We start from the raw sequence: 111,416 nt of genomic DNA on the forward strand, positions 1-111,416 counted from the left end.
GGGTAAAAGGATGTGTTTTCCTCATTAAGGACCACTAATGTGACAAGTGACACGGGCTCCATAATATGAGCAGGGAGGAGGAGCTCTAGCAAGCCCTGCTTGGGTAAAAGTGTATTTGACTTGGGTTCTGATCACTGCAATTTCTGTAAAGCATCCACCCCATTTTGCCATGAACCCGACTGCTCATGATACAGTTCCCATCTCTAAGAACATCCTGCGTCTGATGTTAGCCTAAGGGCTATTGATTGTGCTTGGCCAGCTCAAGCCGGCTGTTGGTATAGCCTCCGGAGCTGTCCCACCTGGACTGATCCCTCTCCCACCTGTATGGTTTTGCTGCCAATACTCTCCGCTCGTCCCGTCCTAATCTCTGCCACCCTAATGGCTCACTGTCATGGTGCCCCTCTGGCCATCTGTCTCTACTGACGGTCCACATTCATTTCAAAAACTGGAGCTAGGCTGAAAGGCCGGCACACTTCCCAGAGCCCCGCCTATGCTCCTCTGGGCCCACAAGCACAGAGCAGCCTGTATCCTCACTCGCTGTTTCCCCTTCCTCCTTATATTTGTCCTGAGCCATTGAATTAGGTACCGGTCAGCTCTTGGGTGATGGAATCATTCATTTGCCTCATCCCGTTCTCACCACTTGCAGATCTTCTTAAGATGTTTACTGATTTGGGCCAAGAACCTGTGCTTTAATTTGCAATTATTATGACTGATCTGATTGTACTGAATTAGAATGCTTCATTAGCTTAAAGTTTTCTTAAAACCATTAAGAACATTCAATACTCCTGGCTGCTGTTCACTATTCACTAAAGCTGTGGATGAATAAGCAACAAGTCATAAAGCCAACAAAAAAGTATTATCCAGATTCATTCGCTGCGGTTGTCTCTGAACTCGGTCTGCCAGAAGACCGATTTCCACTTGCCATACCAGATGAAGCAACCCTCCGTAACTTCATGCGTTATCAAATATTTTACTTAAAGTGACGTCTCATTTTCAAAGCAAGAACGAATAGAGACGAATCCTATTATAAACAATGCATGAACGACGCGTAGACTTCTGTCAGAACTTTTATTATTGCGGATCTCTTTAACGAAATAGTTTCGCTGTTTTTTTTAAGAAAAAAAAAAACGAAAGCATACAAAATTCTGATAGACGCCCCGACCACAGGTAACTCCCTCTACCGCGTATCAGCGGACTTTCAGCTCCGTGAGACGACATGTGTAAAGACGTTTTTTTTTTGAATATGTGAATGTGTGTGTCTATGTGTGAGTGTGTATGCGTGCGTGCGCGTCCCTCCTCCCACACTCGGCTGCAGAGCTGTACAGATGATCATGTGCTTCGAGCCCAGGCGAAGCAAAGCGAGACAGTTGTTAGAGACCGAGAAGCCAGCTTTCATTGAAAAGCTCCGTTATCGAGAGCGAGAGATCGGGGAGATAGACATTTCCAGTACGCAGGCAGACAACACACACCGTAAGCCCTGGGGAACTCTAGGGGAAAAGGGACATTCAAAGGCCTTAAGACACACGGTGAGAAGAAGGAGAAGACAAATTTTATTGAAGAATAAAACATTAAAAACCTTGGGCACTCGGGAGTTTATTTTTCCTTCTGACAAACTTGTGGGATTATAAAAGGGCACATTTATTAAGAAGACACTACCTCTTCCCCCTTTTTCGTTTTCTTTTTCTTTATTGTTTTTTAATATCCGCTGACAAACGGAGGAACAGAATCGCAGCACTGTGCCTAAGAACTGATAGCTCTACTGGGAGGCAGAACGGCTCTGCGTTGGCTGGGGCAGACAGGACAGCGAGTGGGAGAGACCCGTCGCTCGCGTTTTTACTCTATTTTTATATTCTATTTATTAATTTATACTACAAAGTATTTATTTTTTCCTTATTGATTTTATTTGGGGTTGCGTATTTTTTGGAATATGGTTGGGGAAATGGAAACGAAGGAGAAGCCGAAGCCGACCCCAGACTATCTCATGCAGCTCATGAACGACAAGAAACTGATGAGCAGTCTGCCCAACTTCTGCGGGATTTTCAACCACCTCGAGCGACTGCTCGACGAAGGTAAATTACGATCCGTGTGCGGGAAAATAAGGGGTGAGCATAGGAGATACGATCGGGACAGAGGGGCATCACTAGCGGATTCACCTATGATTTTAAAACGTTTCTACTCTTTCCATTTCGTGCAGACGTATGTATATGTGACAGCTTCTGTTTAACCTATGTTTAGAGCGGTGATCGCTACGGACGCGTGACTTCTTGAAAACAGTGGAAGCGGCTGTATACACCTTCGTTTAATTGACAAAAATAAATAAATAGCAAGTTTCATGCCGTGCTAAATTCTCGTGTTGACGGCTAAAGCAATGCAGGGCACTAACGCAAGACCACACAACGAAAATGACCGTGGTTTCATTCGATAAACCACGTACTGAAAGGACAAATAACACATCTCCCGAAATAGTTCACGCAGTGCCTACATATATATTTTGAAAAGATTTCTTAGACTATGGCTAAAAGGAATGTTGTATAAACATAATCACGCATTAATTAAAATATTTATCTGCAAGTTAGCAAACAAATCTGATGCATATCTATCAAATACAATTAATAGCATTTCCGACAGATAAAATGTAGCTATAGCTTATGTCTTGGAAATATCGACTAGACAACGACTGAGCCGGATTTATAATGATCAATATGAAACAGAATATTAAAATAACGTGTAAAGATAATGTCAAACTTTTGTGAAGAAAATCTTAATTACAAAAAGGGGCTAAATAAAATGTTAAAGCAGTAATTTTAAAATGTTAATGCGGGTTTGATTGTTAGTGTTATGTATTTTTCTCTGTTTGGCTTAATTAGCTGATTAAATACCATTTAATGCACACGACGACAAGTTCGAAATTTAGCTTATAAACGAACTGAATGCTCGCATGTACAGAAAATATCCTAATTATGTTACGCAAAATATGTCCACCGCAGTCCCTGGGGGGCCTTTCTGGAACTGGCCTTCCGCACGCTGCTAAGGGTGGGTCTACCGGATAAAACTTGTGGATAAGAGATCTCTTGATGCAGAAATTTGGAAAGATCGATGGGGCGAAGCTGGACTGAGCACCAGGGGGCTCCCAACAGTTCATTCCAAACGCTTCTGCTTAAAGGGAACCGAGAATTGCACACGGCATCTCATTCTATTATTACTTTATTAAGCCAATCTCCCAATAAGCTGCGTAAAACTCGTGGTCTGTTGAGAGCAGTTAAAGCTCCATTTTCTCGCTGTCAAATGCTGCCAATTTAGCAAACGACTTGGAAAGATGCCCCTCCCCTCCAAATCTTTTCACCCTTTGCTCCAAGAATAGCATTTAAGTTATTCTCATTCTGTCTTTGCCTCGGGGGGAAAAATGGCGTATTAGGGAATTATTTGAGCAAGCAATGGCCCTAGTAAGTGGAAAGAAGTGGAAAGTAACAGCGGGCTATTCGAATGGGGAACAAGTCGGGAGTAACTGCGCAGGATTTTATCTTGTGGTTGTCACAGTAAAACCCCGCGGTGTGAGGGATCCACGGGAATGAATCCCCCCCGTCACCACTCCCCCGGACGCTTATGTGTTACTGCTATTACGGTGTGAATGAATCATTTGCGTATGCCCTGGGGCTGCTTAAAGGGGAAGGGCGCTGTTGCTTGATTCGAGTAAACAAGTAGGCCTATATGTATGCGGAATATTGTATATTTTTTACATTTACGTTTGACTGATTAAGACTTGAATTACCCTTCATTATTATCGCCATGGGTCGCACTGACTTGTTAAAATATACACTGGGGCTTTGTGCTGAATGTTAAATATTTAGACAGCTATAAAGTCTGCTATAAAAAGTTATGACAAAAGGAGCTGCAGCTCTTGTTCTTGCGGTGGAGAGGCGCTGAGTGCACTGCAGGGGCCCACAGGACATTTAATTAATCTCCTTTTTGTGAATGCAGTTCAGCGGTAAAGCGGCCGCTCCATGCCCTGCTTCGTCGCGATGTCGTTTTGTCTGTTATATGAATCAGTGCTGTAGTGCTCTCAGGCGTTAGGCCAGGGACCATGTCAATGAATGGAGGAAGCTCCACACCAGGGCAGTGTCTAATCATGGGTGGCCTTGCTCGTGAGTTTCCGTCTGCCGTCTCAGACACCGGGCTTAATATACCATTTGTGCAGTGTGCAAGACGCCCTCTGATGACCTCGGCCAGCTTGCATGTGACACATGCTCAGGGGTTGCAGGGATCCTTCCCAAAGGATACGTGATATTTGCACACACACACACACACACACACACACACACACACACACACACACAGACACACATGGGTGGTAAATGTGCAGTCTGAGTTGGTTTACTAAAAGCCCATGTCAGCATGTCCCAACACTGAGCACATGATCAACACAAGAGCAAAGGAAATCAGACACAGTTCTTTTGGCCTTTTCCAGAAATTACTTTTTGGGTGGTTGTTAGCTGCTGAATAAATTAATCTACAACAAAAGAGATGTATGAAGGGCTCTGCGGTGCTCTCCTGGCACCCTTATGAAAATAACTCGACAGAACTCGCATGTTTCACTTCTCCTTTGTCTGCTTCTCTGGGTTTCTGTGCTGTGCACTAGTCACACCAGAATTTGTAAGAATTATTCAGGTGAAAATGAGACAGTGTCATGGAAGGCGTATCAGCCGTTACAGGGAGTGTTTTCAAATGTGATCACTCCTAAACAATCCCAGAGTCAGTGAAGTCAGAGAGAACAGGAAAACACACGCATGCGTGTGTGTACGCAGCTCTATAAGGGTGACTTTTCATGAGGGTGGTTTAAGGGGAATCTGTAAAAACGCATGCCGCGTGTCACTGGTTATTGTCTGACGGAGATGCATATGGGTGTGTTTTTTTGGCATTTCCTTTAGGGTTTAGCATGAAGCAGATTGACTACACGAGCTCTGGCTAGTGCGCGTTCACCCGGCTTCCGTTATGTCCAGATTACAGAGCAGTTCAGACACAATGGTTTCACTTCCAGCACCCAGTCTGCCTGACTCCTGGCTTTGAGCTCACATGTGGAACAACACAGAATAATGCTTTTTCAGCTGAGCCCTGCACAATGAATGCCCCCCCACCAACCCATGTGGTTTGTGTTTCTGATTGGTTGTGTGTCCTGTAATGGTTTTTGTGGGTATGTAAGTGAAACTGAGCTTGCACCCAGATATGAAGTTAAAACACACCATTTCTTTTTTCATTTTGCATAAAACATGGCATTCAGAGTTCATTCTCCAAAATGATTTAAAGTACAAGCCTGCCTTGTGGTGTCAGAATAAGGCATTTGTGATATGCATCCGATTCAAGGAAATGTATAGTGAAATGTGGTGCTATGAAGTGAACATCACATTTGGATGTGGAACATGGGTGGATCCCATTGGCCATTCAATGAGGAGAAGGCCATTTTAGGATGAATGGAAAAAGGGGCTAGTGCAGCTGAAGATTCACTCGCCTTTTTCCTCATAAGGCGTCCCATTTTTCTTTCTCTGTAGTCCCAGGCTTCTCAATCTCAGCCACCCAGGCCCATTTTAAACTACACACTGGCATTTCAGTCTTTGCTCTCTGTATGTCGAGGACAGCACTACATTTACAGACGTGTTTTGGTATTCTCCTGTATTCCTTAGCTTTAGAAAACCCAAAAAAAGGCCTTACAGAATACAGATCCTAGCACTTAAATCATACTGATAATATGGAAAAAGAAACTAAGATAGATTTAAGACAATGATTTAATTCATACCATTGCTCATATGATTACTCGCCTAAGCTGTAATTCAAAGCAGTGATGATATTTATCATCATCATACTCATTATTGTCATTATTAATATTTCAATGTAATCACTGCAGTTACTGTCTCCTGGAGAATGGTCAGTCTGCTTGAAAACGCCAAGCAGCCCTAGACATTTACTTAAAAATAGAAGTGAAAAATGTCTCAGTGTCCTTAGCCACAAAGCAATAGCATAAAGTTTGTAGTATGGATTTTATATTTTATTTCTTATAAACATCTAAGAATCATTCGTCTGCTATAGGCCCTCTGCTTTACCTCTAGCTTGCTATTATTTATGTTTTATCTCAGTTTAATAATAAAGTTCTCTCAGTGGTTATATTATATTAATTAAAATAACATATTTATGTTCTAACTAGTGTAAGACCCTCTGATATACCGGTGAAGATCAGGTGCACCCTGTAAGGTGGAGCTGTACCTTGGCCGACACCGGGAGGGATCGGCACAAGTCCCGAGGGTCACGCAGCCCGGTAACGGACGAGCGGCGCGGCTCTGCCGAGCTCAGCGTTATTCGGCCGGACGCCGTAATGAAATATTGCCAACAGCTTCATCGAAGGAGAGGCGTCCAATTTGCGTGTTGTTTTACACGCAGGGACTGTATTTTATGTCCTTTTTTTGGTGGGGAGGGGACACGTGACCGCAGTATTATAAAGGCTCAGCGTCAGGTGAGTATTGAAAAAGTGCTTAGTAAGGGTCACGGTGGGGAGGGGACCCTGTATATAATATAAAATAAAGACATTATTTACACACTGGTAGATAAATAAGTTGATCTGCGTTAGGCGGGTCATTACCGACTGTCACTTAAGTTCTGACACCCAAAAAGCCTTTATTGTCCCTGTTCTCTTTTTTAGTTGACACTGGGATTTTCTGAAAACAAAACATTTATGATACAATTATTGTCATGATATTTTGGGGTTTACGTCGGCTGTGAAGTCACACGAAAAACCGGTCGTTCCGCTTGATAATAGTTAAAAACGATCTCGAAGACGGTATATATAAGAATATGTGTAAAAAAAATTCCAGTCAAAACTGTGTGAAAACAGTCCATTTGGTTGAAATGTAAAGTTTGCTGACTAAAAGCTATCTCGCTGGTGAATTTAAACATACCTTGGTCCGGCTCGACGGTTGGTCGTAATGGCTTTCCGACCGTTCGAATTATAACTTATAATTTTTTTTCTGTGTGGATATACCGTAATAGCAGGGCATGTGAGAACACACCTTAGCCCTTTATGGTGCCGATGGAAATGGCTGAAAAGATAATATCGCGGACTTTGAGGGTATTACTGGTCCCTACAGCCTCCATCCGCAGACCTAAATCTACTGCCACACCGCCGGGAAGCGAAAATAAATAGGCGCCAGCAGAAAGGCGGGCTGCTATCGGCGGCCATCAGGATCCAGCCGGGCGTCGGAGTGCGATCGCTGGGTGTGTGATTGTGTGTGAGAATGCGCGCGCGTGTGTGTGTGAGAGGGACAGAGGGAGAGAATGTATGAGAGTGTGTGTGTTAATGCATGTAAGACCATCAGTGTGTTTGTGAGCTTTTGTGTGTGTGTGTGTGTCGGGGGGGGGCTGCCATGTTGACCGCACTGCAGTAACGAATGCCACACCTAATGCCGATGGAATGGCACGCCCTCACGGTGACCGGAGGTCACAGCATACGGAGACCAGCATATCCTTTGGTGCTGTTTTTTTTAGGGGACGGGGCGAGGTGTTTTCTGTGGGGCTGAACACACATTTTAAATAAATGAAAAAGCAGCTGACAGATTTCCATTTGGGGGAATAATCCCAGACCCCTTGGGGAAGGAGTAGCCATCTGTAACCGACTCACAAACAGAGCGTGAATCATTACATGTACAAGCGTCTGTGTCTGTGTGTGTGTGTGTGTGTGTGTGTGTGTGCGCGCGCGCACGTGCTGACTCGCATTCTTGCGCAGCCTTATGTTTCTGGGGTGAAGGGAGGATTGGGTGGGCGTCGGCTGGATGAGGTCATCTCGATGGCTCTTCCCAGTGCTGAGGTGATGTCATGGTGTGCTGCTGAACTCACGGCCTGCCGCCACCGTACCGGCCGTGAGCCATAGGCCACTTTGGGCGTGTATGAATGCATTCCCCAGCCCTGTTAGGGCACACGCCTTCTTTTTGCTGCAGCTGCAGTGAAGGCGATAAGGCAAACCACCTAAGGGGGGCGCTGGAGGGATGATGAGAACTGCAGAGACAGTAAGGGGATGTGGTCACAGGTGGGATGAGGGGTAGAGTGATGGATCAGGCTAGAATGGTTGACCAAGGTGAGTGACAGCGGCAAGGTGTCTGAACTTGCAGGCTTTGATGTTTGATGCTGGTGGCAAGATAGTGGTGTCTGCAGTGTCATAAAAGGTCTTTGTTTTGCCTTATCCTTTATATTCTGAGGAAATCACTTAAGTTTTTATGGCCACATGATGCTCGTTTGAAGCAGTTGGTGTTTTTTCTTTTCCTTTGGTGACTTCATCAAATAGGGAGGTGTCCCTCAATGTTACCCGAAAGGCCACACAGATGGCAGTGTAAGGCTGAGGTTGCCCTCAGAGATGCCTGCTTGCGTGTTTATCTTCACCCCGTGCGGCACTGAATGCTTGCTGTTGATGGCAGTCTATGGAGCTCTAGCCGCTTAGTGGTGCGTGACCGCTCTTGCCTTCCCCATCTTGGGTGCTCTGGCACAATGATGTTGTGATCTTCTCCCTTTGTTCACCAAGACGTTAGGCCTTGGCCCAGGCCGTGTCCTTGTCCATGTTTTCCATGTCCTATTGGTCAGGCAGAAAGAGGGCGGGGCTACGCATGACCAGCCACAGAACTGAACAAAGGAAGATTCTGGCCGTGCAGACTTAAGGGCTTGACAGATTTGTCTGAGTCCAAGTACAGTGTACTTTTCTAAATCATTCTCAAGACCTTAAGGGACTTAGAAAATCCATCCGTTTCAACCATAATTAGCCTAAGTAGCCCCATTCATCACATAATTGAAGTAATTAATTAATTCTGAACCAAAGTAGGGTGGGGGGGGGCGTCGGTAGCCAAAGTTAATTTATCCAGAATTAACTTGGATTCTGTCCCTGTGTTGCATTGTAATTCTCTCTCTGGATCCCCCCCCCATCTCCATGTCATAGCTGGTAGTCGTCTTGGGTGAGGGAGGGGGATCCAAATCAGAGCACTGAAAGTCTGTCTGAGGCCTGAGTGCAGCACCAAATATAGGCAGGATTGAACTGTAGATACACGATTTAATTTAAATTCGAGATAAAAAAATAACATGTTTGGGGCTTTTTTTTGCATAGACGGGAGGGAGCAGAGGAGCCTGCTGTTGCTGCAGGTTTGGGAAATGCCACATTGGCATTTTTTTCCCCTTTTCTTATACCGTTACTTGATTTCCATGCCTTGTGAAGTTTCTTATTCATTTACCTCTCTTGGGTTGAAATGGTAAAACTGCTACATCACTATACTAAGAGCCTCTGTTTTAAACGTGCTCCACCAAAGTATCTATTTTCTGTTTATGTAGATATTTTTGCAATATTTTTCACCACAGTAATAGAAACACCTGAACAGGGACATACTTAATGAATACATATATCAGAGCCATTGTGCTTCAAGTGAAACCGCAGTCACACTGACTTCACAGTGTCTTAGTGATGTGAGTCTCTCACCGGGGTCACCGCAAGGTCACGCCAGGGTAGCGCCCCTTACAGAGAGGTCATGGCTGTGCTCACAGACGACCGGGCTTTGTCAAAGCCACTCACAGGGACCTGAATGAAAGCCGATGGATTCCCAGTTGATTCTCATTAGGGTCATGGTGTCAAAGAGGTCAACACTAAGCTCAGAGATTCAATAAATAACATTATAGCTCGAAACCGGGTATCTGGAGGACGTTAAAGAGCAGCCTGGGATCTGCGGTGGTATACAGCTATGTTAATTTTTTGTGACATTTGTGTAAACAATTTATCTTGTGTTTTTATATCACGCATCAGTGTTTAAGACGTGCAGCTAAGCCGCCCCATGTGGATGTACAGCTTGCTAAATATGCACGTATTTGAGTGTGATCACAGAGATTGCCCATTATTTCTTAATCCTTACCAGGTGTGATATAAATCTTTTTGCCCTGCAGACTGCTGTGTCTTACCTTCAGACCCAAGTGCCTCATTTTCTAGGTTTTAATGGCTGGCTTGTAGACAACCTGCGCCCCTGTATATCAGCAGGCAGTTTACGTATCCTAAAAGTACTAATGGCCTCCTTCTCAAAAATGTTCTAAAGATTTCTAAAGCATGCATATATTCCTATAGTCAGAAGCAGAAGCAAAGGCGAGCGGTTATCATGTCATTCTCTTAAAGGATTTATCAGATCTGTGACTTCATAACTGTTGCGTTCTGTGCGAACAGGCGAGCGGACAAACAAGCAATCCAGTCGGGAAGGAAGACAAACGGGGATTTATTCCATATACAGGGGAGCACACGGGACAAACGTTAATGACAGATCTGGGAAACAGAGGTAGACGTGGACTGATATACACTAAACAGGCCAAAACTAACATCAAACAGCTGGGAACAATCAGGGTAGTAATACGTGGGTAATGAGGGGGCGTGGCACACACGAGGATCGGACGAGCCGGGCGTGACAGAACCCCCCCCCAAAGGCGTGCACTCCGGGCACGCCTCAGGGGAGGCGACGGACAAGACGAGACCGGGGACACGGGACCTGAAAAACAAGAACAAACATCAATGAGGGACCGGGAACAGAACAGAAACACAGAACAAGCACAGGGGCAGAAACCAAGACAGAATCTGACAAAGGACAGGAAACTCAGACAGACAAACCAGAAAAGGAGACACAGGGGGAACAGAGAACAGAGGAACAGAAGGACGAGGAGGGAACAGAGGAAGCACAGAGGGATGAGAGACGGAAACAGGAGGAACAAAGGGACCAGGAGGGAACAGACCAGGAGGCAGTAAGGGAAAGGATGGAGGAACAAAGGGAGACCGAGGGAACCCAAGCAGGCGAGGGAAGGCAGCCGCAGGGGCCACAGGCGGATGGGAGGCCGGATCTGGAGGGGACCACACGGGAGACAGACGGAGGAACCGACAGAGGAGGCGAGGAGGGAGCAGGAGGGGACACTGGCGCAGGCAAGCAGGAGGGGGAAGCCGCGGCAGGCGACGGCGCAGCCGGAGCTGGGGAAGGTGCCGTCCGACGCCAAGCCGAAGCAGGGGGACACGTGGCCAGCCGATGAGGCGTCGCCGGAGGGACCGCAGGCGGGCGGCGAGGCACCGGAGGGGGACCCAGAGGCGACAGCCGAGCCGGAGCCGCTGGACCCGCAGGCAGCCACCGAGCCACAGCCAGGGGATGCACAGGCGAGCCAGGGGGCAGGGCGGGAGGGGCCCGGTCCCTGCTTCTGTGACCTCTCCCTTTCTGGGAAACTGACATACGCGGACCAGGTCGGGCTCCACCACGTGGAAGCGATGGTGGAGGAGTCAGTCCATCATCAATGTCCTTAGGGGCCATCAAGTAGATCCCCGAGGGGTCCCATTCAAGCTCCTCTTCCTCCCGCACGGGAGGAGGAGAGACGGTCCCACACTCCGGGACCCTCTCGGGGACTTCGGGTGAGGATGGAGCCACAGGGACAATGGACGTATCTGTAGGCGGCACGCCTACTGCCGGGACAGGCGAGACTGGCTGGATGGGCGGAGTCTCAGGTGCGGGCGGGGGCGAGGCCAGCACAGGAGCCCCGGGTGTAGCTGTGGGCGGAGGCGGCGCCGGTACCTCAGGCGTCACGGCGGGTGGAGGCGGCGCCAGTACCTCGAGTGTAGCGGCGGGCGGTGCAGCAGGGGCCTCGGGTGGTGCAGCAGAGAGCTTGGTCGGTGCAGCAGCGACCGCCAACTCTCGGCCAGCAGGAGGCGCCGCAGCAGCGAACGCCGACTCGTGGCCAGCAGGGGGCGCCACAGCAGCAACCGCCGACTCGTGGCCAGCAGGGGGTGCTGACGAGACGGGCAGGATGGGCAGGGCAGACGAGACAGGCGAGGCAGGCGGCGCCGGTACCTCGGGCGTAGTTCTGGGCGCAGGCACCGAGTCGGGCACCTCGGCCAGTGCCTCCAGGGTCGGCGCTTCCCGGTTGGGCGTCGTCCCTTTAAGGGACCGCGGGATCCGCGGGATAGCGTCCAATGCGGCCCTGATTCCTGTAAAACCCAGGTGACCGCCCAGGGAGGTTGCTGGTGACGGCAGCAGCGCGGCTGTGGTAATCCCTGCTGGCTGCTGAATCGGGAGGGGTTTCTCCCGATATTTAGCGGGGAGAGAGGCTGTGGGGAGAAAGCAAGCCCCCAAGAAGATCGTCGGGGCTTCTTCCTGTCCTTTTCCCTTGCGCCTCTTCTTTCTCCGGCTCTGGCGGATTGGCTGCGACGGAGTCGCCCCAGATAGAGCGAGCGACTGGAGCCGTCTCTCTGTTACCTTTTCCGTCAGCAGCCGGAGGTTTTTGCGCACGTCTGTGAGGATGTGCGCTTCCGTGAGCGGGGTCATCTCCTGCAAGAGGGTCCCACTCCGGCTGGCTAAGTCCAGTATGCCGGGCTCCTCTCGGACCTCCGGCTGGTTTAACCAGTAAATTACCTCTTGCAGCAGGACGATCCTCTGGTCATTGGCCTGCTGCGGTGAGTCGTTGCAGAGATCAGTCATTCTGTTGCGTTCTGTGCGAACAGGCGAGCGGACAAACAAGCAATCCAGTCGGGAAGGAAGGCAAACGGGGATTTATTCCGTATACAGGGGAGCACACGGGACAAACGTTAATCACAGATCTGGGAAACAGAGGTAGACGTGGACTGATGTACACTAAACAGGCCAAAACTAACATCAAACAGCTGGGAACAATCAGGGTAGTACACGTGCGTAATGAGGGGGTGTGGCACACACGAGGATCAGACGAGCCCGGCGTGACAGTAACTTTGATTTAGAGTTCATAGATTTTATGTCATATGACTCTTCTGCAGAAAATGTCTTAGTCAGGGTTGACCTGTCAAAATGGTAACTAATAACACAGAATAACCACAACAATGTAACAGTCAGTCTTTTTCAGATACAGGGCAAAATTCACAGTGTAGATCTCTGACCTTTCAATACATCCCTTTTTTGTGTATTAAACAATGAGTAGCACTTCCAAGTGAAGCAGGTTGTCTGTTAATTCCAGCATTGGGATTGATATGAAGGGATTTACAGTAACTTTTGCCCTCCGTTTATTTGCGGGAGGGGTGTTGACTTCCCATTTAAATTAACATGTGACCTTTGATTTGGCTCGTTACAGGACATTAAACCCTTATTAACTCCTTAACTGTGACGTGTCAGGTTTCACATGGTCATAGCCGCCTGCGGAGGAGTCCTGTTAGCTTCATTAGTGTCGCGGAGCTGCCAGTTGGAGCCAGTCCGCTGTACTCGCTGCAGAAAAATCTGCATAAACAAACACACATGTTCATTAAATTTGTCAACGGGATCAGTCAGCCATCTATAAGCTCTGTCGCAGACCCTTTTTGGGGATTGTGAAGTCAGCTTCAATGCTCTTGTTAATTTCAAAAAGCAGGTTTTTAAATGCTTTCACCTGCCTTTGATATTCTCACTGATGCCACCAGCCTTTGGGAGGGGCTGTGATCTGTGTGTTTGATGGTGGCCCTTGAGACCTGGGAAGGCACCATGCAGGTGGGCTCTGTGGTAGCTCCGCGGTAGCAGCAGGTAGGACCGCGGGGTGACCAGCGTTTGCAGCTCGGAGGCGGGTAGGCCCATATGTTGCCTGAGGCCTTGGCCCCACCCACCCCTAGCCCCCGGCATCCAACAGAACACCTCGCTGAACTGATAGCCGTGGAGAATCATCATTTCCTTGTTCGGCAGTTCCGTAGGCAGAGCTGCACAGCATGCACAGACACACACGTTGCGTACAAACACACACACACACGTAATGTAAATGGACACATTCTGTATAAACATGCCCACGTATACTGCATAAAAACACCCGCACGTATGTGTATAAATGCATGCATGTTCACACACTGCATGACTAGGTCCCAGGGGACCTAGTAGTGACTCAAACTGACCCAAAGGCCAGCCACTCTACTAGCTTCACGTTTCCAGGGTCCTGCGGGCAGTCAATTAACCAGGCAGCAGACAAGCCACTTCTGAAGTTGCTGTCTTGCTCTTTTCAAAGAGGGTTGGAAGCTCGCTGGTGCCTGGTGAATGGGTGTGCATTTTACACGGTGCGGCAGAGCTTTCAAACGCCCAGCCTGAAACCACTGATCTCAGGGCATTCTTAAACACATGCTGTTACATCACATCCCAGGAACTGGCAGCCTCACTTTACCTAATTCCATTAATCTTTGACGATCTTCAGAAAAAAAGGAAATGCACCAAAGAACATTTTAACCAAACAGCCGACCTTCTGATGCAATTACACAATCAAGCTACGTTTCTGGGATTGCTTAATTAACTGCACCACAGAGGTGCCACATTTGTGTTCCCTTCTTGTGTAAAAATTAGCACTGAGGTGTCGGCATACCGGTACACGTCTCTTCGTGTGAAGGGTCCCTCATTCGTGCCCGGAAGAATGCCATCTAAAAACGGAATAATGCCCCCCCTCCCCCCTTGTTTGTGATTCGACGTGTGAATGTGTGCATGTAATAGTTCTGATGTGCATCCCTCACACAGCGCGTTCCCGGCACTGTTTTCCATAATTAGTGCCCCTTCCAAACCGCCTACAGCAACCTGTCGTTTCAGGCTGTTTCCGCTGATAGTCGGTGTCCGACGGCATTCCTGCATGCCGATGGGCCGGCTGCGCAGGCCTGGCTGCGTGGGGCTGCCTGCGTGGGCATGTGTGTACGGCTGGCAAGTAGGCAGGGAAGCATCTGCTGGTCTCTACATGTCATAGTGTCGGGACGCATCGCCGTGGATCGGGGCCTGCCTGTTACTGTTTAAGATCTGTGTGGTGAATGTTTAGCTTTGGATACTGTCGTACCGCTCACCCCTTCTGATTTTTACTTATCTGCGGTATAGACTGCGGTTCAGTATGCAGCCACCCTTTTCTCTTTATGTGCTACTTGCCCTCAGATGTTTTATGGAGATAATGGGATTGGCTCCACTAGCGTCTCACTCCCATGATTCCTTTTTGCCACTCGGGGGTTGGGGGAGAATCAGGTAGAGGCCTTTAGCATCCCCCGCACACTGCGGGTTTCCTCTTACGGCAGCAGAGCCGATGGTGCCCAGCTGGGTCGGCTTGACGATAGAGTCAAACACACGTGCTCCGCCTCTGTTTTTCCTTCCTCTGTCAAAGGTCAGAGCTGTTCTCATTTGAGGCAGATTTCTCTTTTCCAAAAACAATCTGATCCTGGTGCTTTTAAATGATCAGGTAACTCTCCTGCTCTCGTACCTCTCTCTGTCCTTCAGCCATTCAGCTTAGACCATTTTCATGCATTTTCATTGTACTGTTGAAGCCCCATCTCTCTTGTTGTCCATTTATAGTCAGTCCCAAGGTCTCTAAGCTGTACTGCTGGTTCAGTGCCTCCAATCAGCGATTCCCGACATTTCTTGCGGCCCCCCCAGCCTCTGGTCCCTGGTTACGGCTGTCGTTTGGGTGCACCCACCGTGTCGCTTGAGACATGGGGCCAAATAACAAAAACGGGACGAGACAGGAAGTGGGGAACGCCTGAAGACGGCGCATGTCGGCCTTCCACATTTCCGTAGGGAGCATATGCTGGGGAGAGAGTAGGGAGACGGGCGGGATGGAATTGTAATTCTGGGGGAAGAAGGGGCCCAGATGGCGTCTCTGTTTGAGACCTCGCCTCTACCTCCCCCCCCCCGACCGAACCCTCGCTTTCGGAGCGGCAGCCTCTTGTGGCGCTCTGTAATTACAAACACAGGAGGGTGTTAGCGAGATGGCTCCCCCTCTTCCTCTTCCCCCCTCCCTCGGGCTGCTCTCGCACACGTCTCTCTTCTTCATTGATATTACATCATTTCGACTCACAAGCGTGGCGTCCCTGATATGACACTGGCGTTATGCGGGGACAGCACGAGAGTTTTGAATGTCATTGCGGCGGGACTCATTTACTTTGTGAGGCATTGCTGTCTTTATTATTACTATTATTATTGCTATTACTATGGAAAGAGATAGGTCTCATTCTTAAAATATATGCAAATGCATGCGAAATATACTGAAATCATCTGCATATTTCCCTGAGTGAAAGGAAGCTTTCTGCAGCAACACGCAGCAGAATGTGTGAGAGATGAAAGGGGGCACAGTGCGTGTGGCTGGTTTCTTTTGAATGACAACCATTCATTTGAGAGATCGATTGGCTGCAGTGGGTCAGGTGGTTTTCTCCCTCTTATGATTGAAAAATTCAGCGTGGCAGCATAACGCCGTTTGATGCTACCGCACCTGCACACACACACACACACACACAGGCTGCCTTGATGAAATGACAGCTAATGCCATTAGGCTGCTCAAAAAGGCTCATTCAGCATAAGAATCAGCAGAAATGGAGCGGATCGCCATGAGAGGTACCTCCCCGGCGAGCCTTTGTGCTGTGAAGGGCGCCTGCCTTTCGACTCAGGCAGCAGCGGCGCCGAGAATCGCTCTCAAGGACGGGGACTGTGGAAACCTGGCCCCAAGTCCCCCAGCAGCGGGGCCAGACAGGTGTCCCCCCTCCCCAGCGAAAGGGGGCTGCTGAGACCTGCCTTTCTGTTAATTGCGTGTTCAGCTGTGGCTTTTAAAACACTCGACGGAAATGAGACTTCCACAGCTGACCTTTGCCCGCTTAGGTCATGGTATCTGGCAGTAACTATGGAGGGATGCGGCAACGGCGGATGCAGGCCTCATGTGGGCCTGGTGGCCCACAGGTTTTTGGTGAGCTCCAGAGTAAAGGAACCTTCCGGTGAGTGCACAGTGCCCTCAAATACAGCCCCCGTCACAGAGGACACACAGCCCATTGTTACCCCGTCGTGTAATGAAAGGTGTCGGACTCACGGGGATCGTAATAAAGAGGCTGTTTTTAAGCACCCCCTCTCCCCCAGGGTTTTGGGGGTCATGTGATTAAGCTCCCCCAAGCGCCTGCTGCGATTGCCCTCTGTCGGGAGGGCACGCCACCATGGGGCACCTCGGGGCTGATGCTTTTGAGCCGTTCCCGGCTGAACCCCTCGGCCTTTCCCTGTGCACGTCTCTATCACCTGTTGTTTTTATCGTTTTTTTTCTGCGTGCCCCAGACTGTGTGGCGCTGTCGTCCTGACAGATGAGACGGTGTCTGAAAACAGTGTTAAAAAAAATTCCCAGGAGGGAACCTGCACTCGGTGTGCGAGTGCCTGAATGTCGCATTTCGTCCTGCCTCTCTTCCCGTGCATTGTGAGTGCATGCAAATCTCGTGTTGTCTCCATTGGTACTGTAGGAATTACAGCCTGCGCTGTCATGCCGTGTTTGTGCACGAGGAAGCAAATCCTTGTTTGTGTGTGGTGCCATAGGGTTGTGGGGTTGTGTGTGTGTGTGCAGGTTTCTTTGGCTGTCAATGTGCATAGGTGTGTGTGTGTGTGTGTGTGCACGCGTGTGTGTGTGTGGGTGAAGGCGCTTTAGATCTGCTTGGCTGTGTGACCACAGTAGCCCTTCAGGCCTCTGCGCCCTGCAAAATGATTGAATTCTGAGGTCTAGAAAGCTGACAAATCACTAAAAATGCTGTTAAAACGCTGTAAAAACGTTGTCCATAAATCACCCCATGACAGTTTAATCATCCTCAGAATTTGGGCCCAGCCTGACCGCTGGACAGTAGGTGCTACAAAAAAATGTCTTTGAAAGAACATCTCGACCAAACTAATTTCATTTAGTTTGGCTTAATAGACGCATCCAGCCGCCAGTGTTTCCACAGTAAAATGACTCGTTTAATTCACAATGTAGAATCTCTCAATTTTTTAACGTAATGGTGGCTTATTAAACATTGCAGTGTAAATGCGTTAATTAAATCAAGGTGCTGATGATGTGCTGATAAGGCTCACGTGCAGCCGGAAGGTTCCCGAGTGGATTTCTGAGCCGGCATTCGCAGCCGCGTCCCCAGGAAGTCGCGACTCTGAAGTAGCCTCAGTCAGTAATCTGCCGAGATGTAAAAATCGCAAGCCGCATATGCAAATTGCCGGCAAATCGCTCTGGATTGATGTGTCCGCTTAGGCAACTGAATAATTTAATGTTCCGTGGATTCCCTCCCACATTTCTGCAGGCTTGGAACGATTTAAGGTGTCTTAAATCTGATCGGGGAGGAAACAGACGTGGTATCCAGCGGTGGAGAGATAAAAGACACGGGGATCTGCTCGGGGAGAGAATGAAGGCTGGAGTCTGAGCTGGAGCAGTCCATTGTGTTCACTGTGCTGCTGAAACGTTTCGGTGAAATTGTGGAAGATCAGCATCTTACTTCTGAGGGCTTTGTTCGCTCTCTCTCTCGCTGTCTCTCTCTCTCGCTGTCTCTCTCTCTCTCTTGCTGTCTCTCTCTCTCTCTCGCTGTCTCTCTCTCTCGCTGTCTCTCTCTCTCTCTTGCTGTCTCTCTCTCTCTCTCGCTGTCTCTCTCTCTCTCGCTGTCTCTCTCTCTCTCTTGCTGTCTCTCTCTCTCTCGCCTGCTCTCACTGCCGCTCTTTTTAAGCGTTTATTTGGTTGTGACCTCATTTGATTAATGTCAGGTGTCATCCTGGGCAAGAATGGAGTGTTTTGCTTTTTTTCTTTCCACCATTCCTGTATAACAGGCTCCAAACCCGCAGCAGCCCCAGTGCTACACATCCAGCCCCTCCCCTTTTTGTATTTTCGACCGACCTCGTCAGGGGTGGGGGGGGGGTGCTGTTAGCAGCCAGTTAACAGGCGTGTGCACGCCCCCGGGGGGGTCTTGCTGTCGGCCCAGCATTTGCGGTTCTGGCCAGACTGATTAGGAAGTTAGCCTGGTGCAGGTTCGGGAGGGGGGGCATGCACATCTTTGCCCCCCACCATGCCTCCCCTGAGATCTACCCCCCACAGTTTATTCTCCTTTCAGAGAGTCGCATGTTACGTCACAGCAGAACCTGAGGCAGCCAGGAGCAGAGGCACCTAATCTCTCCTATGAAATATTAACAAAGTTGATGGTTTAAATTATCGGTGGCACCTTATGAGGTTCCCCTTCCCTGTGTGCCCCCCCCTCCCGCCGGCTCTCTCTACTTTTGTCTCTTCTGGGCACTCATTGCCCTTCCATTAGCTGATTGGATCCTGCACAGTCATCGCTGTCAGTGGTCGCTTGCCTTCGTGGATGGACGGGGTGCAGCGTGTGGAGCAGAGGGTCCGGCATCCTCTTGGGAGGGTGGGTTCAGCCAGGCAGGGTTCAGCTGTGTTGCAGCAGTGGGTTTGGAGTTACGGAGAGAGCAGGGGGGGGGGGGGTTCTCAAAAAAATCAGCCACAGGCTATGCCTGGAAGCAGGTCTATTGCGGTTACTCTGAGGTTAGCCCCTCACATTCCAGTCATGTCTGAGTTTTAAATATTGTTTTTGTCTTTTGAACATGCCCCCCGAGAGAGAAACAGTGGTACATCTTAATTCTGCAGAGTCCCAGAAAGTCGTCGACTCAATCTGAAGCCACCAGAAATATAGAGGTCTCCTCTGCGGACTGCTTGCCCCCTTGGTCATAGAGGCACGCAGGGGGTCGACAGTAGTGAGAGGATATGGGATTGCGGCTCTAACAAGCTGCCACCGCCCTGCGTCGCCGCACCTGTTTGCCGCTTTGATTGATGCGCCGGGGCTAACAGTCACGATAATGCACTCGCTTTCTGCACGGCTCTTAAAAGGCTGTGTGTGCGTGTGCCCACCGGCGTGCATTCACAGTACCCCCCCCCCTCCCATCCCCGTGCCGGCTCTGGGCGGCTGGGAGGACAGGTGCGGGCGGCGCAGACAGATGTGCGGCAGGTGCAGTAGCGCGCAGGCAGGCCGACTCCTCGGCCGCAAGCAGGTGCTTTACGACGCCACATGTGTAATGCGGCGGCGGGCGGCTGTCACCATGGCAGCGTGTCACCAACCTACGCATGACCAGACCCGCTGTGTCCTCTCTTGCAGAGATCAGCAGAGTACGGAAGGACATGTACAACGACACATTAAACGGCAGTGCGGAGAAGAGGAGCTCGGAGCTGCCCGACGCTGTCGGACCTGTGGTGCAACTGCAGGAAAAGCTTTACGTGCCTGTAAAGGAGTACCCTGACGTGAGTACTGTGCTGACTGGGGAGGGGCAGGGCTTTGGATGGAAGGCTGGGCCTTGGGGGAGGGGCATGACTCTGACAAGAATGGGCGGGGCTTTGGGAGGTGATCTTGGTCGAGTGGGTGGGGCACAGAGAGGGGTGGGGTGATGCAAATTGTCCCAAACTGAAAACAGCTGATCCAGGCCAATTTGCTGCTGGTTAATCAGTACATAAATCACGCCGAGCAGAGGGGAAACATTTAAAATGAACTCTCTACATGCCGGCCTAAACTCGCATGGTGACCTTGTCCTGCTTTGTCCTGCAGATACAGGACACATGGGTGCATTTACGTTTCCTCATGGCATCGCAGAGTAGCTCTCAGACTCTCTAGAGCATGAATCGGTAAACAGATTCACCTATCCGAACCAAGCGGAGGTTTAATTAGAATTTAATATCATGTCTGACCTTCTGCCCTTCTCACAGCATACAGCGGCTAGGTCAATGTCAGGCGGCCAGCTAATTAGCCCAGTGGATAAAATTCATTTTCTCTCGTTCCACAATCACACAAACAAATTAGGGAAACGTCACGTGCAAGAGGGGGTCTCTCGCTGGGAAGGATCTTTTGCAAGAGAAACCGTGTCGCCTTAATCCACTGAAAAACCAGCATTTGAAAGCTTCTCAGCCGCCTGAAAGTTTTATTTTCTGCTCCAGAGATAAACAGCCGCCCTTTCATCCCCCTCATTTCCAGGGTGAGCGCCGTGGCTCTTTGAGTGGCTCGGCTTGTTTACAGCGAGTACATTGTATGTCGCCGTCATTGTGCGATTACGATTTGAAGTGAAGCGTTTGAAGTGACTCGCATAATTTGTGCGGAATTAATTATTTAACAGGTCCAAGCTGAGCCTGCTGCCCCAAGAAAGTCAGGACATTGAGGAACGTGTCCTCACGCGATCTGTCACTGCCTTAACACCACAGCTGTTTCAGGAATCTCTAGTCTGTGATCCCTACAGCTTGTCTGTGGGGAAGGATACCCATTTTATGATGATAAAGGTTTTTAAACGTTGTTAAGGGGTAATAGCAGGATCTAAGGTTCATTCTATTTATCCATCCATCTTGTAAAGGCTTATATCCCGGTCAGGATCGCGGGTAATCATATTTATGTACATTTTTATTTATTTGTTAAGGTATAACTTATTTGTTGAACCCTCTGAGTGAGGCACAGATCTGATGAGACCACAGCTGCCCAGTTTGATTATCCGGACTGGTCATCATCGATTGCGGTCGATTTTATAATCAAGGACGTTCCCCCAGCTATTAAACTGGCAGCAAAGGCGGCCAAAATGAAGTGCAGATAAAAACGATTAGCTGTATTCCTCCGCGGCAGAAAGATACACTGGAGCCTGGACTTATTTTGTGTAAACACAGCTGCGGAGAGGCCCATGAGAAAAGCAAGCGGCCCTGGAGAAGCAGTGGTTTTCACGGAAACGGGGCCGCGGCAAAGCCTGGGAAAGGTCGTGGGCTGAAGTGTGATGCACTGACCATAGGGTAGGGGGGGGCTAAACAGGGCGTCCGGATCCCGCCATCTCTCTTAATGCGGGACGCCGGGGCTCCGTCAGAGAGACGGTGAAAACAAATGACTAAATGCTGCTGGTGAGGAGGGAGACATTTCTGTGTCACCTTTGATCCCCGGCAAAGCCCAAATAGCGACAGCGGCGCGACAGCGGCGAGAGCGGCGAGAGCGGCGAGAGGCCCCCACTGTCTGGAAGCAGGGAAGGGTGTGGCTGAGGTTGAGAGCTTATGAGGGTCGTAGACAGAGACAGCCTGTAGTAGCGTACCTGTCCCCTCAGTCACACGTTAAGTATTCTTTGATAGTAATTCTCCGAAGCGCTTTGCGGCGGCTGCCGTTTCCCTTAATCTTCTAAGCAATCGCATGGAGAATCTCCTCACTTAAGCCTCCTCACCCTGGGAGAAGGCAATGAGCTCGCAGCTGATTGATCCCAATTAACTTCCTCCATTACCAGCGAAACGTCTGCGTGGGCCGCATTAATGGCCGCGGTCTGTCAGCCGTGTAAACACGGCTCGGGATTAGCGCCTGGGATCCTGCAGAGGAGCCGAGGGCAGCGCAAGGAGACCTTTCTGTACTGTCCCTCCCGCTTTGGCCGTCCAGTTATGCCGGTATTTGTCCCCAGCGGCCGCTGAGGACTGAACAGTACACATGTACATGGTGTGGCTGAGCGGCGGAGTGTCCATGTGGTCATAATTCATAGCCAATAAAAAATGTGTCTGTATGGCCGTGCCCCCAAGGCCAAATACCGCCATTACTGCAGGTGTTGACATGAGACAGCTCTCATCTCTCCCTGGGAAACACTTCAAATCCTGTCTGCATGTGCGACATGTATTTATTTGTGCGCACACCAGCTTGTGCGCGTGTGGCTGTGTCGTCTCGTTTCAGGCTTGTGCCTCGGCCAGCCGCAAGTTTTACAGTCTGTGATGGCTGAATCTGGAAGGGGGCAGATGAGCCGGCTGAGGGTGGTAGACAATACCAGCGTATTTTAGGAACAGGTTTAAAATCACTCTATTCTTAGCTAAGTGAGGAAACTCCCAGAGTGAAGATGGCTACCCCATCTGACACTACAGGCTCTCTTGGTCTGGAGAGCACTGGGAGCAGAAGCATGGACCGACTGCGGATCCCTGAGGACTGGATTGGGAAACACTGCTGTAAAGGACAGTGCGCTGAAAACCCGAAATATATTCTATGCGATGTGGTTTGCATCTTACACTATTTATTCCGCTTCAGAAAGATGAGGCACCAGTCCTGGAATAAGAAAAATAATCACATTTCTAATAGTATAAAGATTAATGTATGCAGGCTTATGTTTGTGACGGAGATGCATTTTCCTTGAACTGGCCAAAAACAATGGGAGTATATGTGGAAAATGTGTGTGTGCGAGTGAATTTGAGGGGGGTGGGGGGGTGGGTTTGCCCGCTCCCGTTAGAGAGAGGCACACTAATAGGGGGGAGCACCCTCAGGAATGCTTGCTGCCAAAGCGCAAGCACTCTAAACCCTGCACGGTGACTCTTTAAGGGGAAGTAATCTTCCCATCCCGCAGCGGGCAGCCGGTGGAGGGGTGCACTTGTGCGATGCCTCAGCCCGCTTTGTTACGTGCGTTGGGGACAGGGGAAGGCGGTGGCGATAAGCCCGGCCCCTGGGCCGCCAGCAGTAATGGCTGCAGCAGCTTGGCAGACTCGGCAAGCAGAGGCCGGCGTGGCAGCCGGGGCCCCCCTGATAAAGCCACTCTTGTGTTTTGTGCCTGTTTCCGGGGCAAGACGCCGCGACACAGAAATTAATTTGTGCTGTCAAGTTGGGCGGCGGTGTTTTGCGGCGGGCCAGCCAATCCAATTTGCCAAACATGTTATTAGGCCAGGGAATAAAGGAGGGGACCGTAAAACAATGCCGGCCTGTGTGGTTCTGCACAGTCTCCATGTCTGAGCTGCCGTCCTGTCAGCCCTGTGCTCTTGTGCAGTAGCGAAAGCGGCATACGGTCAGGCTCTGTCCTTTTCTGGGTCACATGCCTCCCGCCAGAAGATAAGCGGCCATCAGCGATTAGTAATAATTATCCCGGATTGATCCTCTTTTGTTCGCTCCATTTGCTTGGCCTTGGACATCCTTGGGGGGGCAGTAGACTAGAGGGGAAGAGCTAGGGGTTTAATGATGTGAGATCAGAGATGATGGATGCCAATATGTGTGGAGGTTGGTGATGGAGGTCAGAGAGTCTTTGAAGCCCACAGTGACAGGGTTACTCTATGTGTGTCAGCTACTGTCTGGCTCAAACCACAGTGAACCAATCAGGTAGTCGGGGGAAGTGATTGATAGCTCATAAGCCCTCCCACCATGGGTTTTAAAGCCATGGACAGTGGGTAGCTGTATGGAGGGCTGGGGTATCTTAAAGCTGTAAGACTTTTACATTCACTTACCTTCTCCTCGTGCTCCTCTGTGCCCCTCCCGGGCTGTCTCGCTGACGTGTGCTTGGGACAAGTCGGCCCCCCAAGAGCTGTCATTGTTTTAATCGAACCACAAGTGCCATAAATCACCAAAGATGCGATGAACCGGTATGAACCAGGGTGCCCCCTGCAGTGGGCATAATTGATCCGGTTCCGATTGCACGTGTGAGGGGCGCCGGGGGGGGATTGACTTTGTTGTGGGCGGGGCATCTACCCACTGAGCCACCACTCAGACCTGCAAGCACATGAGGATTTATTGGGAAGGAGCAAGATGGTGCGGAAATGAGGCCGATCGTCACCACCTCATAACAAACACAAACAAAAGCGGGGGTGGGGGGGAATCAAGCGGCCGCAGAGCGGCGGAGCTCCGGATCACTGCTCGGCTAATGAAGGTTAATCACGGTTCACCGTGGCAAATGCCGCAACCGCCACCCCTTTATCACACCAGTACTGCTCTGGTGCTGGGGGGGGGGGGTCATTTCACGCAATACAACAAGCAAACCTGCAGAACGCATTATCATTGAAAATAAATGCAATCACTACCATAAATAATATTGTGCGTATATTATCATAAATAAAATGCAGTGTAGGGTTTTGTGGCGGTGATAAGAAGATCATTGGTTCAAATCCCACGGCCAGCAGAGTGATGTCACTGTTAACCCCACTTAACCCTAGATGCTGCAGCAACTGTCTGACTCTGAGCCTCACTTGTGCATCACTTTAGACAAAACCTTCTGTATGCTAAATTATATATGTCAGGGGTGGCCAATCTTAACCAGAAAGGGCCGCTGTATACGCATGTATATCCATAATTAGATTACTAATTAGAGGACTCATTGGCTGAACAGTTTGAACAGCTGACCTAAAGGTTATCTCAAAATCTTGCATACACACCGGCCCTTTGCAGATTAGATTGGCCACCCCTGATATAGTGGTCTCATGGTATTTACACTCTGTGCTGTTCTGGGGGAGCGTGTGCCGGTGGTGGCCAGTTGCCAGCCCATGACATTGTCTAGGGAGGGATGTGGTGAGGAAGAGGCGAGCTTCCTCCACCCCTCCAGGGGACCCACGTTCACTCGCTATCCTAATCCCTGTTGCCCCCACAGTTCTGAAAACAAAACCCATCCTGAAGAGGAATTAGAGCTTGGTGGTGTTAGCATCCATGAAATAATTAATTTGCCCATTACCGGCATTTGGTCGTTTATCTTTATAATAAGATCATTTGGAGTCATTTGGAATCCACAGTGCTTGCATTTTTAAATGGCCATAATTAGATTTTGCTCTATGTTTTGCTGTAGTTGATGGAAAATATACTTAAGATCTATTGTACTGATTGTATAAATAGGCTGCATTCTTTCAGCCTGATATTAAGAATTCCATTACATCTAAATGGTTTTTACACCCTCTGTTAGCTTCCTGTGGGCCCTGGAGGCCCTGATCTTCAGCTGGAGAAGTTCCATATTTCTGTTGTCTCTCCATTCGCTTCCATCTGCAGTCAAAGGTTGTTCACTTATCGCCATGGCTAACCTGTGCCAGCAGCCCATGGGATCGAGTGACTGTGAATGCTACTGATCTATGGACTCCATCCTTCTTTATTCATTCATGTATGTTTTTATTGGCATTATGCAGCTTTATCCAGAAGAACATTTGAAATTTTGCCAGAGCATTTGAGGTCAAAAGGTACTACAACAGGGTTCCCTGTAATCAGTGTCATTAACGACTATGCCACCTGCTGGAAGGTGTAAGATTTGGTGATGAGCATATACATTTTGTAATGTGAAATTTTACTGATGGTGGCCATTATTCCATACTTTATTTATATGTACCTAGCTGGCCTCCTATTTGTTCTGTGTAGCGCAGAGCATAGAGAGCATAAATATTTATATGATGCCCACAAATACAAAAACAAAGGGGTCTATTGCAGAGTCACACAGAGACACAGAGATGCATGCAGAATGAGTGCACAGCAATCATGCACACGCACACACACAGGAGTAAACGAGAGCAGTGCTAAATATACGGGGCGAGATTCCTCCATCCTGCGCACCTGCTCAGCGTCTGCTGTGTGCCGGAGGGCCGATGGCCTTTAAAAGGAAGTGAACGCATTGTGGACCTGAATTAAAAACAGCCACGGGGTCTGTCACTCAGCACTCCGACAGATAAGGTTAAATGGGTTAAGAGGAACAAGGACTGTGGGATCTTAAACGCGCCGTGTGTGTGTATGTGTCTATGTTGCCGTAAAAGGAGCCAGAATTGTGGCTAAAAGGGTTAAAGCATGAGGATAGGCCACGTTGTTGTGCCTTTGTACTGTATCGCCAGACCATGGCAATGGTCGAAGCTTTGAATTGGAAAATAATGCAAAAATGAAAAATGTAAAAATGTTTGCCAGGAAACTTCAGAACTCTGTTTTTTTGGAAGGAAGAAAGAGGAACAGCCAGTGAAGGGCTACTGATGTCAGAAGAGCTTTGTGCGAGCTTGAGGGACTTTTTAACTCTCTGTGAAGGTTGTTTTATTTTGGTCGGGTGGTGCATCATGGGATATCCTGGGGGGGTGTAATGTCAGAGAGGCTTGGTTGCTTTTAAAGGGGGCGGGCGCTCCTCCTCGTTAGGGATGAACCTGACGGCTTTCGCTGCCCCTCTGTATATCTGGTCCTGATTTGACATTAAAGTTTTATTTCTGGCAAGTGCCCGATGTTAGCAGTAGAGAAGGGGATCCGTTTCAGATGAGGGGAGCCTGAGGGAATGTGGGAAAGGGGTTGGGATAGGGGGGGGGTATGTCAAAAGTGGGAGTGTGCCCTTTTCAACCGTGCCAGCTGTTACTGTTTAACATGACAGCTGACAAACTACCGAAACGGCACGGCATTCAACCCGCACGGTAATAAAGTGGGGCCAGCTCCCAGCCCCCCCCCCATGCTAGCCGGATCTGGTGAGTGCTGGCGTAATACCTGCCAATACAGATTCTCTTTCGCATTCTGGTCAGCTTCAGGGCAGCCTGGCTGACAGGTCGTTGAACCTTTAGAAAAGTTTATGAAGCAAATGATTGAAAAAGCATTAATTAATGATTTAATGTTAACATGTTGCTAGCTGGATGATTTTTTTTTGCATCCAATTTAGCCCCTTCCTCAAGGACCCCTCCTGGGCCTAATAAAGTAGAGATTTGCTTTTCCTAAGCCAATATTTCTAACCAAATGCTGCTCTTTATCAAGTCAACAAATCTCTCAGACAACGTGTAGAAGCAGTCATTCCCCCCTGCCCCCCCCCGGAGATGTGTGCAACAGTTAAATCCATCTGTACGTGCAAATACGTACAGATGTATCACCAGTAGGCCCTGCACATCGATTGCTGTAGTAAGAGTTTGAATAATTTGATTTCCATTATGTCCATGGTGGGGATGTGGTCATTCCGGGCTGCACGCTGCCTCTCGAGGAGAGTTTTTGCCACAGGATAAGGGAAGGAGGAAGACGGATGAGATGGAAGGCTTTACCATGTGACGCTCTGAGCTGTCACACGCGCGCGTCCGTTAAGGCGTTTGAAGCCGGCTTATGAGGCTCCGCCCCGAAACTGGCACCTCCAAAGGCCCGTGGGCCCGACACTGGTGAAGGTACACCCACGTGCTGGGCTGCCTCCTGTCTGTGCCGAGCCCATGGATCATTAGGCAACTGAACCTCTCCAAAAACCCCACCCTGGAGAGGGATTAGGTGGCCAAATAAAAAGATGTGGTTCGAATTAGCGACAGTGTGGCCACAAATGACAGTCAGCTGTAACTCCTGCCCCCAACCCCAGGGGCCCTCAGATTCCCCTTAGCAGGCGCCCAGAGCCCATGTGACCGTCCTCCCACACAGCCACGCCTGACGCGGCAACATCTCGCCCTTTCCAGCATCTTTTAAAGCAGTGGGCGCGGCAGATGTGCCGTTTTCAGTGTCGTTCACCTCTGCGTACACGCCTCAGCTTGTAGACGCAGGCTTCGGGCAGTCGCGCAGGCCCGTGTCTTGTCAGGCCGGTTCAGGTGTGGAGGTGTCACTGCAGGTCTGCCGGGACTCGCACCCGGAGCCCGCGCGAGCGATCGCTGTGCCTCTGGCTGCACGCGACTCACGGCTGTGTCACGACTCACGGCTCTGTCACAGCCGGCCCGTATAGAGAGGCAGATCGACGCAGGCAGCCTTCCCCCCCCGGCTACACTTCTAACGGTCGATGCCCCAACGATCGACTTGCTTCGCCTCGCCTTATCTCGCTGCCTTCAGCCCGGTAATGATCTTGAGCCCCCCCATTCGGTGTGGGGACGTTGCCTGTCAGCTGTATTGTCAGCGATGGAGTTCCTGATAAAGCAGAGGTGGAGGGGTCAGACATGTATGCGTGTGTGTCTGCATGAGTGAATGTGTGTGTGCGTGTGTGTGTCTGCATGAGTGAATGTGTGTGTGCGTGTGTGTCTGCATGAGTGAATGTGTGTATGCGTGTGTGTCTGCATGAGTGAATGTGTGTGTGCGTGTGTGTGTCTGCATGAGTGAATGTGTGTGTGCGTGTGTGTGTGTCTGCATGAGTGAATGTGTGTGTGCGTGTGTGTGTCTGCATGAGTGAATGTGTGTGTGCGTGTGTGTGTCTGCATGAGTGAATGTGTGTGTGCGTGTGTGTGTCTGCATGAGTGAATGTGTGTGTGCGTGTGTGTGTGTCTGCATGAGTGAATGTGTGTATGCGTGTGTGTCTGCATGAGTGAATGTGTGTGTGCGTGTGTGTGTCTGCATGAGTGAATGTGTGTGTGCGTGTGTGTCTGCATGAGTGAATGTGTGTGTGCGTGTGTGTGTCTGCATGAGTGAATGTGTGTGTGCGTGTGTGTCTGCATGAGTGAATGTGTGTGTGCGTGTGTGTGTGTCTGCATGAGTGAATGTGTGTGTGCGTGTGTGTGTCTGCATGAGTGAATGTGTGTGCGTGTGTGTGTCTGCATGAGTGAATGTGTGTGTGCGTGTGTGTCTGCATGAGTGAATGTGTGTATGCGTGTGTGTCTGCATGAGTGAATGTGTGTATGCGTGTGTGTCTGCATGAGTGAATGTGTGTGTGCGTGTGTGTGTCTGCATGAGTGAATGTGTGTGTGCGTGTGTGTGTGTCTGCGTCTGTGTGTGGATTATGTTTAGATTACATTGTGGCGATCAAATGTCCCCCACAATGTGACAACAACCTGTTATTTCTACTTTGTGGGGACCATTTTTCAGGTCCCCACAAAGATCTATGAATGCAAACAAAAAACTAACAATGCCAAAAGTCTCGTCTTTTGTTTGGCTACTTATGATTAAGGTTAGGGCTGGGTAGGTGTTAAGGTTGTCATTGCTGGGATTAGGGTTTTCCCCATACAGATGAATGGAGGGTCCCCACAAAGATTAAATTACAAACCTGTATTTGTATCAGTGTCTATACACGCTGTTTCCAAACAGCATCTCACGTGGCTTTTTCTAAGCGTATATCAGCTCGTGTACGGCTCATGAAAATGTTTATGAAATGACAGTCAGACGCCACCGGTAATCTTGTTTGAGAAACAGTGTCAGGCCACAGAGCAGCGTTAATGAAAGGCGCCGTCTGCCCGCCCCTGCAGCCCCTCACTCCCCTCTTTCCCTCTTTGTTTCCCCACAGTTCAATTTCGTGGGGAGGATCCTGGGGCCACGTGGCCTGACGGCGAAGCAGCTGGAGGCCGAGACAGGTTGCAAGATCATGGTGCGAGGGAAGGGCTCCATGAGGGACAAAAAGAAGGTGAGAGCGCCACCCGGCGGCGCGGAGGGTGCCCGCCGCGTTTTTAGGGATCTGAGCCAAGGCATGGCAATCTGTCCTGCTGTCGCCAGGTGGGAAAGCGCTGTGTCTTACCTTAAAACCCAGCGATGGAGCAGCAGGGCTGTGACACCTGAATTCAGGCCGGCCTGCAGGGGGCCAAAAGCCAAGAGGTGGAGAAGCAATCATGTCCTTGGCAGCCTGGTACCGAGAGAGATTGCACTTTATTCTAATTAACCCAGGATCCATCAGCGGGGGATCCAGCAGAAACTCCCCACCGGTGCAATCATTAGCTACTGTGGTGACTATTGTTTGGAACGTGAAAGCGTTAAACTGTTATTGTTTTCTTTAAAAATAGTTGCCCTGGTCTGTAACGTCTTTATACTTTGGAAAAAAGGTGTTTCCTTTGAAATGCAATAAGAGTAACGAATGTGACTGGTTCATGGCCCCCTCCTAGTCCCTGGGGGCCCTTCTGAGACGTTGCTCCGAGCTGTCAGTGCCCTGCCCGATCCAGCCTGTCCCGGCCCGGCACTGTCTATCACTGAGAAGGACGGCATGTCCTCTGCGTCGGAATGCGCACGCGGGATTCCGGGGCGAGCGCCTGCGGGGGCGTCTACCAAAAAACAGACGACAGGTGTTCAAACATTGTCTTTGGCCTAAGATGTGTGTGTGTCGCAGTTGGGGGGGGTTGGGTTCACCAGTCACACCCACCAAGCTGAACACACTGCTCCAACACACCCCACTGGGGGGAATTCGGCACAGGGTGGGGTTGGGGGAGTTGTAAACGATACCCCATCTCCATCTGAAGAGCACGTGCTTGCGTCCCACCCAAGTGCACGTTTATTATGACAGGGAGACAGGGAGAGACTTTGTACTGCGGGAAGACGTGTGACTCCTTTAAAAAATAATGAGCTGCATTTTTGAAGGCAATTTTTAATTTTTTTTCGTTGCAATCCTCCCCCCATCTGATTTAACACTGCATCTTGGCGGGAAGGTCCTCAGCCAGCCACTGTGCATGATAATGGTCTGTGTCCGGTGCTCCGCGCGACTTGCCGTTTAGCGTTAGCGGGCGCTAGCTGACGCACGCACAGCTCGCCCGCCGCCTCGCTAACCGGCTCTGACAGGAGGGCGTCGCCGCCACTGCCTGCCTCTGGCAGACCGTCTATTTGATTATTCCAGAACAGGTCTGTACCCTTGTCCTTTGTGAAATGTGCCACACCGCGCATGGAATCCTTAAGCATCACCGAGGCGGGCCGACCCCGCTAATGGAAGCAGCTCGTGCCCAGGTAGATAAAGGCGCACCGATTTCCCAGGGTTATCGTCCTCTGCCGGGCTGCAGGGAAGAAGCAGATAATGCCTGTCACCCACGCTCTCATCCGCGCCGGGTAAAGTGTCTAATCCCGACGTTTAAGAGTCTCGCTCGGCATGACGTGTAACCGAGAGTTTTTTTTTATGTCAAAGTGTGAGGAAACAAAAGGGATCCAGCAGGGGGTTTAGGGGCACTGAGGGGTGCCGGAGCTTCTGAGCGAGGGCCCGGCTCCTGCCTGCCCTCCCTGCTCCCGGTGTGCACATCCCAGCCTGGCCCCGCGGTCCACGTCTCGCAGAGATGTTATGGGGGGGAACTCTACCCAGTTATCTTCATTATTTCCACATCCGTGAGCACCGTTGATGGAAATGGTGGGCCAGGCCGTCTGCCAAGTGGTGGGGGTGGTGGTCTCTGTTGCTACCGTGTATGTCCCACGGCCCCCACCCTGGGCACGCACAGACATCCAGAGCTTCTGACCACTTGCGTGTCCCTGAATGAATACACGGAAGCACGCAATTAAACCATTAAACCACACACAGAAAAGACCTGCACCTACATGCATGCAAACACATACACAAACGTAGCAGGCTTCACTGTCATCCATGCAGACAAAGCCCCCCCCCCCACCCCACCCACCCAGAGCTACACTGACAGCTCCCCGCATCTGCACATCTGCCCATCCTCAAGCCGAGCACATCATATTCCAGAACAGGTTGCCTTTAATCGAACACAATGTGATTCCCTCTTTCTGTGTTAATTTTAGCAGCGTAATAACCGCTTGCCTCGCCGCCTGTTTTGAAGCGGGGAATATTAAAGCGAGCGGTGCTGAGGGGAAAAGCGACGAGCTGCAGCCTCCCCGTGGCTGACATCATCATTTTGTGACAATGGCTGTCAGAGGACGCGCTGTACTCGGCGAGGCCCACTCGCCCGCCCGCTCGCAGACTCGCGCAGTTATTACGGCTGTCATCGCTGCTTTGCGTGGCTCCCCCCGAGGCCCGTCGGCCGATGGCGCCGCCCACTCCCCCGCGTGCCGACGTCGCCCCCTAAACGATACCATTGCGTGGAAAGAGACGCACCGGACCATCGGTGTCGCCACAGCGACATGTAGGATGGCATTTAGCGGGAGAGCAGGTGCCCTTTTTGAACCACAGGACCATGATCACATTCCATGGTGTGTGGATTTACTGTCAGTCCTGTGCTTTGAGTTTAATTTCAGCCTTCCTCAGAAGTGCTGAGAGACACCGGCACCTTTACGAGGGCAAAATAAATTGGAAACAGTGATATGTGGTGCAAATAGCAATGACGCCTAATTCAGTCGTCTTCACCCACTACATCTTGCTTTATTAATGTGGGGGGGGGGGGTAGGGGGGGCGTGAGGAAGCGGCCACTAGCCGTCATGCGGTCAGCTTGTGGTCGCGCTGGTGAGTAAATATTTTGACAGCTGGGATTATCGGCGTCATGCACATAGGCAGTCGTTAGGAATGCGGTCCTGTCAGTTTGTCACCTGAGGTTCATTAGTCATCAATTACGTTAGTCACTGTCCCACTGGATCCATATGCGCGCTCGCAGGTGCAGATGCGGCTCTTTCTGTTTGTATTGGCTTGTGAGCCTGTTTGTTTGTGTACAGCCTGGGTGTCTGGCCAGCAAAGGAGATGTTCCTTCAAAGCTATCAGTGAGATGAAACAAGCTCCTTATTTCCCTTTACAATCTAAAGTGTTTTATTTAACAATATTGAAGTTTTTTCATCTCTTGTCTGTAAGTCAAAGTCATAGTCGACCGTAAGTCCCCACAGAAATATCGAAAACCCGTGTACGTGCATCCATGTTTGTGTAAATCTCGGGACAGTTCAGCCCGGCTGTAATCCTCTCCACAGGCAGAATTCCTGTATATTTTTTCTGCAAAACCCTCAAAGAAGGTGCTCAGATGTGAAGGAGATGCTGGCGATGAGGACGCCATCAGGATATTGTCATTCTGGAGAGCAAACCTCGTCACCCTGGAGCGTGCGGACGAGAGCACAAGGGCATGGCCCGGGGCGGGCGCTCTCACAAGCTCCGGGGGTTTAATGAAGTGTGCTATTGTTTAGTTGCTTAGCAGAGTGGTTTATTGTGTTATTGGGAGATAAAATCGAACTTCACCGCGCTGAAGAACGCAGGGTGACCTTAGCTGGAGTGCCTTGACGTGCTGAAGTCTTCACGTACTTCATTCCACTTTTTACCAGCCTCTCTTTCAGACCTGTGGTATAAGGAGCCTCTGTAAGTGAGCAGGTCTGTACCACTTTCCTAGTGATAGTGGGGACTAAAATATCTTTCTCATTAGGTTTTCTGGAGTATACACCGGGGTTGGGGGCTTGGAGCTTATCGTAGGCAGCATAGGGCTCAAGACTGGGGTACACCCCATACAGGTTGTTTTAAAATGAAAATGTTCGTCTCCTTGGATTATTCAGCTTTGCTTTGTGTTTCCTTCACCCGTGTGTGAAGTGCACCAGGCTTACTGGACTAAGGGGCGGCCATCTTTTCCTACAGTACAGTCATTTAAAACATGGCAGAGGCTGATATGAGACACAGATTGAATTTTTGGCCCTTGGTGTTGGGGGGCTGTCTGTCTACATCTGTGAACACTTATTGTTTTTTGTTCCTCCCAGTGTGTCTCCGCGACCCCCCCCCCCCCACCCTCATACACACATACACAGATGCACTGTGCCATTGACAAACAGGAATCCCTGGACAGCACCCCCTCTTCCTCTTTGCAGACTGTATCCAATTAACTGTCTGTATCTCATGTCATCTTTGCTACGGTCTCAAACTTGTTTTTTTTTTTTTCCTTCTTCCTCTTTGTGGGGACTTTTTGTCCTCTAGGGGATTTCATTACCTTGGCTGAGATTACGAAAGAAAGGGGGGGTGGATTTATGGTAATTGATTATCCTCTAGTGCCACTGTTGTTCGTGTCTGAGGGTGGGGGGGGGGCAGTAAACACAGGCTTTATTTAAAGGCATGGCACCATTTAAAAGGCTGGTATTTTTCTTGCAGGGAAACGTCACCTAGACAACGGTTCTGTCATTTGCTGTTGGGGGGGGGGGGGGGGTCATCTTGTACTGTCAAATGGATGACTACCTGACTCCAGATGCAGTGGTTGTCACTGTGATAGCTTCTTGGCTTGTTCTCCGGGATTATCAATGATGTGTCGGAGGGTTAGGTGGGTCATCAGTGCCGGTTGGCGGGGGGGGGGGTTGGTTCTTTAGCTGCCGAGTGTGGTCAGTGTCAGGTGAAAGGTGAGGTCATCAGGAGACATCTCGTTTTGTTTCAACTTGGCTGCTTCGTTAAGGGGCGGAAGATCGCAAGGCAATCTAGGCTCTTTTTTTTTCCAGAGGTTTATTTTTAATTAACTCCTCCGAGAGGTATGGGAAGCCATTTGCAGCCTCTGAGTCCACAGTGACGCCTTTAGGCTTTACGGTTGTCCATCAAGGTCCATCTCCCTCGTCAGACCGTTAATGCTTAAAGAAAACCCTCTGAAACACACAGTCTGGAAAGATGTTCAGCTTTAAAAAGCTGGAAAATGCAGTCGGTGTTGTTGCTGTTTTTTATCGTTCCTATGTGCCAGAAGACGGCATTTTGGAATATCACACTTGCAGTGTTCGTTACACCGGCGCTGTTTCTAAAATTACGGAACAAACCGGGCTTTTTAAAATTGCGTAAGATGGAGCACCGCGATGCCAAGCGTGTCGCTAGTGGATCCTCAGTGCGAATCTGCATAAATATGACTCGTCGTCACGTTTCATGCGCCGCCATCGTCCTGGTTGCTGCCACACAGCCGTCGCAACAATAAAGGCTGAACACGCATGACTGGTTGGGACCTGTGGGGAGTCGCAGCGCCGGCAGAATCAGTGCGCTTCATGGGTTTGCATCTGTCTGAGAACTGGACCGAGCTTCAGCACCAGGAAAATGCCGCGTATGTTTCCTTAAGGAGGAAGGCAGGGGCTCAGTCCCCAGCCAGTCTGGACAACCTGTGTACTCTTTACACTTAAACAAGGCGTCTGTTTCACGTTCCTGATCTTCTTTCTGGCCACGCCTTTTTATAACTGCCAGCCCCCCCCCCGCCTCTCTCCCCACAAGCTGCCTGATGAGCCACAGCGGCTGGTTCGAGCCGCAGGCTGTCGGATCGGCGGGGAGGGTTTAAGCAGATCTGCTAGCTGGCTCTTCTGTTCATCTTACATGTTCCTTTATTTCCCTGGTGGGCCTGTAACTGCGGAGGACGTGATGGAATCACTCGCAGCTCCTGTTCAGAGTTCAGCATGCGTCTCTCCCTCAAAAATGCAGCTAATACACCAAGGTCAGCACAAGGCCATAAAGGTGATGATACACAGGGAAACTTTTTGAGCAATGTTGCTGGGCACTTGTCAACCAGCTGAGACAAAGGGCAACTCAACTGGATCTGGATGATTGCGAAACGTTGCCCAAATTTGCTGCCCAATATCAATGGGAGAGTGTTCAAAGGTACATTGGTCCTGTGTGTCGTCACCCTTACACGGTCAGATGGGCCTAGATGGCCGCCACCACTCGCTTCAATGCTAGGAGTTTTTGGGAGACACAAGTACTACTGTCAAGCTGGGTATGGCTTTAAATGTGTTAATTCAGAGGAATTTATTTTATTTTGCCCCATATTTTCTCAGGTGCCTGGCATGGTGGCTCACACCTTCAGGTTGGGGGCCTCGAATTCCCCCCAAACCTGTGCGTGGGATGCTTCCTGTCGTTTGTCATGTGGTCTGGCTGTTGGGCATCCCTGAACTGCCCGTAGTGTGTGTGCATATACAAACATGCTCCTAGCTGCCCCAGCAAGAGCAGTTGGAAGACGCACGGTAGTGCTGTCTACGCTTGTATTGATGGGACTCCACGTTGCCGTTTCACGTTCGCTTCGTCAAACCACCGTCATTCCCGTAGCTGCTGCTGTTTTGTTTCCTGATGGTTCCACGGCAGAGAAAACAAAGCTGGGCTTCGGCCATTTAAGGTTCTTAGAGGGTGATCATGCTTTTGTGTTCCCAGGAGGAGCAGAACCGAGGGAAACCAAACTGGGAACACCTGAATGAAGACCTCCACGTGCTCATCACGGTGGAGGATGCCCAAAACCGGGCCGAGATCAAGCTCAAGAGGGCTGTAGAGGAAGTCAGGAAGCTACTGGTGCCCGCGGTGAGTACCTCTGTGCGTCGTGATGGTGCGGGCAAACGGAGAGAGGGGGGCAGTGGAATCTGGCGAGATCAGCCGGCTCTTAGCTTCCCCACCAGAGTGGAGCTCGGTCAGAGGGAGGCACTGCGTTACAGCCCACCGTGCCAATGTCGTGGACATCCGCCCTCAACTGGCAGTGCCTCCAAGAGAGGGGGCGAAGCTCGTGACAGACATAGAGCGCCCCCGGCTGGGCGCGGGGTGCGACAGACAGGTTTATCTCTGCTGTCTGAATGCCGTAAGCCTTTCCATTAGCGAGAGTGGCTCTGTGACGACACCCTAGCATCTTTCATATGCGATCGAGGTCTGTTGCAGCTGAAATGTGTTAGATGGACCGCAGGTTATTATTAGAATATACATTTTTATGAGAGCTATATAATAAAATCAGTGCGGGAGAAGCTGCCCTTTAAAACCAATTATCATAAATAGCACAGTCCAGAGGGCCTCGTGCGTTATCGCAGGATGTCAACCGACAGAATGCGCCGGAACCTCTGCCAGAATCTGGCTGTTTCCAGCGCTGTTTTTTATTTTTTTCATGTTGCTTCCCTGACAACAAAATTGGCCGCAGAGCCCCGGTGCCTTTCTGCTGAGCCGCCGCTTTCCATTTCGGCCACTTTGACGTCACAGCCAGGAAGTGAGAGACCCCGCAAAAAAAGAGGGAAGTTCCTCGGGAAATAATGATATTGATGAAATCTCTGGCACCCGTGAAGGCGGCCCAGGGCCCATGGCTCGCCGCTGACGAGTCCGTAAATTAGCCGGGACGGTCAGCGAATGCGCCTGCTGGCCAGGGCTCTCCCGATAACAGATTCACTTGCGTTTTTTTTGCAGTGATTAAGTTCTGTGTAAAATAGCAAGAATGTATCAGCTGCGTATTTTTTCCCTACAGGAATTCGCAGCCTTGCACATAATGGGTTTAATTTTCTCCGTGCAGTTTATTCATCCTGAGGTGAAAAAAAGCCCGGCTAGGGAAATTGCTCTTATTTATCGAGATAGTGGGCAGATGAATTTCCTGGATGTTTATGAAGGCTTGACATCTTTCTTGGAGGATTTTTTAAGGATTTCTTTTTTTTTTTGCCACTGGAAAAAAATAGGCAATGAGATGAGACATGTAATTCCACGCATGTAGTGCCGCATGATTTAATGCCAGTTATGCATCCTTCTCCACACGCAACACACACTCTCGCATACACAGAGGGAGCTTTCTGCCCAACTCACCGATGACTTTTAACTTTGCACGTGAAGGACAGTCAGACTCTAATGCAGTGGCAGTGACCGGCCTTAATTGATTTCATTATGCGGGTAGATAGATGGCAAGCGTGGGACAGCGGGGTCACGCTGCTGGTCCCCCCATACAGGGTCAAGTTGCATCTCCCACGGCATCGACCCTCGGCGGGCGTGTGCCTGTGAGACAGAGAGAGGACGTGCATGGGAGTCACAGGTGTGGATGCACGTTACTGTAACGACATGCTGCTCCGGTGCAGCCGCGACACACTGGCTGTCTGCGTTCACGGAGCTTCTTTGCTCCTGATGATTTTCTCATTGTCTTCGGCTTGGACCCGCCTGCTTTCACAGCTGCCTTTTACAGCGGTGCCTCGTTTTTGGAACAAGGGCCAAATTCGGCATGTTTCAACAAAGGCGTCTGCCATCCACCACCTCCCAACATCCGCAGAAAAATCCACACAATCAAGTTATACATGTTTATAATAACGATACTGAAATTCTTTCTTATTCTTAACATCTGACGGTCAGAAACAGGATGTCGACACAAGGAATTCCAGCAGTTTTGTTGTAATTGGTCATGTGACCTCCCCGCCGCTTTGGTAGAATGTCAGGGTGTTTAAGTAAAGGCTTGGTGCTGGCTTGAGGGCAGTCATACATCCCAGTGGGCTGTCACAGTAACGGCACCCCGGGGACCTTCACCAAGCCTCTGCTGCAGGCTGCTATGGTTACAGTGTTTCTGGGAATCCCGTGAGCTTTTCTAATGGTATCAGTGAAGAGGTGCTACAGTGCCATCCCACTGGGCTGCAAGGCTCGCGTACCAGACTGCACCGAGACGCTACCTGTATGGTGCCACCGGGAAAAGTCTCTGGTGCTGCCCAGAACTGGCATCCAAGGCCTCTCCCTCCCATGGGGCACAAAGTCATGGCTAGAACCTGCGGTGGAAGGGAATGCCATCTCAGATCACGGAATTTATGGTTTGTGTTGTAACATTTGCCCCCATGGGGAGACGGCGGGACCCCGCATTTTCCAACCACTGTGCTGCCTCGGGCCCCCAAGTAGGTGAATAGGCTCCTCTGAAATTTACATGCAGATTGAAGCCATTATGTCGCAGGGCACAGTGTGAGTGGGGCAGGCGCAGTGGACCTGTGGCTTGGGGGGCTGAGTAGGATCAGAGCTCCAGAGCCGCCAGAGAGCGCAGCAGCTGCCAGCCCAAAAGCCGGAGCAGGGGCAGCAGGTCCAGTGTGGCTGTGAAGGACATAGGCCCCACTATTCTGCTCTGGGGGGGGGGGCTATATTCCTTCTGATCTCTCAGCAAAAAATCTCTACATGGCATTTTCAAAGTTTAGTTTCTGCCTTTCCTATCAAAAGTGTCATAAAGAGGAGGATTACCTCGACTCCCGAGGTGCATTCGCAGGCTGTAGAGGGAGGCTAAGCGGAAGGGTGGAGGAGATAGTGGGTGGGGCTTTCTGCACTGCTCCGTGTCCCGAGAGGGCCTTAAGTACGGAATGGGTGGGGTTGTTTTGGAACGCATGTTCCCCCCAGTCTCTAATATATCATTCTGGAGAAGTGCAGCTGTCTTTCTCTCTAAAGTTAACAAAAACAGAACACAAAACTGTTGCTGTAACTTACAAAATATTAAGAGTTTATGTTGCTTGCATTTGACTTGTTTTATTTCTGGTTTTTGTATGAAGAGGCCTGTCTGATATCACACAGAATCATAGTCTGACGGAGGTGTGCATCTCATCCTCAGCTAATTAGATCTTCTTTTTCCCTTTGGCCTCTCAGTCAGCTTCAGATAGTCCTGAAGCACAAAGAAGCACATTGACTTCGACAAGTTACTTTGTCCCACACATATCAATGTGGCGGCCCCTGGAAGATGCTTTCTCCGAAGCGTCACATCTGTTGGTCCCCCCTGAGAACAGAAAGCGACGGCCAGGGAGAATGACGTCGGGGGGTGGTGGGGGGTGGGGGGGGGAGCTGACACTTTGGCAGCATGTAATGGTGATACTGATATCTGTAGAGTCTCTTAAACACACCCCCGCCCACATACCAGTCGCAGCCCTAAACACTGAAGGGGCCGCTTTAATTAAAGTGCTGTCTATCAGACGGCCCGGTGCTGGCTCCCAGCCCAGGGTCCTGCCACATAGAAGCAGCCTTAATTGTCAGGCCCGAGATAAAGTGAAATTTAAATGGGAGCGCGCTCTTTCCCAGGCAGACGGATGGGGGGGCGTCCTCCGGCACAAATGGCCTCCACTCCCCTCCCACCTCCACACCCAGCCACGCCACCGCACCGGGTTTTCAATGCCGGCCTCCTGTCCGAGTCTCGTAGCACAGAGTTCACAGAGGCGGGTGCCAGATCTGACGAGCATTTCTTCCGTGGGGTCATTTGGCGGGGGGGGGGGGGGCGGGGGCCGCTCCGTGTGTGGTGGACAGGAGCCACGAGCCACAGTGACAGGTGGAGGATCAGTCAGCCTCACCACTGTCACTGAAGCTGTGTAAGACAGGGAAACAGTATTGATGTATTTTATTTACACTTGTTTAGCAGACACTTTTATCCAAAGTGACATACAGTTGAGAAAGCTGGGTCAGACTGTCCCTGGAGCAAACGGAGCAACGACTCTGTCGACCGCAGGATTTGAACTGCCGACCTTTTGCTCACGAGCACTTTGTTCAAATCTGCGGGGCTGCCCCTCCCTCCTAACCCACGCTGATGGAGCTCACTCCATTTGTTAGTACTGGTGTTGGACTGCGAATCCAGGCGGGAGCTACATCTTCATTCTCGGGGGTGGGGGCCAAGTCGGAGGAGGAGATGCCAGAGTGTGGAAAACAAACAGCCGGAAGTGCCAAGTTTCCATCTCGCCCATTAGCAGTGGCGCTGAAAAGCTGCGGCGCCCCCGTCAGTCCCCTGAGCGCAGGTACACGACCGCGGCGCATTCCTCCAGCGAGCCCCCGATGAAGGGGGTGTGTTGGCGTTGGTGGGGGGGGGTAGGTGGTACCATGATTTGTTTTGCTAATCAATCAAAAGCGTGCGGGGAACGGGGGGCTGCAGGGGGGAGATGAAAAGCCCAGCTCTTTGTGCTCGTCCCCATCTGTTCTCTGCGAGCCACAATGGGCTCCCTCTTGCATGACATGTTTTTCTGCTGCTCCGTCTTTGCGGGTGCGAGGGAACCAGGCGGGGATCCAAAAGAGAGGAGCCCTGTCTGTGAATGGGGCGGGGGGGGGGGGGGGGGGATGGGAGGGGGGGGCGCCGAAGAATACAGACGCTTTTTGGGCCATTTCTTTCCTTTCTCCCATTTATCTCGAGCCCTCCAATACAGAGCGCTTAGGTTACTGAGCTTGGATACGGCCCTGCAAATCCGTGGCAACACTCACCGCAGCCAAACAATGTTCCCGCGACGTTCCCGAAACACTGTGGGAATACTGAAGTGCAGCATGGATGGTGTCGGGCTCGCCTTGATGCAGGGAACGCAGGCCGCCAGTACCCCTCGATGTTTCTGCCTTTCTCGTGGCTGGAAATAAAAGTGGTCGGTTAGAGGACACAGGCTGCGCTATTGTGCCAAAACAGAGCTTTCGGATTCGCCCCCAATAAGCGAAGTTCCTGAAGCTCGGCGAGGAACAGCTGTCAGATAAATATGAAATGCGAAGCTGGGAGGAATGAATTCCCCCGTCGGGAAACAACAGACTGCAGGAATCCAGTCGGCCCAGAGCGGCAATGAACTCACATGTGTGTGCGTATGTGTGTGTGTGGGGGGGGTACATGTGTGAACAACAGGGAGTTCTTTGGTGATCACATGAGTAGTCGTCCAGGTCTTTGAGGCCCAAAGACCATCAAAAGGCTCTTTGTTTACAGCTGGAGTGTGGAAATCCTGAGCCGGCCTTTCTTGTGCGTGCCGGGGAGTTCTCGCCCCCCACACCCCACCCTGCCTGAACTCAGAGAGGCTCTCTGATAGGGAACGGCCACCTCCCCACACCCCACCCACATACACAATGCTGAGGTTTTATGCTTTTTGTTGCATTGTTCATGGATGGGGGGGACAAGGGGGGCGTAGTGTGAGCGCGGTCGACACACTGGACTCTGCTCGCCAGTGCTGGCAGTTGCAGGTACCGGGAAGAACGAGTTTAACTGCCCTGCCCCTCTCCGAAGACACAAATCCACTGCACGGGGGTTTGACATGGAATGAGGTAGCCGGCTAGAGGGAGGGGGGTCGCCTTGGCAACCAACTGGGCCTTCTTAGGGAATGGGAGCCATGTGACTGACATACCCCTTGAAGAAAGGCCTTGGTCCTTCACATAATTCAGCTGTTTCGAAATAGAGAGAGTGAATACAAGGGCCCAGCCGATGCAGGGACGCCGTTATCCGGGGTGGCGGACTTGGTGGGGGGGGGGGGGCGCTGGCAGGTGGCAAGGTGCCGATTCCCATGATTGTTATATATAGCGCGATTAACCTGGTAGCCTCAATTCAGCTTTATTCAAATAAAGTCTTTAAGAAATGTCAGCTTTGAAAAGAAAAAAAATCCTACCTGGAGAAAACGTCCCCCCGCAAATGCCAGACTTTTTTTTTTTTTACTGGGGTTTTTACTTTTAGCAGGAAGTTGACAGCGTGTCACTTCTGCTTTTAAAGGTCGCAATCCCCGCATGTGACATTTCTGTTTCACGTTGTGAAAATAGGAATTGAGACGCTTTCCTACCAAGTCGCGTCGAATAATGCACCCTGGTCCTAATTGAATTAGCATTTTGCTGCAGAGAGCACGGCGGCCGCCGTCTTCGCAGTGATTTACTTGCTTTAATCGGACGGTGGCTTGATTCCTCAAATCAAGCTTATGACTCTAAAGCACGGAGCGAGATGGGCAAACCTCTAAGTCTCGAAGGCACGTCTTACATATTAAAATATGAAAAAAAACAAAACAGTCTGCCTCGGCTCATAGACTCGCACTATAAAGGAAGCTTATTCCTGGCCTGCAGTAAACATCATCACAGCGAGTGGTATTTCAAAATAAAACAGTAATTCAAGGCTAGAGTCATTCCTGGATTTGAATATTGCATTCATTAACATTAAATATTTTTTTCTCGTAAGTGTAATCCACGGAAGGGTAGCTTAGTTGCAGAGATGCACTGTTTCACTCGCTGTCATCTTCAGTTCATCTGAAGTGCGCTGTATGTTTCTGTAGATGATCCTGCACTCTGTGGGATGTGGTCTCTACCTTCCTCCCTGACCTTCCTGTCTCACCCAGTGGAGGCCGTCCAGAGCTCCTCCATGGGGGTTCCTGCATCCTGCCCATTAGATCATCACAGGTCACGTCCTGCCTACAGCTCATGGCTGTTAACTTGTCTTCTGCTCACCGCTAGGCAATTCCTTCTTCCAGCAGCCACTTGCTTCCCCCTGGGGCCATTCTTCTAAGTCCTCCTCGGCCCTGGAGTGGGTGTTCTCCCCTAGGGGTTGACACTTAAAATGCGGGTAAACGGACAGAATGTGACACTTTCCCTCAAAGGCATTATCGTCTGAGGATAGCGTTAGCAGCCTTCCTCAAACTCCAGAGTTAGATCACGGCTGCAGGCACTCTGAAAGCATAATGATGCGTAATGAGCTGGTATGTTCATTTCGAAGCTCCCGCATCTGTTCAGGACCAAAATCGCCGACTCCGTGGTAACGGAACAGAACACAAAAAAAAAAAAAAAATGGTCAGATGTGAAGACTGGCGGTTTATCTTTACGTTCACGACGGGCAGACTTGTCGAGGAGAGATGCTGGAGCTGTACCTGCAGATTAGAGGGACTGATGGATGGCATTTAAGGATATGAGGGCCCGTGTTTCCCAGGCGGGATAACGGCTGGTGTGAGAACATGGCCCACGAGCAGGATGTGCCACAAAGCTCACAGATAAGCAGTTAGATCACTGTTCACCGCGAAGGCGCTCACAGTGCCACGTTGGCTGGGCTTAGCGGGGCTCTGTTCATTCCTCCGCATCTCAAACAAATATGAAACAGAAATGATTTTACTGTTCAGCCGCCGCACCCAGCTTCCCGTCTCTTACTCAGCACCAAGAAGAGCACACATAAGAGCATGATCCCGAATGTACCTCGGACACGGGTGTGGACCCTGAGATCTGGGGCCGTTGGTTTGAGGGGGCACCTGCCCCTGAACATCTCCCCATGCAGACTGACTGTGTGCCTGTACGCCCAGGGCAGAACTGTGTTAGTGTGTTAAATGAACAGTTCTGTGTAAATATTCCCACAGGGGGTGACCACTGGGTCTGAACTGCAGTATAAAATGTGGTGATTTCTCAGTTCATTAAAGGCTAATGCCATCAGCAGGACATGGCTGTTCATAAAGGGCCTTGCTGTACTTTCTGGTGCGTTGTAGCTCTCTTCCCAGCAATGTCGTGTCATTAATGTCATATTTGGGGTTTTCTGAGGAGGCCATGCTGACTGGCTTGGGGTGAGCTTCATCCCTCATTTGCACATCACAGGCAGGCGAAAGTTGCCCGTTAGCAGCTAAAGGAAGACCTCAGTAGATAAGGAAGACTTTAACCATGTTACAGTACAGTCTAAATATGGAGGATCCTGTCCAGGGCGCTCTGTTTATCCCGAGCCCAGTGCCTCCGCGTCTCCACGGCCCCCCGTAACCGGCGGAGCAAATTAAGGTCACGCTTGACGGAAGCCCGCTTATTAGCATGCGCCGCTCGTGCGGCATCCTCCCGGACCAGGAACAGTGCCGGCTTTATTCAGAGCCAATTAACGTGGAAGCTGGTCACGCCGAGCCCAAGGCAGGGAGAAAGCAATCCTGAAGGATCAGGCGGGATGTGCGTCGCTTCTCACCGTCCCCTTTCCCTGACCTGCCGCGATTTTCCCACCCTGAATTCCTTCACACGCACACACATGCTCACACAGATTAGGATGACTTTGGATGCGGTTCACTTCCTCTGCCCTGTTCCGGACAAGCAGGAAAGGATTCTACACACCCAATCCATTCTCAAAATAACCCAGTATCTAATTTTAACCTTGTTCATTTACTTTGCAGGCATACAAAATAAAGGAGAGAGGGCTTTCCTCAATCATCTGTGTGTTTTCAAAACTGCAGACCGCTGTTTGCGTGACATTCCACTTAAGCACCATTGATAAAGAGTTCTGTATTTTTTGTTGAAGTAAACAATAAAGGAACAATAAAGTTTGTTTTCTGAACGTATAAATAAAGGAGTGGAGCCACACGGTCGTTTTATCGTGATTGGTAACCTGTGTACCAATTTAAAGTGTGAAACAGCCTGCTGTTGATGATTTTTCTATAAGAGGTTAGATTGCTAAGCATATAAAAAAAACATTCCAGCTTAATATGACCACACATACATTTCGTGTCACTGATTCTGTCATCCGAGGACCCCAAACTTGAGGCGAGCATTTGCAATACATGCCCAAGGCTGGAAAAAGCTTTCAGGAACTGGGGAAGCATTTCAAGACTTCGCCAGGCCGTGACCAAGTCCTGGCGGGTGTTTCGTGCCAGATTGTACATTTAGTGGATAATTAGTTTATTAGGCCACCAGCTGTCAGGACATGACACGTGTGGCAGATATATGCTGGCTGTGTGCAATTTGCCAGGGCTGCCGGATAACATTCTGCCCTCCGCCCACCGCTACTCCTTCTCATCATTTCGTGCATTTCTGCAGGTCCTCACACATTTGTGATAGATCTGGGAATGCCCACCAGGATGCGATCTCGTCATATCAATCCGAACGGTCCAACTCCGTTAGATAGGCTGGTCTTCATCACTGTAGTAGGGACTGTGAGCACCAGCGGGAAAAACGAGGCTGTTTGCACATGCATATTTAACGAGCATTTATTTAATTAGACGGCCAATTAAAAGAGACGGCAGTCAAATTAACATACATATTGGATTAAGATTCATCGACTCTTATAAAAAGCCATTAGGGGCATAACGTCCAGTGAGGTTACATCTCTGCAGGTGCGCAGCGCTAAACGGCCCGTGCCGCCTCACAGAGCCAATCATGGCACACTTATCGGCGTCTTCCTCAGCATGCAGCTCCAAAGCCTCTGTGATCCCTGGGATAAAGAGATACTTGTAGTTTTGGGAGCCTCAAAGTGACGACCGTGATCTCACCCCCTCACCGCGTGCAGCGTCCGGGTTCACACCACGGTTCACGCTCTGCATCCTTTCTGCTGCTGGCAGGGGTCACATCAGAGCTGTGAAATGGCTGCTGGTGTGGGGTGGGGGGGGCAGCATCTCCCTACCAGTCTAGGTGAGGACCTCGCTCATTGAAACGTCTCACACTGATGACCTCATCTAGCCGGTGATGCGACAGTGGCCTTTCCTTTTCCGGGAAGTCTGATTCCGTCCTCACCGAGTCACTGGGTCGGTCTGTATAACCCGGCACAGCCCAAACAGCATGACACCGGGCACAGAGGCTGGTCTGACCAGGGTACACCAGTCTTGGAGCAAGTGCCGCAGCAACGACTTCCCTTTATGCCAAAAATATACCTCAAAGCCCGGTCCAGAACAGCCAACAGGAGAGCTAGACCCACCATTCCAGACAGGAAGCCCCTCAGGAAAATTCACCCCCATCAGCATTTTAGAGGGACAGACATGTTTCATCACACAGGAAGGCCATGGTGACAGAGAGGCACGTGTCGCCCACGATCTCGCAAAGCTGGTGACATCATCAGGCAGCTGCCCGAGCTGGCAAGCGCTCAGGCTTTGTTTCATTAGCTGAATGACGGTGGAAAGGCCATTGTTTAATGGGAGTCGCCACATGCCTGTCCGAACAGTCCCCATCAAAGTCCACAACCTTTCCCGTCTCAGCAACAGCGAGAGGGGTGAACTTTAAATGCCCACCTTGGCGGGGGGGTACGGGCAGCTTATAGAAAATAATTCAAAATGAAAGATGAGATTAGATGACTTGATCGCCCTGAGCTTTCTGTGTTCGGCTTAAATTGACCTTATTGACATTTACTGCCCGTGCCATCAGCCGGGCCAGACACACGTTACCATGCCCCCATCCTGATCTTCTGTGTGCGCGTGAGCATGAGAGATAGAGAGAGAGAGAGAGAGAGAGAGAGAGAGAGGAACGAGGGAGGGCTTAGGAAGGGCGGTATGTGGATGTGAGGGACATGGAGGACAAAGGATCTACAGGGGACATGAGTCACATCAAAGATAGAGATGAGGAGATACAGGGTGAGGAAGACTGAGAGGCAGGGGAGCATGACCCAGTGCGTGCTCAGCACGGGGGACAGCTTCGTTTTGGGGGGAGCCGGAGTTAATTGGGGGCAGGTGTGAGGTTGCTGCCCGGGTCTCCCTAGCCGACTCGGCTGACGGGTACCTGTGACGTGTCGCTCGATAAGCTTTCACAGGCTTGTCTCTGAGGAGGACTGCAGTGGCAGGCGACACAGTGGGGAGCATTCTGCGACAGCACAGTGACACTTACTGGCAGAGATGCGCAACTGCAGCACCACCTCTCCCTCCTCCCCCACTCCAGACCCACAAGCTCAATGCTCTGCTTCCAGCCGGCTTGCGGCTCGCTGCTCTTCACCTCCTTAGTCTGTGTCAGGTGATATTTGGCTGACGAATATCATATGATAGGATTCTCCTGCTGTCTCCCCCCAACCCACCCCAGCCCCCAGACACTGCTGCATTTCTCCAGGCATTAAAAACAACAGCCCAAGGACAAAAAAACAATTTATCGATCTCGAGCAATTAGGACTGACTTACTCGTGCGGTAATGTATTCCGTCCCCGGAATGCATCACCCGCCATTGCCTTAAATCATCTTCTCCTCAGATATTTATGTTTTTTTTTTTTTTTTGCTTTGTGAAGAACAAATTGAACAATACAGTCGTAAAACTCCCGTTCAGGTACTACTTAAAAAAGCAAACGTTTCCTGAGCGTTTGCATTACGTGTTCTCGCTGCCGCCGCCGCTGTGCTGACTCCACGCGCTGCGAGAATGTAGCTGAAGCTCGTGAGGCTTGCTGTATGTCCGCGGGGACAAAGGGGTGAGTGTGTGGAACGGCCAGCCAGTCAGGCATGCAGAAACTCTATGGTGTATCGCGACTGAAGGACTATGTAGTTGAGGCTGTGTCTGAGGATGGAAGCTTACGGTGAATAAGCCTTTAAGCAGAGAGCGTGACGAAGGCCCCTCTCCCTGTCTCAGAGCCCCCCTGTTTGTTTACCTCTCAGCTGCCCGTGGCGGTGGGACACCTTGCCGCAGTGGCTGTCAGGTTAGCGGCTGCTCACTTGACACCAAGTGACACTGCTCGTGCATTTCCTGTGACGCCGTCTTCTCCCCGCAGGCGGAGGGAGAGGACAGCCTGAAGAAGATGCAGCTGATGGAGCTGGCCATCCTCAACGGCACATACCGGGACGCCAACATCAAGTCACGTAAGGAGTGCCTGGGGGGGGGGACTCTCTTTTCTTGTTCTGCATGCAGACCAGGGTGAGCAGGTCCAAGAAAGTGGGGGACGGCACAGAACTGGCAATGGATGTGACCATCGTCTGCTTAAAATATGTCACGGGCTCACGTTTCACCTAAAGAAACATGCTGACTCTTTATAGATGTACATTTTTTTTACTAACATCTCATGTGAAGGATGAGGACCTGTGGCATTTTGGCTATTATCTTTCCTTGGGTTGTATGTAACTGTGTTGTTTGTCTATACATCCCAGGCAGATGATTGTTTAAAGATTTCCTTTTGGTTCTGCCATGGTTCCTCCATGGTGATGCATGTGTGAGGCTCACTCAGCTGGCGTTATCTTCATGAAGAGGGCTGCTACTGCTTAATTGGTCTGGGGATTTGATGAATAATTGAAATCCCCGCAGTTTAGGAAACGTTTTCAAATCCGACTTAAGCAGAGACGTGAAAAGCTCAACATGCACGTCCTGACATCTCCAGACTCATACGAGCTGGTCTCACATACTGTGCCAGGGAGTGTATGTTATGTGTGTGGACATGGCCGTGAACTCTAGGCCAAGGTCAATAACTAGATCTGCACCACCAAAATAACAGCTGAGACCACTGCTATTCTGTTAAAACCCACAAATAGTGGACTGGCTGGCTCATTCGTACAGGACCTCCCTGCTAATGTTTTAAAGAAAATGTTAATAGTAGAGCTACATTCACTCATTAAGTCATTGCGTTTGTAGACTAATTACTAATTAGACTTAGATATATTTCACTAATGAGATATAACCATTAGCTAATTGTTTCAATGAAAGACTAAAATATAAGGCCTTAATCAAACAAATTTGGTTGGATTGGCACCCCCCCAGCAGCAGCTGGTTACATCCATACAGATTTTTTCAAAGGTTATAGGTATAGAAGCAGGTGAACAAGCTTTGACTGCAGTAACGTGTGAAATGCCCAGCTCTGACTGCAGTGAGGTATAGAAGGCCCAGCTCTGATTGCTGTGAGGTGTAGAAGCTCCAGCTCTGACTGCAGTGAGGTATAGAAGCTCTAGCTGTGCCTGCAGTGAGGTGTTTGTTGGTTGCAGATGGAAATCATGGGCCTCATTTATCAAAGCTGTCTGAAATGTGCCTATGCAAAGTTTTACTAAAAAACCTGGATTTATCAAACAAAATTTGACAGGAAAAAATGCGTAATTTTGCGGAAACTTGGGAAGAGGTATATGCAACATTTTGGACAAATTGAGAAAAGGTGATACCCATTGTAAAAACCCAAAGTAAACCAGAAAATGTTGTACAAAAATGTTGTAGTACTTGAGACCGGTATTGGTCTTGAGACCACTTTTTTGCAGTCTTGGTCTCTTCTCGGAATCAACTTTATTTTGACTCTTCGTCTTGTCTCGGTCTCAGACATAGAGGACTATTTTAAGACCAGTCAAAACGACTCATCAAAACGCCTCAATATTTATCACAACAGCTTAATATTCATATGTTATTAACCCTGAGAACCCGACAAATGCAAAATGCATTTTTTTTGCACCCGTTAACCTCAGGCTCGTAACTTTGGATAGGTATAACACACAGACATGAATCATATATCCTCATAATCAAGAGAACTTACTTGATCTGGTCGTCCAAGTTGCAGCATTGTCCTCTAGAATATTCCAGAGTAATCCTGTGCATAATGAGGCATATATTTTAAACATTTTCCATGAAAAAGCACCCTTAATAATCCATAAAACGTTGATATTATTCACATTAGACAGAAGTCAAAGCACATATTAGCTTCTGCAATGATCCAGACACCACCCTTCTAGGAAAAAAATATGGGTAACGCTTTACTTAAAGCATATTGCATTGTACATACCTTCATAATGCATTATAATACATTCATGAAGTATTATAAACACGGCTATAATTATTCATAAAACGGCATAATACATAATATTCATGTGTATTATGCATTATGAATGCTCTATGAACCTCTCATTTATAATGTGCTATAAATACCAAAATAATGCAACACAATGCATTCTTGTTATACTGACCATTATTATGCATTATGTACGTATTCATAGTGTATTATAGAAACATATGGTGTACATAGAAAGTGTTACCAAAATATTTATTTTATAATTTATTATAAGCTTATAAATAAAGGGGATAGAAAAACACTCAAAATGGGCTGGAGTTTTACTAGAAATAACACCAAAACACAGCATTCTATTTATTACGAAGGCAATTACTTGATATTTTTGCAATATTTATTCACAAAAGTTTCTAACTGTATGTTTGATGTCGAGATCTGTCAAAACAGTTGAAATAGACCGTGCCCATGGTGTAATTCGAACACCTCCCACACGTAAACACAATGACATGCTACAGTGTTGGCTTGCTGTTTTAGGCTAAAATGTCGACTAAAAGTTTCATTCTCAAATTTCACTTTACCAATCATAACGTATATACTCTGAAAAACAACAGTGATGAACATTCAGCATTAGATTGTAAAACCATCTGTTACGTCTGTGTTTTTCCAGTGAATTGTAAACTAAGCAATACACTTCTATTTCAATTTCTATTTCTATATATATGTTTGTATTTGTGTGTGCCTGCCTGTGTATATGCGTGTGAAAGTATATATATACAGTGGTACCTCAGTTCTCAAATTCATTAGAACTCGAATTTCTTAAAAGTCGAACCAACCAGTTAGAAAAAAAATTACCTAGAGCTCGATCTGAATCTCAGAATTCAAACCGTGAACGCCGACCTAAGATAACTTGTACGCGCGGGGAAATGAGTCATGTCGCACGTCTCTCAGCGGAAACAAAGGGTAAAGCTTCAGTCTCAGCCTCGCATTCGCTGTGATAGCATCGTGCATGTTTACACTAACTGAATACAAATATTTAGACAGTAAAAATACATTTAGACAATGATAGACAGTAACAGTAACTATTATTATATAATAAAATACATTTTAAAATAAAGATTTCTTATTAATTATTTTAATACTAATAATAAACCATTAACCCTTTCAGGCTCAAATTAAGTTTTAGTAACGACAGGACAACCAAGTCCTGCAGTGGTACTTCTGCAAAAAAAACTTTATAGTAAAAAAAACTCATAAAATATGTATGTGGGGTAATAAGGTAGTTAGTTTTTAACTGTTGCAAATCAGCAACGCCTGCCTTGAGAGGGTTAATACGTTTAATTATAATAATATTGTCGTGCCGAGCGGGGACGGAACGGAGACAAAGGCGCAGACGTCAGGGTATCGGGGAATACGGGGTTTAATTACAGGTAAGGCAGGCAAAACGCAGACGGACAATACAATGACAGGACTGTGGAAACAAACTGAAACGTGGACTAAATACAGAGGACTAATGACAACAACCAGAAACAGCTGATCACATGGGGATTCCACATGGGGTTAACGAGGGGGCGTGGCACACGGAAGGAGCGGACGATTGGGGCAGGACACATTGTTTTTTTTTAACTTTACACATTGTTTGGATACATTTATTTTCTTACTTTACAAATTGCTGTTTTGATAAATGTGCTTAGATGTATTTAGTACAGTATATGCTCTTCTTGTTTTATCCGGTTCATTTTGTGTTTAAATGGTAAAAAAAAAAACATATTTAGGTGTAATTTTTTGGGACCGGGAACCAATTACAATGGTACCTCAGAACTCGAACTTAATCCGTTCAGAACTCCGGATCGAATCCTAAAAAGTTTGAGATCTGATCGAATTTTCCCCATAAGAAATAATGCAAAACCAATTGATTGGTTCCCGGCCCCAAAAAATTACACCTAAATATGTTTTTTTACCATTTAAACACAAAATGAACACAAGAATGAATTCGATCAGAACTGAAACTTTTTAGGATTCGACAACACAATGCAGTTTGGCATCTAATCTGAAAGTGCAAAATAGTGCAAAAGTGCTAGAAATAGCAGTACAATATATACAGTAAAATCCTATTATAGTGGACTCACTTAGAATATCGTCTATAACGGACGAGGTCTGCTGGTCCCGGTCGTGCGCCTTTAAGAACATGCAGAAAAAGCATTGGATACAGCGGACTCGCATATAATGGAATTTTGCTTATAGCGGACAAACAATTTGGTCCCCAGGGCTGCTTTTAGCTGTAGTTTTGTTCGGCTGTAACGGACAAGCAGGCTCCGCCTACAAAGGCGCGTGACATGCCGGTGATATCCAGCGCAGATACGTATGTAGTCGGGATTATTAATAGTCACGCATCTGGTCAGGTAAAGTTGGATTACTATATGTACAATATACTAATCTATACCAGAAGTGTGTCTGCTGGGATGTGGCATGAGTAAATGGTGTCCTGTAGTTGTGTTCTGGCCATACAGCAACTCTGGATATAATGGACTGTTTTGCCCCTTGAAGTCCGTTATAATGGAATTTTACTGTACGTGTGATAAATAAATAGTTGCAAAATGTATATTTATGCATTATTTTAGTTATGTTAGTAGGCCCCCAAATACAGCATACTGTTTTTCATTTCCAGTCGCTATTGTCTGGCTTCGCAACCAGAAAGACTGTATTTGCATATTATATGAGCCTACAGTTTGTTTGCATTGACCATTTATGGTTATTTGTGCGGACTGATTTGCTCTGAGCTGTTCCGTTCATGCATTTGACTAATGGTGCCTCTGTTTGTCCCCCCATCCCTTACCCACCTACCTCTCTCTCTGGCCCCTCTTCTCCTCTCCCCACCCATCCCTGGTTTTTGGGCTCACCACAGCTGCCCTTGCCTTTTCTCTTGCAGCGACCGCCCAGGCACCCCGCATCATCGCCGGTCCCACCCCAGTCCTGCCCCCCGCCGCCCTGCGCACCCCCGCCCCTGCCGGCCCAACCATAATGCCCCTGATCAGGCAGATCCAAACAGTCATGCCCAATGGGACACCCCACCCCGCTGCTACACTGGTACCCCCGGGGCCCGAGCCGGGCCTCATCTACGCACCCTACGAATACCCCTACACGCTGGCCCCTGCCACCTCCCTCCTGGAATACCCCATCGACTCCAGCGGGGTGTTAGGTAAGCATGCCTACCTCCCGCCCACGTGCTCCTGCGAGGGTCCTGTGACTGGCCCCCCGCGGTGGGAGGCCATGTTGCTCTGAGGCTCGCTCCTGTGCCCCCATCAGGGATGGCACCCTCACAACAGTGCTGGACTGACCTCACATGAACACATACACGGCAGACTTAAAAAAAGTAAAAATGCTACCCTGCCACCCTTTTAAAAAATGCACCGCTCATAAAAATCCTTTTAAGGAGAGTGAGGGTAAATGAATGGGCAGTCAAGGGCTCCCAGATGGGCGTAAATTAATAAGACCAGGCACTCAGAGCCCCGCCCACGGCCCTCTGCACTCAGCACCAGGGTGCGGTTTCAGCAGGCCTAGCGAGCGACGCCTCTACCGCATGGAGGAGACAGACGTATCTCCCATCAACATTTAAAAAATGTGGTGTGTGTAGCTGGTAGTTTGTTGGTGTGTGTGTGTGTGTGTGTTGGGGGGGGGCTGTGACAGGAAGATGGGCCACGGTGCTGAGCGAAGATTTCACTGTTCTCTCTCTTGTGTGACCTGTACAGCGTCCTCAAAGGCTGAAGACCTGCCCGTGTACTTCGGGTTGCATACCTGTCACTTTCCCATCACAGTGCAGCGGGGAGAGCCCTCGTCCAGGGCTCCCTTTTAAAGACAAAAAAACCCTGCCCCCACCTCCCCAGGCCCCCCCACTGTGTGTAGCGCAGGCAGCGGACCGGCCTGCCCAACCCCGACACACAAACTAAAGCTAAAGCGAAGCTCCTTCCCCATAAAGTCTACAGGTTCTTTCTTTATTAAGTGAATTGTGATTTTCTTTTTTTATCTGTATCTGATGTAAACAACGAAAACGAGCACTGAGCCTCAAAGCACGGCTTTTGTTCCCCCTGGAGTGCGCCCAGAGGGCAGGGCATCAGTGGGGGTAACATGAGGACCGTGAGGGGGCAGTAGGGGGTGTCCCATGAGGGTGGTGGGAGGGGCCAGGGGCTGGGGCGACCTTGTAGAGAGGTGTGTGTTGCTTTTCCGAAGACCGACACTCCAGGCACTAATTTGCATTCCCTTCCTTTATTCTTTAGGTGTGGCTTTCCCCACGAAGGGCTAAAAGCGTTCAAGAATGGTCTTACTGAACCCCCATCCGGTCTGAGTGTTAACACTTGCTTTTGTTTCACAGCTGCCTTTAATGACAAAACAGTGAGTTCGGCCTAGCAGTCAGTCAGACAGCCCCGCCCCACGTTTACAAATGCCACGCCCCCAGCACCCCCCCCTTCCCCCCGGGAGGCGTCGCCCCGGCTCCATTACAGATGCGCGTTTATCGCGTGACCTGAGCGGACTGTTCCGCTGACTGCTATGTTTTTTGGTAAAAAAAAAAAACAACTGAAAAAAAAAGAGAAAATTCTGTCAGGCTTTACTAATCACTTAATTCGTTGCCATTTGTTTCTACTTATGGGTGTGATACTTGAGATTTGCTACTGCATTCGTGCCTAAATGCTCTCATTCCTGAGCCTGTTCAGAAAAACCATCAGTATTATATTTAAAAATATTAACTGGAAAGACACCCCCACCCCGTGCTCTGAAAAAGTGAGTAGTAAAGTAACATTTGCCTGTGTCTAATGTCAGTAATACTGTACAAGGAGTTACACCACAGTGGATCCATCTGGTTAGGGCAGCTCGACATGCTGATTTCACTGCTACTATGTTGGAAATCCGACTTCAATGTACTCTTTGGAAAGTACTATTGTGCCTTAACTTGTAATTTTTTTCTTATTTACATAATTTGTTAGATGTTTTTGGTCATTTTTTATAAAAAAAATCTGCTGTTTGTTGAAAAACTGACTGTTCATAGGACTTGTGTAGGATGAATGATCTAACTTTTGTTTTGGTAATGTTGCAATCTAAGCAGGTGCGGTGACTACTAAGGTTCGAAGGCACGAAATGCGGGTCCATCCCTACCAAAGGGTAGTGTCCGCTGACCGAGGTTAGTTTAGCTCCATGTTTATCCTGAGTGCAACTCACTGTCGGTCTAGACCTGTCTCTGCAACCCGCGTGCACGTTCTCCGGCACTGTAACCCACACACCAGGCCATGTGGTTCGTGATGTAAAGCCACCCCCCACACCCCACCCTACCCCACGCCGACACACCTCCCACCCCACCCCATACCACCCCCGCAGAACCGATGGTGATGGCCCCATGTTACGAGACGCAAGGGACCGGATTTATTTCATCCATACATCATGGCAAGTGTTGCTGAAACAATGACCACGATATGTAAGCATTCTCACATGTACACATGCACACACATATATGTACACCCCCGCTTTTAAAATGGAATGGTACATTCCTCTCAGTTCCATTATTTTGATGACCATGTGACTTTGGCATGCTGTTAATGAAGGATAATGGACTCCCTATATCAGTGTTTTAATCCCCCCTTTGTGAAAAAAGAACACTTTAGTCTTCACCTTTTGGTCATACGATTTACGAATAGGTCATTTTTATGTCAGTGTGTATTTATTTGTTCTCAGAATTGAATTACTTTGATGTGACTTTGCGTAAATAGGCCTTATTTCGATTAGCCCACTTGAGTGTGTGTATAATTACAGACAGCGTACACCATATTGACAGATTTGAGGCAAGACGTGTTTGGTGTTCAAGCCTAAAGTGGACTGCATTTCTCAAATTGTACCTCAGTCGATAGTGAGTCATTCTGACCGCCACATTGAGCACTTCCACCGCTGTGAGGGAGATTGCAGACCGTAGGTGCATCTCTCTCACACACACACACACACATACACGCATGTGAGGAGAAGAATGAAAAGAACTGTGAATTGTGCACAGCACTTAATGTGTTCTGGCCAGTTCACGGCGGTGGATACACAGGACGTCATGTGGGCAGTGAGCAGCGGCGTCACGAGGGCCGGCTGGTCAGCACGTGTGTGAGATACCATTACCAGCTCTCGCGTAGATATAAACACATATCATCTGCAACCTTATTATGTCAAGAACAGACGAACGCGAACAAAAAGATGCATCATTGCCGTTTCCCATGGAGACCCCCGCACTCGCTCTCGGCTATGTCCCAGTCCCGGCAAGCAGGAGCTACAGCTCAAAAATGTTACGTTTCTCACACTGGATTAGAATTCTGTTTTCTTCCTGTGAACCTCCTCCTGTGAAAAAACTCAGAAATCTGAAGATCTGTCTTCCTACTCGGCTACGCTCCTCACACACAGACACATGCGCGTGCGCACGCACGCACACACACACACACACACACACACACACTCAGGCGTGCACGCACATGAGCGTGCACTGATATTCAGCAGATCTGTTCTGGGCACAGGCCCAATTCTACCACAACAGAACCTGCACGGCACACAGTGGAGAATGTGATTCATTCTAATTCATGCTTCCTACTGAGGAAGTCGAAATTCCAACCTACGGATAATTAAATGTGAAATACAGGGAAACACCAAGTGAGGAGTTAACAGGGTTTTTCATTTGCTCATTGTAGCTGCATGCAGAATAAATACGGAAGCGAACAGCTGTGACAGTGAATGAACCTTCAGTCCCTCTGTCCCTTCTGTGTCCCTCTTAAACCCTTAGACCCAGATGTAATGTGCCTCCTATACCGAGCGCTAAAAATAGACCTTAAAAGTGACATGCTTGCCCCGAATCCCCATAACTGTTCCTACAGAGGCGTTTCCAGATGGCTCCTATGCCAGCAGCTCGGGTCATTCCGGCAAGACGAGTTCAGCTCCTTGGGTTGAAAGTCAAAACGAAAGAGATCCGGGCCAGCGTAGACGTGTAGTTTAAGAAAAGGCAGAAGCGCTGTTTTGGTTTATAGCCAGACTGATGAAGAGCCGAAGCCAGGCCCTTTGCCGTGAAGTCGTTACATTCAGACTCAAAGTCTGAAGATCCAAAGTTTGTTTTTTTTTCACTATATTGTTTATTTGTTTACTTATGCAATATTCAGTTGCGAATAACCTTGACCAATAGAGACTCTTTCATTTTGAAAGAAATATTGGAATTTAAAAGGTTTTATCTTTTTTGGTTGCACTTTACACGTTTACGGAGCAATTTTGAAAATGGTTCGAAGTTAACATAGGCATAACCCGCCAGATTATACTTAGGGATACAAGCAAAGGATTTTATTAGCATATATACATACTGGGCCTAAGGGAATGAAGAAGACAGCATTTACAATTACAAAAAGCACTGTAGCAAAGCGCTCTTTTGAAAAAAAAAATGCACACCACAGTTCTGACAGAAGCAGTGAGTACAGAAATCCTATCAGCACACTCACCGATGAAGGTTTTATTGTAATACCGTGCCGAGAACTCTGGTCGCGCTGAGCAGGTTTTTAGCACCATGTTACTAAGAGGTAAGACTTTAATATGTAACACCTGAGGACTAAGTTGACCCCAGTAACAGGCAGGCATAGCTGACTAAATTAACGGGAAAATGAACAGCACGTTTGAAATTGCACAACTTCTGAAACCTGTGTGTGACAGACTGGGGGCCTCAGTCAGAGGAAGGAGGGGAGGGCAGGTGTACGAGAGTGTGTATGAGGGCGCGCTACTTTACCATTGAAATCACTGTAAAAATGCCCCGATAAGTGAAAATGACAGATTAACAAGTAAAAAAAAAAAAAGTTACAGCACAGCACTGCATTTTCTTTGAGCATTTTTTTTTTACCAAAATGCAGTGCTGGTCTTATGTTTGCCTGGAGATTGAAGCTTGCTGTCAGGTAAGAGTAGAAGTGCAACAGCAGGCTTTTACAATACAGTCCCTACATCATTGATCTCCAGAGTCTGTAGATGCAGGGTAAGCATAAGGTATGATGAGAATGGGGGAGGATGTCAGGAAATAGCATGAAGACCCCCTACATCCAAAAAAAATATTCTCCAGTGTCTGCATATTTACAGACTTTCAATCTGGTAAAGTATGCTAGCCCTGTTTATTTTTACACCTGAAGGACATCCCTTTGTATGAAAGGAACGGCACAAGTCCGATTTTGCACTGAAACAAGAAAAACATCTTCATCTCCTCTGCCTTGGTCAGACAAGTGACGCGCAGAATAGAACTCTGATAAACCTCAAAATAAATGCCTACACATACTGAGAGAAGCTGCAGTCTTAAAGTCTTAAACTGACCACTGTGGAGTGAAGATATTGTAGGGTCCACTTTGTGGATGAGATGTGACCAGACAGGAAATGCATTAAGTTCATATTCCACTTGAGAACTTTGTTTTTTTATTATTTTTTATGGTTTACAGTAAGCTTCTTTTCTGTTCTGTTTTTGTTTGTTTGTTTTTTTTTTGTTTTGCAAAGAAAATAGTATATACCAGTGGCTTCTTAAAAAAAGTATATAAATATATATATAAAAAATATAATGCAGGAATGTATATGAAATGTCAGATTTTATTGTATTTGCAAAGAAATAGCAATGATATTCTAGAGGGCTATTTGTAGGAAAGGAAAATATGAGACATAGCAACATTATAGGAGCATTTAGAAAATTTCCTATATTTTTGAATATACTTTAGGGCTTTATACAAATGACAGGACTTTTCAGTGTTTATATGCAAGTGCTTTTTATATTATGTGTCCTGTAAAACTGTCAATAGTCTCCAGAGCTGAGGGCCTCAGCCGTTTCTCAGCTTCGCGTTTGATCACTGTACTGCTATAGACACTCCATGTAGCGTCGCTTCGTGTTACGAGGGCAAGACTTCCTTGTTGTTGTAAATAGATCAAAACTACCTTGAAAGGCAATAAAATTTTATTGAGTAAAAAACCACAAAGACTTGTTCGGACCATAAATTATTTTTCACACAAGTACTCCTCTTGGATTTTTTTTTCTCCCCATTTCCCTCCAGATTCATCTGTTGTCATAACAACACATTGACATCCACCATTACTGCTGGCTTCACTGCTTGCACTTGCGAGAAACACTAATGCTTAATAGCAGTCAGAGAACAGCAGCTATTCTGACCTGGGTCCAAATGTTTGTTTCTTCAATAGAACATTGCCAGAGCTCCTCCATTCACTTGACTGCTACTAACCATTAGCACAGTTACCATGGTTTTGATTTTCGTTTATTCTCTTCATTGGTTCCTCTTCCTCCTTTTAACCCTTTACCTGTGGGGGTGGGCTGTCCGTCACGGGTGAAATCATGAAGGCCTCATGATTTTGCTTCATTCAGCAGATAGTGTCCTGTGATCTCCCAGTATTCTTTGCTGTAATGAGTCATGTGTTCATCCAGCCGTCACTAGCTGAAACTAATCTCCTCTCTATCTTTTTTCCTTTTTTTTCCTTTTTGTTTCTCTCTTTTATTTTATTTATTTTTTTGTTTGTTTCCTAACCACCCAGCCGCCACTGGCAACTAACCTATGACCTTCTGACCTCTGAACTCTTCACCCAATGACGACCTGATCATTGTCCGCCTGCAGATCACTGCTCTGGTAAAACGCCTTCGCTTGCCTGTCTCGATTGCAGCAAGCTGAGGTGCAGCTTGCCCACCTAACAAATCTACATAGTGATGACCCCCCTCCCCCGCAACCCTGCTGTTTATTCCAGTTGGGCTGGAATGCCCCGCAGACCTGCACTGAATAGTCGTAAAGCAATAAGGTCTAACTGTACCCCGCCCCCCCCAACCCCCACCTTCTGTCCCCACACCACCTTGGCACACCCCACACCATGCCACCTTGGCACACCCGCGGTGAGGAAGATGAAGAGCATGTTGGAGTTCTGTTGGCAGCCCTCCTAGCTGAAGTGCCCTCCCCCCTCCCCCCCCCCCCCCCCTCTGGCTGCCCCGGAGATCTCTGCTCACGGTAATGGGATGGGCTCTGAATGTACCGTGTTGTGATGAGGCCTCGTGCATGAACCTTTCTGGACGGCCAGTCTACCTGCAGATGGTTGGGGGTGGGGTGACTCTCACGCTTCATTTATGGGGGAAAGATGGAGCTCTGTGATATCCAGCCGGGACAGTCTGAACACCACCCAAGAGGAGAACATCGGCCCGACCAGCCCCCCCAAACACGTCTCAGACTCCATGCGGGTGGGGAGAAAAGCAAGAACAATTAGACCTGGTGACAGCAAAGGTACATTAATCAAGGGTCCCGTTACATGGCAACTATTTTTTAAGAAGAACACCTTCCTTGTAAAAAAGTTTCCTTAAGGATGTAAAAGCCATGCTTGCCTGTCAGCTGTACACATGTATTAAACTTGTAGATAAATGTATGAAGTTGAGGACAAAAACCCTGAAGTAACAGGTAGATACTTTTATGATATAAGGGTGCTGGAGAAGAGAAAAAATATATTTTTCAAAAATGTGCTTTTATACTTTCAAGTATTGTAAAGATGGAAAAAAAAAGAACAAAGAAACCCTTTATTGCATTGAAATAACCGTTTTCCTTTTGTGAATGGAGAGGTATTAAAGACCAAAACAGCCTTTTTCTTTTTTTTTGTTAAGCATTTAAGGTGAGAAACAATACTGAAAGTGCCTTACTTTACTCACGGTCATTGAGTTTGAATGTCTCACCAGTTGGTTGCTTGACCAGGTCAATCAATGCCACCGTTTGCCACACGTAACGGAAACACTGCGAGTCAGTTATCCAGTTAGTTGCCCACCCACTCGCCGTGGCACCCAAACCAAGATGAGAATTCAGTCTGCCGTAAATTTCGCCTTTCCTCTAGCAAGGAACCACACGGGCTCCCACTGCAGCTCTTGCTGGAGGACGCCAGCACTTTCTGATACTCGAGGGGATGAGGCCAGTGTCAGGTGCTAACTGTCTGACCTGTGAGTCCAACTAAACACCTGTGAGAGGCAAAAACAGAGCCTGGAACTTGCAGCATGAAGACCAAGCAAAGAGGCTGGCAATCTAAGTTCCTGTCGTCTGCTTGCTGCTCAAAATCCTAAATCCCGTTAGCTTCCCCAAGATACTCCAAGTCTTGTATTCCCGTCTCATTCTTTATGAATCCAGCTCCTGGTTTGTAGCAAGATTTGCTAAAGTTTACCTAAATATGCCCACAGGCGAGCCTAAGCACCCATAAGGGGCATGGAATGAATCCCACTCTGTGTAGAGATTTTGGGAGACCTTGGTCACACGTGACGCGTCAAAGTGGCTAAAATAAAGTGGTAAATAAGATATGCTGGGAAATGTTTAGCTCCTGGACTGCCGATGCATGTGGCGTCCCTGAGGATTCGGCCAGCCCACTCGTACCCGCACCACTCCGCTCAGTATTGCATCATGCTGTCGTCCCCTCCAACTCCTTTAATTACTATGCAACAGGTCGGCCTTTAATTTTATGTGCGGTGAGATTCTGTGTCACAAATTAGTCTTCCTGATTGATGCCTGATTTTGTTTGATCCATCTTCAGTATTGAGTGTGCAGTGTTATTTTGACAATACACATAATAATACATAAATGCTTGATATTATTATTATTAGTTATTATTTAGAGGTTTTTTTTTTATCTAAATAAGTAAGAGAAAGAAGATCGTAATGGTGTCTTGTGCAGGTTTCTGACTGAACTGGGAGGGCAGGGCATCTCTACAAGTGCCCCGCTTGACGTTAGTGCTAGAGGAGGACAGGGACAGGGACAGGGACAGGGATGCACCCTTTTCATGGGGGTTTGGAGGCCCTGCAATTTTGCAAAGTTGGAGGTGGAACCATTGTGAGTGAAGCTGTCATATTTGATCATATCTGCCTTTATCCACTCACTCCATGTTAGGATTGCATTAATATATCATATATTTTTTTAATATATAGTTTTAATGAAATAACCTTTTTGGTTGAATTGTTTAATTAATTTACCATGAATGATTTTTAACCACCCTGTGTGCAAAGTAAGTTTGTTATTATTATTATTTTATTGGGTTTTATATAAACTTCACTTTCTGTATTAAGTTACAGATCCTGACCCTTGTTTAGTGTAAATTCCAATTTATTGCCTACAGAACAACAACCTGTATGTATTTACAGCCATTGTTACGAGTTTATAATGTATTTTTGTATCTTATTTTATATGTACGTGATACAGTCTGATGACTTCTTTAAAAAATTAATCCGTGCAACACAAAAAATGAGAACCCAACGGATCTGAGATTCTTTGGTCTAATTTGCTTTGCAGCAGCTCACCAGAGTCCTTGTGCTGGGCCAGATTGTAATGAATACATACATATGCGTGTGTTTTATTTCTCACTTTGTTTTTTATGTTGCTTGCGTTTCCTTCTGTCTTTCTGTTGTAAATTGTCCTTTATAACTAATAGTATTATTTTAATAAATGTTATAATACAAATACTAATACAAACAGTCTTTTTATTAACTTGGGATGGCTAAATCTGATGTCTTATTAAAACAATATGTGTTAAAAAGCGAGATAATTTACTGGTTGAAAACCTGAAGCAGGTTCAATAATCTTATTTTATGATTAGGCAGTATTGCTATAATGAATAACTGATTAATGAATTAATAATTAATTTAAATGCCAGTATATCAGTGAAACAGCTAGCCATTTCTCATAGCTGTGCAGAGCACCTACATTTCTACTTTAAAACATCTGCTTATTAACTTATAGCCCTTAATGGAGGGAGATAAAAATCTCACATTGCATGGAGAATGGGGCACCTGGCCCTGGGCCTCGCTACGGGACTGGTGTACTGACAAGATGTAGGTCTGCCCTCTCGGGCTCCGAACCCCTAATGTTTGGTAGGATCCATTTATATGGCATTAGGACAAGACACATTTTCTAGTGACAGTTACATTATCACCCCCCCCAAAAGCTTCAGTTAGATGGTGTGACAGAGTGAAATGGTCGATTGTCTGTAGGAACAAGCGGGGAGAACGTGGGGGGAACTCATAACGCGACTCAGAACACTGATCTTTTCAGAAAAGAAAAAAAAAACAAGCGATAATCACTTCTTCTGTCTCACGTTCGGAGCAGCGCTGACAGGCCTTATTCCGGCACACAAAGCCCGGAACGCCAGGAGCGAACACCCTTACGAGGATGTGCAAGGTGCCTTCTGACCAGGAATCGGACTTCAGCTGGACTGCTGCGCCAGACAGTGGGACGAGCTCGGTTTTGGTAAACTTATGGCATAACAACGTAGAGGTGAGCTGTGGGATCAGCTTAATCAACAGCCATTTTTTCAGCATTTAAGAGTGAACAAAAGGCAGATAAACCCTAATGAACGAGCCTCAGGCAAATCAATAGGTTCCCTTGTGCTGCTTAATGTTTGAGAGGTTTGTTATCTGGGATTGTAGGATTGCTATCTGCCGTTATCTCCATGGCTGCCAGACTGAGTAGAGTGATGCACCAGAGGCCTACCGCCCCCACCCGGCCTGGCCCTGCACCCTGCCCACGAGGCAGCTGGAAACTCGATAACCAGACTCCTGACCATGTTTCGCGACCGGGATTCGTGCCCCGTGCTGGTTTAAGCACACCTTTTCCCTGGACCTTTCTCAATCACCTTTCTTGTTTCTTCCTTGCCTTGTTCTTTTCCCTTCTTCTTCTTTTCAGCCAATCCACAGCTTCCAAAGAAATCACCAGCCCCCCCGCACTGGTTTTCTGCACTGCGCCGATAAGCCCAGCTCAGGCCCCCGTTGGCTGTTTTGAGAAGTTGTGCTTCATGTTGCTACTGCCTGGCGGGCGGTAAAAAGCGCTGCCTCGCATAACGGGCACAGTCGAGTCTCCCTTTCCTAAAAACGTGGGGCGACCTCACAAACTGGGGGGCGGGGTCCAGGCCCAACATGTCCCACCTCACCATCAAGTGATTGAACAAGCCCCAACTCCAGCTGGAAATATAATCGTGGATAGACCCCAGAGTTACCTCGCCCTCTTCCCTTTGGCACCTCAGGCAGTGGCAGCCTCGCACCCCCCTCCAACTACTACCATGCACCCCCCCCCCCACCCCCTGCCTGCAGCCAGATGCATTAGGAAGCCGATTCCTCCCAAGAGCAGCAATCAATCAGGATGAAATATTCATTCTCGCATGCCTTGAATTTGCATGTGGGGGGCTGCGGGTTAGATTGTGTTTTCCGCATCACCCAGGCCACCCCCCCTCACCAGCCTGAGGTGCCAGTGTCCCTTCCGACCCCTCCCCCCCCACAAACCCTAATGCTGTAACATAATGCAGTGAGGGGGAGGGCTAATGAGTGGATAATTGGTCTGCCCGAAGGAGGTGGAGCCCAGAAATGGCAGTGATGGCGAAAGATGAGCCCGCCGGGCCTCTCTAAGCGGCCCCGGGGGGGTGTTTGCCGACACACTCGGATCACCTTAGCGAGGCCTGTAGCTCTCATGACCTTCATGCTTCCATGCTTCTGGCTGTGGGGCTGGCCGCTGACCTGAGGGGTGACCTCGCTGTCCCGGAGCCGCTGGCTGGGGAGTGCACCACGTTCACTTTTTCCGCTCCATGATGCTGTATCTGCGTATGGATCTACTGTGGAGTGCAGTGGCCGTGATTTCAGATTATAGCACTTCAGTCCTTCCACTGCTATTCAAAGAAATAGAATTTAATCTAGACAGAACGGGAGTTGTGCTAAACCTCTACTGAACTGCAACGGAGGGGAACAACTTCACTGGAGCTGTATTCACGCGCACTGAAATGGCGGTGCAGTGTATCGACTCCTCAGTCATCTATGAAACCGGCAGGCTCTTCCCCCAGGGAACACCCCTGCTGTGCTCAAAATGTAAACAAGGCCCCCAACCAACACAATGAGCTCAGCTACAGCGTGATGAAACAGACGCAAGCCCATCTCATCCCGGTGCAGGTGGAGGCTGACATGCGATTGGTTCATTTTTTTTTTTTATTCATCACGCTCTTTGCTTTTAAACTTCCTGCTGATCTTCTCCGGGGGGTGTCTGACCAGGGCTCCACTAATGAGCGTTAATGGCCTCCTTAATGTCTCCTGTGCCATTGTTGCCACCTTCATTCCACCTGTTTTAACTTTTTGTTTATCATTATCACCCTCTTCTTCAGTACAAAAACATCCATCTTCTAACCCGTTATCCTGGTCAGTGTCACATGGGGGCCTGAAGCCCTTCCCAGGTAGCATGGGGCACACGCTTGGGGTACGCAGTGGATGCAATGCAGGGCACATACACACTACGGGCAATTAAGAAAAGCCAATTAAGCTAAGTGCCCACCCCTGGATTGCAGGAAAACCCAAACAACACGGGGGGAACATGCACACAGAGAGCAGGGGTGGAATTCAAACTCCCATCCATCCTATAATAATATTTTTGTTAGGTGTAATTTTTATATTGTAGCATTGAATTATTATGCATTTAAAGCTGGGAAACAACGGTGCAGGGCCTGGCTCCTCCATTAGCTACACACATACATTACTCTCTTTTTCATTTTTAACAAATGAAGGATTTTAACCCGCTTGCAGGCACATTGTCAGCACTGTGTTATTACAAACAGCCCATTATGTTTTCTTTTTCTTTTTTTTTTTGTAAAAGCCTGTAATTAGTTCCCGCTTATCAAACGGTTCTCTGGCGAGCCGCTGTTAAGCGTCACCCTGAAACACAGACAGGGCTTCAGGAGGTGGCAGCCACGCGCGCACGCTCTCGCTGGTACGCAGCCGGGCGCGCACACTCTCGCTGGTACGCAGCCGCGCGCGCACACTCTCTCTGGTACGCAGCCGGGCACACGCGCTCTCGCTGGTACGCAGCCGCGCGCGCACGCTCTCTCTGGTACGCAGCCGGGCACACGCGCTCTCGCTGGTACGCAGCCGCGCGCGCACACTCTCGCTGGTACGCAGCCGCGCGCGCACGCTCTCTCTGGTACGCAGCCGGGCACACGCGCTCTCGCTGGTACGCAGCCGCGCGCGCACGCTCTCGCTGGTACGCAGCCGGGCCGGCCTCATCCGTCTGATGGCGGCCAGCTTTGAAGGGCTTCTGAGGGAACCAAAGACGTTTTAAAAGAGGTGTTCTGGGAGGGGGATTCAACAGTGCCACCGCTTTGTGGATATGGCTTCCAGGAGATGGCGCTAGAGAGAAGCCACCCCTGCCCTTCCCAAAGCACAAGAGCAGCTGTGGGTGGAATACAATCACACATACTCAATGGCTGGAACACAGTGGATCCTTGCGTGAGCCCCATGGCCACTTGCTGTAATCTGACAATGGCCGGTATCGCATAGACCAATGAAGACGCCTTTTTTTGTATCTGTGCTTTACCCCACCTACCCCCCTGCAAACCCCCTTTCCTGTTTTCCCTCACTGTTTGTCCTCTCCCTACCCTTCCTGGACACTCTTTTGTAAATTCCAGTGTTGAGCGCAGTGGACACTGCCCACAAGCTCGGGTGAGAACAGAATGATCTGGAAGCTGGCCAACGTCATTATTTTGGCATTCCGGTGAGGACTTTAAGTACGACGCAGCCGCTGTAGTGGGTGTATGCCATGAACAGCCGTACCCTGTTTCACACAACCATCCTGTCATGGCGAGAATGGAAAACAACCTGGTCATTTTACAATGTTTTGCCAACTTTCATTTTATTTTCTATTTTATTACTCAATATGCAGATTAAAATTTGAATGTCCCACAGAAAATCTGGGTGTGAGTCTATCTGTGTGTCAATACCCATGCTTATAGCTCAACTGCACAGACCCCAGAATAGTACACAGGAAATCCAGAATTCTTTTATTAATAAACCAAGACTCTACACTGAGTAATTGATTAAAAACCCACAACACATCAATACTAAATCAATTGCAGGTTTTTGTGCAAACACACCGTTTGGAGAAATTTCAGTCTCAAGTGTCTGAGATGAATAAGACTGAGATTGGGAAAGGAAAGGGAAAATTAGCAGCCAGCAAACGCAGATCCATTACACCTGAGCTCTGTTCTGAAACCTCTCTATGGAAATATAATAATTAAGAAATCCATATGGACATTGACACAAACCCACTTGGTCAAAGAGCCAGAAAGGTCAGTATAGAGAAAAGCAAACTGTTGAGACTGTTTATTTCTTTTCCCTCTGTGAGCCCTACCCAGATTCGTGGGCACATGCGATATTAAACCAAGAGGGACACCCCCACAGCTGCAAGGAATCATGGGTGTGTCTGACGCTGTCTTTGCTGAGGTGTCCTGCTAATTCCCAAAGCTTCCATTTTCACCACTTGCTCATTTGTCTACCAGGACATCTTCTGGGTCAGTGAAAATGTTTCACTCGAGGGCTGTACCCTATACTATACTAGTAACATTTACTTCTAGCTGCCTGTGGTGCAAATGGTAAATCATCATGTGTAATTTTCCAAATCTATGATGAGCGTTAAAAAAAAATAAAAAGTATAGCTTTTCGCTTTTAACATAGATGCTTCCAGTGGCATCTCCAGTGACCAGTTCCCATTTCCTCACATTTTAGAAGAAATGTGCAAATGTGCTGCAGTGACCTTTTCATGTGAAGGGCAACAGTGTTGTCAACCTCACACGTCCACTTCCTGTTTGGAGCCGGAAATTCATGTGATTTACCTCTCTGACTTTTCCACATGGGTCTCTCTCTCTCTCTCTCTCTCTCTCTCTCTCTTGTGTGATTGTGTCCGACATACGTCCCATGTGCAAAATAACAACACGACTCTGTGAAATTAATTCGAAAGCAGAATGCATGACCATCCAAGAAAAAACACCAACTGTTTTCCTGGGTCAGTTCCACCATCTGAAAATATTTAAAGCACAAAAAGCTGGATGCCACCAGAGGGTTAATGAGCTGCTGTGTTTGCAAGTTTCTGCTAGACATTTTCAGCATACAGTGTGTTTTATACATACAGAGGTACATATACATTATCATTTGATCAGTGCCTATAATTACCCTGGTCCAAAGTCCACTCTTCTTCCTGCCATTTTGTGGGATTCATCTTAATGGGACTTTTATCAGGAGCCAAACCAAGACCACCCTGGTATGTGTCAATGGCCAATCAGAACGCAGGACTGTAGCTAAACTGACCACATGGTACCCCAGATCTCCCACCGGCTGATTTGCATACAGTCTGATTGCACTTCAGGGCAAATCATGGATATGTAACATTTTTCTCCTTGGCCAATCATATCACAAGATTATTTTGGCACAAACCATATCTTTTCATTTTACAGATTAATTGCTTGCAATTTTAAAACTTCTAAAAACTAAAATAGGTTGTTCCATGTTTGTTATCTTAGTTTAATAACAAACTCTTTACAAATTTTAGATTTCACTATTGCCTTTCCTTACTGATAAAATCTGATATCCCAGGGACCCAGAGGATGGATGGATGGATGGATGGAAGATGTATTTTTTACATAATACAGTGAAATATATATATATATATCAAACTTCAGCAACACTATTTCTCATCGCCATCAACCCCCATCTGACAAAAAGACATCTCAGCCTTTGATCTTAATTCTAGCAAATCAAAAAATTTCAGCTTGATTTTTATCACAAAAATAACTAAATGAGTGAGTTCATGTTTTCTCGCTCATTCTTTAATCATCTTCAGGCTGTTTACACAAATTCGGGTAACTTTAGACCAAGGAAACTGTTCTTTCCATAACCCCATGACCTGCGTGTCCACAGTCATAGTCAGCAAGCTAATTACCACTCACAAGACCAGGCCCCAGATAGCCAACACAAAACCTTTCCACGGTCATGCCTCATGAATGACACAAGCGAGGAAACGCCCCACGGCTGGAAGAGAAGTCTTACTATCAGACTGGGACTAAACACCACCTAGATATTTGTAGCCCATTTGTTAGCTGTCACCCTTATTACCATTAAACCACATTTAATATGGGGGGGGGGGGGGTATTCCACAAAGCTGGATTTCTAACTTAGCTGGATAACTTGTCGGATTCAAGTTAGTCTGAGCTAACAGCTAAATTAACAAAGATAAAGTCCATTTAGCTGAGACTACCTTAAATCCAACAAGTTATCCAGCTAAGCAAGAAATCCTGCTTTGTGGAACACCCCCCAGAAGTGGTGAAAAACAAATACATTCAGGTCAGTCCCCATTCACAAACGCCACAGGACAACAGAAATGCATTTTATTTAGAATAGTTAGATTATAGTCAGAAAACGTCCTTTACAGAAATTCATACAATACTAATGTGCATCAGGTTACAGACACTCGCACAGATTTATAATTTTGCAGTCATGAAATAAATGTGATGCATTTTGACTGTTTAGAACATACATGCATATCATGCATATTTGCAATAAAGGGTCCCGTAATTATCAATGCAGCTCAGCTCCCTTTGAAGCATGAACGCTTTAAATGTGCTGCTCTTGCGGCCTCTTTTACTCCGGTTCTTGACAAGCGTCTGTGGGAACTGCTGAATGTGCCTCAGATCAACACAGAAATCTTCCCAGAGCCCAGACTCAATCAAACTTGTGAATGTTTTGTTTGAAAAAGCCCCGGTGTGACGGATTACAAATTTGTTTTTAAGGTGCCCAAATTCCCACTGATCTACACATCTCCCCCCTTTCCCGGGCCACCCTCCCCAATCCTCCTCCATCTCATCTCGTTCATCCTGATTTCAAAGAGAACAGAACCACATGGCACTGTTTTCATGTCTCCATGGAAACGGTGCCATACTGGGGCCCTGTCTTTTTTTTTTTTTTGCCTTGCATTCTGAGGTTCCTAATAATGGATCTAAATAAAACAGGAAGAGCACAGTGGATGGGGGTGGTTGGAGGCCAGCAACAAAAACATTAGAAATGCATTCAAAATGACATCACTACTATTTCCCACAGTAGCCATTTTCTTAGGAAGCCCCCAGAATCCATTCATTGGCTTAAAGTTAGCTTTCTGAATCCCAGGGAGGCCATCCTCCTTTGCTTGAATGCCCTTTTTGTTGTGGAACAGTGGGCTGTTTCTAGGCCCACAGAAAGCCTTGGTAATTTAGTGTGGTTGCCAGGAAGTCTGAGGCACTAGCCTGACAACAATGGTAAACTACATTTCTCCACTTCGAGGTTCGAAACCTCAGCTGCAATGTCTGAATTCTAATAAGAGGTTTTTTTCTTCACTCCCACAAATTCCTTCATCACGTGTCCCCTGTGATCCCTCAGAGGCCCGGAGTCTCGCTGCTGAAAGGGAAGCAGCGCTGTTCTCGGAGGACAAGATGGTCCCGTCTAGGAGACTGACAAAGCCGCCTTAGATTTCTGTCGATCGGCAGTCAGTGGACTCTATAATATAGCAGTCATAAGTTTTAAAATAATTAGACAAAGCAAACTACAATAGGCTAATGAGAAAATATTCCCATGCCAAATCTTTTTTTAAAAGCCATGCACTTCCCGATTAAAGACAGATTACATCTAAATTAAAGTCGAGTAGCCATATCACTCCTTCAAACCTTACTTGCGACTCCGTCGTTGGCTGTTGTTTAAAAAAAAAAGTTTCTTCAATTATAAATTCTCATCCGCTGGCTTGCCTGAAGCAAGAGAAAGGAGACGAGGAAAACAGCGATTTAATCACGAGTGACAATGTGCTTATCATTTTGACATTCTTTCGCGATTGGGAAAATAGCTAATATAGACACAGGGGAAAGTAACCATGTTTCTTTTATTTCTTTAAAAGATGAAAAATCATGTTATAGACAGAAGTATTAGCAGAAAAAAAATGTTTAAACCTTGTTAATATATATATATTAACAAACTTGTTTACATTTACTTTAGGAGGCACTTTTGTCCAAAGCGACATATAAGGACATGATAAACGACAAAGCGTAAGTGAAGCTAGGCTGCAAATATATATATATTTGAGCACCTACCAGCTGAGTATTTGGACAACATACAAAATCGAATATGCTTATGGTTTTAAAAATTTTAATTTGATGCAGATATAGGACAAAATCATTTCAACCCAATGCACCGTTTAAATTCCTGTCATAGGAGCCACGGTATTTTGCTGCCATCTAGTGTTAGACTACTGCAAGGGCCTATTACACCTGTTTCAGTAAAGCGGGAGGAGCGTCACAGGTGTTTCGCCGATACAGGACTACTTATTTTTGAAAATCATCTTCAGGAATATGGGAGGAAACTTGCATTTAGATCTTTGGGTTTTAATCGGTAAGTGCTAGGCCTATTTATTTCTGGAGTGGACGACCTAATATGATTATGGTATTTTCAACACTGCACTATTGCAGTTTTTTTTGCGGGGAGCGGGTAGTGTGTGGCTATAGGCTATGTAGGTTTGCACACTATGTCTGTGATTGGCTGGTTACAATCCCAGTGTTGGCAGAGTGATTCTGTTGTTGAGGTTCTGAGCAAGACCCTTGACCACTAATTTCTTCAGGGACTGACTGCTAAATAAACTTAAAGTTATGTTTTAAAAATATAAACCTTGCGTTTAAAGAAAACATAGATCCAACGCAGGTCTTTTTCTGAGAAGGGCTGGGGCCCAGGGAGAGCCTCCTTATTCGGGGCCCCAGCTGAGGCCAACATAAATGGAACTCATCCTGCCTGCCTCATCGCCAATCGTTTACAGTCTGAAGTGTGACTTTCTGGACTTTCAGGGCTTGTCAGCGCCAAACTGTAGTGTAGGAACTGTATTTCCAGTGTGTATTTATTTACTAGGGGTGTAACGGTACACAAAATTCACGGTTCGGTACAAGCCTCGGTTTTGGGTTCACGGTTCAGTGCAATTTCGGTATAGCAGACAGAACATAAAAAATTTGCTCTGAGATTATTTATTACTAAAACTACAAAAATAATTACGAACTGTTGCAATGTAAAGGCAAAGCGTCTGTCGACGCGTACGAAAAAAACCTAAGCATGCCTATTTGCACACTGCAAAAACAATTACGTAAACTATGTAAATAAAACTATAATATCATAACAATCTTGATTAACTAAATCGCGTGTTCTCTACTGCCGATCATAATTTACCGGAAAAACGCCATAAAACGACACGGGGATATTATTTGCAGAGGCGGTTACTGCCTAGCTTCTGTCGTACAAACACTCAGTTGATGTCATCTCACATGAGTTAGCATATTTGCTTGTGTTTTCAGCAATTACAGTACCAATGAAAACACACCAACCCATAGAAAAGTTTATTTGTACTATTCGTGATGTTTTTAGGACAATTTATAAAGACATAAAAACTACTAAATAACAAAAACGGAATTATGCACTGAGCAAAAAAGGTAATACACTACCACAACTCTAGGTGGCAGCACAACACATCGGGGCCTCTTCAACCTCACTTAAAAAGAGAGAAGAAGAGCTCTCGTGTTTGTGCGCGCATGCTGCTTGTGCTCATGCCGGGCCGCGTCATGTGCATACTGTCGCAAAATTACCAGTAAACCGTTTAGCGGTTTTCGTAACCCTCCACATGTATATACTTTTCTTTATCTGTATTATAAAATTAAATATTTGAAGCCGTGAATTCCAAAACAATGAATTGAATAACCCCGTTGTAATATGCAAGAAAAGTCGTACATATTTTTACGGCCGTAACCTGCTTTCCGGCAGTGCGTTGGTTGTGGAGGTCAGGGACTGGAAGGACTGGCCGACTTTTGGTTATCAATCTGTATTAGGTGTAGCATGCGAATTAGTTTTCCACGACATTCATAGATTTTTACAAACAAAAACCAATTTGTCTACTTTGCTGTCTGTAGTTTGTAGTTGCCTAGCTGGTTACTCTTCGTACGAAGGATATTCAGTTTTTAGCGCTCGAGGTAGCTAGCTTTTAGCTGGCTTGCCGCATCGTTGTTTTTAGGTCACTACTTAAGAAATTTCATTATTATTTATTTTATTTTTTTTACCTGTGACCAGAAGGATTAAGTATGGATAACAACGCACCAAAGGCTGGAGCATCCCGGGGTGGTTTTGGCAGCCTTTTCGGAGGCTCATCACCCGAGTATTCAAACAGTGAACTCGCCGGGGTACCGCGTAAGTTTGATTGAATTGTCAAGTCATGAACCTCGATTGGCACGATATTCATTAAATCTCCAGTATTAGAAAAACTCTAATATGCGGCAATATAGGTGAAGTAAATCACTATATTTTTTCTTGGGAGGGCAGTACAGGTTGTTATTTCTGGGTTCGGGGTAAGAACATACATTTTTTGAATGTTATAATTTTAGTGCGATTTGGAGAATTGTACAGAAAAACATCTGATATATTGGTACCATTTGCGTGCCAGTAGTGTTATCAGTCAGTCGTTTGTTTTATAAGGGGAGTTATTGCTTTTTCTGTACATGGTTATCCCAGAAGACGCTCATACCTGGTATGTTTGCGCAATCTGACGCCAGTGTTGTAGCGTATCTAGTTCTCCTAGCTCATTTTGACATCAGAACAAGGACATGACTCTTTGCACAAATTCCAGATCTAATCTTATAAATTAGGGGGTGTTAATCAGGTGCCTGACTTGGACATGCATTGTTGAATCCGATTAACCCCCCCCCCTTTCCTGAATCACTGAACTGAAATATAGTGACTTGTTTGTAGTGCCGTCTAAACTGTGTCCTGGTTGTTTCTAGTAAAGTAATCAGCTGTATTACTTTTCAGTAACAGGGATGAGCCCCCTGTCACCGTACCTGAATGTTGATCCCAGATACCTTACACAAGTAAGCTGCTTTGAGGGTTACCTTTGTTTTCAGCATGATTAATGAACATTTTTATTGATAGGCATTAAGTGTGTGTTAACCGATTCAAGGACCAATTTTCACACAAAAAACGACTATTTACTAAAAATAACCATGTGATAAATATGGCTAACCACAGATTTACCTATTGTCCATTGCATGTAGATCATTATGCACTGTAACTAAATGAAGTATTTTATATTAACTATACAAATTATTTGTAGCATATTGAATGCTGTTATGTTTAATATTGCATTGTTTTTACAGTAAAGTTGTCTATATTATGTGTGATGAATATATGTGTGTTGGAGGACACATGGTGATGTTTGTGTGGCGTATCGTCATGCCGCCTTTCCACACTGCAGGACAGTGACGAGTTCATCCTGCCCACCGGAGCCAGCAACACCCGTGGCCGCTTTGAGCTGGCTTTCTTCACTATCGGGGGCAGCTGTATCACAGGTGAGCCAATCTGGCACCACTGTCTCAGCCATTACATAGCCAGTAGGCATCAGACATCAAATGTGATTTTTTTTTTGGGAGTTTTGTGAAAGCTTCTGATGACTAACTTTTGGGTATCACAAAACGCATCTCATTAATATTTAACTTACCGAATTATGGGCATAAATAAATGTCCGTATAGCACCGAAAAGCTGGCGTCCGGCCAAATGCTTCGTTTGTCATCTGAAGCCCTAGTGATTATTGCGCGTTCGCGATATAATATCGATATATCATCGCCCAGCCCTACCAGCAGGTGACAAGTATAGTAGGGCTGGGTGATATAACTTCAAATCAATATCACAATCAATTGAACATTTTACCTCAATTACGATTAATGAACGTTTTTGTTTGTTTTGTTTTTTTTGCCCTCATTTCATTGACAGGATTTGTATTGTAAACATGCTCAACTATTAAAGCTGGGGTATTTTTTCTAATGAAACACTGAATATCTTTATGATTTTAAAATTATTGAAGGAAACACAGAGATGAACCATTTCTATTTTATTTACTGAATATTTCGAACAACTGAAATCAAAGCACAAATTGCTTGAGATAAAAACATCTTATGAAAAAGGTCACATTTTAATGTAAAAAGCAAGTTCCATAAAAAGTAGAAAATAAATAGTTTGCATTCCTTGCAAACAAACTTTATAGTGATTATGTATGTCTGGGTGAAATTGATCACGATAAGCTGATTTTTTTTTTCTTTTTCTTTATGTCTGAGGCAGATTGGCTTTGAATTGACATTTTTTTATTTATTACACAAACATTAGGTAATAAAACAGACAGCATTTCTATTTACTGAATTTTATTGACTTTCAAGATACACTACAGGTGTCACAAAGGGTTTTCAAATTACAGTACTGTAAAAATTATATTATTGAACTGTGTATAATTGAAATACGCTTTAATAATTTAGTACAGTACTGTACATAAAATATAGCTTATTGTATTTTCGCTGCTGCATCTCGTTGGCTCGTTTTTGGCAGTTTATCATAAATTTTGATGAGTTTATATTCGTAATTGAGAGAAAATGACTTTCTTTTTCCCGTTCGTGTTCTCTATGCACGCAGCATTAGCCTCAGGTAGCTAGCCAGAAGCAGACAGGTTACTGCAAGGCAAAGTATGCAAGTAAAAATAAAAAAAAAAAGAATTACCATAATTTTAATTTTTTCCATATGTTATATATACAAAGACCCAAAATTAACACTATAAGCGGATTACTTGATTATTATAAGCAAATGATTTAAACAGTATTTGTACAGGAATGATTCTGCCCCAAGCTTTTTGGTCCATATAAGTGGTTGATCATTATAAGCGTTTTCCACTGTATTGTATGTTACTAGTGTTGAAACCATGTAACAAACACTGGTTTGTTACCAGATGGTTGTAATCATACTCCTGTCCTCTAGAGGTCAGTATAATTTCTTAGAGGACTATAAGGAGCAAGAGCCTATATAAGGGCAAGGGCGGCCCTGAAATGTCCCTCCCTATGTATAGTGTGTAATAGGTTGGTTCTGAGGCAGGAATCGGCAGTGTTACAACCGATTGGTGGCATTTCCGTTGGTAGCTGAAAATGTTTTTCTGCTATGTTTATATCTGACCTCTTTTTGGTGTGGTCTTCATCAGGAAGTAGTGGGGTGCAGCCCTCTTTAAACATTTTGCTCCTCCCAGATCACTAGGGAATAGCCAAAATGTGTCCAAACAATGGACACAGCATTTTGATTCGGTACAAGCTGCTGCACGGAATTGCTCAGTCAGCTCGGTGTTTGAGTTCTCCGTGTTGTTTCCATGTCACAGACTGGATGGGGTGGAGTCACGTGACAACACACACGGTAGTGTGTTTTTAAGGGGACAGTACATGAACACACTCTGCAGAAGAATTCATTTTTGTTTTAGTTTTAACAGAATTAAAAAGGAAAAAAAACGAAGTAACTGGCATGGGCGAGATTATGAACGTCGGTTTTGATTAATTTTCGATGAACTGCCCAGCCCTAAAGTACAGTAACTCAGACATGCATAAAATATACACTATATGGACAAAGTATTGGGACACCTGGCCATTACACCTTCAGGAACTTTTATGACATCCCATTCTAAATCCATAGGCACCAATATGGAGTTCGTCCCCCCTTTGCAGTTATAGCAGCTGTTACTCTTCTGGGAAGGAGTTACACAAGATTTTGGAGTGTGTCTGTGGGAATTTTTGCCCATTTATCTAGAAGAACATTTGTGAGGTCAGGCACTGATGTTGGATGTGAAGGCCTTTCTCCCCATTTCCATTCTAGTTCATCCCAAAGGTGTTCGATGGGGTTGCAATCAAGGCTGTTTTACTTTACTTTGTCTGTCCCTTCGTGACTGACTTTCTGTTGTTCCTAAGTGCTTCCACTTTGCATTAATACCACTTACAGTTGATCGTGGAATATCGTGCTTAAAGAAACCTCTTGTGTGATCTCGCAGTGAGCTTTGTATCTCAAATTCTCATATCTTTCTACTTCTCCCTCGCCTAGGGGACCGAACAATTTTGCGTGACTTTTCCAGATCGTGCAATGTGGGAAGGTCCACTGTTTTACATTGTTCATATTAACAGGTGGAGTTAAGAAGAGAGCAGTGTTGCGCAGGTTGTTTGACACAAGGTGTCTTCTCTACTGTTGTAAAATGGTCTTCTGACGCTCCCTTGCAGGTGCCACTTTCGGGGCGTTGAATGGACTGAGGATGGGTTTGGTGGAGACCCGCGACATGGCCTGGTCCAAGCCCCGCAATGTACAGTAAGTACTGACCCGCCTGTCACTGAGGCAGCCTTCCATCTCACCCTCCTTCCAGTTTTTTAATGTGTGACCCCGTTAGCAAAACGACCAGCAAATCATTCCGTTTTATAGCTCTAATCTTTCAATGATGGGAATCCCCTCTTGAAATCAGATTTTCAAAGGTGGAATAAACTGCAGAAACATCTGGGACTTTGGGTGTTTTAAGCAGACTAGGACGTCACACTCAGTTTGACCACTAGTAGTCGCCACTCCCTCAATATAACCTGGGAGGTTGTACTTCTGAGCATGGTCCCTCTTCGGTAAAAAAAATAAAAGCAGTATAAATGGGTAACATGTATGTTGAATATAAGTCTGAGATAGTGGTTGTTTGGACCCTGTGCTTTGTGATAATTGACCGGCATTTGATTGATGTGCTAAACGCAGTAGTCTTTAATATTTTACGTTAATATAAAGCCACACCAGTCATGGGATAGAAAACAAGCCTGAAACAGTGTGAGGCAAATGTTGCAAGACTGTTACAAAACCCCTTTGAGTCCCAAGTTTAATCAGTCCGCATTCCCGTGTTTGAAATGTTGTCATTTACTGTGACTTTGCTAAATTGGGATAAACTTGGGTGTTTGAGTGTAGTTTGATTCCCTGTGTTCTTGCACGTTAAGCTCAAAGACTTGCATGTTTTAATGAGTATAAAGGAAACACCGTGCGCAGGGTGGTGGTCGAGAGGGCGAGTTTGTTTGGTTGATTTGGATATGTTAGGCCTCTCTGAAGTGTTATGCGACCTTCGGGGATAATCATTTAACTGTAATAAAAGTACAGGAAGTCAGGACGTACAGTGCTTTGGTTCAAGTCCTAGGACAGACCCTACTTAGGTAATTCTTAGCAAGGCGCTTAACCTGAGCTGTGTGTAATGTATGTAAGGCATCAAAAATTATGGAGAGGTAAAATTATGAATCATAAGCTTTGGACTGAAATGACGAAAGCTGGCTGAATCAAGGACACTAATAATTACCTGGTAGTTTCCTTGTTTCAGTAAACCTTTCTTGTTTCTAGGCCCACAGAAAGCCTGGGTGATTTAGTTTGACTCCCAGGAAGTCTGAGGCACTAGCCTGACAACTATGGTAAACTGCATTTCTCTACTTCGAGGTTCGAAACCTCAGCTGCAATGTCTGAATTCTAATAAGAGGTTTTTAGTTTAAGTTTCTGTTATATACCCCATCAGGGGAGTTTGTCAACATTTATCTGCTCAGAATACAAATGCCAGAAACACTGCTTAAAGCATGGCAACCACATTTGTATTTTAGAATTGCGTAACTGAAAGTAAATTGATTATCATGCAGTTGGTTATAAAGGAGTAGAGTTGTCTGCATACATCGGTGTTTGCGATGAGCCGTTTGTCTTGCAGTTCTCTTTTGTTTTACTTTTCTTCCTTTCCTCCTCTTTTTCCCATGCTCCTCTCTGCCTGGTGTGAGAAGCATGGCTGCTTATTCCTAGTGGTTGCATAAGTGTGTCTTTGCTTTTTGCTTAATTTAGAGGTAGCAGCTGCATTTAAGTAAGTGTTTGAGGTACAAAAAGAATGTGAGGTTATTCTATTACAGCCTGTGCTGTAATTACGACTTTCGGAGCATTAAGCCAGTCAGTGCCTTTCCCCAGCATGCTGTCTGGCACTAAGAAAAAGCAGTATTGAAATTTCGATGGCTTTAATCCAATAGTTCAGTGTTTAGTGTGTAACAGAGAAGAACAAAAACTATCTTGATTTACACAGGCCGTTGAGCTGGGCTGCTGTTGTTCATTACTCAAGACCGGCAGCCCGCTTGAGTTTGACCTCAGTGAATCCTCAGCAGTCAGCATTCTGGGTTGTGTGATTATAAATCCCAAGGTCACGACGGTCGCTGGCAGCTGTCAGCCTGTCACGTACATTCTCAGTACCATGTCCGGCCTCGATATCCTCCCCCGTACTCAACCAGTGAGCTACCAAACACACCTGTGTTGACTCTTTGCCGGTGCTTCGCACATGGAGCCGGGGTCAGCGCGGCCACCCAGCTCACGGTGTTCCCATCAGCCTGCTAATGCTTTCTCTTAAAGGTGATGATACATAGGGCAACATTTTGAGCAACGTTGCCGGGCAACGAGCAACCAGGTAAGAGACAGGGCAACTAATCATGGCAACGGACACTTGGCAACAACCAATCAGAGAAGAGCAAATCTATTGCCAAGGAGATGGACACCGCGAAGATGGATACTGAAACTTTTACAGCTGTTTCTGTCTTGGCTTTAACACCTATTTTACTTAAGTGTCACATATAGCAGAATAAAAGGTTGTAGCTCCTTGGTCAGTGTAAACACAATCCAGCCATGCACTTTTGTTTATAGGAGTCAAATCAGGTGTTCTCATGTGTTTTCTTGGCTGAATAAAGACTGCTGGATTACCGTATCATATGAATGCTGCTGATTGCAAGTGGGTGGACGATCAGTGCTGCTTCCTGACTCAGTGACTTGTTCTTTATTCCCCTCACAAAACTCTAAAACAGCGATTCTCAACCCATGGGTCATGACCCCAAGTTCTGAAAGGGTCACGAGGCTGCTGTTAATGTAAGCATTTTAAAACCAGCAAGCTCTTATGCTGATTCACGATCAGATTTCCCAGCCCCAGTCCTAGAATTAACCCATATAAACGGGTCTGCAAAGGTTTAACGCAAAACACTCAACCAATCCAAGAAGGCAAACCACAGATGCTTAATTTAAGATTCCCTTATACATCCAATCAGATTTATGTGATAGACATTGATTGGCGTAAATTGCAGAGTGCACTGTGTGCTTGATCATAGCGTTAATTTAAAGCTATACAGTAAGCCCTTGTGCGTTTGCGCTTCGTGATTCACAAATTCATGAATTTTCTGCGAAAATTTAATTGGACCCAAACTTATTTGCATCCGTGATCTTTTTGCACATCTGCGAAATCCTTGAAAAATCCTACAGAAGTGTTTGTTTAATTTTCGTAGTAATTTTCGTAGCAGGAATGCTAATGGTTACATAAATATTAGAAAATAGTTAATTTACTATTTTGTAATAGTAAGTACAAGTTAATGTCAATTCAACGCACAAAAATGATAATTTCTTGAAAGGCTAATGTTTACGTACATAGCAAATGCGCCCCGGGTTTCCCTCTGGAGACGCATTTGCTATAAACACTTTTAAAGGTAATGTATTAAGCACATATGACCGGTTTTGGTGACTCTACCAAACATACGTGGGTCCTGCAACGTAACCTCGCGAATGTCCAAGGTCTTATGTCATATAGAGTCGCGAATGAGCGGTAAAAATTGGGTCGCGGTGCAAAAATGTTTGAGTACCACTGCTCTAAAACATATGTAGTTGCCACCTATATTCAATTTCTAAATTTCAGCTTGAGCACACAAAATGTGACAACTTACCAGCGTAAAATGACATGAGACACTCCACTGCCGCTAAGAGGCCACCATTTTTGTTGAATTTTTCTGAAGCTCCAAGTTGGTCACAAGATCAGCTGCTAGCATTCTGATTGGAAGATCTCAAAGTTTGCCAGTTGAGATCATAATTGTCCAGATAGAAATTCATTGCCTATTTTCAATGGGAAAGTTGCCCTGTGTATCATCACCTTTATGTGCACAGCAAGGGAAGTGTGTGTCTCACTTGACACACTCCGCTGTGCTAATGTGTGGCTCTTTCATGTAGAGTGTATCCCTTTCCCCGGTCTGACTACTGTGTCCTAACACTGCGTTTGCCTGTCATGTTTCAGGATCCTGAACCTGGTCACTCGGCAGGGAGCCATGTGGGCAAACACGCTTGGCTCTTTAGGTGAGTGTCTGTGGCCGTGACCCCCGACCGCCCACCACGTCATCTTGGATATGTGTTACAACAATGAACAACGAGCTGGTTGTGTGTGAAGTGTTCCTTGTCAGGTCCTGTCCATGTTCTCGCCACTGACTCAGTACTGGCTTGCTTCGGGCGTCTTCCCGAATAGCACAGCAGTGATTAGAGGCTGTAAAGTCGATTTGGATGAAGCGCTAAGTCACTCCAAGCCATCATTATAAGAGGATACAATCCTTTATGCTCATGTTTCAGGCCACACACCTCGAAAAAGCAGATTTGGCATGAAGCCGGTCCACCAGCAGGCTGCCAGTATTCCCTTACTGTTTTGCTCTGTAATGACCCTCATGGGTCGTGTTTGTGTGTGTGTGTACGTGTGCGTGTGCGCGTTCATGCTCCGTCAGGTCTGTCATCCCCCAATCCCCTGGCCTTACCTCCATGTGTTCCTCTCGCTGCCCTTCTAGCCCTGCTGTACAGTGCATTTGGGGTGGTGATCGAGAAGGCGCGGGGGGCCGAGGATGACCTCAACACGGTGGCTGCAGGGACACTCACAGGCATGCTGTACAAATCCACAGGTGAGGGGCAGACGGGGAGGAGGTATCAGACATAAACACGTCCATGTGGGCTCGTGTGGATGCTTTGGATCTAAACAGCCTATATGATCTTTATTTTCCATATTTGCTGCTGATCAGGTTCTTTTTTTTTTCCATGACGTCTTTTGGATTCAGAGGCTTTACGTTTGCTGATTTGGTATCAACACGTCAGGCCTCTTTGAAGTGTCATGACCTTTGGGGCATTTTACTGCAATAAAAGGACAAACAAAAATGCCATAGAAGCTTGTGAGTGCTGAGCTGCATTTTTGTGTCAGGGCAGGCCAAACATTTCCTTGAATTTTGTAGAGGAAATGAACTCAGCATTGTGAACACAGCCAACAGAAATGGATAAAGTTCCCCGGACCTGCACTGTTTCCTCCTTTTAAGTAATAAGATTCTCACAACTTTGAGAGCACTATGTTCAGGATCCAAGAAACATTAAAGTGATGCTTACTTCAGATCTGTTGGAGTTTGGCAGTCAGATAAGCAGTTAAAATGTCATCAATAGTCACATCCAGTATGTATCTAATGTATTTAATATGTAAGTAAATAGGTAATGATATAGAATGAGCCAAGAGTCATGTGCTGGGCATGTTATACACATGCCGAGCTTAAGATGCATCTGTGGATCTTTGTGGAAATGAAACTGGGGAATTCTAGGGTGCCTTTGACTAGCTGAAGTGGTGCTTGTGATGTGGTTGTTTTCAGTCAGGTTGTATTTTTGTTTTTGTGGTCTGGGGTTTTTGAATGAAGGCTGTGTTTTCAAGAGCGTGACACCTTGGTGAATGACTAAAATTCCCGAGAAATCCTTAGTGTTGGCCTGGCTGTTGGGTTTTCCCTTGGTGCTGGCCTGCTCCTCACAGGCTGTCGGGTATATCGCCAAGCCGTTCACAGCTCACGCCTAGCTTGTGTTTCCTCTTTTCTACATCTAAAGGTGCTGGTTGGCTTCCAGGATTTACTCCTGGGGTCAGTTACCCGAGGTAGACTGATTAATACTCCGTTAATACTCTGATTAATTTTCATGTTCAGTCCATCCTTCCTTTCAGTCTGCTTGCTTTATACCTGCCCACCCCCTTAATGTTTTCTTTGTTGACGTTCAATTCTGGTGTCGGTTGCAGAAGTGGATTAAGGTACAGGTCAGCTGTCACTGTACAGTGTAACTCGGCATGGACGTTATTATTGCTGCGGGGTTTTAAAAATGGCTGATGTTGATGTCAGTGTCGAGGAAGCTTGCGGTGAATTGACACTGTTTGTGCGTGTGTGTGTTTGTTTTTATTTACCACATTGTGGTAAAACCTGTTACTTTTTAGCTTGTTAGGACATGTATATGATATGTGTGTTTGGGGGGGGGGGCATGGCTGCTGCAGGCATGACAGGTTATCACCGGCCTCCTGTCTCTGGGTGTGGGTCCGGATCGCAGTGAGGCAGCCCCTGTCACTCTTATCGCCACTGGCGCCGTGGGGGTTGGCTGCTCTGTTAGCTGCTGATGCCTGCTGCTCGTACTTTTCGTCTGATATTCTAGATTAGGTGAGTGACTGCTTAGTTAGCAGTCTAGAATAGAGTATGGGACATGCAGTAGGTTGTTGGTTTGAGTCCTGAGACAGCCTTTAAGTCTTAGCAAGGCAATTAACCTGAGCTGTATATAATATATGTAAGGGATTAAACATTATGAATAACTAAAATTTATGAGTTATAAGCTCTGGACTGAAATATTGGTTAAGCAAGGAAACTGCTAATATTTTCTTTAAATAAGTTAAAAGCAGAGTGTAATACTGCCAAACTGTAGAGCTGTCTTGTATCTGCCCTCAGCACTGCATCTGGAGAATTGCAGCAGTGTAAATGCTGTCTGTCTCTGTGTGTCTGCGCAGGTGGGCTGCGTGGGGCAGCCCGTGGCGGCCTGGCGGGCCTGGCCATGTCGGGACTCTACGCCCTCTACAACAACTGGGACCATCTCCGGGGGAGCACCCCAAGCCGCTACTGAGCTCCGCCCCCCGATGGCCGACGATGGGTGGCCTGGGTACACGAGCACGTCACTCGGCCTGATGTAACCCCCCCGGGACGGACTCGGGCGGCATCTGCTCGCAGAGGGCCGCTGGCTCGCTCACTCTCTCAATCACTTCGCTGCATCGTTACTTCAACAGGGAATGACAAGAACTGGACCTCCTGTTGCGTGTTAGTCTGTAATTTACCAGAAGTTCTGCATCCACCACATGACTGGATAGGCCTTTGACTGTGTACTTCTGAGTGGGGGGGGGTATCCTGTCTTTATTATTAACCTTATTTTGTGTTCTTAATTTTGAGCCATTCTGCTCTTTTGTGGGGAAGTAAATTAATGTTTTGATTGCCGAAGAAACTGAGAGGATCTTCCTCGCCTTTCTTCCCATGTTACCATGGATTACCATGTGGATAGTGCGGTGTCACATTCGCGGGCGGCCCCTTCTCATAGTCAATATTGTGGGTTTTTAATTCTCAGGCTATTCAGAAGCATCCTGCCGTCACATGAATTGACTTGGAAAGAACGTTGTGAAATGAAAGGTTTAGGTAAAACCCAGTGGGCTGCAGGTCTTGAGTAATTTTCCCACAATCCCTCAGCTGTGGCACCACTCCATGCTCATGAGGCCCATGTGACGGCTTTGTGGAGTCACAGGGTCTCCATTTATTGGACAGGTCTGGTGTGACACGTCTGTCAGGACGTAGGAAGCAGCTCATATCCTGACTGTATATGTATATAAGGGTAATTTACTGTCTGTGCCAACTGTGAATGCAGTCATTTAAGAGCAGCACCATTCCACACATGGGTGAAATAGACTAACACCAATAAAATACAACTGTGCACGGAACATACCTATGAAAAATATCGGTGTGTAATTTTCTTTGTGAAACTTAACCCAATTAGCGAAAATTGCTTAAATATCAAAGAAATGTATCACGTGCAAATGTTCAAAGATAATGAACCGGATTTGAAAAGCAAGCTAAATTAAGCATAGTCTATAGTGGTTATCTTATGTTTGTGATAAAATATGGTGGTTCTCTTTCCTACAAAACAAGCTGTTATGTTCCAGAGGTCAGGATGGCTGTTCAGCAATCCATATCAGCTATATGTCACATATCACCAAGGCTAGAACTCAGGAACTGGGCTAAAGGTGGGGATGAAGCCACCCGCTGGTGTCACATGACCTGGCTGTCAAAGAGCCAGGCCTAAAGGCTGAGGTTCAGAGGGTGCACGCTCACTCTCATGTTACCAGTGCTGCAGCTACAGCTGTAGATCAAGTAATAGAATAGAGGAGCAGAAACTCTTTAAATACCTGTGATTCTGATATTTTCAGCTGAATCCTAAGATGGTAACTGAAGAAAATGCATTCCGACAGACCTATCAATGTGAAACGATTGGTCAGGGAGACGGTGAGTGTGTGCAGCTGCACTTAGGCATGCAGTGCAGATAACAACCATCACTCATTTTGTTGATGACAGTAGAAAATAGTGTCTCAAGAACTGAGTTTTGTCATGTCCAGTGCTTAAAATACAAGATTAGTATCCCTATGTATTTGGGGGTGGGTTGTTAGATGTTGCCATGTGATTTAGTCAGCCTTCCCTTGGGGGAGGGGGGGGGTGGTTATGAAATTGCAAAATTCAAGCTTTTGCTTCTGCAAATTGATTTTTGTTCATTTTAATTTGTGAATTGTGCTAATGGCAGTTTTACCAAATTGTATCTATTTACAGAGCATGGCTGTGTAATCCACTCTTTTTACGCAACCAATAGTAGATAAGAAGGATGCGGACACTGAATTAGAGTCACGTTAAATTTCTGGCAGGCAGAAAGCTGTACTGGTGCAGCCTTAGCCTACTTAGCCATGTAGAGAAGTTCCCTCTCGCTTTATCGACAAAGCAACACAGAACGCTGGCAGAGACGCGCCGTCAGCGGATGTGCAGGAGCCGCTGCCAAAGTCCAGCTCCTCCGATTGAGCACTTAAAAAACACGACCCTTACAGGTGAAGGCTCCAAGGAGACAGACACAGGCAGGGAAATCGATTAATCATTTTTATTAAGTTAAATATGACAGGTTACCAAAGCAGGAAGAAGCACTCGAAATGTAAGGACTTGCTTATAGTACAACAACATGGTATGAGCACTTGAATACAAAGCCCCAGCAATCCAGGTGACACTGCAACGCAACAATGCGTTTCATCCAGAGTCCATCAGAGTCATGAGGTCCCACAGGGCAACAACTTGGGCAAATGAAGGTACTGTGGGAGCCCCGAGTCCCCTGGTGGCCATATTTACCATCTCCTGCACTGGACTTGCATCATCTCCTCCTGCCTCTAATCTATTGCATGCAGCCCTCTATCTTGGCCCTTATCTTGACTGGCTCCACAGATGTTCTTACTAACATGTTAAAGATGAACTACCAGTTTAACATCCTCCCCCTGTGCAGACTTCATCGGCCCCGTTATCGCCATAAAGCCGGCATAATGGCCCCACACTCTCGCCCACCTCCCCGGCCCACAGGAAGCTGCAAGGACACAAAGAGGTAAAACAGTCCTGGCTGCCAGCACCAGATTGGTGAGGCTGAGTGACCTAATGCAGCAAAGCAAAACTGCGTTGGTGGTGAGGGTTTGTTTTGTGTTACTACAGCAAGCACCTTGACTAGAAGTAATAATTTTGCCTTAGCAGTTAGACACCTGGGTGTCACATCAAGATAAATCATAGAAATAGTGCTGGACCTAGTGGGTTAGTTCAACATGAAGATGTGTTTGTGTGTACACATATTATTATATAAATTTATATATATGACACAGAGTTGTCATTTGATTGAAATGGGGGACGATCACTGTGTGCCAAGACTTCTGGTTAAGTATGATATGGTGACTGGTCTGCTTTATTCAAAGTTACTGTGCTGTTTAAAAAAAAAAAAATCATCCCATAAAATCCCATTAAAATCTACATTTCTCAGGCCTAACTCCTTAAGCATGTGTCCACCTCCACATTAGCTGAATGTTTTTCTGATGCACAAGCCTGGTCCTACTAAGCACAGACAGGTAGCCTTCAGTGCTCCTGTTCCCATTATTGAGGTTAATTAGATTGTATGTCTGCCCCTCCTACCATCACCAGCTTAGGAGAGCTCTACTCTTTGATTCAAAGAAGTTCCTACAGATTTGTTACAGAGCAACCAGGTTTGCACAGCACGGTGCCCATGCCACTCCACACGCTAATCTGACCAAAAGGGGGAACAGACCAAATTTCCACAGACATATGAGAAATGGGGGAGCAAAGCCAGGGGTGATGAAAGGAGTCCAGTCGCCTCAGAAAACTTTGAAGAGGTGACCAGGGAAGGCGTGTTTAAGAAATCAGAAAATTCCTAATGGTTCAAGGATCTTCTAGTGTTTCACATCTGGAGAGGAGAAACACAGAACATTCACATTGCATGTCCATACACCAGCATCAATTACCTTGGGCATAAAATATCCACAAATTATCTCCGACTCATTTTCTGACCTGTATAGGTTCCTTGTGCAGCCATTTTTCCTTGTCTCCACCGAGCTTCATACAGGAGAACAGATCACATACTTTGGGAAGGCCATATCGCTCCTAAAAAGCAGACAGGACATCAGATGATGCCTTCAGGCCCTCCGGTGCAGCCGGCTGCCTCCGAGGCTCAAACAAAAAGCATGAGTCTGTACTTACTTGGACTTGAGTCCTCTTGAGCATCAACCACTTGTCCTCCTCCGAGTCCACGCTGATTTGTGTACTTGGTTGAGCCTGCTTCTTTTCGGGTTGCACCCAGTCCCCCACCCAGGCCTTGTGGATCGGGTCCTCAGAAGTAGCGTACTCCCTACTGGCTTTCTCTAGGCCACAGGCTAAGGGCGACACCCAGTTGGAGAGCGAGGACATCATGGGAGCGTCATGCTTTGGGTGCAGCCAGGCCTCCAGAATGGCTTCCACTTTGTGCTGCTGGGTGGCCGACGGCTTGCAATTCTTGTTGCATCCTTCCTTCTTCAGCAGCCAAGCGCTGAGGGCCTCCTTGCCACAATTCTCGTCACACACGCAATCCTGGAAGGTGGAACATGGCTCGTTGGCCTTGCACACCTGCTCCACAGGAACTGGCGGATTCTGCAGCAGCCAGGTCTCCAGGAAGGTGGCAGGGGCCACAGGGGTGGAGGAGGGACTTTGCTTCAGGCACTTCAGCTTGCCCAGGTTCTCTATCTCGATGGCCTTGGTACGTGTGGAGCAGCACGAGCTGCAGTCCGTTTTCAGCAGCCAGTCGCTGGGAGTGAAGGATCTGTTAAAGGGCTTGAAAACTTCCTTCCACTTCTCAGCATCTGCCAGACCCCCACGCTTCTCACCACACTTGATCGGAGTGACCAGCCAATCACTTAGCTCATCCACCTCGGCCATCTTCTCCTTCGGTCCCCCTACCTCCTCCAACTCTTCCTCTTCCATGCTGAAGTTTAGCTCAGAGTCGTCAATCTTCTCAATGGAGAAAGTGGAGCTACTGCTGGCATTGCTCATGGTCCTTTCTCTGGTGGGAATCTCCTCCTTCAACAGCCAGGCCTCCAGGTCCTTCAATTGGCCCCAGGCTTTGAGGAAGTCAAATGGCACAAGGGAATGCTTCACCTTTTGGGAACAATAATAAAAAGGAATTAAGTATTGAATGGACTGACAGTTAAACAGTTTAACCATTAATTAAAACAACTGCTGCTTTCTGTCGTGCTACATTATTCACTGCTACTTGAACATCAACAACTTCCAGACAGGCTCTGGTCTTCAATTACAGTGCCCTCCATCACACAGCTCACCTGGACCCTCTCGCCAGTGGTAAACAGCCAATCCTGTGGGTTCTCACTGGCCTGGTAATGAACTGGACCACTGGATGGAGGTCGGCTGCCAAGAAGCCAATCGGCAAGCGGCGAGTTGCATTCGGCCTCTAATCTCTGCAAACGAGCAGAAGTTGTTATCTTATCTGACAACATGGCTCCAGAGGGAAAGTCAGCGCTGATCTACAGGACATGACACATGGACTCTCCACGGACCTGTTTCTTGGTAGCAATGGGGCATGCCTGGTGCAGCCAAGGCCTGCTGGTGGAGCTCAAGCTTTTGGGGGTGCCATTACTGACATCCATCTGCTAAGGAGAGAGAGACACACTTAGGGAGCGTGTGGGAAGCCAACGTCTACAGCAAACATGTCACCCAAATGCATCCTTTACCAAGCCGGCAGAAATATTTGAATATGCCACACGGGAGCTAAGCCAGTATCAAACCGCAGCAAAACTATGAGTAAAATCCTGTGGAAAGACATATTGTATGTTGAGTAACCATCCAAGGCCAGATCAAAAATAAATGGAAAAGTCCTCAGGAGAACATGCACTGCATCATCTCACTCACCACTCAGAGTAGCTCAGCATCCTACTACCTGGCAACCCTTATATGAGTGGGAAGCTGGGCCCTCACGCATACCTGAGTGGCAATGGTGCCAAAGGAGGTGATCGCCTGGCGCAGAGGACGGACGTCTGCCTGGAAGCTCATGTCTGGGATCTCCTCCGGTTTCAGGTTCACAGTGGACAACCTGGTCGGGACAAACAGTGTGAGAGTGCAGCTCACCCAGTCAAACGGCACAAGCCAAGCCACATGATAAAAATGGGTCCGAACCTGAGACTTAAAATCCCACATTACCGCATCATATTCAGAATAAGCAAAAAAAACAAAAAACAAAAATACACGCAACTCATGGCACGTTTGTTTCCAGGATCTACAGAGTTCCCTAGCGATCAAGAATTCTGGAACAGAAACCAAGGCTAATCTGTCCTTCGAAATACAGGCAAGGCAACACTTACTTCTCTAGGCAACTGGTGATCTGATTAGCCAAGTCGTAGCTGTTGGAATTTTCCAGTTGATGAATGAGGATATCAAACTGACCCAGGAGCTGAAATCACACGTAAGAGAACAACTCAATGCTGAGGGCAGAAAGTAGAGTGATACCACAAACAGAGAATATCAGTAGCTGTCTACAGGAAACGCCATCCTAGCCAATGAAACGCATTTCCGCTATACAACCCAGCTCCGGATCGTCTCTTATGAACAAGGAGACATTGGCTGAACCTACCCAATGGAGCTGCTGCAGCTGATGCTGCAGGGATTCCTCCTTGAGCTGCTGGACGATGTCAATCTGTTCGAGGAGCCAGACCTCACGGGAGCGCAGGATCTCCAGGTGTCTGCTGATGCAGCTGTGGAGCTGGGCTTTCACCTTCAGAGAGGCACACAGAGACAGCGTGTCAGGGAAGAGAGATGCAGTTAAGGCTACTGACTCAAGGCTGGGGGGGGATTTCTTTCAGAGGGGGAAACCACACGATTCGCACCACTCATTCAAACCACTATCATTTTCCACATAGCATAAATCGATGACAGTCTGAACTAAAAATGGTGCTCAGTTCTTCCACAGGGGAAATTTTCAGTAAAGAACAGCATATACCTTCCTGCTGTCTGCTGCTCTGCACTGAGGCAGTCTGACTGCATTCTCATGCGACTGCTCCTTATACACCCTACCGTTACACCTCTACATGCTGTCACATGTTTACCTGCGGTGTCATAAATGACATCAACAGCACACACTGCTTATTAACTTGCACTGAGGACAAAGATTTCTTCTGGAAGCGGTCATTCTGCCGCAGTCAATCCGACCGCATGTCGCCAAAGGGCAGAAGTCCTCTAACTGCCGCAAGTGATCACACCACCTGGACTGATGCCAGCCCCCACCCACAGGGCCACGATGTGCATCCTCACCTCCCTGGAGTTGTCTCTCAGCTGCGCCTCTGCCTGAGTCACTCCAGCAATGGCTGCCTCGAGCTGCGAGCGGGCCTGCAGACACTGCCGGAGAGTATTATTCCCACAATCCACCACGGTTGACATTCTGGACAGAGGGGACAAAATAGCTCAGGTCAAGAAAACTTGCATTATCCCAGAGGAAAGCAGTTGCTCAGAGCACAAATTCCAGTCCATAGATACTTCACTTGACAAAAAGGTTTCTCGGTCTGCATTCCTACAGGTGAAATCACGCTAGAATTCGCACTTCCCCTCATATTACCGCGTACCCAGAAAATACCGTAATTTACACCAGACTAGCGGTGACATTTGAGTATAAAGACATGTCATTTCCCATTTTTTACCAGCACACATTGACCACATTCCGCATGCTGTGGCTGTGATATTTATAGAATATAACAATATATACTTCCGCATCGACAAAAACCCGGTAGTTTCCATTTCCCCGGTAATCCTGTAGAGAACAAATAAAGCAGTTACAAGTTCTTTTCTTCAGATTTTACGAACGTAAGTTCTCTTTTTAGCACAGACATCTACGAAAGCCCGTACCAAAGAGTGATACAACAGGCTAAAGAATTACCAGATGGTAACGTTTCTAAATATAGAAATGAATAGTCTTTCTGTAGCCCACCGCAAAAACAGAACTTGGGGCCGAACCAAACAGTGATTATAATGTCAGGTTACTGCACGTCATAATACCAAGGGATGACCGAACTGTTAACCTGCTTCTGTGCAGTACAACGTGTCCCTTGTTCTGCAGACATTTAATTTTGGTCCCAGCCTAGCAAAGGGATCCAGTCACCCATCCAGCCGAGAACACAGCAGCAAGAGCTGCTGCCACCAGCAAAAGAGACAATGGTGGCAGACGGCGAAGCTTACGCGTAAGGACCAGATACTGGTCGTGAAAAATGCATTCATGTATGGACTGGCTCTCGGGTAAGAAGTAAGAATGTGAGATGACATGAATGCCGCGCAAAATCGAGCTTTAAAAACCAGGAGTACCTGGGATCGGCCATCCCAGACATACATCGTGTAAATATTACATCGTAACTAACCGTTGGAAATGTCGATTAGATATTGAGTCATCCGTTTTTGGATCGATTCTACGTATTTATGTGGCTTCTTGTCGAGATTCAGTTCGATGCATTTGTCTAACCACGATCCGATCGCAACACAATAACACCTAAGATTTTATTGAGACTTGCAAGGAAATAAATGTGACCTTGCCAAATACATACAACAATCTCTGATCTTCCAAAAAATATGACCCACGCAGTGCTCGCAGTAAATTACTAAACGCTTACTAATTGGAATGTGAAGATGATTTTTTATAACAGAGAATGTCCTAAAAGATTATCATCAGATCAAACAAAACACAAAACTGAGTTTTCTTGTCATGCAAGCAATTTAAGGGTGACCGTATCCAAACGCCCTCAAATACAGTTTCGCCTTCCGATCGTTTGTCGACCTCCAGTCTTTAAAATGGACGATGTCCCAGTACTTGGGAGTTGCAATGCAGCGCAATAGCGACTCAGATCTAAAATATATGGATATCGACACTCAATACTCGATCGTACCTCTTGTTCTATAAACCCGGTCCAATAAGGCACGCCGGTGCTGCGCTTCTTGGCTGCTGCGATCCTCTCTTTATCATGGACTCAAAGTGCCGGTATAATCGCTGGCTGCCATCACGAGCAAAGAGCCCAGGGGCGGGGAGAGGCGGAACTCCCCCGTGTTGTAACGTCATCACTGAAGCTCACTGTCATAGCGGCCACAAGCAAACTCGCATTCCGCACGTACACCATCCGGAGGGGAGGGGGGCCCCCGGAGGAGGTCGCTGAGTACGACATCAAACGTGCAGCGACGAGGGGCGCCACGTGTTTAGGAGTTGATTATTCAACTGAAATAATCCATCTCAGAAGTTCAATAAAAAATAAACAAGGCTCTTCCCTTTTAAAATGGGAAGTGGAATAACAACTAAATATAATTCTTTTAATATAATGTAGCAATTACTTTATGCCAGAGATGTTCGTGGATCACAAAATGCAAGTCTAAATCGAGTAGTCAAGTCTCTGAGGGAGGAGTATGAGTAAAGGCCCAAGACTTTCATTCAGCTTCCAAGTCAAGTCTCAAGTCTCTTTTTCCAACTTTATATGTATTCTGAGAACTTTTTCTTCTTTTTATCAGGGGGTTAATAGTGTAAAACAACTGTAATATCATTTAAGCACAATGCCCAAATTCAAAATTAAGATAATACACTATCCCCTTGTTTCCTCAAAAGGGATTAACCCTAGTCTTGGACTAAATTTGAGTACCAATGGAGATTTACCACTGAAAAGCAAAGCAAGTCTAAGACTAGGCTTAATCCTTGTCTGCGAAACTGCCCCAAAATGTTTAAAGTAAACCATATTTTTTATTTTCCACTGAAACAGATGTTGGCAAACATTCCCTCATTGAGTGGCAAAGCTGTAAGAGTAACGCGCCGTATGTACAGATTAAGGCTGGAAGCCAGTACATTATAAAACATAAAAGGCACCGAGTGCCATGAGTACTTTGTACTATGAGTACTTGAGTACTACATCAGCAATAACATCATGTAGAAATGCTAGTTTCTTGACCCGACTTCCTGAGCCTGTGTATCTCCTTCTGATCTTTTCTTAACAAAGTATGGGAACCTTAAACAAAATCAAGTGCACGTCGCCTTTAGAGCTTTGCTGTTTTTTAGACTGCAAACTGCTTTGCTCAAGATTTGTTAAACAACTTGCTTTTTCAGAAACGTTTTCATACATTTTTAAATAAACTAACAACTAAACATTAGCAGAAAATAAAATCAGCGCCTGCATCCATCTATGAGGTTGTTCACTGTGCCGGTTGGCATGTCAGGTTGTGCACACTGTAAGAGAGAAAATAAATCTGTTCTATTCTAGTTTAGCAGTTCTAGAAAAAAATTGTGCTGAGTATCAGTCATTTAGTGTTTTAAGGGATGATTCTCACGTTTACAGACTAGGCTGCATTTAATTTTTATATTTATTCCATTTATCCCATTTAATCTTTCAGCTTGACACTCCATTTTGTACTGGCGATACAATTTTAGTGAAGGTAGGGAAATGGTTTTGTTGTTGGAGTACTGTGATCCAAAGTGGGTACTGATAGCCACCAAGGAACAGTAGGTAGCAACAGTTACTAAAGCGACTCTCCTCTGACTAAGGCTAGGGGACAAGGGATGTAGGGTGGTCTTGAATACTGGACCAGTGCTGGCACCATATGAAGGAGAACTAGTTGATTAACAGAAAATAAAAGAGAAATAACAATCACAGGTTACAGAAACATTGATATGTAAGAGAATTCCGTGGAAGGTTTGAGTACTAATGAGAAAAGTAATTCTTACAGTGTTTTGAAATTCTACAGAACTGCACCATGTCTGGTCTCGCCCCGGCCACAAAAGCTTGTTAAACTGCTCACAGCAGGCGTGGTGCCACAATGCTGTCACACCGCTCCTCAATCACACACACCTATACCTCCTGAATGTTACACCTGCGTTCAGATTTGCATGTTACTTTCAACTGAAACCTAAATTTACAAGAATTTATATTTTTACCAGGTCATCTATAAATAAAATTATGATTTATTTGGGTTTACCCCTGATCTACATAACTTATTTTAGGTTTAGGTTTGTACTGGTGTTTCCCGCTAATTTAAGAATAAGCCTAGATGGAAGCCGGCCTGAGCACACCGTACGTCTCTAACCCCCTTGCACCAGCAGTTTTTAAAATCACATTTTCTGACTGATTAAGACAGTAGTTATCCTTCAAGTATGAATATATATTATAGTTATTGGAACATTTAACACAATTAGGTTAATTTCAAATGAATCCAAGTATATTAAACATTTATGCCAAATATACTAACATAAGAACATAACAACTAACTATGTATTTCCAATGCTTGTCTCTTACCTAGATGTGTTCTGAAGCACCTTTAACTTGAAACTCACTGTCACTACTGGCTACATATATATGTGGTAATCAAGCGCTTATGGGTTGGCGTTGGGCGGATACTTAGCTGACATCTGGCCAGACACTGAGCTAACGGTGAAGGACGGGGAACCAATCAGAAATGTGTAATTTGGGTGTGTGGGGGGTGTGTTAGGGGTGTGTCAAATTATTTGCGGGCTAATCAATGAAATGGGATTTTCGATTAAGCAAGATGAATCAAATAACTAAAAGTATAAATCATGTGTAAATTATGGAAAAAAAGAAGCATTAAACTGATTGCAAGACAACGCAAATATAACAATGAAACAAACACTGTTCCAAGAAGTGTGGTGAGCGGAAAGTATTATTACTGGAAACTACTTCGTGGTACGGTGTTTTTTGTACTGAAAACAAACATATTCCAATTGAATGAACAGTAACGACTGATAAAATGCTTCAATATACACAATTAATATTTAATTAAATCTATATCTACAGCACATAGTATTAGGGGGACACATCTGCTGGGATTGTGTAGCAGTCAGTCATGGTCTTTGACACAAGGCAAGCCCAGCTATACCTGAAGCAACTCCTTGTCGAAATTACAAAGCCACCAAAATATTTAATGTTAATTATGCTCTAAGTACTCAGCCCAAATTAGACTGTAATAGTTATTGTCACTGATCAACTGCAGGACCTGCTTATTATTTCTTTGCCATATTTTCACAAAAGACCTTCTCTGTTTCTGCTCTGCTAATAATGTGCTTTAATAAAATAAACATCACTAAATACCTTGACCCACAAACAGAGGTCACTTTCTATGATTGAGAAGTTGTGGTCACTAGAGAGGAACAGAAGAAGCAACAGATCCGGGAGCAGTTTCCTTATCCTGCAGGCAGGACCAAATCAGTCTTAGGGGTTTCAACCCACGATGCACACCCTGCTAGTAGTTCCTGATAAACAGAGCTGCTGGGAAAATCATGCCACTGCTAAGACAACCACCGAAAGGATCATTTTGCCAGATGAGATACAAGCGTCCTCCCACAGAGGGCAGCACAACCTGTGCTGAAACGCAGGGCTTTTCCAAAGCGACTTCAGCCATTTGAAACACTGCCTTTTAAATGTTTTACCGTAGGGCTGTGCATCCCAAAAGCATAAACTGCACACAGCAGGCGTGGTGTCACAATGCTGTCACACCGCTCTTCAATCACACACATCTATACCTCCTGAAGGTTAAACTTCCGTTCAGATCAAATTGTTTGCCCTGAACTAGATCACTAATTGTAGCCGCCAAAGCCGTACGTCTCGAACCCCCTTGCGCCACAAGTTTTAAAATACCACATTTTCTAAGACAGTGGTTATCCTTTAAGTACGGATATAACAATTACCATTATAGTTACTGGAACATTTAACATAATTAAGTTCGTTTCAAATGATTCTAAGTATATAAAACATTTATGTTAAATATACTAAAGAGTATATTTTTCCAATGCCTGTCTCTTACCTAGATCCGTTATGTAGCACCTTCGAGTTGAAACTCATCGTGACAACTAGCTAAATATATATTTTCTATGTATACAATACAAATAAAAATACTTTTAAAAGACAGTTACTGGCACTTTCCCTTCTACACCGTCAATGTCAGCATGTGGGACAGGGCTGTCAAACTTCGTCCTAGAAGCACGACGGTGTGTGCCATCGCGAGATTTCAGAGTCGTTCCAACCCTACCAGTTCAAACATTGAGCACTAGGTGGCACTGCTGTGCCGGCCATAGCTCGCGAGCTCTTCTGCTGTTGTTTGACTGAACGAACATTATCTCACACGAAACTTTGTTCAGTCACAATGCATTGCGAACCTACCATCATGGGCCTGTCTGTGAAGATGGACATTTTATGTCAGTCAATCGAGAGTCACTTACCAGTTTTGTCTCACATCTGGAGAGACTCATCAAAAATTATATGATGTAGTGCGGTCTGTTAAACCTCTTCATGGTCTTCTTCTGATGTAAATGTATTTAAGAATAACCAGCATTTGGATCTCTTGTGATGTTTCAAAGTATCCATCCATCCATCCATCCATACGTTTTCCCCTGACAAGTCCCTCTGTGTTATAAAATGTATGAATTTAAAATATATTAATGGAACATTAACATCTCCACATCAGTAAACATTTTTAGTTATTTTTAGTCATTATTATATGTAAAGATTACAATCGAATTTAAGTCAACATCCTGTCTGCAAACCTGTTTTTCAGGTGTTTGACCATTTCTTCAAATGTAGCGCGCAGTTTTCGGCAGTTACAATAATGTCACTTTTTTATAGTTTTTTAATGATGACAGCACATCACTGTGTAATGATGTACATAAAATTTTCACAAAGAGATGACTACCGGCAGAACCTTCACTATTGGAGGACATTCCTAGACACATCAGTGCTGTCGCTGTTGTAAGAAGCTAGTTTCACCACTCGGGGGTAGAAAAGAGCACAGCATGTAGTAAAGTGCCAGATACTCAGGTATAAAACAATGAAGTACAAATACTTTGTTAGACGTTACTGTACTTAAGTATGTTACTTTACTTGAGTATTGCACGTTATTGTAACTTTTACTTTCACTTTGCTATATTTTAACTTTCATTTTATACCATTTTAACTTTTTACTTGTACTATCTTTTTACTTTAAGTACCTTTAAAACCAGGCATTTTCTATTTTACTAGATGACTTTTACTTAAGCAACATTTTATCGTGGTATCTTTACTTTTAGTTAAGTATGAAAAATGGAGCACTTTTCCCACCACTGGCCAGTTGACACAAAGCAACAGGGCAAAGCTATTCTTGAATAGTCTTTATTCACAATGTGTTTTAGTTGGATAATCCGCTTTGAAATGACCTCAGTAATTACACAGCAAGTAGATGAAAGTGTGTTTGCACAGTTCAGTTGAAGGAACAACGGCTGTGTTATCTGTGTCAGTCTGTATTGTACAGCTGATGTTGCCTGGGGCTTCTTTGTTAACAATCAGTGTTACTAATAGCACAGTTAAACAGATCGGTTATTATCGTATTATTAAAGCTGTACTAATACGCATACCCCATTGTCCACTAGATGGCACTGCTATTGCGACAATACTTGGAAACAATTTAAAGAGTTACCATTTCTACACATAATGATGAAAGCATTTGACATACAAACCGATTTAAAGATTTAAATTGGTTTACAGCTGCTGAGTTTATTGGTAAATTTTATTCAGATAGATATTTTAAACAATTAAAACAGTTCCAAAATACATAGCCAACAATCAATTTTGATCCACAACACTAGAATACAGACAGTAGACAGAAGAGCCAGCATATTCAGCTAACTCACCACCCCTTTAGATTTGCTAGAACATTTTGGATTTTTTTTTTATTTTAGATAAAGAGATACAAATACACCTGGAGAGATGGTTTAATACACAAGCCCCCTGAGAATACTATTAGATGTGTCTTAACAAAATATATATATTTCATATATAAACCAACATATATACATGAATGTGAGTGAACAAAAGACAAATGGCATGAACTACATCCTCGTGCTCATGAGGTGCAGTGAGGACCAATAACCAGAGAGATTAGGAACCCTGTTTGAAATGCTATGGGATGGTCTCCCTGGACCCACTACCGTCAGCTGCATAGGCGAACACGCTGGTCAAGGTCGCAGTGACTCCCGGTAGCATGGTGCAGTGCAGGAGCAGTGTGAAGACGCAGGGGCTTGCAGCTTCCACACCAAATTCCCTCCCAGCCAGTGCTTACTGGATTTGTAGATGCAGCTTCCCCTCACATTGCCTCCAGGGAAAGGACATGGAATTAAAGTATTATATTCTGGAGCCTTGGACAATTGGGACATGCCAGATAACAGGTTTTGTTAACTAGCTGAGGGAAGCTGACTCCGATTGGGGTGTACTGATCTCAGACCAGTGAGGCTCCAAGCCATGCCCTGTATCTTCCTGGATCAGTCCTGAGGGAAAGGGGAGCAACTCCTTTAGCACCCAGAGGCCTCATAGGTTGGGCGCCAAAGTGAGTTTCCTGGGGAGACACTGCTTCGATTTGGTAAACACCAAACATTACAGAGTTCTTTACAAACACGTGTGGGTCAGTGAGTCTTTGATTGCTTTAATACATCGCTGAGCATAAACTCATGACTGGAAAAACATCTAAAAACCTCAGGGCGGAAGTTGATGCTTGAACCACCAACGGTCGAAACATAGTGTAAACATCAGGTACCGAAAACGAACGGGAGCGAGACAGCCAAGCCGTTCCTGAAAAAGATACGTCACTTCTATGACTTATAACAATATTACTTAGAAAACTCGTGGCTATCGGTATGTGTGTTTGTGTGCCAGTGTTTCCCCCTATTTTTAACTTTGTGTTAGTGAACTTTGAACCATGGTATGGACAGTGTTAGCTGTACACAAACACTCACGAACACACTCAGCTAAGGCTTTGTTTAACCACAAACAGTGACCCGCCGCACAGGAAGTGAGGAGAAGAACGACTCACAATGGGCATTATCTCTGTAGGACCTAAAGGTCGCCGTTTCCTACTGGATGCCTAAAATGCGACCAAACGACACGGGCGCCATCAATCTCGTGGTCACGACAGGCATGCGACTCTCCTCAGGTGAAGGCCTGTGTGTTTAAGCGGAGGAGTGTCTAGGCTATCTGGCCATCGGAGATGCGTCTGCCACCGGCCCAGGATCTTACAGCTAAAACAGGACCTGCTCCTGCCCTTATCTCAGCTCGTGACACACCAGCTCTTCCGGTCCGTCACGTGTCAGCAGGCAGGCAGCAGGCAGGTATATCAGCCGTGACTTAACAAAGCAGCGTGACGATACGGCTCTTTTCTCCGGCTTGGAGTCGGCTTGGAATGTGGTTTTCGTCTGGGTACGAGGTGGCCTGTGACACACGCTATCGACTCATACAGCAATTCACCTATGACCTTGCAATGTCGGCACTGAGGGGGTCAATATCGGCTTTTGTAGTCTATCACCAGATTTCCGTTTTTTAATGCTCGGCGTGGGCAATATTATCATTTTAATCACAGTGTTGCTAGAATAAATACACATTCTTTTATGGGCATGAGATGGTAAGATAAGCATTTACGGTAGAGTGATATCACATAACAATGTCATTATATTCTCACACACTCAAGTGAAAATGGGAAGTAACTCTCCTATAGCACAGGGGTATTTACAGCTACAATATATAACTTTCACCAGAAGTTATAAAGACCCTCGGTTTCTCTCGTGATAACAGCACTGACCATCGTATCCCCATCACTGAGTTTTTTTTCCACCGGTCCTCCTTCCGTACAGTTGGCGAAATGACTCAGCTTTTGTTGTCGCTGCTTGGCCGGCTCGTTGTTTTGTTTACGGCTCACGCCTCCGCCGTCGGCTGTGGGCGAGCCGCCTGAGCCCATTTCCCATCCCGTCTTTTGGGTGGGCGAAGGCGTGGGCAACGCTGAATTTTGGCGTGCCCGCTGATGCGGAATGCAGAGGATGGCAGGTCTGGCAAAAGGGGACACAGACTGATCTGAGCACAGTGCATTTCCAGGTTCTCTGGTGGAAGTGAAGGCAGTGTCTGTGGGTGATGCCAGTGGCGGTCTGCCTGGGCCAGCCTGTTGATGCCCTGTCCCTCCCTCTCTCCTTCCCTCATAATTTTTTGCACTTTATGGCTGCCACTGCCCATCCACACAGTCTCTGTGTGGCGCCGTCCTCAGTCCACTGCCGCACTGGAGCGGACACAGCATGTGGGATTCCTCAGCGAGCTGATCACGCTGCCTCCGCCCCTCTTCCTGCGCCGCCCGCTCTGCTGGGATGACGCCGTGTCCTGGCGGACCAGCCTGGCGGCACGACTCGCAGTTTCCTTGATCTGCAGCTCCAGGTGCTTCTGGATGGCCAGGCCCAGCTCCTCGGGGTCCACAGAGGCACCGTACACTTCCCACGTCATGCCTTCTGCATCCCACGCCACCTCCCTCACTGGGGACTTCTGGGTCGCTGCCTCCTCAGCTTCTGTCTCCTCCACCAGGCTGACCTCGGGGAACACGTGTGGCGGTGTGGTGGACTGGGGCTGACCCACCTGCACGCCCACATCCTTCAGGTCCCAGTGGGTCGTCATGGTGCCCGTGTCCCGGGTTTGCCTGCCCTCCCCTGGCCGGGCCGCGCTCCGCTCTACATGCTCCCCGCCGCAGCAGCACGTCACGCTCTTGGCGTCCAGCCCCGTCTCACTGACGGAGGTGACGAGCCGGGGGAAGGCCAGCCTGTCGACGTGGTGATGCGCCGCCCTCTGGCCCCCACGCTCGCCATCCACCAGCCTGGGCGGGAGGGGCACAGGTGCGGGTATGGGCAGGTGGTGGCAGAAGGCTGCACACGCGTCTCCCAGGCTACAGGCGTGTACATGGGGGCCGTAGCAGGTCTCCCCACAACCGACACGCGGGGCATCCAGTTCCCCAGCGCTGGGCACACAAATCTGGACACTGCTGAGTGGGTGGGCGGGGCTGCCGCCGCCACACTGGCAGACAGTGACGGTGTTGTTCTGCTGCAGCTGCATGGCTTGTTTGCACACTAGCGAGGGGCAGCCCGGTGTCTCCCGGCTGCAGTAGTTCACCCACTGGCAGGGGAAGCCCGCCTCCCTGACTTGGGGCCTTGGGGTCTCCCTGGAGATATGCAGGCTGTCTGAGTGACTGCGCTGCACAGGCTGCTTGGCCGGCTCCAGCCGGTCTCCTCTCTGGTCCATGTTGTTTGCTGAAGCCACGTGGTTCTCCTTCCATGCCGGGTTGCGGCCTTCTTCTGCACAGGGCCGGTGGTTCTCCACCCCCCCCAGTGGCCCGGCACAGCAGCGTGGCCGCGCCCCATCGCGGCGGGCTGCCACCTCCGGGGTGCAAGCCCCGCCCTGGCAGCCATCCTGCGGTGGCTCCAGCCCACTCTCCTTGGGCCTCAGGTGTGCGGAGGAGGCGCTTGTGCTCTTCCACAGCTCCTCCTTCGGAGGGGCGCCATCAAGGGCCTCCAGAGGGAGGGTGTCAGGTGCAGGACACCCGCTTTCCGCCATGAGGAGGGACACTGAGAAAAGACAGAGAAGCATTTCTTGTTTTTCCCTGTAACTTTATTTTCTGTGTTATATTACACACCATTTTATACCTTTGAGGTTTAGGTGTCTTTCAGAAGGGATGGTTACATTTTATATTCAGCAAAGCATGACAAGGCAGGACAAAGACCAGCTGCCACTCAGTCTTAGTTTAAATGCTTTGCCCTGATCCTTGTTTGGCTCTTGCTGAGAAATATGTGCAGACCCCACATCACAGCACAGGATGAGAGATGTATAAGACACTGATTAAGTGGAATTTGATCTGTAAGATCGACGGAGAACATGTGGGCTCTGCAGCTTTTTGCAGGAGAGCATTTAGGCTCCCCACTAGACACAACCTGGGAAGCGAGGGAGCGGCCATGGACTGTTAATGAAGGGCCAGCTATGAGGTTGGTCAGGAAGGCCTGGTTGGAGATCAGGCCCAGAAGATCAGTTGCGAGGTTCGTGACGAAACCTCCAAACACTAATGGGAAGTTATGAGTAATAAAAACTTCACTACAGCTGACAGCCCTGTGCAGCATGTGCAGATGACCATCTTTGCACAGGCCACTTCCGTGTGGAAGGACATTCCCAATTTGCTCACAAGGGGCAGTGCTTTGGGCCCAAGTCATGTGATGCTCAAGCAGGCCTACCAGGCAGAGGGCCGGAGGTCATGAGCAATAGAATATAGGGACATCTGCACCTGTATAAACTTACTGTGATACTGTAATAGGGCTGGATTGCGAGTGACCTGCAGTCACATGGGAAAGCAGTAATGATGCTTTTCATACCCTCTGGATGCAACCGCTTTTCCATCGATACCTTATTCTAACCTTATAACATATGATTTTTGTCCACGTCTAAAGAGACTGCTAATGTTATCCACATGAATCAGCTGTTTCGAAAATACAGTGGTTTAAAGGTTAGCAAACTGATGTTTTTGTTTCTGAGGAGGTCATATCGATCCATCAGCTACTGGTGTTATGCTGCCTTTTGATTGAGGGATGTGGGCGACCCCTGGGCTGAGGGATGTGGGCGCCCCCGCAGCTGAGGGATGTGGGCGACCCCGCGATGGAGGGATGTGGGCGCCCCCACGGCTGAGGGATGTGGGCGACCCCACGACGGAGGGATGTGGGCGCCGCTGAGGGATGTGGGCGCCCCCACGGCTGAGGGATGTGGGCACCCCCCGCGGCTGAGGGATGTGGGCGACCCCGCGGCAGAGGGATGTGGGCGACCCCGTGACGGAGGGATGTGGGCGCCCCCGCGGCGGAGGGATGTGGGCGCCCCCGTGGCTGAGGGATGTGGGCAACCCCGCGCTCACTCAGGCCAACATCGGTGTCCCCTGAACCTGCTCCTTTGCCGTATTCAGGTGTCACACGTCAGCAGTGCTGAGCATGCTCAGGAGCTAGCGTACCTCCAGCAGAAGCGAGCCCATGTACCAGTTTCCCTTCCATGCTGTCCTGTTTCTATAGCACCTTTTCTTAAAAACGCCTAATTTCCCAACACCCGTCCCAGTGCACCAACAGACTGAAAGCCAGACCCCCTCAGAACCTGCAAACCAAACAATTAGGACCAGCTGACCCTGTTTTAAAGCCACACCCCTATGAACCAACACCCATCCACGTTATCACGATTGACCCATTAACATTACATTACCTGATTTAATAGCCAACACCCATACAATGACTGATACCCTCACAATGACTGATACTGACCAGCATATTAGCTTCACAGAGCCTCAGTGAAGCAGCCATTTAACCAGCACAAAGGGACAATGCATCCCACCCAGGATTAATCCCCACAGTCCATTTAACTAACGCTGCCATAATATAACAGGCCTCAGGCCACTTTTTCACTCCTTGCGCATCTGGAGAAGGTATTAGCTTGGTGGATCAGCAGTGCTCAGGCTAACCGTGACTGGCGGGAGCGTTTATCCTCGCCGTTGTCATGTCAGGTGGTGCGGCGTGACGGTGCTTGTCTGTCTTTTCAGTTCACCCAGAAATGCTCATTAATAAGAACCTGCAGTGTCGTTCTCAGCCCAGACGCCGGTCGCATGACGTTTCAAAAGCAGAGTAGGATCAAGAGCATTAGCCAAACACAGAGCTTCATTCAGGTACCTTCACAAGATTTTGTAATGGCTTCTGAATGAACGGATGTCATTTTACGTGGGAAATCTACTTCATTAAAAAACACAATGGCTTCTGTTCTGATGACATTTTATAAACAGAAGTCATTAATGCAGCTCTCAGGTTGATCCAGATAACAGGGAACTACTGCCGTTTAACATAAACGGAACAATGTTCTGTGTCTCTGTGCTGCGCTCGTGACAGAGTTTCGATGTGAAGACCATCACCAACCATAATAAGAAAAAGCAAAAAAATACCACTTTAGGTATTTTTTTTAGGCATTCCCTAAAAAACGCGTACAGAGAGGTCAGCAGATAGGCTGATGTCACAGCCCCGGGAATAAGGAGCTACCTCAAGTACTGTCAGCACAAGAGTGTGGACTTCAGAAAGGTCAGCCTGCACCTACCAGGTGCATCTCAGTCGAATCCGCTCAGCCCACAAGCGCGACCCCCTCCACCACCCCCATGCTCCAGCTGCGCACTGGAAAAATGATCCTTAAGCTGGTTGGGCATAACAGGACAGGAAGGCGGCTGAACAGAAACCTCTCAGGGCCAGCCCACCCTTTTCTCCCCTGGGGGAGATTCTGAGTCTTTCCCTCCCACTCGGCATATCTTACTCAGGCCCAAAGCAAAACCCCCATCAACCTGCCCTGCGCTCAGACTAAACAATAAGATCCCCCGACACCGTGGGCAGTTTACCTGAGAAGACGAGTACAGAGCAGGCCCGTTCCTCCTCTTCCTCTCCCCCTCCTCACACTGTATCTCTCTGGCTTCTTGGTTCAGAGTTCATGCGTCCCCGGAGCTCTGCAGACCTCCCACGTCGCTCCCGGACCTCGGCAGGAACAGAAAGCTGCCTCCTCCTTCACATCCACAGGTGACCTCCTGATCGACCCTCCCCTTTCTCAGTCTCCACCTCCTCCTCCTGCTACAGCAGGAACCAAGATGGAGTCAGCCTCAGGATTATCTCTGCTTTCATCTGATTACAAATGAGAGGCTCTGTCGCAGATCTTCAGTCCCCGACCAGGTCTTTTCTGAAGGGGAGGGACAAGGGGAGGTTGGTTGAAAATGAGTAGGGAGGGGGCTCGTATTTGTCTCTGTGCGAGGAGAAGGGAGGGTGGAGTGGAGTGGTGGGGGGGGGGGGGAGTACATGCAAGGATAGGACGGTGACACAGAAGGGGAAGGGCTGTTGAAGAGGCACCCTGATCGTCACGCAGTCACCGTCATCGCCATGGACACCTGTGGGAAGAAGGAGAGAGAGAGAGAAAGAGAGAGAGAGAAATGCATGAATGAAACGAAAACATTGAGGGTAGTGGTGGTTCATGGCCAAAACAGCCTCCCCCACATGCACTCTGTCTCCCTTTATCTCCTGCTCTCTCCCTCTGCCTCTCACACCAGCCATCCTTCTCTCCTGGTTGCTATGGGAACAGCAATGCTCAATAGGAGCCTGATGAATGTTCATTTTTTAAGGTTGCCATGGGACAACACTGCGCACGGTTGTCAGGCAATTGGAGATAAATCAGATTTCATGCAATCTGGTTATCGGCGGGGTTCATGTGTGATAACAGATTTGGGATTTTTTTCTCCCTTCCGTGTCGTCGATCAGATTTTTCATTTGTTTATGTGTGTTTATATGCATAGAAAATATGCACAAATATTTATATACAGTGAAAATGCGTGCTGTTTTCCAAGTGGAAATATCATTGCACGCTGTCCCTGAATCACGAAAATGATTGTGTATATGCAGCCCGATGGGTAAGCAGACCGTGTAATCTGTTTACATTCTCCTTTTTTGTTTATGTATTTATGTAATATAGTGTAGTGTGCTCACAGAAGTGTATTACAGCAGTGCTTGTGTGATTTGTCACTTAGAGAGCGTAATAGCCTCTCACTGGAATTGGCCAGCACAGCCTCAGTGTGTGTGTGTGTGTGTGCGTGTGGTGTGCACAGGCTAATTATTTCACAGACTCTCATGCACACACTCATGTCAGCCTGAAGTTGAGCACATCCTCCAGAATAATGAGACATGATAACGCTTCGCCATTGGCTAGTTCATGCAGATTGCGCCAACGTACAGGGCTTTCAGAGCTGCAACCAAAGTGTCCATCGTTTCAGACCCCTTCAATTCATCTCCCCAGGGCAACACCCTACATAAACATTGCTTAATGTCACATGTGCATTCAACACACCTTTGGATAAAAATACAGGCAACAAAGTATTTGCAATTGCGATTACTTAAAAAAGTCTCAATTTCTTTCAAAATAATTGACATCAAATTCAGCAAGAAGGAGACATATATCTACATATACAAGGCAACAGGGTTGAAATGTGTCTAACGTCAAGTATCATTGACAGGCTGCAACAGTGATGTGCTGCTTGTCTGACCCTTACGTTTGGTTCCGTATCAGATGATAAAAGCATGACATTTGTTTTCCTGAACTAACGGCCTGCTGAGGTTCCACTGGGAGAACATGAACCTCTGCAGCCATTTGGCCCGCTTTCCCACCGCAGGCAGAAGCAGGCACTGGCAGGAAATTAAAGGAACCAGAAGCTTGGGAAATCTGATGGAATCAAAATGCAGTAGGCAGGAAACTGAGCGTCAAGGAGAAAACAGAGACAGTGGTGGCTGTGAGGCGGCGGGGAACCAACGGGCCGACAGGAAGCTAATGAAAGGGCGCGGGTGTGCGGGGAATTATACACCACTGACCAACACTTCTGTTTTCATGTGCGTCAGGGTGACATTCTCTCCGGCACGGCGGTATGTCCTGTTTGGGTTGAGAACGAGCTCAAACGACGTGATAATTAAAATATCCCATAATCTCTACGTACGGTCACAGGCTAGGATTTAAATAGCAAAGGAATTCATTAAGGAATTTAAATGGTGAGAAACACTGCAATAAGGGAACGTAAATTCTGTCATTCTCCCGTTCCGTTCACCATCTTCCTGCACGGCTGGTATTCATATTTATTAGAACCAGTCATTAGAAGAAGCTGGGCTTTCCTGAGTAGAAGGCACTTTCATGGGGGTGGAGACTAATTTCCATGAAGGCAGGATTACAAAATACAGCAGTAGGACAAATCCATCGGCTACTTAGAGCTCATAAATTACTCTCTCCTTTGATTCTCGGTTTGGGGGAGTCCCATGCATGTTTATGCCTGACCTATGCAGCAGTTACAGTTAGTAACATTCGATTTGAAATGTCGGAAATTCTGGTTGGTTACATAGATAGTGGAGATAAAGTTTTATGATGAATATATATGTATTTGAAAAAGATGACAGACAGTGGCATATACAGTACTTGCAAAATGAGGAGCCCGTCCAGACTGCACCACCAAAGGAGTATACTGTAGCTGGGTGGGGTCAGACAGCATAACGAATGAACCCCCCCTCCCTGCTTGTCTGTCAAATGCCAAAGTCTAGATTGGAGCAGACAAATTAATGACAGCTTGTGTTTGCTTAAAAGCCCCTTTGGTGTGTCGTCCTCTGTAATTTGAGTCAAAATTAAAAGAGGCGCATGGCTGTCAAAAATCCAACAGCAAGCCAAGAAAGACACCTATGTTCTTTGTCTATGAACTGTTCCACTTAAAAGACTGGAGTTCTTTTGAAAAAGTTAGAAAATTAAAAATACAGGCTACTGTGTAGATATTATTACCATAACTGGAGGTCTAAAAGGAACAAAAGGCATTAAATAAAACAAGCTGACGGAGATAGCTTGGCCTCATGCCGTGGGTCTTCTTGGTCTGCCTGCATCATGCTAGAGCCCTTGGATTTCGGTAAACATCTTGCGTTTTGTGTTGCACTATGGTGTGAATTATAGCATTGACCCATTTGAGTGGGGGATATAGGGAGAGACATTACCCCATGAGTGTTGTCAGTTTGCCCTGTGAGTTTGAAAGCTCTGGTCCCTTATTTATTTCTGGACCTGTGGGCCTCAAAGGAATCCTATCTTTGCACTTTTCATTTCACAGGCTCAGAGCCAATTATCACCTTTCTTTCGTTGTAATAATTAGTGTTTGATTACATATGTCACTGTAGGATTACTGCTGTGACCGGTCCCATCACCTCGTGGTTTACTCTCATTATATTGTGGATTCTAGTCCAGCAAATTCCCTAAAAAACACCAGTGTTAGAAAGCTCCGCTTTCACCATCAGCAAATTAACTTGCAAACAAAGAACCAGGATCTAAATAGGGTACCTACCCTTTAGGGCTGAGGGCTGTGTTGCAGTCTACGAAGTCAACAGACCGGACTGATTGGAGAGCTGACTAATTAGAGGTAATAGCCAAAAGAGGCTCAGGACAAAGGCATGCATCCAAATGGACCTGTGTGGGACTAAACGTGGGCCATAGAGAATGAGCTCAGGACTGCGGGAGTATAAGTAAGGACTAGTGGCCGGGGTCGTCATTTGGATCCTTGTTTAAGAAAGTTCATCATTTTCCAATTGTATGTCAGTATGTGTCATTTCAGGAGGAACTACCACGGATTGCGGATACATACTCTGTTGACATTTACTGATTTTCCCTCATTTGTTGTTGTGTGTGGATATCTTCAGAATGAGATTTTAATAAAGGAACTACCTGGCGGCTGATAGGTTCATAATATTATAAGAACAACTGTGATTAAAAATGGCTGAACATCTGGACAGGAAAGGTATCCGTTCCAGGTCATTCCGGATTGGCCGTCCGGCTCTGTGGGAGGGACGGTCTAAAAGTAGCCGGGTGGCAGGTTTGCCTAGCCTGAAAAATAAACAACCCCCCGCTGATAATATGGAACAGGTCAGGTTACGAGCAGCTCATGGGTGTCGAGTGTAGACTGTGCAGCCAGAGTGCCGCTGAAGAACCACGGGACCTCACCTGCCGATTTTTCTGTATGCTGCCCCCCCAGATCTAGTCTAGTCTGTGATCTACTGAAGGTACTCCATATAATACATACATACATGTAACCTGTTTGTTTCGCCCAAGTCTATCTAATTCCATTTCAAGAACAGGAGACTGTGCCACAGTGGAATTCAGCGATGCTGATTGGACGGTGTGTTCGATGTCTTAGGTAAAACTCACCAGGGCAGCAGAAGTCCGCTGTGTCCAGGCTGCAACCCCCTTCGCGATTTAGGAGTCCGTTTCACAGTCCATTCGCCACACGCCCCTGTTTTTCTTTGGTCGGACGCAGCTTTCAAATGTCCGCTTGCTACCTTTCAGCCGGCGTGTTTCCAAACCTCAGTGATCCCCCCCCTCCTCCCCGTGCAGCTTTTCTCTTGGAGCGTTTTTTCCAACGTCTCACCAGAAACGGGAAGCCCTTGTTCATGTGGTGTAGGGGCCGGAATTAACGTGATCAATGGAGTATGTGTGGCTTTGGATTCCCCAATACCACCACAGGCAAGAGCTGTCCTCCCCTCGTTTAAGTACGCCTTTATATGGCAGCTCTCCACTGCTTCCCTCTGTTATCGGTTTTGAAAGCTCTGGTAAACATAAGCAAAGTCACGAACACTCTTGTCCACACCGAGCTTGTCGTTTCCCAGCACGGCGGTGACAGAGTTTAGGCGAACACGCTCAGGCTCGTGTGGTATCTCGGCAGCTGAGGGCTGAGGTCGATAGCGGAGCTCAGATTGAGCCAGAGAAGCCTTCGTTCCTGCTCTCTTTCATAATCCTCTAGTGCAGAACACTGCCAGGTCAGAGGACAAGGGCAGAGAAGAATTTCGCTGCCATTCGTTACACATTAAACTCGTACACATGTAGGTCTGCCAGCTTCTGAGGGGGGTGGGGGCTAGGAGCAGCCGTTTAAAGATTTTTCAGAAGGTAATTGGTTTATTTAAGCAAATATATTATTTGAACCCCAGTGCTCCAGCTAGGTTAGTGCCTGTCAAACTATACAGTACGTGAGAGTGTTTGTGAACGCTGGCAGCAAACAAAGCCACAGAACAGAAGTAGAACACCTTCAGGACAGCCTCCGGCATGGAGGAAGCCAGGCACAAGCAGACAGAAGCCCATTACGGCGTGACCTACGCACGACCGAGTCCCCCTGCCTAGTCACTCCAGCTTCCCGCACAACTCTGCTGGCTTTTACACCGGAAAATGACAGCGGGACGGCGGTCATCTTACCTGGTCTGGCCGGGGGTTGGTGGTGGTGTTTACGGGGGGCATCCAGCCTGGCTGGCACACGATCCTGCTGATGGCCGTCCCTGTGGGTGCCGGCTGCTTTGCCGCAGCGCTGAGGTATGCCGGCGTTCACAGGTGATCTGTCCTCCTGCAGGTGAGCGGCCGCAGGTTTCACCGCCCCCCCCCCCCCCCCCCTTCGCCCTCGTCACGCCTCCTCGATCAAACTTGAGACACCCCTACTCCACCCACGCACACACACAAACATGCACACACATCAGCAGTGACAGGCAAACCTTAAAGGGGACACAGAAACCTATAAATTACCACCCGAAATATCACCAGAAATGTAAAAAATGACCATACATTAGTAAAAATAACCAGAATAACAACCCAGATCTGTAGAATTCCATCATTACTTAAAATACTTAAAAAATGTAAAGTTGTCTATTTTTCCTTAAGTAGCTCAGCAGGAGTCACGCAAACCTCATACCTCAGTGGGTTACGAGAGAACTCAGAGACAGACTTACAGGTCAAGGCCACCAATCAAACGTGAGATTAAGTTCAGCCACAAAAGCTGTGTAACCTGACCTTCCCCGATGCACAAAATGGCGGGGAAGCCCTTGCTTCTTTGTGTCGCGGACCTGTCCACACCTGGTCTAACCGGATCCAGCGGGGCATGAGGGAGGGGGGGATTTTTCCTGTGCACTGTTAAAGACTGATGGTTCCCTACTTCTTGACAGATCAGTCCCGCAAGGAGAAGCAATCCTGTTCTCTCGTCCTCTGTTCCGAGAAGCCATCACCACGAATGATTACTGTACACTTACATCTGCTATTTATAGCACCTGAGTGAAACAGTGTGGTCACACCCACACACAGATTCAGAAGCCAGCATTCCCATGTCAGAATCTCAGGTCGGGCCCTGGCACGATATTCATGTGTTTGCCTGGTGGCATGGAAGACTTTCACGGTATTTCCAGGTAAAATCGTGCGCCCTCGCCCGCTCCCAGCCTCGTCATGCTGACATGGCCGCCATCCTTTGAAACTCACCCCCATCCTACCTCCCTTTGTCGCCGCCAACACGCCCCTAAACGCCCCTCCGCCCTGCACGGGTGGGGCGATGCCCTGTCTGCCACTTGTCACCTGGCGGGAGCACGCCGGCATTGTCCTGTGCTCCCTTTGCGTTTCTTAGTCGCATTGTCGGAATTCCATGGCGGAACACGGCTGCCATTTTGCCTGCAGGTCGGACGGGAATCAAAGTGCAGGCCGCAGCCAAGCAGTCTGCTTCTGTCATTGGTGGGGGATTCTGATTCTAATCTTATCAAAAACATTATACCAACATTATGTCAACATCATTGTACCAAGCACCTGACTGCCATATGGAGGTTCGTCACGATCTGCGCCTGATATTTTGTCGATGTTCAGACCCTGAAGGTTTCATGTCATAGCAGTTGTGACCCCCCCCCCCCCCCAAGTGGCAGCTCCAGCTCATTATTTATAATAAAGTATCGTTGCGGTCAGGTTTACTACATACTTTATAGAGTGACACCTGCAGAAAAGTTGGATTGGTTGGATTAAATTTATGGGCGTGGCCACATTGTACTGTGTGTTTTCCATGGTCCCACTATAAAATAATCCGTATATTGCTTTTATTATCTTGATGTGGGGGTGCCAAGAGGGGTGGCCACATTTTTACTACCAGCACTCGCCACCCCTTAGAAACCCCCCTGGTTGTAGATACAAGTTGATCACTTTGGTGGGGTTGGGGATTCTACACATACAATGGTCATGTCCAGTCAGGAAACACCAAAGCTGGGGTGGCCTGCTACTGAAATTCACACTCACTGCTCCTCATGTCACTCCCCCCCCCCCCCGCTCACCCCCAACATGCGCTTCACCCCCCACACCATAATACAGTCGTACCCTCTCTCATAATGACTGGATACTGTTACGATTTACACCTGTGACCAGGGTGTCAAGTGTCATTCAGATACTCTACACCAGTATTTCTCAAACCAGTTTTTGCTCTCTCCCAGTTCCCCCAAGGACTGGTTTGAGAAACACTGCTCTACACATTTTTCCAC

General features: G+C 47.2%; 4 protein-coding genes across 12 annotated transcripts; 2 read left to right on the forward strand and 2 right to left on the reverse strand.

Moving 5' to 3' along the window:
* The first annotated feature begins 1,240 nt into the window (after nt 1-1,240).
* Nucleotides 1,241-59,680, forward strand: LOC111848800 (KH domain-containing RNA-binding protein QKI). 6 transcript variants are annotated; one of them, XM_072709741.1, is made up of 8 exons: nt 1,243-2,069; nt 19,895-20,037; nt 29,631-29,747; nt 36,105-36,248; nt 47,794-47,881; nt 52,676-52,969; nt 54,866-54,943; nt 59,335-59,680. In XM_072709741.1, the coding sequence occupies exons 1-8, from the start codon at nt 1,928-1,930 to the stop codon at nt 59,349-59,351; spliced, it is 1,023 nt and encodes a 340-aa protein (XP_072565842.1). In that variant the 5' UTR covers nt 1,243-1,927; the 3' UTR covers nt 59,352-59,680. The 6 variants fall into 6 exon arrangements, with proteins under 6 accessions (XP_072565846.1, XP_072565842.1, XP_072565843.1 ...); XM_072709745.1 differs by lacking the exon at nt 59,335-59,680 and having other exon boundaries at nt 1,241-2,069; nt 52,700-52,969; nt 54,866-58,766; XM_072709742.1 differs by lacking the exon at nt 59,335-59,680 and having other exon boundaries at nt 52,700-52,969; nt 53,520-58,766.
* Nucleotides 59,681-72,191: 12,511 nt separating this feature from the next.
* On the forward strand, nt 72,192-86,127 carry timm23b (translocase of inner mitochondrial membrane 23 homolog b (yeast)). Its single transcript, XM_023821090.2, has 7 exons — nt 72,192-72,838; nt 73,457-73,515; nt 73,899-73,992; nt 76,715-76,799; nt 80,572-80,630; nt 81,107-81,217; nt 83,104-86,127. Exons 1-7 carry the CDS (start codon nt 72,733-72,735, stop codon nt 83,214-83,216), a joined length of 627 nt encoding a protein of 208 aa, XP_023676858.1. The 5' UTR covers nt 72,192-72,732; the 3' UTR covers nt 83,217-86,127.
* ncoa4 (nuclear receptor coactivator 4) lies at nt 85,260-95,693 on the reverse strand. 4 transcript variants are annotated; one of them, XM_023821086.2, is made up of 10 exons: nt 95,528-95,693; nt 90,011-90,137; nt 89,334-89,474; nt 89,065-89,153; nt 88,688-88,796; nt 88,264-88,353; nt 88,030-88,164; nt 86,918-87,847; nt 86,729-86,821; nt 85,260-86,624 (listed from the first exon to the last, which is right to left on the reverse strand). In XM_023821086.2, exons 1-10 carry the CDS (start codon nt 95,563-95,565, stop codon nt 86,619-86,621), a joined length of 1,758 nt encoding a protein of 585 aa, XP_023676854.2. In that variant the 5' UTR covers nt 95,566-95,693; the 3' UTR covers nt 85,260-86,618. The 4 variants fall into 4 exon arrangements, with proteins under 4 accessions (XP_023676854.2, XP_023676853.2, XP_023676856.2 ...); XM_023821085.2 differs by having other exon boundaries at nt 88,264-88,356; nt 95,528-95,692; XM_023821088.2 differs by lacking the exon at nt 95,528-95,693 and adding an exon at nt 94,006-94,086 and having other exon boundaries at nt 88,264-88,356.
* Nucleotides 95,694-97,214: 1,521 nt separating this feature from the next.
* On the reverse strand, nt 97,215-104,083 carry LOC111848804 (G protein-regulated inducer of neurite outgrowth 2-like). Its single transcript, XM_023821089.2, has 2 exons — nt 103,946-104,083; nt 97,215-101,117 (listed from the first exon to the last, which is right to left on the reverse strand). The coding sequence occupies exon 2, from the start codon at nt 101,104-101,106 to the stop codon at nt 99,775-99,777; it is 1,332 nt and encodes a 443-aa protein (XP_023676857.2). The 5' UTR covers nt 101,107-101,117; nt 103,946-104,083; the 3' UTR covers nt 97,215-99,774.
* Between the last annotated feature and the right edge of the window lie 7,333 nt (nt 104,084-111,416).

This window comes from Paramormyrops kingsleyae, chromosome 3 (genome assembly GCF_048594095.1).
Source record: "Paramormyrops kingsleyae isolate MSU_618 chromosome 3, PKINGS_0.4, whole genome shotgun sequence".
NCBI lineage: Eukaryota > Metazoa > Chordata > Actinopteri > Osteoglossiformes > Mormyridae > Paramormyrops > Paramormyrops kingsleyae.

Excerpts from the sequence above, each read along its gene's own strand:
- timm23b (XM_023821090.2), top strand. The coding sequence starts at position 72,733 with ATGGATAACAACGCACCAAAGGCTGGAGCATCCCGGGGTGGTTTTGGC. Across the intron at positions 72,839-73,456 it reads TGAACTCGCCGGGGTACCGC|TAACAGGGATGAGCCCCCTG; the intron begins GTAAGTTTGATT and ends ATTACTTTTCAG. Across the intron at positions 81,218-83,103 it reads CATGCTGTACAAATCCACAG|GTGGGCTGCGTGGGGCAGCC; the intron begins GTGAGGGGCAGA and ends GTGTCTGCGCAG.
- LOC111848804 (XM_023821089.2), bottom strand. The coding sequence starts at position 101,106 with ATGGCGGAAAGCGGGTGTCCTGCACCTGACACCCTCCCTCTGGAGGCC.
- LOC111848800 (XM_072709740.1), top strand. The coding sequence starts at position 1,928 with ATGGTTGGGGAAATGGAAACGAAGGAGAAGCCGAAGCCGACCCCAGAC. Across the intron at positions 2,070-19,894 it reads CGAGCGACTGCTCGACGAAG|AGATCAGCAGAGTACGGAAG; the intron begins GTAAATTACGAT and ends CCTCTCTTGCAG. Across the intron at positions 47,882-52,675 it reads GGACGCCAACATCAAGTCAC|CTGCCCTTGCCTTTTCTCTT; the intron begins GTAAGGAGTGCC and ends GGCTCACCACAG.
- ncoa4 (XM_023821085.2), bottom strand. The coding sequence starts at position 95,565 with ATGAGTTTCAACTCGAAGGTGCTACATAACGGATCTAG. Across the intron at positions 88,797-89,064 it reads ATCACCAGTTGCCTAGAGAA|GTTGTCCACTGTGAACCTGA; the intron begins GTAAGTGTTGCC and ends TGTCCCGACCAG. Across the intron at positions 86,822-86,917 it reads TCAAGAGGACTCAAGTCCAA|GAGCGATATGGCCTTCCCAA; the intron begins GTAAGTACAGAC and ends TCTGCTTTTTAG.